This window comes from Rhipicephalus microplus, chromosome 1, assembly GCF_043290135.1.
Source record: "Rhipicephalus microplus isolate Deutch F79 chromosome 1, USDA_Rmic, whole genome shotgun sequence".
In the NCBI taxonomy this organism is placed as follows: Eukaryota; Metazoa; Arthropoda; class Arachnida; order Ixodida; family Ixodidae; genus Rhipicephalus; species Rhipicephalus microplus.
The window spans coordinates 247,227,499-247,371,677 of record NC_134700.1 but is presented as its reverse complement, the minus strand read 5'-3'; the positions used below and the strand labels follow the sequence as shown (position 1 = coordinate 247,371,677).

General features: G+C 46.0%; 5 protein-coding genes across 5 annotated transcripts; 4 read left to right on the top strand and 1 right to left on the bottom strand.

Moving 5' to 3' along the window:
* The first annotated feature begins 39,573 nt into the window (after window positions 1-39,573).
* Mmp1 (Matrix metalloproteinase 1) lies at window positions 39,574-71,688 on the top strand. Its single transcript, XM_037434231.2, has 9 exons — window positions 39,574-39,968; window positions 49,567-49,690; window positions 58,896-59,113; window positions 60,384-60,588; window positions 63,204-63,362; window positions 64,364-64,498; window positions 68,643-68,779; window positions 69,885-70,208; window positions 71,113-71,688. Exons 1-9 carry the CDS (start codon window positions 39,828-39,830, stop codon window positions 71,461-71,463), a joined length of 1,794 nt encoding a protein of 597 aa, XP_037290128.2. The 5' UTR covers window positions 39,574-39,827; the 3' UTR covers window positions 71,464-71,688.
* Window positions 71,689-81,666: 9,978 nt separating this feature from the next.
* Window positions 81,667-92,263, bottom strand: LOC119160116 (beta-galactoside alpha-2,6-sialyltransferase 2-like). The gene is made up of 6 exons (XM_037412837.2): window positions 91,604-92,263; window positions 90,389-90,585; window positions 88,278-88,414; window positions 86,799-86,998; window positions 85,136-85,310; window positions 81,667-82,192 (listed from the first exon to the last, which is right to left on the bottom strand). Exons 1-6 carry the CDS (start codon window positions 91,847-91,849, stop codon window positions 81,942-81,944), a joined length of 1,206 nt encoding a protein of 401 aa, XP_037268734.2. The 5' UTR covers window positions 91,850-92,263; the 3' UTR covers window positions 81,667-81,941.
* A 135-nt stretch (window positions 92,264-92,398) lies between these two features.
* Window positions 92,399-111,492, top strand: LOC119185137 (eukaryotic translation initiation factor 4E type 2). The gene is made up of 6 exons (XM_037434246.2): window positions 92,399-92,525; window positions 92,852-92,921; window positions 96,396-96,533; window positions 100,387-100,491; window positions 104,017-104,306; window positions 111,328-111,492. The coding sequence occupies exons 2-6, from the start codon at window positions 92,910-92,912 to the stop codon at window positions 111,368-111,370; spliced, it is 588 nt and encodes a 195-aa protein (XP_037290143.1). The 5' UTR covers window positions 92,399-92,525; window positions 92,852-92,909; the 3' UTR covers window positions 111,371-111,492.
* Window positions 111,493-114,000: 2,508 nt separating this feature from the next.
* LOC119185147 (eukaryotic translation initiation factor 3 subunit G) lies at window positions 114,001-115,011 on the top strand. Its single transcript, XM_037434257.2, has one exon. The coding sequence runs from the start codon at window positions 114,075-114,077 to the stop codon at window positions 114,936-114,938; it is 864 nt and encodes a 287-aa protein (XP_037290154.1). The 5' UTR covers window positions 114,001-114,074; the 3' UTR covers window positions 114,939-115,011.
* A 4,543-nt stretch (window positions 115,012-119,554) lies between these two features.
* Window positions 119,555-143,737, top strand: mus201 (rad2 superfamily protein mus201). Its single transcript, XM_075892439.1, has 12 exons — window positions 119,555-119,908; window positions 120,130-120,305; window positions 120,761-120,930; window positions 122,112-122,277; window positions 127,449-127,674; window positions 131,304-132,136; window positions 135,701-135,802; window positions 136,745-136,958; window positions 137,779-137,926; window positions 138,920-139,121; window positions 140,727-140,804; window positions 143,435-143,737. The coding sequence occupies exons 1-12, from the start codon at window positions 119,821-119,823 to the stop codon at window positions 143,588-143,590; spliced, it is 2,559 nt and encodes an 852-aa protein (XP_075748554.1). The 5' UTR covers window positions 119,555-119,820; the 3' UTR covers window positions 143,591-143,737.
* The last annotated feature ends 442 nt before the right edge of the window (window positions 143,738-144,179 follow it).

The window sequence follows — 144,179 nt, the reverse complement described above, 5'->3', positions numbered from 1 at the left end:
AGCGCAATCCGACACGTACGGCGACGATCCAGGAGAATGAGAGATAACGGGCGCCCCAGTGCAGCCCCGCGCAGCAGCCAATCAGAGAGCAGCGGCACCTCCAACGCCATCTACTGTCCATTCCCCCAACCGCCATATTGCACGCATATCTATGGGACAGCGCCATCTAGGAAACTAGACGATCAATGTTGATGACGACACAGAATGCATAGCGCTATCTAGTCATCACCCAACTGCAGTTTTATGCATCACTATGGGACAGCGCCATCTATTGCATGATAAGGGAGATGCTACTGGGTACGTCTGAGGGACGAGGGATTGCCTTGAGCATCGCCTCAAAAATAATTAAACGGTGGCTGCGCTACGCGACATAATTCGGGCAAAAATTATTTGCTTTTGATTATTTGCTTGTTATTTTTCAATAGTGAGTATTACCATTATGTTTTGTATTGATCGTATTTTTATCGTTAATCAAGATTATTCATTATTACTCACAAGTCCGTATACTATTGCTGTATTTTTTGTAATTACCCCATCCATGTAGCCATAGGAGGTCCCCCTGTCAGTTTCTCTGAAACTTTGGGACCTCCTGCTGTAATAACGCTAACCATGTAACTCAACTGAACTATTTAATAAACTTGACTTGACTTGACTAGCCAAGCAACTCGGCATGGCTCGTGGCACGCGTTTACGTGACGAGAAATAATAATAATAATAATAATAATAATAATAATAATAATAATAATAATAATAATAATAATAATAATAATAATAATAATAAAACTGGCGCTGGCGAGGTATAAAATGTCAGGCAGTGTAGTCAGACTATCGTGTCTTTCGCCGTCTCAGGCAAATACGTAGGACGCACTCTTAGTTAGTTAGTTAGTTAGTTAGTTAGTTAGTTAGTTAGTTAGTTAGTTAGTTAGTTAGTTAGTTAGTTAGTTAGTTAGTTAGTTAGTTAGTTAGTTAGTTAGGGTCGTCTGGTCGGTCGGTCAGTCAGACTACTTCTCTTTCCCTTCTAGAGATCAAGGTGCGTATGTTAGTCTTTGTTAGACAAGATATCCATTTTGGAGCCTGTAAAATGCTGCACTGTGATCTCAAATACGACAGCGCGCCAGTGGTGGTGCATAACACGAGCGTTTTTGTAATTTCCCTCACAATTTCTCGGTAATGCATGACGCTTGATGCCTCGTTTGACGCGCGTTGTGCACTGACCTACATACAAGGCCTACTGTTCCGTTACCACACCTATGCAGATAATTCTGACTGTGCAGGAAGGGCGCTTTCTTGATTCAAAGGCGCCAAGGCGGGAACACGCTTGACGGAGTGGAAACCTCCGTTTTGCTCAACACCAACGACGTCAAAGACCTGGGCTGAGCCCGTGTTAACTGGAAAAGGAGTGACTAATGACTTCTAGAAATTCAGTTGCGGTTGGGATAAAACAAAACTTCAAGAAAACAAAATGCGCCTCACGTCTTCTTGCGGCGCTCTATATCACCGTGTATGTGTGCACTTTTAACCTTTTGCCATGGAAAACATGAATACCGATTACATTAAAGTTTGCTCCTTTGCGATATTGTGGTGGAGTGCTTATTCTCACCAGTTTTCTTTGCCACTGAGGCTTAGTGAATGTGAAACTTCCAGTCCTGAAAACACGGATGCGGAAGAGAAACTATAAGGGCTTGAAGTGTGAATGCTTGTGTCAAACAGTGCTCTTCTTTGATTAGTAGCCTAAGACCAGTGCAAGAAACGAAAGAGCCGCAGTGTGGTCTTAAGCGTCATCTTTCATCGTGTTTCTCGCTCCTTAAGCCAACGCCCCACTTCAATTCAGTAAGAGGGGTTGGTTAGAACGCGTAGCGTATATACCGCGAACTCGGTCTGCCGCTTTCTGTTGTCGCGGCATCTCATTGAGACTCCTTCCGGACCGGAACAGGGCACCGTCCGTGTCCGACGCGCTGGGCGGAAAACCGTCGGCTTGTCTGCGCGGGCGTCCGGCATCCTCCGGAAGGAGCTCTGAAGCTTTCTGACGCAAGGGATGCCTTCGCTCTTCGACAATTATCGGTGACGTCACTCCGGCGTAGAGGAGAGGGCGCCGTCGGGGAGACGACGTCGAGTATATACGGCGGCTCTGGTAGCACGAGGAAGCGACGATAAGCGAACAGCGGGAGGATGCGCCGATGCAACAGGCGGACGTGTTGGGACACCGGCGCTGCGATATTGGCAACCGGTAGAAAGGAAGTGGGAGAACAGCGGTAGCGCTCACGATTCAACGCGCCCACCGAGCCTGGAAACAGTCGCATGGAGCCGTCAACTTCGGCCGGGCTCTTCGACTCAATTCAGTGTTTACTTATCTTTCAACGAAACAAGTGAACAGTCACTAAGAGCTACTCGGTGCGCCGCGGTAGATTGATGGATGCAGTGCTCGGCTCCAGACCTGGAGGTCGCGGGTTCGATCCCGATCGCGGCGGTCGTATTTCGATGGAGGTGAAATCGTAGAGGCCCGTGTACTGCGTGATGTCAGCGCATGTTAAGGAACATCAGATGATTAAATTTTCTGGAGCCATCTACTGTGTTTTGAGACATAAAGCCCCAAATATTACTATCAGCACAAGAAGCTATATCAGAATGACAGCAACAGACAGCACGTAAGACAGAAAAAAAAATAAATCATAATAAAATGGCAATGTTCGATATACGCCGAAGCCGATTGGTTTCGGGCTTATTAATCGCTCCATCTCAGGAGAAATTTTGCTATAACTAAAGGCTTAAGCTAGGCTGTAACGACGTTTAATTTTCGCTTGAACTCAATTGGCTTGACCGTGGCGGCAGCGTTGTTGAACGTTTGCTCGAACTTTGCTGTAGCCGAGTTTAACTTTGCTCCTACGATACATGAGACCCACTAGCTTCGCCGCGTATCAAGGATTACGTGGCCTAGTGCAAGCGTTGAGGCCCTTCTTAAGCAACCAGAGGCCGAAGATCTTCTACGCATACGCCAGTTCTTGGACCAGGCTAAGTGGTTTCCATGGTTGTGTGGGATTAAGCGCGAGCTCTACACTATATATAGCTCTTATAATCACAATGTATATCACGTGACATATGTGGTGTGACTACTATGGTAACACGTGTGTCATTGGTGTCTGGTTTCGATGAGGTGCCTACGCGCTTTCAGATACCAATTCCATCAGGGTGCATATAACCGTTTATGATTATGATAGTATTCTGTTAGGTGTCACAAATTTCTGTGGCACGTACCCGTTTGTGGGCCAGCTGTCGCCTTCTTCATTTTTAGCGTAAAAATGGTGAGTATAGTGCGGCTTAGCCGAAATATCTGGTGCACACCTGTTGGTGATGATAATATTGTCTCTTGGTATTATGGAAACAAGGTATGATTTGCTAAACAGCTTCACGGGTAAAAACAGATTAACCAAAAAAGGCATGCAAGAAACAATGACACACGTTAGTGAAAAATCGTTGAAAGTTGGTGCAAAAATAGCTTCATCTAAATGAAACAGAATGAAAAAAAAATGAAAAAAAAAGAATGATAGTGGTGGAATAAGGCAACATATATAACCATCTCGATCGTTGCAAAGATTAGTATAAGTATAGAGAGTCTAATAATAATAAATAATTTATGGTATGCCAAGATCAGGCGCGGTAACGCGGCATGCCAAAAGTGGGGCCTCGGATTTGTTTGGAATACATCACCTTTCCGAACACCACGGGTTTTTTGTGCACGGTCATTCTTGTATTTCGCCTGGAGTGAAATGTGGACGACGTGTGAGAGGGAATAGAACCCGAGACACCGGGCTTGGCGCTAGAATAACATAGTCACTAAGTTAACATGGCAAGTATATATAGATATAGACATAGATAGAGATAGAGACATAGAAACCGAGGAGAATGAAAGGCAAGGAAGTTAATCAGAGTAAAAAAAGAATGGCAGCATATCCACGGAGTAAATGATGGAGAGTGGGGCGAAGCATTCGTCCGTCCATGCGTCCGTCTGTGTGACCGTCCATGCGTCTGTTTGTGCGCCCGTCCCTGCGTTCTTTCATGCATCCGCCCCTGCGTCCGTTCATGCGTCCATCCATGCATCTGTTTGTGTGTCCGTTCGTTCATCTATTCAACACTCCAAGTCCCACCATCTCGCATCTTTTTATCATATATTCCCCATATAGAAGCACCGCCATCCAGCGGACATTCCAAGGACTAAACGAGAGGTGGCACACGCACACTTTCTTACGGCCTGCGCTTTGGGTCCATTTCCCACCTTTAACCACCTCGAGTTCATGGTATATACTAGTTCACTGTATTCATGGCACTGCGACCAAACGCTCGCTAAACCTTTCGAAAACCAAGGAGGTTACGCCCAGCAAGTATAACGTAGCAACCTTTCCCTGTCAGATAGGGCTCAATTTACATGCCAATGGCTGCTAATGAGAAATGAGAGACAGGAGAATTCGGCTTTTACTTTCTTACGGCTTGCGCTTCGTATCTACTTCTCATTTTTAACCACTTTGAGTTCATTCATGGTATATACAAGTTCACTGTATTCATGGCACTGCGGCTCAACGCTCGCTAAACCTTTCTAAAGCTAAGGAGGTTGCACCCAGCTAGTATAATGTAGCATCCCTTTCTTGTCCGATAGTGCTCAATGTACATGCCAATGGCTGCTAATGGGGATCGCAGCGTGCGCGTTGACTAAAAGCCGAATACTCATGTCTCTCATTCCCCATTAGCGGCCATTGGCATGTACATTGAGCACTATTTTTTATTGTTAAACAACGCACAGAAGAAATCTCTCACTGGCACCACCTTGGAGGTCAAGTGTTATACCTATTTCGGGTATGTGCCACTGGTGGTTACATACGAGGGACGCCCAAGCCACGCCATAAGGAGCTTCGCCCCTAAAAAAAATCCGGCGTTCTCTTCTCAGTCTGGATGAGCGGAGGGGAAGGCCACAAAACAAGACAAGTGATAAGAGAAACAACGAGCCCGTAACGTTCAGCCGTAACCGCAACGTTCAGCCGTAACGTTCAGCCAACCGTAACGCAAACCGTAACGTTCAGCCAATATTGCCACCGGCTGTTACTGCACCGCGTCTCTTTTCTGTCATAGCGAACAAACAATTTAACAGCCACTTGTGCAGATTCGTCGAGCTTAAACACCACCCCAATAGCCGTTTCGTCTTAGCTTTATGAGGTCGACATTATACAGGATACATTATACTGGTTCCTTAGGTTATTGGTATTTGGAGAAAACAAGCCATTGCAATTGCCAGCTATTGCCTTTGTTCACTGTAGCACAGGCAGTCGCACAACGTGTACAGAAAAGCCTCAACGCTAGCGAATTAGTACAACAGGGCGTTCTCGGTGCGAAAACCAAAAGCTTTCCTAAAAACCTTCGCAAAAACCACTCTTGATCACAGCTGCCAAAGCTGGATGGCCTGCCGTTGGTATAATGTAGTTAGAACGCATAAGCTGGGCAAATTAAATATACAGGTGGCCTTGCCAATGCTTCTTTCGTCAGGTTTTATCCTCCCCCCAACCCCATCAACTAAGCCATCAGTTTCTCCTTAATGTTTTATTCTATCTGCAGTGAACTCTATACTGTACCAAAAATGAGGAAAAGTTAGCGGCCTCTTCATGTTATTAAACATATGTATAAGATTCTTCTTCGGCGCAAGTTGGCTGACCATGTACTGAACGAATGGGTCAGTAACTTTTCAGTGTCCGTAAAGGGAGTAGCCCTCGTCCGATCGAGAGCTACTGTCGATGCATAGATAAAGAACATATTTGCGCAGCACTTTGTGTCGTCAAGAAAGATCCGTGACAATGGTCGATATGGAGCACCTAGATGTCCCACGTACTTTGCCAGCAGTACTTTGTCACGTACTTTGCCACGTACTTTGCCGGCGTGGACGACGAACAAATAGTATTCAATATTAGAAAGCTGTTTCCATGCATTCGTCAAGAAGGTACACTGTAGAAGATTCAAATAGCTTCCAGGGCACTGCTGCTTTTCACGAAACGAGCACGCTGATAATCCTGCTCGGTCACCTCTTCACGGACGCTGGCTAGATGGGCGAGGGCATAGTACGCCTGCATCCTCTCTCACAGCGTGAACGTAACAAGCCGTGATGCGTTGTTCGTCTTTTGTGGTGTGTTTGTTTCGTTCGTACTGTGTGCGAATATGCCGCTCTTCGAGGTAACAAAGAGTCGATACCACTGTTAACGCTCGACGCTGCTAATGAATTTCATGTTCAAGCTCGCACCCGGAGTCGCGTCTTCTATTAAAATAACTCTAGCTTTCACGGCATCGGCCGTAACTGGTGAGCTTAAGGATGTTTTCATCGCTTTCGATGCTTTGTCTACAGTCTGCTATATTTACCTCCACACTGGTCGCCTCTACAACGCAAGCCCCGCCGCGGTGGTAGGGGCTTAGGTACTCGGCTGCTGACCCGGAGGACGTGGGATCGAATCCCGGCTGCATTATCGATGGAGGCGAAAATGCTGTAGGCCCGTGTGCCCAGATTTGGGTGCACTTGAAAGAACCCCAGAGGGTCGAAATTTCCAGAGCCCTCCACTACGGCGTCTCTCATAATCCTGTGGTGGTTTTGGCACGTTAAACCCCACATATCAAATCTATGGCGCAAGAAATTTAGCTCAAAACGGAAAAGAAAACACGATGTGTTGAAATTAAACATTCAAACGCGAGTTTAGCGATTTATGTACAATCCACCCGTGTTCAGTTCCTTATACGGCAGTTTCCTTGATCTGCCAGCCACGACAGTGGTCGCCCGAGGCCATCGCGGGCTTACCCCTCCGCACTGCGGACAGCGCGACCGTATCGCTGATAAAGGCTTCGCGGAGCCGATGACGCGTCACCGAGTGAGACATTACGTAAGTGTTCGAGCCACAGGGACAGAGAATGCACGCGAGAAGAATGGGTCCCCTCTCGGGACAAGTATCCTCCTCTCAGCCAGCCAGCTCTCTCTGACTCACTTCTCGCCCTTGGGAGTGGCTCATCGCTCGCTCTGGGAAACGGGTCGCTCTGCTCCGTCCTCCGAGGCATCCTCTTCTTCTGAACACCGCTCCTGGAACAACCCGGGTGGGACTGGCTCGCAGGTCCTTTCCATATCGCCGAAACGGCATAAATAAAGCAAAGTAGAAGGGCGTGCTGCTCTTCATAGATTCCAGCGCAGCTGTCGGTTTAGAAGGAAGGAGAGGGCGTTTTTGTAAGGGTGACCACAACGTCGAGGAACGCAGTTAGTGCACTATTGCTACATGAAAGAAACTAGTTTCATCGTTCTTCCCCTTCTTTCTTCTCCGGACAAACCAAAATTCGCTGGCCTCCGCAGGCTGGATTCGAAGGAACGGCACGTTCATCCCTGCACGGGCGGTCATGTTCTTTCACTGTGTCGTGGTGTGTCAAGGGGCAAAACTAAACACCGCCCCTATTGCACTGCGCACTGGGCGCGGTCGAACGTGGTCACGTTTCGGGCAGCTAGCGTGCTAATATTGTGCCCTGCACTTACATTTGCTATTGTTTATATTTGTGTGGGGGGTGCAGGGGGGGGGGGGGGGCTGTTTCGAACTGTTCGAATGGCAGCTGCCGATGCAGCTACACACGGATGAGTCACCGGAGAAGCATGCGGCGCTTCGCTCTATTGCAGGGTGAGATCAGGTGATGAGGTTAAGCGCCGGAAGATCCTTGCTTTTTCTCTTTTTTTTTCGTAGAGGCCATGTCTCAATTTAGCTTTCCTCTCCGGAAGACCGGAGAGGAGCCCTTCAAGACGTGCTCTTCGCCTGGACGTCTGGGAAGGGTGGCCGACGAGCCATTGCGTTGTGTTCATACAAACTTGACCTTGGTGGCCTACCACGATCTCTTCGGAGGGGCCATTGGCACTTTGCGGCGCTTGCTCTTCGCTTCTGCGTCGCCCACGCAAAGTGTCAGCGAGAAAGTGAGAGCTTGTGTCCTTTCTTTTTTTACGAGGCCGAACTCGCTTGCAGGATGCACCGCCACCACCGGCACGGGGATTCGAACGCCAGATGACTGCCAAGGGTTACAGAAGTGTTGAACTATTGGATGATTCTTTTGATTTGCTCTGAAAGTTGCATTTGCTCTGAAATGTAGATGCCTTTCCAAGGAAAAAAGAAGTTCGGAGTTTATCACTGTAAACTGAATGGTAAATGAAACAACTTCGAACTTCCTTTAGCTTCTTGGTGTTTGTGGCGTCATTTCTACAAAGATGAAGTAAAACATCGCGTGTGTGTGCCACGATTTAGGCGTACACTTAAGAATATTTGGTAGACGACGGAGCCCTTCCCCGCTATAGTCGGTCGGTCTGTCAAGCGTGAAGTGTTGACCGATTATTTCATTTATTAAAAAATCCAACAGGGGGTCCTATGCAGCGCAAGCTACCTGATACAATGCAGAAACAATGTCCATGATGGTCCTGTTTTGCTTATTTTGCCTACGTCTGATTATATCACAGCACCACGCCTTGAAAAGCGAACAATGGCCAATGGCTCCTTTCCATGAGGCTTTCCACAGTTAAACTTCCCTTGGAAGAGCAGGTGGTTTTCATCAAGAAAGGAGAAAATGTTGATTACGAGGCCGCGTTCTCGAGTCCCTTCATTGAAATTTTACCTTCACATGTCAGGTCTGGCCCAGTCACTTCTATGCCTTCACTGTAATGAGAGTGAATTTTTAGTAGCACTTCTTTGTAACATGCCGAAGATATAAAAGTCAGAGGAAAAGACTACTAGAAGAACCCCTACGAAAGTTGTACTTAGACTTGTCATTTCCGGTGTTTCCTTTATTTGGCGCAATCACATTTGGTTTTACCCATAGGAGCGTTTGCATCGTTGTTACAGTTTTTTACGAGAGTCTAAAATAATTTATTGCTAAACGTAGCTAAGTTCTGTTGTTTTAACACAGACGGTTTTTTGTGCTTATTATGTCATTCATTTTAAAGGTTTTTTTTTTAATTCTAAGAGTTTAAATATTACATGTAATACCTGACGAACTTAACTCTTTCCTTCCAGAAGTGAATTCGTTTCATAAGCAAGGCACCGTCCAATTCAGGGCCTATCCCTCTGAGTGGGTTGCACCAGGCTGTTGAGGAACCAACCAACCAACCAAGATGAAGGACAAACGTTTCGAATTGCGCGAACAGGATAAACGTTTGAAGGAAGAGACGATGACGTATACAAAGAGCAAACTACCATCGGAAATTTATTATCTGGACTTCGCAGTCTTTCACACAAACACACGAGCGCCACCACGCATGTACTGACAATCAACTTCTTTGAGAAGCAATCTTTTTGCGCTGAGTTAACAAGCGATGTGCTGACGGTTGTGTATTGAATGGTTGTATAAAAATTATGTGATCGAGGAAATGAACTTCTGTTGGTAGTTTGCGTTCTGTGCATCGTTGTCTCGCATGCGTGTAACGTGTTCTCGTATACGTGTTACGTGTTGTCTCGTATACGTATATAACGTGTTCAATGACGCTAACAGGACTACGACCTATAGTCCTGTTAGCGTCATTGAACACGTTTGATCACGAAGCCACATGCGCACTTGTGAACTATTTGAAGGCCAAATGTATTCGGTGTGTGTGTGTGTGTGTGTGTGTGTGTGTGTGTGTGTGTGTGTGTGTGTGTGTGTGTGTGTGTGCGTGCGTGCGTGCGTGCGTGCGTGTGCGTGTGTGTGTGTGTGCATGTGTGCGTGTGTGTGCATGTGTGCGTGTGCGTGTGTGTGCATGTGTGCGTGTGCGCGTGTGTGCGTGTGCGTGTGCATGTGCGTGCGTGTGTGTGCGTGCGTGCGTGCGTGCGTGTGTGCGTGCGTGCGTGCGTGCGTGTGCGTGCGTGTGCGTGCGTGCGTGTGCGTGTGTGTGTGTGTGTGTGTGCGTGTGTGCGTGCGTGCGTGTGTGTGTGTGTGTGTGTGTGTGCGTGCGTGCGTGTGTGTGTGTGTGTGTGTGTGTGTGTGTGTTGTGTGAGTGTGTGTGGTTTTTTCTTCAGTAGTCGTCTCCTCATATCCCCTCGTTTACATTGCGGCATAACAAACGTGGCGTGCCTCGATTAATCAGTGTCTTCGCTAGATCAAGTTAGCAGAAGTACTATACGCGGAACCACGTCAGCCTGGCATATGTCCGCACTTTGGCATCGAGTCCAGCGCGAGCGTTCGCCTCAAGCAATTAGCAGCCAGCCTACTCAGGCCTCGGGGTCGAGCACTCTTCGAGGGTCGTGCAGCGAACGAGAGAATGAGTCATCCATGGAAATGATCTCAGTGTGTGAAGTCATCTACTCCTGCTGTTTCTTGCGAGGCCCTGACAATTCTGTGTAGTTAGCAGCGACAGCTTTGCTTTTGAAGTAGGAGGTGAAGGAGGAGGAAGGAAAAGCAGGGAGGTCACCTGGACGCTTGTTCGGTTTGCTATCCTACGCTGGGGGAAAAAATGAAAGGATTGAAAGAAGAGGGAATGAAGCACCGTTGTGAACGCGTGCGCCTGTACAATGCACGCCTACAATCCGTTGCTTAAGTTAATTGAATTTAACAGCAGTAGCAATGCTCGTGTCGTTTTGCTGGCCTGCGGCACATCGAGCCACGATCCAAGAATCTTCTCTTCGGGTGTTCGAAAAGACTCTTTTGAATTTGTGTGAAAACTGATCCAAGAACTAAAGCAAATAAAAATTTGCGATTACGGGGTTTAACATTCCTGAGATGTGAGGGACGCCATAGAGTGAGAACCTTTGGATTATAGTCCTTACGAATAAGTATTTTTTATCGGGCGAGCACAGCATTGCGCATAAGTATTTCTACATTAGGCCGATCAACTGTGTCGAATTGCGGCCGTTGTGACCGAAAACTGATTCCACGCAATCGTACTCAATATAAACGCACCAGATTCGCGCATCGAATCACAATGGAGGTCTAGACGGCAACAGTGGCCAAATGTCATGCTCACTTTAGTGCTTTAGTGCACTACGTCTTATCCAATGAAAAAAAAGTAAGGAAATAAAAAAAGGCAGATCCCACGTACAGTGGGAATCGATGATATGCGAACCATGAATGAGGAAAGGTGATAGGTTACTTTGAAATCAGCACAACGTTAAAAGGTGGAGATAAATTATGCCATACATGACTTCCATGTCATGATTATTATGTTTGGACGTTTCATTTACCTTCGTCATCTATTAACGTCACCTGATACCAAGTTAAGGGTCATGCAGTGGGCCACACAGGTCACCGCGAACCTTGGGTTGATGGCCATCTAACACAGAATCGTCCGCAGTTCATCTCTGATGAAATAAAGTTATACCATCCATCCATCCATTGGTATATATGGTGCTAGCGAAACAGCCGCGAGCGTGCTATGAGCGTAGCATGTAGACATATTTTACATAAAATCCATATCATGATTATCATATTTGGACATGTCATTTACATTCATCGTTCATTCATTGTCCATTCACGTCACGTAATACCAAATTTGTTATATATGGAACTAGTCAAACGGCTGCGAGAACACTATGAGCGTAGCATGTCGTCATGTTTTACATGCATGAAACACATTATGATTATCAGGTTAGGACGTGACATTTACCTACGTCGTCTATTCACTTCCCGTCATACCACATTTGGTACATGTGGAGCTAGCGCAACGGCGGCGAGCGCTTCATGAAGGGCCAATATACTCCTACGCAACGTTGACGCACGCGCAGGTTGGGCGCAGCGACGCCGCGCTATAGCCAAACGCGAGGACTCCATAGTGCGACGCCAGGCGCAACCAGCGCGACCAGCGTCCGTTGGCGCAGCTCGGTGGCAGCATTTCGCGCCGACTATGCTACTTAGACAGTAACTCGCCTGCCTCTCTTTGTAACGGATGGACGCCGTGTGCGCTCAAACACGCATGCGTCAAAGCAACGCAGCGCAGCGCGCACCTGCGAGTATATGACATGCAGATTTACAGTGAAGGCCAGCGGGCAGATCCACTGATTTCTACGTAAGGGGATATCGGCGCCTGGCGTGGCATCGCCGGCGTGACGCGATAAAACGAACGCCGGCGCACACGCGCGCCGGCTATAACGTCAAAGTGTATTGGCGCCTTGAGTGCGGCTTGTATTAATGTTCTTACATGACACGCATCTCATGGTTATCATGTTCGCACCAGTCACATACCTTCGTCATCCATTCACATGACGTAATACCAAATTTTGGCATATGTGAAGATAGCAAAACGGCCGGAAGTGCATCATGAGTGTGGGACGTAGCCATGTTGTTACATGACACGCATCTCATGATCATCATGTTTGGACGTGTTACCTATGTCGTTCGCTCGCGTCACATAATACCGAATTTGGTACATGTGAAGCTAGCTGAACGGCCGCGAGCGCATCATGAGCGCAGCATGTAGTCAGGTTTTTACATTACACGCATATCATGATCATCTTGTTTGCACCAGTCACATACCTTCGTTATTCCTTCACGCCCGTAATACCGAATTTGGTTCGTGAGAAGCTAGCGAAACGGACGCTCGCACATCATGAGCATGGCATGTAGTCATGTTGTTTCATGACACACATCTCACGATTATCATTTTTGTATCAGTCACATACCTTCGTCATCCATTCACGTCCCGTAACACCAAATTCGTTATATGCAAAGCTAGCGAAACTGCCGTGAGCACATCATGAGTGTGGCATGTAGTCATGTTGTTACATGACACGCATGTCATGATTTTGATGTTAGGTTCTGTCGCTTGTGTTTGCCATACAGTCATGTCATACCATAGCAGTTTTGCAACATATCATGTGAATGAGACCACCGCAAGAGTAGCAAGACAATGACATGCAAATTATGACGTTTATGACATACATGTCATGATTTTCTTGTTATGACCAGTCAGTTATGTTCGTCAAACTGTCATGTTATATCATACCAAGTTTGGTATCGATAATATTATGCGAACGGCCAGGAGAGCTAAATGTCGTAGGCGGCTAGATAGATAGATAGATAGATAGATAGATAGATAGATAGATAGATAGATAGATAGATAGATAGATAGATAGATAGATAGATAGATAGATAGATAGATAGATAGATAGATAGATAGATAGATAGATAGACAGACAGACAGACAGACAGACAGACAGACAGACAGACAGACAGACAGACAGACAGACAGACAGACAGACAGACAGACAGACAGACAGACAGACAGACAGACAGACAGATAGATAGATAGATAGATAGATAGATAGATAGATAGATAGATAGATAGATAGATAGATAGATAGATAGATAGATAGATAGATAGATAGATAGATAGATAGATAGATAGATAGATAGATAGATAGATAGATAGATAGATAGAAAGTCGCCGAAGGTCGCCAAGAAATGCTTCGCATTTAAATAGCAATGATTGTGGCAAGAAGGAAGGAGCCGCTTAAGAAATAGTGCTCATTGGCCCCACAGTGGTCAACTACCTTTCAGATCACCGGTAAATTCAGAGGCGAAAAAAAAATCACAACAAATTTTCGCTACATCAGCGTTTATCGCGGTTACAAAGTTTGCGACATTCCGGGCCGTCGCTTTCGATTGCGTCGTTTAGCCTGAAAGAAAACGGAGCCGAAGAGGGTCGTTCGTTTCTCCGATGCGCTCCATTTCAGCCGGCTTGCATCGCCGCAAGCAAGCCGTCATGCAGTGAAGGCGGCGACATGAAAGGAACGCGCCGGGTGAAGCATTTCTCGCATGCAAATGGCGCTGCACCTATATATGCATACGCTTTACAACATGTCAGCAGTAACGGGTCCTCGTCAGTCCTCGGCGCTGAGCAGTTGCTGTGAAAACTCCTTCCTGTTGAATACCCGAAGTGGGTACACACGACGGTGCACGACCCGTTTTCACGATCCCGCCTTTGCTGCTTCTGTTACTTCAGTGTCAGTGTCAGTTTCAGTCTATTTAGCAATCTTTTTCAGCAATCGTGTTAAAGTACAGTGATTCAATGTTTTCATACAATGGCAATGGTCAACACAAAATCGAAATGTAAATCAGATTAAAAAGTGAGAAAGATCCAAGGTCAGGAATTAAAAGCTGCTAAAAAGCAGCTTGATGGGATTCCTGACCCTGAGCAGATTGGCCGCTGACACGGGGTGATGTAAAAAAAAGAAATAAAATACAAGCAAGTAAAACAGAAAAAGTACAAGAACGCATAACACAAGCAAGTAAAATATCAACAAACTTAGCAGCAAACTTCAACTGCAGACATAATGTAAAATCGCAAACACTGAAAGAATGCGGCATAATATGGGAGAACAAAGGGAGAAGGAATACAAAAGAACACAATTTATATATATAAGAAACACTACCTTGAAACAGTATATGCACTTAGTGCGTCGAAACGTTCTGAAAAATAGTGGTTATGCGGAGATTGAAATCACGTTTTGTAACATGCTTGAGCGAGAGATTTCGTGACATGGTCATTACATGAACGCTATAATACACCTCAGAGCAATGCGTAAGCTTGGATTGGCTTGTTTTTGTGAAATTTTGTTCTGTTTTCATACAACGACGCTTACAACATTGGCAGGTGTTTCGTCTATGCACAGCTCACAATCTATGTTCAAATAGAAATATTGTTTCAATCAGAGGCACTTGCACAGCTACACACTGCTGACCACAGGTGTGCAGGTTTCAGCCACGAACCTGGTCATTGATTCACTACGTCAGCAGCTCGATGTTCCTGAGTTCGACGTTTTCCGAGGACGAAAGAGCGTTTCTTGCGTGACTTTTCTCCAATGCTAAAACATTTCAAGTACAATAATGAAAAACAAAAAGAAATAATGCTGTGAGCGTGACACAGGGTAAATGTGCAGAAGACGAGGAAGGAGACGAGGCTTTACAAGCACGAGCGTTTTCTTAAATATTTTATTTGCGAACAAGCAACCGCATATATATGACGTCTTCGTACATTTCCGCAAAGACAGCGTCGGACAGCTCGGACGATTTGTTCCGACTCCATGTTTCCAACGTTGGCACACCCAAAAAGTCAGCTATGAGTTGAACTTGGCTTCGCGAATTTGCGTAGCAATGGCCTCTCTGGCTTTCACTTTCACGTGATGTAGCGCAGCTACTTGCAAATCACTGAGGTCGAGAAGCCAATGATCGCACTTGTAAACTGCCGGTCACTGCCAGTCGCGTATTTGCTCGCCCGGAGACTCGGAAGAGGTAAATGAACGCTCATGTATACAAGCGCCGACATGCTCACAGGAGCAGCGGCCGTTGAAGCCCTTTTCCAGCAGCTCTGTTCGTTGGAGAGGCTGCCGCGGGGTCGGGAGAATACGTGACTCGCTTTCCACTGTTCGCATTTCGCGCTAAACCACGTGCGCTCCAAGAAAAACGACTGCAGACAAGTAGAAGGGTAGTGGCGCGATGGGTGCGCAAAAAAAATTAATGACAAAGAAAGAAACAAGGGTGCGACTGTGAACACAGTCGACAGCTGGAACGAACGAGAGGATCCAGAAGTGGCTCGGCTGCTCTACGTATATATGTGCACAATTTACATGGAGCGCTGCCCCCAGGAGAAACTTGCCTAATACGTGCAGTGTACGCGAAGGCTACGTAACATGCGGCAGACGATTTCCTACACAGTTACGGAAGTACAGGCTGCATCGTCTGCTCGATGTACCGCAGAGATGGTTTGGTGTCGCCGGCGTCGCTTATCTCCGATTGACGTCACGATGACGTTATAACCGCTTCTAAGGTTTCGCGGGCGAAAACCGCGGTACGATTATGAAACACGCCGTAGTGGAGCGCTCCGTATGATGTCGACGAGCTGGGTTCCTTTGACGTGCACTGCCGATAGCGGACAGCCTCCAGCGTTTCACTGCCATCGAAATGCCACTGCCGCAGCCATAACCACTCTTTCATCTTTAGGGTCCCCACCGGAGCACTGTAGCCACTAAGTCACCGTGGCAACGGCCTGCAGTGGCTGTCGACAGACGGCGTGCAACGCAGTGGTGGTGTACGGGGCAACGCTTCGGAGCACTGCACAGTATTGCTAGTAAAAAAGGAGCGGATCGGCGCAGCGAGGGACGCCCACGGGCCGCGTGCTTCTGGAACGCGTTGGCGTAGCCGCCGTCTCGGATCTGCCGGCGGCGCCTCGGCTTTATCGCGCGCGCGATGAGGCATTCGCCTCCCGTGTAAGGGCAACGCCACGTAAGCCCCGCTGCATACACTCACACTGTCCGCAAGGGCGCCAATGGTCGGGGTCACGAGCAGTGAGTAACACTCGGAAGCGAACGCGAACCGAAAGTTTGCGTCGGATCACTTGGCAAATTCTCACGTACTCAAAAATGGAAAAAAAAAAAAAACACGAAAGCTGCATGTCCTTTTTTTTAATGCTCTTGAAGACTGTTTCCACTCGTCGGCATGTACACAACGAAAATGAACGTGGTTTTATTTATTTATTTATTTATTTATTTATTTATTTATTTATTTATTTATTTATCAGACACTGCCAGCTGCCTTTGGGGAGCCATGGCAGGAGTGGGTACATCACATTGCATTGCTTAGGTTGAAGGATTTATTGACGTAAAGGTTAGCTATGTGCGAACAAAAGCGTTGATTGATATGTGGGGTTTAACGTCCCAAAATCGACCAAAAGCGTGCATTTGGTCATACAGTATGTGTGAGCAAACATAATTTTTTAAAACGTTTACACCGTTCAGCGTAGAAAGCGAAGCTATGAATTCCGTGTTGTTTTTTTTCTTCTTTTTTATTGGAGAGTGCACTTTAATTCATACAAGCAGGTATTTTGGGCGTGAGTACTACGTTGTTTATGGTGGCTTATAAGCCACCGTCCCGTTACCAAGAACATCGCTCGTGGCATACATGCAGGTTCATTACCATGGTCATTCAAGACCGGGATCAGTCATACCAGGCCTACATTACTACTTGACAATTCACCCAAGAAACCTGTTCGTCCGTCCATTGCGGCTAATACGACGTGCTACACAAACGAAAGAAGTAAATTAAAAAGTCTTGAACACGAGATGTCTCTATATAGCCAATGTATCGACAAGCGGTGTTTCTTCGGGGCTGCATGTAGGTGTAACTGCCTTGAAGAAGACAAGCCTACTCGTCGAAGCGCTAGCTATATATGGACACTTCACGTGAAATAATTTTTCCTCCTTTCAAGCTTCGATGTTTCCGTGTGCGGCAGACCCGAAGGTCGAGGGTTCGATTTCAGCAGCGGCAGTCGCTTTTCGGTGCAGGTGAATTCGTATAAAGGCCCGTGTGCTTGTGTGATGTCAGTGGCCCTTAAAAAACACCAGATGGCCGAAAGTTTTCGGAGCCTTTCAGTGTGGCGTCTCTCATAACCATATACGGTGGTATTGGGACGTAAAACTCCACATATTATATCATTCATCTTCCCCTGAGCTTCTGCCTTGAAGTAGGTTAAATAGTACTACATAAAAACGTTGGTGGTGGTGAAGTGCGAATTTTATGACCTCACATTCATAATGGTTCATGTGGTTTAACGTTTCAAAACTGCTCAGGCTATTAGATGCACTGCAGTGGAGGGCTCCTGATAAACATTTCATCACCTGGGCAGGCACCGCACTGTGCCCAGGCATTTCGTCTCCGTCGAAATGCGACCACCGCTGATCGATTGATTGATTGGTCGATTGATTGATCGATTGATTGAAATGAACAAAAAGAACAAAGAGTCGTACAGGCAGTGTGTGCACGCGGAATATAGTCATGCTTGTCATCAAATTTCGCCGAAAAGCGCCACCTTGGAAAAAGCCACCTTCGGGCTGCTGACTCGAGACCTGTTCTCAACCGTGTCGGAAGCGGCCCGACCGACTTGAGGGAAATACTGGTTGAATAGGGCGTGGGAAAAGACTGCACCTGCATAAGCGAAAGTCTGTCGTGCGTATACAGGAAGCCCTGCTCCAATTGTGGGCATTACGCTCTCCCGTTTTCTATTAATATTTAGGAGCCGTTCAGGTGAAAGACGCGGCTGCGTCACGCTATAGTCATTAAAGTTATAGCACATATGAAAAGCGCTTTGTAATATGATCCTCCAAAATGTTTTTTTTAAAGAAATATGAGAGCGCTTGAGTCCAGTAGCGTGATGTTTTGTCAGATGCGAATTATTTTCAAAAAAGAAAAACCTGGTCCAAGTTACGTGTGCCGTATTTAATTGGTTAGGCATGTGACGTTACACACAATGCTGACGACAGAGACACTTCAAAAAAGTCACATTATAACAATACACACGTGGAGTTGACACAGCCCAAAAGTGCACGTTGACTTTTCTGTCACCGAATAATTCATTCCTTTTTCAGGGATTCAAGGGCACCTTCAGCTGAAGAACCCATTACTTTTAGTTCTCCATCTCCATCGTTCCCTTTCTTCTATTTTTCTTTTTTTTTAAGCATGTACCTTGGATAGAATACAAAAATGGTCTTGCATTTTACCTTAGCTACTGGGGTCGCTTGGCAGCTAACGTGTCACACTGCTCAACCCGTATTTATTTCGATGAAGGTGGAACGCAAGTACACCCTTGTACACCCATATAGTGGCACATGGGAGAACACCAGGTGATAAAAACAAATCCGGAGCAGCATGCCTCGAAGTCCCTTGCTTTCTCAATTAGATCTCCAGCACTTAATGTACTGTCACCTTCGACGCAATGTAACCACCGCAGACGGTACACAAGCCCACGACATCGTGCCATTCAATAAATCGTAAGTACAGTCAGTGTGTCCAAATTAAACTTGGATTCACACACATTTGATAGTTTTCTGTAGGAAAACTATCAATCAAAGAGGTCGGGGCTGGAGGCACTAGCACGCGCCTTACGGAGGCCCTGACTCTTGTACAATCAGGGTTTGACAAGCGATATATTAAAAGAAACAAAAACAGCTTATGCATACGTTAAACACATGATCGAGTAACAAGCATAATCAGCATGAGTAACGCAAGTAAAAGAAATAATTCACATAGGGGACGGATTAACGCTAGATTAACAACAGCCGGTTCAACAAATAACATTAACGTTAGATTTAACGGGATGTTGCGAGGAACCTGCCGCTTAGAAGTTTGGCAGCTTGGGCTAGTCGGTATGGCATGACGATAGTTATAGCGCGAGAACAAAACGACGACATAAAAGACAAGAAGAACGACACAGAGACAAGAAGAAGAAGAAAGGTGTATTTCGTGTCCTTCTTGTCTCTGTGTCGTCGTTTTGTTCTCGCGCTATAAGTATCGTCGAACCTGCAGCGCTGCACAGAACAGCGAGAACGCCCCGCCGCGGTGGTCTAGTGGCTAAGGTACTCGGCTGCTGACCCGCAGGGCGCGGGTTCGAATCCCGGCTGCGGCGGCTGCATTTCCGATGGAGGCGGAAATGTTGTAGGCCCGTGTGCTCAGATTTAGGTGCACGTTAAAGAACCCCAGGTGGTCGAAATTTCCGGAGCCCTCCACTACGGCGTCTCTCATAATCATATAGTGGTTTTGGGACGTTAAACCCCACATATCAATCAATCAGAACAGCGAGAACGCGTGTACAGTATACGGTGCCTTCCAGGTAGCCAATATGGACCGGAAAAGCCACAGTAGAGCAAAGAATGGGAAACGAGGTGTGTGCGAGGATGACACTACAGCTCTCTGGGTGCAGCCCGGAGTTTTCTTTCTTTTTTCGGACGCCGGAAACGAAGCGTCTTCGAGATTCGCGGGGGAAACGGACGCTCCGCACTGGCATCACGTGTAAACATCCGACACGTGTGTCGCGCGCCGTCGCTCGGCGCCACGGGTTTTGCTCCCTGGGAGAGAGAACACAACTTTATTGCTTGCTCCCTGGGAAAGACACACCGCCGTCGGCGCCCGACTTTACGTACGACTAGAGGAAAGACGCCCCGATGAACGAGCGAGCGAGCGTGCAAAGACGGGCAATACGGGGGGAAAACGCACGACTCTCTCTCTCCTCGTCTCCCCTTCGTAACACGGCAATCTTGGGCGCCGCATTAGTTGCGGTTGAGCCTGCCCCGAATTTCAAGACATTTGATCAACGCAAGGAAAGAGCCTGCCCAGCCCACGAGCCTTGCTCGCTTCCTTATTCGTTCCTCTGTTTTGGCTTTTACGCATTGAGGGGCATTTACCGATTAAGGACCGTTTAAGGACCGTATAAAGGACCAATTAAGGAGCGTGCAGAGTAAAAGAAAAAGTGATAATTTGTTTTTACCTTGCATGATAATTTTTACACAAAGAGGAAAAAAAAAAAAGGCTTGGTTCGAAAAGAGCTGATAAATAACTCAGCAAAGCAGTCTCCTTGCGTCCCTTTTGTCTCCTTGTGTCTCCTTGTCTCGGCTTTTTTTTTCTCTATTTTGTTTTTGTGTTGATAGGGTATAAGTAGATGATTGCGACCAAATGATGCAATAGAAACCGCCTCATTCTTCAGTAAAAAAGTCGATTAATAAGTGAGATGGAAGGAGCGGAAAAACATGCTTGTAGACTAGTTCTTAAACCGGCTAGGTACTGTGTCCTGCGAAAGGAGGTAAATGTAATTAAAGATGATAGAATAAAGGTGTTACAAATAAAAAGAGTAAGAAAATTAGGGGGGGGGGGGGGGGAGCCAGCTTGACGTTTTAAAATCGTTATTCGATTCTGAGGTTCGTTAACGCGATTTAGTTGTTAGTTTAAGGAAGCCATAAAAGCAAAAGCCAAAAGGCACCTCATAAATGATTTTCCCGATTGCTGGTTGGAGGGGGACCAAATGATAATTCTTCAACAACCACCAAGATTCGAGCACGTGGGCGTCCTCTTCATTTCGGCTTGATTGAAATGAGGTCGCCGTGGCCGAGAGTCGCACCCGCGCCTTCGAGCTTAGCAGTGCGACACCTTACGTACTGAACACTTCAGTATACAGGCGAAATGTTCATGCAGGGTTCAATAGACCATATCATGTAACGTTTTAAAAGTACAATGTAAAGAAGGGGTACATACAACACGCATGTTGGGTACTTTGCAAATGCAAACCTTCTGTAGGCTTCTCGATAATGTCTCAAAACTACAAATAACAATGCGGCCTAACAAGGAGCTCTTTTCTTTCTAGTGTTCGAAGACTTGGAGTTAACTAAAGCAGCGCTCTCTTCGAGAATCACGACAACGAAGCAGCTCGCTTCCTGTCTATAACATTGTTTACCGATGGCGCAGACCAAAGCGGTATTGATAAAAACGATTGATATATACAACACGTATATACAGAAATCTATACTCTATACGTGTACAATATGCAGTATATATACATCAAAACCACCGACATTGTGCCAGATTAAAAAAAAATAACGAGCGTTCCAGAATTCCCATCCATGCATATGAGTAATACTGGACAGGCTTCATCAAGCTCTCTTGCATACGCGAGTGGATATCAATTCATGTTTGTTTTTCCTGGGCTCTACGAGAGCTTTGCGATTCGATTAAGGTGCGCTTGGACAAAATTACTGCTCAAAGTGCCCACAGTTTTGTGACTCATGCGCGCGGTGATGGCGGCGAAGAGCGTGGGAACGGCATGCGAGGTTTCATCCTCGATCGAACGGAAGAACGGGTGACGACGGTACCAGCTACGGCTGCACTGCTATATGAGCCAAGCACGAGCATCCACGAGCGTGACCGTTCCGCAGCGACGGGCACAGCGGGGTGTTCGCATGTTCGACCAGGGAGTTGCGACGCCAAACCCATTGCTGGATATTACTCGTCAATGCGTGCGCGCCTCTTTGACGGCAATGACGGCTGATGAATGAGCCACGCCTGCATCCACAAGTGCGACAGTTCCGCAGTGACGATGTTCAGATGCGGACGTTCTCATTGTCCAGGGAATTTGCAAAGCTAAATTCACTGCTCTATTTTACTCTTGAATTCGTACGCGGCTATACGACGGGTCACGAGGATAAACGAATTCTGATAAAGATAATATAGAGGCTAGACTGTTTCACTTGCAATTTTTCTTCGCTATCGAGTTGCTTTCCAGAGAACATCCGCTAACCGAGTAATCGACCGCGGATAATATTAGTAATGTGTTGGGTTTTACATCCCGTAATCACGATATGATTATGAGAGACGCCGTATAGTTGAAGGCTCGGTAAAGTTCGGCCATCTGTTGTTTTTTAACGCGTACTGAGTGTACTGACGCCGCACAATATATGGCCTTCTACAATTTTGCCTTCGTCAAAATGCTATTGAACCGCGGCCGAGATCAAACCCACGACTTGCTGATCAGTAGCCGAACAAATTGCCCAGGTAGCCGGTCAAGAGATCAGAAGCCTTGTCGGTGGTCGTGTCGAAAATAAAATGCAACGATGCAACAAAAAAAAAAGATAGACGCCGACGGCAATTCCTGTTCGTGGAACTCCCCGATTAAAAACAAAGCCCGAAGAAAGTGGTGAATGATGAACTCCGGATTTCCACTCTTGCTCGAGACCTTGAAGTTTCGTGCAGCAAAGGGCGAGGTAACCTCCTTGATATCGAGTTGCAGAAGAGAGAGAGAAACAACTTTATTTCGAGTTGCAGAAACACTTCTTCTTAAGGCAAAAATAGGTTAGAGCCTTAGCTTTTCTGCGTGTAAGCCGGGCTTAGTTGCAAGCAGTGTGCAATAAATATGCCCATGGCAAGTGAGTCACCTTTTTTTTAAAGCACACGCTGCATGGAACTGTCTGCGTGTGGTCAGGCATATACGCGAGCTGCTTAACCGGTCGCGACGGCACTGTCCACGTGTCGCGGTCAGTTCGTTGGCGCCGGATAGATCGCAAGAACAATAGCGCAGTACGCATGTGTGTTACTCGTGAGTGACCATTAGCCTCCCCCTTTATCGAGAAGCCATCGACTATGAGTAGACGGTGAGTCCGAGCAGTGCGTGACCTGTTATTACCGCCGCTGGTCATTGTTTAGTGTGCGTGAACACAATTCCCCAGCTATCTGCACCTGGTCATATCATGCTCGTCCCGCACTGATCATTGTCAGATGCACGTGGCTTGATTTCGAGGAGTTTGCGTAAGGGCAAGCAATTTGCGCCAACGTAGTACCTGTCAATACGTCACGGCTACAGATAAATTGCAGACCCTGTGTTTCAGCAAAACTTGCAGCTGGACGAGTGGGTTCATGTTTCAAGGTGAGCCACATAGTCACCTCCCCTCTTGGTGAGCCACATAGTCACGACTATACTCGCAGACCATGAACCTGACGAACGCTGTGTGGCACACTGGTTGAAAAATTATAGGTGGACAGTTGAAACAACAGGTGTTCGTAACTGAGCCGGAGTGCTATAGGGACGACGGAGGCAAACGTACCAGTTCGTGCCATTTGTTTCTGCAATGTTTTCACTTTCGTTTTATTACTTTTACTCTCTTTTGAAAGAAAAAAAGATTAGAGCTCATAAGTGTAAGAGCTCTGATAGCCGTTCTGCAGCCCATTGTCGGACTAGAAGCGAAAGGAGAAGTGCTGGAATTCTCGCTAGAGCGGAGCTGTGTTTGATCTATTATGTAACTGCACAAAAAAACAAACATAAACACAGAGGGAGAGAAAAGCACAAACAGGCGCTGAAGCTTCATGGCAAGAACAAGGCAATATAAAGGACAGCAAGAAAAGCTTTCCTTTGTTTTTTCTGTCTTTTTTGTGTCCATTTTTGTCTGTTTCCGTTCATTTTTTCTTGTGCGATTTCATAATGGATCATTAATAACTCTCCCGTCTCACCACTCTTCTGTATTTGATAGCCAAACATGCACAATGTCACCGGTTGAAAAAAATTCGTATTCCTATGTGAGCAAAATCGTTAATCAAAAAGACCGCGTATACTGAGATCTTGGCACGCACCAGAGAACCAGAAATGGTTTTAATCGATTCGGATAAGTCCAGTCTTTCTCGTCTAACGTGCATAACTTTCAGTATAGTAAATGTCAAAGCTTCAGCTTCCCCAAAATATATTTTTTTATTTTGAGTGCACGGTATGTATACATTGAGGATTCGTACAGGAACAGTATGGGCCTTTCTAATTAAAAAATATGTACCAAATGTTACCTTTCCTATTTATTTGGCACAAAAACCGCGTAACCTTCCGAGACAGAGAGAGAGAGAAAGCAAGAAGAGAAAATGCAGAGAAGTTTACCTGTTCTGCTCTAAAGGCTCCCAGGTGCCATCCAAATGACGGCTAACACACTTATTTGTATCCTTTCACGGTGCACTGAACAGTGGAACAGATACACAGAAAGGGTATGTGTGTCATTCGTGACCCCCCTTTTCTTTAACATCCTGTGCTGTCCGTATTATACGCTCCATCAGTTGCACCGAGATTTTACGAAGCAGCTAAAGAGAACGACCAATGAGAATGTGGATTTCAAATACAAACAACACTCTGCGTGGTGGCCATGAATGCAATCGCAGCTATCTGCAATGAGAAGCAAGGGTGTATCTTGCTGAGTGCATAAAGCATGCCCCCCCCCCCCCCCTCCATAAGTACACAACGTTCCCCTTAAATGCCCGTGTGATGGCTTCCTCTATGAAATATCATCTCCACGTGCAACGTACCTTAACAGTCTGTGTATTGCACATTTTTTTTTTGCCTTCCAGCGTGACGTTCGTGTTCTCATACCGCGGTTTGTATTGTACTGAAGGCACGTGCAACACCCGTCGAAAATAAGAAAATGTGTGTGCGTGTGCGTGCGTGTGTGTGTGGGGGGGGGGGACAACCATGGGGGTCACTTATCATAAACTGATTGTAATTAGACGGGGTATAAAGGCTGATCACGCTTAGCGTTTAGAGGCTGCAGAGAAAGAAATTGAAGATCTTGGTGCGTATAGAACGTTACACTAAAAACTATGCAATAGGCGCGCCACTCAAGGGCAACATTTAGGACACTCCAAGTCACGTGGACCGAGTGGAGCACGTGTCGTTTCCCGTTAACTTTGCGGGGGCATGGCTGCCACTAAATTGTTCTGAGAAAGAGTGAGGGAGAAAAGCATCAATCCGCGAAAGCGAAGAGCGGTCGTTAGCGACGGGGCAGCTTGCCTAACGCCGTTCCTACTTGGCGCGCCTATCCCACGAAGAGCTGCACTTGGCCGTGTTTCAAATGCCGGTAACAAAACAAAATAGCAGCGCTGTTGACAAAAAAAAAAAAAAAGAAGCGTTAAGAGACACTGCCACTCAACGAGACCTATTGTGTCTCTTTACAGAAAATGTCTCACACTAAATTCTAGAAAGAATTTTCGGTTTTAACTGACCAAGCTTCGTAGCTGTGAGAATATCTCAAATAGAATATTCAATGATTCCCTTTGCTGGTTGCATGTTAACTAATGAATTTACAGGCAATGTTTCAGTTATAAAAATGCGATTCCCGCATACTTATATCTAACACAAACCCATGCCTCGTGCAATGCAGTTTTGAGAAGTATTGTCCTCAAATGTCCTGTACAGGAATAACTGTGATGAACCACAAAAAAGCGTGCGCTTGAGTGCTTCCAATAAAAAATGGAGGCCAATTCATCACTGTTTCACGGGACGACAGAACGATGTTAAAGAAGGTGGCGGGTTGCCTGGACAACTATCACTGGCGTGCCACTTCACTGTGGTGTCAGCGTGCAGGAAGGCTATGACACTCCCCAAGTCTGTTACGCGTCATTACGTTACTGGCTACGAAGCTTGTATCAGCTTGAACCCACGACCTACAATGATAAGCCCGATTGTTCCCTGTCGCTAAATTATGCGAAGTATGCAGAGACGTGCGCACAAAAGTGTGAAGTAACGCGTTCATGAGGAATCAAAGTGGAAAACTGGACGAGTTCATTGATGATCGAAGTCCTATAGTGCGCGGAAGAAAACAAGGCACAAGCAGACGCGGACGGTTGTGTTATATCGGGCAGACGGCGAGAGTCCTGAGTGAACTCGCACTTAGTGGTGCACGTAACGGCATTGAGCGTGTTTTGTCACAGCATGTCAGTCGATGTGGTTGCGATTAGAAGTTTTAAAGCACAGTTGAGATCCAGGCGTAAACATGGTCGTACCCGTGTGACCATAGAAGACGTGGATAGGGCGTGGGAACCTGACAACTGCGTCATAAAACCATCCATTGCTCTCTTATATGAAAAGTTACAGCTTCTGGGAATTGGCATGCATGACCATTGGTCTCCGTGGGTCTACTCTTCAGCTCTGTGCATTGGGTGTACACTTTTCTTTTGTTTCGTATCATTTGTATGGTATGTATATATGGTATGTTTTTCACATACCATATATATATGTATATATGTCACACACTTCGAGTGAGGCCCCGCCGATCCAATATCGACGTGCGGCAGACTCGCAGGCTTCCACTTTACGCTTCGGCCTGCGACGCCTGAAAGGCCTCGAAGTGGCACATTTTAAATTTATTTGTGGGTTGGTCGACCCGTGCGGGGTTGCACGTGTGGTGATGTGTGGGCCTGACCGACGCACTCATAGAGCAGACACGGAGTTTCTTTACACATAAACAAGCATTTAATTGAAACACTGGCAAAGGCTGGAGTTAACAAAAATAACAGAGAGGAGTAACACTGATACGCAAAAGAAAGAACAGCTATATAACAAAATGTGCTAAAAACACTACAACAGATACAGGCTAAAGACAAATACGCGGAAAGTTAATAAAATAACAACAAGATGGAAATCAAAGGAGAGAGATACAAGAAATGAATTACAGAATGATCATTGGTAGCGCTTTTTAAATTTCAAAGTGCGTCGCAGCGCACAAAACTACAAATTTAAAAAAAAGGCTGGTTATAACAATTTAACAGTATAAAAAAGTCACAATACAAAGTTCCATACGGACCAGGCCAGCTCTTGGTGCACGTAGGGGAGTTGACGGGTGCCGCTGACGATCTCGCCGGCTTGGTAGACGACGAGGGTGCCCGGAATCGCAGCCGTCTCAATACGTTGCGCGGGTCACTCCGTGCTCGCCGCCTACGCGAGACTCGCGACACCGACGACCGCACTTGTTGCTGGCTGTACGTCAACTGCTCTTCCGATGCAGTTCAAACCTCCTCAGGGGCGTACACGTGCTCCCGTCTCATTTGGGAGTAATTTTCCTTGTTTAGATCGTCGGTACCCCTTCCGGTACCGGTGCAGGGAAGACGAGCCGGCGCCACGCTGGGTCGTTAGTCGCCGGATGTCGTCCCCCGAACACAAAAGCGCCCCTCTTTGGAAGATGGGGCCCGCGGATAATCCGAAAATTGGAGTCGTTTGTGACAATATATGTGGTATGTGAAAAATGGAAATTCATTGATAGTCTGCGCTTGTACTCGTCTACTTGTCATCCTTTTTATCTTCAAAGCAGTATACATTGATAATGAAGAAACGTGGTCACTTCTATGAGTTCAAGATAACGCAAATATTCTTCGCAAGGAACGAACCATGCAATCGTTGGTGAGCCTTGTTTTTCGCCTTCCAGCGTTCCTATGGGAACGTCGGAGTCGTGAACTAAAGCCTCGCTCTTTTGGGATAGAGAGAAGGGGACTTACAGGTTCCATTACAAAAGACTTTGTAAGATCAGCAGACTTTTTTGTTTACTTATAGCGCAGAGCGGGAATTCACGGAGCAAGAGCATAAACGACAATGGAAAATGTCACGTAAGCTCCGAGGGCCACTTAATCCTCTCAGACTATAGCTTACCAGCTAAGGCGCTCCATTACAAAAGTCTGGAGCTCGCGTCTGGGGGCATAAGGTCACAAAAAAAAACCAAATGACGAATGGGTCGGAGGCCTCGAAAGAGCACCGTAGTATACGCTCAGAACAGTGACGATACACTAGAGCAGCGGAAAAAGCCACATTTCAACATACGTTCGTTTGTGTCAGACACGCCGCATTGGAGTCATACGCCAGTGCACAGGATCGCTTGTTCTGCCAAAATTCGTCAGCAAAACCTTGGAAGCACCCGGCCGGCTTACCAGAGTGCGCGGCAAGCTCAATCTAAAGGATGAAAACTTCCTGCCAGCAACCGTGCTTCACTGTCTTCGGGAGGACTCAAGCATAAATTGTTATCGTCTAAAGTGCGCGCAAAGGGGACTGCTATGCAAATATACAGACCCTGTTGTGGTGCATGCTATCTTTTCCGAAGTTACGCTGAGCGTGATTCCAGCTGCACTGAGAGTGGGCGCAAATAAACTTCGCGGGGAGGATGTATGTACTTCCTGTGTACTTCCGGCGGTGCAAGAAAGCTCTTACGGTCGTGAGCTTCGTTCTATCATTTCCTTGCGCAAGAGCTGACTCGTTCGCTTTGGGAATCTTACGTACCTACCTTGGAAACAGAAGCAAGTAGCATTCCGCATGAGCATAAGGCGTGGAAGATTAGCATTTAACTACAACCAATGGACCAACCGAGTGAGTGAGTGAAAGAATGGTTGAACCCCTCCGTATACCCAAAAAAAATATTCTAGCTACGCCCTCGTTGACAATTATAAAATTGTGGAATACTGGTAGAAATTTAAAAAAAAATTCACATGTATTTTCATAGTGCGAAGTAATAGGATTGTTGGAGATTATTTTACACCAACTTGAGATTAGCTCACTGCCAACCTGTAATCTTTTACGTAATATTTTTTTATAGTTGTATATATGTATCTTTCAATAAACTTTCAGTTGCTAGTCTGCGCTTGTGTGCGTGCCTTCTCTGTTTCTTGTCGCTTTTTCGCGCAGTCTTGTAATTATGAATTACCAACTCACCCTGCGTTTAGTACTCTTAAGAGAATAAGAGTGGGAATGGCTGTCAACTATCGATTAAAACAAAATGAAATGATAAATTTCGTAGAGCCTGTCCGACAACAAAGCTTTCGAGATAATTTTATAAATCTTAAACACACGTGACTCACAAAAAATTGCATGTTCAGGACGATCACTCAGAAATTAACCACCCAAAGAAGATCGGCACGTCACAGATGCCGTGGAGCACAGTGTTCGTCGGCTTATACGTAATGCCATTGCTTTGAAAGAATACAAGCATCTTGGGAGTGGTGAAATAATAAATTGAGCTCTCTAAATCCATATAATCAATTCATAGGCTACATGAGCGAGAGGCATGCTTACTGATCTGTGGTTCATTGTACCGCATAAGTGAGCCCATATTCGTGTGTTTTGGTCAAGAACACTCACATGTGAGCAATAAAAGATATACACCATTATCACCTATAGGGTTGGCTAAAATTCGGTAAAAATTTTAAATTAGCGAATATTGATTTTTCTTTCGCTCCTTCCCATTAAACACATTGCGGGGAAGCTTTCCTTCGGGTACAAGGTATGTGACACATAAGTATTGTCATGTTGACACCTTTCAAACCATTTTATTAAAAACAAATAAAAAAAATGTTCCAGGTGTCTCATTTTCCCCGACCTGCGGGGCAAAAGAAGACAGTGTGAAAAAAAAGTGTTTCTTCAGTTTACGCAGTAGAAAGACTTGAAGTTCACTTTGTGGTCCCCCCCACACAGTCTAAGGAGCCCACGCATTGAATCTAAACAGAACATGGTGCTGTGTTGCTCCGAAACTCCTTGCAGATATATATATCACTACCACCACCGCCAGTTTTTCTTTCTGCTAATGTTGTCTTTTGTTGAATGCTTGCACCTCATTGGATTATTTAACAATTGGATGCTATGTTTTCACGTATATTCTTCGCCTCTTTTTGCCGTTTTGATACAAAACCACTCAGGCGTTCTATGGCTTTTAACTTGGTCTGCCGGGCTTTGTGAGGCAATGAATTCGAAACTGTGCTATATTTAAACTTTCTAGCACTTGTTTTTTTTTCTATCAAATAGAGTATTAGAGAAACGTTGTTAAAACTCAATCGCATAACGTGTTTGGGAATGACTGGACTTGTAGATTCCGGCATTTTTATGCGTATTTTGAGAGCATCCTTAAGAACATAAAAACCTTGATGCAGCATGAATGGAGGGAGTCATGTCCTGAATGGCACTCAGTGCTAACTTTTTCAAATCGTTTTTCTCCAAGGAAGCTTTATATAATCTTCTCTTGTACGTTTAAACCCTCCTAAACAAAGAAATATAATATATAGTGAGTGTATGGTAATGGTTAAATTAATAAGACACTCCCTGTAGACAGTGTCTTATTAAATATTAAAAGGCAATTGGATGCCTTTTCAGCGAGTTCTTCTTCTCTTACTTGCCAGAATTTTAAAAAATACCGCTTTGTCCTCGGGTTCCAAAAGAAATTAACTTTTAGTGTTATGTAGCTTGTAGTCTAAAATAAATATTTACGTTGCCGTACTGCGCAGCAGTAGCTTCACGCATGGATCCGAAAATTTGGCCGAGCAGAATTTCGCCCTTTTTTGTCGGGCCACAAACACACCAACACCAGCCACGCAATTTTTTTCCGCGAGAGCGCTGTGAGCCATCACAAACTTTTACACATGAAAAGGTAAACAAGAACCAGCACTTATTGCTGGAAAAGAAATAAAGCAATGTTGTTTTTTGTATTAGCTGCAGAGGTCGGCAAAGTCAAAATATCGCTTTTTGCCCAGTGCCTCATTTTGTCCCACCCTCCCTTATAGATGTACTTGCATTTCAAGCAGTCTGCCCCCGTTGGTTGAAGTAACGATTGTCACTTCCGTACGAGCATATTAATATTTTTCTTCACTTTTGATTTGCGTTCAGGTTTGCTTTTCCTGGACACTGTTGAATTCCGTGATGTGGTCAATTTGGCTGTCTTGTCCGCTCCAATTGGCCCGTAGGACAGCTACGACCTATCCAAATGGTTTTAAATGACGTCTTTACATGATTTGACAATATATCATAATCTCACAGCCCAGAAATCAGCACCTCAGGCACCCAGGCATGCTATTAGACCATATTGATTCGGCTTCGAAGTCAGTTCCGGTCATAATTTCTGTTCATATTGAGGTTCAACAACCCAATACCCAATTCTCGCACGGCTTTCACTTGAGTGTTTTAGGACTAATCGTTGAAGATGTCAGCGTAAATGCCTGTTTTAAATCATTGGACGCTGCTGGCGTGACCCGCGTAAGCAGGTTGCGTCAGTGATCGAGGTCCCCGAATCGGTCTTTGCAGGCTGCAATTTATGGCCGCAATAGGGGCTTTCAGCAGAATTGCTAATGAAGCAAATGACGGCTCTTCGCTTCCATCTGGACGAGTGAATGATGTTGTAAATCTAATAACCTTGAACTGTGAACACCTTCAAGCATGAATGTTTCTAACATGAGAGTCTGAACATGCATGGTTTCCTCTAGGGAGCGCTTGCAGTTATGTACTTTCTTTCTTTTCTTATTCTTGCTTTTTACCCGACTAGGCCACGTTGTTTACGGCTACCCGTTACAAATGGAATGACCACCTGTCATCGCCAACATCGTCGTCGTCGTCGTCACTCGAGCCTGTGATCCGCGGTAGTAAACCTAGGAGTTTATACTTTCTTTTCACTTCTGTATATACGGTAGTTTACGCTTTCTTCTTAGGGGCAAAGCTTCTTACGCCGTGGGCTGTGCGTCCCGTGTTTGTAGTACGTAGCAGTACTAGCCACCTCTCGTTTAGTCCTTAAAATGTACGCTGTATGGCGATCCTTGTATATAATGAATATATGCTGAAAAGATGCGAAATGCCGGTACTTGGAATGCTCACTAGGTGGACGGACAGACGGACGGACGGATCGACGAACGAACGAACGAACGAACGAACGAACGAACGAACGAACAGACAGACAGACAGACAGACAGACAGACAGACAGACAGACAGACAGACAGACAGACAGACAGACAGACAGACAGACAGACAGACAGACAGACAGACAGACAGACGGACGGACGGGCGGGCGGACGGGCGGGCGGGCGGTCGGGCGGGCGGGCGGTCGGGCCGGCGGTCGTACGGGTAGTGGTCACACGGACGGACGCATGTACGGGCGGAAGCAACAACGAATACATGAACGGAAGCACGGACGGACTGATGGTCGCTTCATCCCCACTCATCATCATTCACTTCGTGGATATGATGTGATTTGTTTTTATTAAAAGTATGTGAAAGTCTACAATAGTCAAGGACAATCCCTCGCCTGCGACACTTGTAGTTATGTCTGTCTTTAAAGGGGCACTGAAATAAACCAATGAGTCAAGGTCGATTCACAGATTATTATATAAAAATCTCCCGTTGATCCTTTCACAATCGCACGTTTATTATGTGAATTTGCTGGAGTTCAATGCCTGTCGAGCTCTTGCATTCTCTCTCTGAAGTGCAAGTTGATTTATTGTCAACTTTCATGGCACGTCTGCCACGAAAGTTTTGTTAACGTTTTGTTAACGTGATATTCACGTCATCTTATGCTTTTATTGGTTCTTAATCACTTATGTCAGGAAGGAAGCCAATTATTCCTGTTCCCTTTATATTTTCCGTGTATTTTGTCTACATTTGCGTTACTTCCGATGCAGGTCCGCATAAGAATGAAATGTATGCTCTTTTTTTTTACGTGTAGCTGTATCAGCCTTGAAATTCTGCAAAGCTTCCACACACCATGAAATCAGAAGAGAGAAGACAAATAAAGACAACGTAGAAAAAAGTTACTCACATGACCTGCGTCCTGTATGGTAAAGCAGTCGGGGTCATGTGCCACCACATGCATGTCGTCGGAAAAAAGGGGTCACAAGGTTAGGTTGCAATGAGTGTTGTGTCTATTAGATCAGAGGCCTTCTCGATACAACCGATCAAGGTAACGGTGAATTAGTCATGGGTGTGCGTGGCCGATGACAACTCACCTATCAAGAATTGGAGGAAGCGTATCCTTCATTCAGGTGTAAGTAAGATAACAAGTGTAGATAGCGCGCAGCGGACGTGAGTGTCTGTGCGGTGGGTCCAGGGAGAGCTGAGAGGAGGTGATAAAACAGCGTTTGATGGGGCCGCACTGAGGAAGCCGTTTTTTCTGTTTTTTCCCAATACTTGTGCGAGATCCAGCCTCGTGTTCTTCTTTAACTTTGTACAGACGTGTATGAATGTGTCGGCAGCTTATATTCGGTGGCGAACATGAAAGAAGAAATGATAACACCTCATATACGCATTCCCCCGTGCTACGCTCTCTGCACAGCGGCTTCCGAAACTCCTCCTATTTCCAGAACTTCATCTATACGCGTGGAATTGCGCTTTATTTAACAATACGCTAACTTAATATGAGAAACGCAGGGGACTTGTGTCACTAGACTTAGCATAAATGGTTTACGCGTCGTCTTCATCACTGCCGATCCCCATTTCCACCAAGGGTAAATGAAGAAGCTCGTTAAACAACCAGGACTTGACCTCTCAAATCCTGGCTGTCCAGAGGTCCCGTGCGAGTGCAGTCAGGTTTATCCAGACCGTTCCCGAGTGGGCCTAGTCAAGTGACGTCGAGTTAACTCGCGCCTATTGTGGACCAAGTAAAGTTGTTTCACTCATTCATTCGATCAACCTGAAATAAAATGGCGTTTGTACCACCATTTTCACACCGATTATCTCTCGCCATTTGGACTCTCTTTTCTGGTACACTTGGGGGTGCAAAACTTCGTCAAAGTGGCAATAAAAGCAGCTGTGTTTTTCTTTTCTTAAGCCAGTGTATATCCTCCTTAAGGTACAAGGAATAATGTACACCGATAGGTTTCTTCGTGTATAGGAAATCGTGACCGACCCATTTCCGAAGGCCGATATATCTGCTTCCGACGGCGTTCACCAGCATTCCCTCATCAGGAAACTATTTCCTCTTTTCGTGAATTCGCAACACTGACACGATCCTTAGAAGCGGAACTCCGGCGGAGTTGACACAGACCACCATTTCCGCCTTGTGAGTAAACGTTATACGTTTTTTTCACGTGGCCCTCCGCAGGTTCTGCCCGACGTTCAGCTCCCATTCAATGAACATAACAGGAAAGAATGAATAATCTGAAAACACTAGCGAGAATCACGTGTCGTCGTTCTGCCTGAAAAACAAAGCTGGAGTGCCCCGCCCTGCCGAGACAGGCGAACTCCTTGGAAGTTGGTCAACAACAAGCCGCTTGTGCAGTCTCGAGTGTTTTAATCGAGTTGCAAATATGATGAACACGTACGAAGTACCTTTGTTAACGGAAGCTGCACCGGACCTGAGCCACTGTATGTTGCTTCGGCAATGTTTTTCAGTCCCGCATGCGTGTGGCGCAACTTCATTGCGGCATATATAGCTTCGCGTTCGCCGTGCGACTTTTTCCGCTTTTAGCGTCGAGCGCTGGTTGCACGAACATCATTATCAAAACAACGCTTCGTTTTTACAACGGCACACCTGCGTCGTCCGTTCAATAAAAAAACTAAACAAACAAACAACACGTGACCAGCTACGAGCGAGGGATGACGGAACGTAATTACGTCATCATGGCTTCAGACACTGACGTCCCATTGTGACGTCGTCAAATGACGTCATCGTTCGGCCAATGATAGGTTGACTACGCAGAGACACTGCAACTGGCGTGCCGATCACGGAGGCTATGCATGTGGTACGTATAGGTGTTTCTCCATGCCGGCGGAGTCCGTGGATGTTGCGTTGGCACGGTCGTGCGGGGAGAGTGGAAGTAGAGCACTCTTTGCGAGAACGCCATTGTTATAAAGCATGCTTACGAAGAACGCCGACGAAAGCAGGGGAGGAGGAAGAGGAGGAAAAACATTCATTTAAACTAGCAATGCCAGGTAGTCCTTATCCCCACTGGGCCGGTCGACATCCCTACAGTCCGATCGTCATTAGTCGAAGCCATCCCCGGACCCGCTGGACCAGAGTTCAGTGTACGGAGCTTTTGAAGCCTGAAGTGCGCCCGTCAGTTCTGCTGGTCGTCCGCTTTATAACACAATGCAGTTGCACCGAATTGGTTTTGTTTTGTTTTCCGTCGACTATTCTCATTATGGTGCTTGTTATAATCTCACGAAACGATACATTCTTGTGCTAAGATAGTAAGTTACTGCCGAAAATGAAATCCGGAAGTAATTAAGTTTATTGACTGTGAATGCAAATCAGTGCAACCGACAGGAGGGCACAGAAGGGAGGACACATAAGCGTTCTGTGTGCTCCCTCCTGTCGATTGCGCTGATTCGCAGTCAGAATCATGTCCTATACCAACACGCCCAATTCTACAGTCTTCAAAACTTGTTGTTTGCCTCAAGTGACACAGCCGATAGGTTCGTGCCATCGGAAACCACATTTCATGCATGATACACAACTTATTTAGATGCCAAAGCTCAACCTTTGTTTTAAAAAAAAAGTGCTGGAGTCGCTGTGCGCATGGCTCCAGATGAGTACATGGTTTTTCTACATGACCCTTCATGGCAGCTCGATACTTGCGGTGTCTGCTACTATACATACGCTTGCTCGGACTTTTTCATGAGCTTTTCAGTGCCATGCGCAGGAATGCACGTAGTTTTATAGGAGGAAAAGACATACACACCCTTAAATGTTTCGTTTCTTTCGCTTGTCGTACGCAGACACAGCCCCAAGAAGCAGTGAAGACAAAAGTGATCTAGCTATATTCCGGGTTATGTGAAGGTGTTTAAGTACAATAATTCATTGCATAAGAACACCAGGTTGGGCTAATTGGTTGACGTTTATTCAGTAATGGCTTTATTGTTCTAATACAGGCACGACAAGGACAATGTACCACAGGAAACATACAACTGCGCACGTGCTGTCAATTACTTGCTCAGTTGTCCCTGTAGTGGCGCAGTAAAACCAATGCAATAATCAAGTAGCTTGACGTAGCAACCCCTTATAGTTCTTTTGGAACACTTTATCTCCTTTCTCTTCTTACCTTTCTTTCCTTTCTCTTTCTCTTCTCTTTCCTCTCTCTTTCTCTCATCTTTATGCCCCCTTCCTATTCCCCCAGCGTAGGGTAGCAAACCGGGCATGTGCCTGGTTAACCTCCCTGCCTTCCCTCTTGTTGTTTACCCTCCCCCCCTTTATCTCCCTCCTTGTTTCTTTTTTTCTCTTCATAAGTTTTTAGCGACAGGTGACAAGTTAATCCAGAACAAGGATCAGTTCAAGGGCACGCACTATTGTTTCGAACCGATGAGCATCTACAGCGCATGCTGCAAGGAAAGGTTCGTCTTTGTCAATGAACACCGTTCACAACATGCACGAACCTATATATAGCACTGACCATGAAGCCTGATGGCCAGTACTCACACCATGCGCGCGGCGTGCCACCGTGCGATGTCTTTGAACCCTCCGTCCTGTCAGGGAATACCGGGTAAATGCAGAGTTAGCTGGAAGTCTCCATTTAGCAAAGTCGCGCTCCGATGCTCTCATACAGCGAGTCAGGCGGAGAGTCTTTTTTTGTTGCCAGAGTAGCGAGCAGATGCAAACAAATCAGCGCAGAATGGAAGCAGCAGAGGACGACGCGCTACACGTAAAATGTGCATGGATCTCACACAGAGAGAGAAGGAGAGAGAGAGAAGTGGCGCTTACGGCGGAACCACTGGCGGCTGGTTCTTTTTGCTCGCCTGTCAGTCAGAGCTGCGCCTGTGCCGGACGACCGGTAATCGCTGGCGACTCTGCAGCCGCAAGGCTCTCACATAGCGCGGCCGTCAGAATAGCAACGCCCATCCCGGACGCCCTCTTTTTCCTCATTCGCTTTCTCAAATGACACCACACTTGAATTCTCTTTCATAGGCGGCCTGTTATCCGAAGGTCTTGAAAGTGAATGTTTTATTGGAAATGATGTATTGAATATAGACTTCTTTTTTTCCTGGGCATGCTAAGGTTCTTTTTTTTTACTTTTCTTTACTTCGGCTCTAACCTGCCGCAGCATACATTACCTTTTGGCTCTAACCTGCAGCAGCGTACATTACCTTTTCTCAGTGCCAAAGGAGCAGGTTCTGCTTAGCTATTCGAGCATCAATCACGTGGTTTATGAATAATCATCGGCTCATTTTTCATAGTAAACGCAGTCATTTGAACGGTTTTCTTAGGCGTGAGTAAAGTGTAGACAACAGAAGGAGCGCAAGGTGGCATACGCTGCTCCTTTTCGTCCAGACTGTCCACGCCGTTTGAAAATACGCTCTACCAACAAACCAACATTGCTACTTTCGTGAGGGATACACGTATTCAGGATATACTTTGACAACATTACGCGAAAACACTAAATTGTAGGCGCGCTTTGCGTTCACTGTGCTTCTCCTGTTTCAATGCTACCCTCTACTACAACGCCGCGGTGATCTAATGGTTATGGAGCTGGATTGCTGACCCGTTGGTCGCGGGATGGAGTCCCGGCAGCTCCGGCCGCAATTTAGGTTGAGGCGAAAATGCTGGAGGCACGTGTACATAGATTTAGGTTGGGAACATCAGGTGGTCGAAATTTCCGGAGTTCTCAAATACGGCGTGTCTAATTGGTATGATGGTTTTGGGACGTTATAACCCAACAATTATTATTATTATTATTATTATTATTATTATTAGTAGTAGTAGTAGTAGTAGTAGTAGTAGTAGTAGTAGTAGTAGTAGTAGTAGTGGTAGTAGTAGTAGTAGTAGTAGTAGTAGTAGTATTCCCCTACTCCTGGTGTGGTAGACGAGTACAAGTAATCAGAGAATCCTAGATAAAAATTACAGGCCAGGGCAAGCGTGCCAAGGTTTGTGATAGAGTTAGGGGGCCAAGTTGAATTCAGAAGCTTGCCTGTTTAACATGGCCGCAGCAAAAGCAGCACTTCTGTGATTAGGGAAACATGAGAGATGTCATTGCCTCTTATACACGATTTAAGCATTCAGCCTTCGGAACCGTATAGCTTTTAACTGGCAGTCAGACAAGACTGCCTATAACTCACCTGCCCGGCATTCGACACCACACCTCTATACGTGCCTGTTCCTCTGCGTGTGCTCGATGATTGGATTACTTACTTCGTTTCATTCCTGTCACATACGCACTCAGCACATCTAATGCTTCCCGCGTTCACAACTGCTTCGCTTCGCAACGTTATCATTGACGCGAGCACGAAGCGTCCCGAATCTCGTCGGGTCCCCACTATTTTCTCTTTTTTTTTCTTTCTTTGTAGACGAGTCGCAAATACAGCATCGAAATCTTGTCGAGTTTCTACTATTTTTTTTTCTTTGTATACAAGTCACAAATATAGCGTAAAAAAGTGACCGGATGTCTGCCCCCCCGTACGTCCTTTCAAGATTCCACTGGCTGTGCTAATCTCATGTCGTGAGCTCTGGCGATGTCCTCCGACAGAAACGCCGAAAATAGACATCGTTTCCCCTCCGAAACCGTGAACTCTATATCGTCCGCGCAGGAGGACCCTCGCTTACATAATGAGTAACACAGAAGCAAGTTTACCGGGTATGTAGCCGAGGAGTGGTGAGGCACTCAAGTGAAAATACTTGCAGTAACTCCCGCTACCTGCTAGCTCGAGATCCCAGCTCATATTGAGCGATATCTGGCAAAGAGTGCGTCTGATGCCATGATCTGGCCAGTAGGTTACAGAGCCCCCTGCCTCTCTAACGTTAATGTAAGATGTAAATCTTTTCTCTTGAAGTTTATGAACTTTATATATATATATATATATATATATATATATATATATATATATATATATATATATATATATATATATATATATATATATATATAATGGGAAAAGATCACGTAAACTTCGTGTGTGTGTGTGTGTGTGTGTGTGTGTGTGTGTGTGTGTGTGTGTGTGTGTGTGTGTGTGTGTGCGTGTGTGTGCGTGTGTGTGTGTGTGTGTGCGTGTGTGTGTGTGTGTGTGCGTGTGTGTGCGTGTGTGTGTGCGTGTGTGTGTGCGTGTGTGTGTGCGTGTGTGTGTGTGTGTGTGTGTGTGTGTGTGTGTGTGTGTGTGTGTGTGTGTGTGTGTGTGTGTGTGCGCGCGGGTGTGTGTGTTCTGAAATGATCGCGCACGATACCTGTGGCTGTAAGGTGGAGTGACCACTCAATCAATTATCACGCAACTAAGCCTATGCTGAGGCATTGCTTTTAATCATGTTGAGGGTCACTTCTTTCGCAATCAAGTTGTCCTCTGCTGACCCAGAGTGTAAGATCGCTGCCTCTTCTAGAATTCCCTTGCCTCTATTAGACAGGGGGAGGACGATAACCTCCACACAAGGCACCAGCAGCGTCGTTGTAATGGCAGTGGTCAGGCTGCTGACCACTGCCATTACAACGGCAGTGGTCAGATTGCGGCAGTGGTCAGGCGTGCTCGGGCCGGGACGGCGGAGGTCCGAGTCTCCGTCGTCGCTGGGCCGGCGTCGTCGTTGTCTGGGGCCGGCGACAGCGTTCGCGGAAAACGAGGCTTGGCGCTTCGCCAGCACCAACAGCGCTACTCCGCCCAGACCGGCTCCAGGAATCGTGGTGAACGGCTCGGGGCCGTCGTCCGACGAACCTGACGTCACCTTTTCCCGCGCCCGTCCGGAAGGAAGCCGCGCCGGAAGCGAGCTTGCGAGCTTCCTCGGCGTGGAACACCTGCAGTGCGGCTTTCCCACTAGGCCCCCTTGCCCCGGTGGCGAACGATTGGTGGTCAGACGCGCTGCCGAGTGAACCTCCGATACGGGGCCAACTTTGGGGGGGCCATGACAGGTGCGGGGGTGGTCTCGGTTGTTGTCCCCGAGGCGCATTCCAGTCCGGGTTCAAGGCCCGGGCTCTACACCACGCGCGCCCTTCCTCGCCGACGAAGCAGCCACGGGAGAAAACGGGTAGAGATGCGGCCAATGGGCGCCCCCGGCCTCTCACCCGCGGCGGGGGAAAGGAGGGCCCTCATAAGAGCGGCGGACGAAGCACGCCGTCGCAAAACAAAGCCATGCGCCGCCAGCGACTAGTCGACGCGTTCCGGCTCCTCCTGTCCACGATGCCGCCGCTGCTGCCCCTCTTCCTCCTCGTGGCATCTTCGTCATCCTTGCTCGCCAGTGCAGCCTCGTTGGAGTCCAGCGACATGGCCATGGTGAGTGGCGTCGAGGCCTTGCTACTTGGACCGGAGATGAAAAAAAAGGGGGACCAAGGACGCTCGTTCGAACGACTGCTTGCGCCGACGTCGTCTGCGAAGTTGTTGCTCCATGCGCGACGTTGCCGCGCCGAAGCGCGAAGACTCCCGACGTCTGGGCCCCGACAGAAACAGCCCAACGGTGCAGTTTTGTGGCCGTGGTTTGAACGGACACCGTGTGTCCGTCGCTGTGTTGTTTCTGCCCGGAAAGCCAAGCTGGCGACGGGGGTCTCTTCACCGTGCTTCGGCCGCGTGCCCTTGGCCTTCGTACGGGGCACCCTTGATATTGGCAGTAGTGGGGCAAGGCCTCTTCATCGAGCCGATCGCCTCTTTTGTGCTAATCTATACTTGTGTTTGGAGTTCCTTTCGTCGGTTGACGGCTTGCAAGGCAGGTATTGTTCTTAACATCACCGCTCGTTTCTTTCCCTTGCTGTTTCTGGAGCCTCTCGGTGTTAGTGAGAGCACCGATAAATGGGTCGTGGCCATTTCGGTGATGTTAATTCCTGTACTTTCCCGAAAACATTCCTTGTCACCCTCCTTTCCTTTCTTCTCTTTTTTTTTTCTGACCTGTGGCTGCACGCAAGTCTTTGTAAAAGAAACGCAGACCGTATATCCTACCTCCATCGCTTCTTTTCAAGTTATCAAATTCTGTGGAGTCGGTCACTCTCGGAGAATGTCGAATATTTTCCTCTTCCGCTTTTCTATCGTCCACGCTCTCTAGAGAGCCGCGCAGGTCGCACAATAGCTTCAAAGAAAAGCGCCCTTCTATGCGCCTTGCATGTGCAACGTCTCAACTACTTGTCCCTTCGGTTCGTCGCGGGGAATGACACGCCTGGCGCACTTTCCCGCCCGGTCGTTGAATCAAGGAAGGCGTCATTGCTTATGGTGTTTGTCTGTAGACGCACTTCCATGTTTGTCAACACCGGAGCACCACCAGCGGGGCAATTCGTGAGTGAGGCACGAACGGCGTCGAGTGTGGCCACCCTGTCGCATTCCTTCTCCGATCCTCGGATGCTCGGGAGGGCAAAAGGTGCGGCAACCTCTGACTGACGTGCCTGCAATCCGGGCGAAAGTGACGAGATGCGGTGCGGGGTGTAATTTATTCGGGAGGACGACCGCCTTGCTCTGCCGCACTGGTTGACGGGCGGCTCGCCTTTTGCTGGGAGTCGCCCTGTTTACCTGCGCTCCTTGTGAACGGCTTCGAGAGGGGCTGCCGCTGAGTTCAAGGTCGGTCCAACTCTTCTTCTCTTTTTTGTTTTTTTTTTTCGAGGAGAGCCTTCTTCCTCTTTTGCTTTTTTTATGATTTGCCGCTTTCTAAGCGCGCTTGCATGTTGATCCCCCGTTTCCTCCTCCGAAGAAGCGTTTCGAAGGTTCCGCAAAAAGAAAAAAAAGCGTAGGAGGAAGGTGATTTCACCCTCCGAGATGCATCAGCATATTTTCAGTATTCAGCCTCATTCTTACCAGGCAGATTGTGCGTTTTCTCTGTTATTGGCTTACGTTGCACTGCATCCGTAACGTAGCGTCGGCGTGGAGCGTTAGCGGATGTTATCATTCATCATTGTATCTTGCTAGTTTCACACGATCTGCATCAAACGCAGATCCCCGAATAGCTGTGGGGTAATCCGGGTTCACGTTGTTTCTTCGTGTCTTTATAAAGACACGAAGAAACACTTTATGACACTTGTAATTTATCATTTGCGGCAGATGTTAAACATACATCGCGCTTTTTTCTCTCGGATATCGCTCCACCGTAATGGTCTAGTGGCTGAGGTACTCGGCTGCTGACCCGCAGGGCGCGGGATTGAATCCCGGCTGTGGTGGGTGCATTTCCGATAGAGGCGGAAATGCTGTAGGCCCGTGTGCTCAGATTTGGGTGAACGTTAAAAAACCCCAGGTGGTCAAAATTTCCGGATTCCTCCACTACGGCGTCTCTCATAATCATATGGTGGTTTTGGGACGTTAAACCCCTCATATCAATCAAACTTTCTCTTGGGTAGTCAAGCCATGCCGAAAAATAATGAGCGGAAGTTGCTGTAAAACGGTGCATCATCATTCTTTTGAATGAACCACGCTCTATTTCACTTTTTTCAAGTTTCCCGGCAGGTAGCCAAGGCACGTGGCTTCCTGGTACGGAGGAACACTTTAAAGTATTCTGTTTACGCGTTATACTGCGCAACGTAGTAGGTGTCAAATCGATCGTGATGCTATAAGGTGACCCGTGTCGTTTCTTTTGCGGGGAGTCAGGCGGAGGCATTGCTACCTATACACGGCACCTTTATAGACGACTTCTTTCTTCGAGAGCGGCGTGACTTTTGCAACTCCCGTAAGTGCAACCACTCAACTTGAGGCCCCCCGCTGACGTGCCTCGTGAGCTGACAAAAGCCGCGATCACGCGAGCTTCTGAATCAGCTGCGAAAGGCCTGGCAGCCCGTCCTTGGCACGCTTGGCCGATCCGTCCATCATTAGACGCTTCCGTAATGCGAGTCGTTCCCTACGAGCTTCGTCAACGTATACACGAGTCCTGGCGTAGTTTTGTATAGTCTTCCGCGTGTTTAGCGCCTCTTCCTTGATGGGAAGCCAAGCGCGATGGAGAGTGCGATTGACGAATGGCACACGTCGCGGCTGCTTTGTGACGTCGCGCGAATATTGGCCGTGGTGGCGCGTATTAGCGAGGGACTGGAGACGGTCATTAGTGTCCCTCATGCGCCGCGCGTCTTATACCCACTCCTTGGACGTTGTCCAAAATGAGCGCACCCCGAGGAAAGCGGCGAGAACAAGTGCTTTTTTTTTCCTTAACAAATGATAACTTAGTTGCGCAGCATCGGTAGCGTTTGAAGTGCGTGTTCAATTGGTTGGGTCTTTATGCTAGCATACGGTGACTTTTACGGGTCCCTCCGCAGGAATGGGTGTACAGTCATGGTAAAACTAAAAGTGAGCCTATAGAGTCCTCCCAGTTTTAATGCCTGGATTGGACGGACCTCCGTAACTGCTCGCAATATACTTTCCTGTTGCCGAAGTTTCTTTGAAACAAATGTACCTCTCTCTCTCTTTTTTTTTTTTTTTGCGTTCTTCATGTCCACTGATCAGGATGATCCACTGCGACTGCGTCCATTTCAATTCGAAGTACTGCAGCTTATTTTTCTGTTTTTATTTTAATGAAATGAAAAAAAAAAGTCGCAATGTCGAGTGATCGCGAACAGCGAATGATGATCCCGTGGATATTTTTCCATAATGATAGCCTATTGATATCAGCAACAGCAAAACGGAATTCGTTTCAGCAGTATTACACGTGTGCATCACGTATGTAATGTACTTCTTGCGATTAATAACTCGCAACACTTGGTGCTACGATGTGAATTGGTCTTCGTATACGTTTTAAATGCGAAGCACTTTTTTGCGTACTGTAAGCACTTTCGGCTTCTCTCTGTGTGTCCATCTATATTATCTATCCGCTTACGTCTGGGTGCTCTCGTGACATTCCCTGAAGTTAGCGTATATGGAAAGGTAAGATCGTATGACGAATTTGACGCTCTAGTTAACACATAAATAATGTCGCAATCCCGTCGCGTACGTCGTCAAACACTTCTCGCCAAACAGTGGCACATACCCGTGGGCAGGTATGTGCCACAGGTGATCGAAACTTAGCATCTACCCAGGAACGACGGGAACACACATGCAAAAAATTAATGTCGTTGTCCCAACAGAAATCGCATTCTAGCATTCTGGGTAATCAAGCATTCTACGACAGAACCACGCCAGCCTTCGCAAGTGTTTTTCAAATGTTCGTGAAATGTCGGTTGTGGTTGCAGTGCTGGCTATCAGGTTTTATAAACTTATATATATACTTTTTAATGAAGTCGTCACGCCAGGTTATCGTCAGTTGTAGTTGAACGTCGTCCGCTGGAATTGATTTATGTAGCAGTGTTCAGAGCTACCATTCTCGCGAGCACCATGGTTCGTATCATCTTATCGCTTCTGGTGTTGCTAATACTCGTGTTCTTGTTGGCAACGTTGCGCAAGTGCAAATTGGTCATATAGACATCTGCAATTCTTGTACATATATCTGGGCATGCAACATTCATACATATATTTCCCGTCATTTCGTCACCTGTCACTCAATAAAAGCATTACAGCACGGTCACTTTCCCTCCGCATGCATCGCATAACGTCGACTTCCAAGGTACGTGGGATCTGCCGATTTTTTTCCGGATATCTTCACGGGTCTCGGACTTCTTAAAGAAACGCCGGGTGGTGGCATTAAATCATTTCGGGCTAGTGAAGTGATCGTCATCAGCCTGACTACACCCACTGCAGGACAAAGGCATCTCTCATGTTCCGGCAGTCAACTCGGTCATGTTCTTGCTCCTGCCTCTTCATACCCGCAAACTTCTTATTCTCATCTGCCCACCTAACCTTCTGTCTCCCCCTAACCCGCTTGCTAGTGACGTATTATTTCGAAATCAGTTTTACTTTCACGTTGAGACGTGAGTCGTGTACAACTGGAGATAATCATGGCCGGATATCACTTTTGCTTAATGATCATAATTTTTGTGTATCGCGCCAACCGCTTTTGCAAGCAACCTACCTTTACTTACTACCGTAGTTCGAGTTATGGGTTTTCTTATTTAAACAAGCAGGAGCTGAATAAATAGATCAATTCCAAAATGAGTATTCAATACACCGCATTAGGTCTATAAATAACTCAATCGAAGCACGCAATATCGTTGTACAAGTTATTCTAAAGGAGAAGGGTCCAGTAAAAAAAAGTAATAATTTGTGAACGTCAACACGACGATGCGAAGTTCAAAAATCAGGAGTCGTAGTCTCGCAGAGTGCTTCGAAAGCTCGTAAGAACGTGTCTATTATTGCAGCCTATAGTGTATTTTTCATTCACTAACAGTAACAGCTCGAGGAACGGGCCCCGTTTACAGAGCGTTCGCCGCGGCAAACATCGTCTCCCGATCGACAGAATTGTGCCTCGCGGAAGGACCCCGCTGAGTGTTTTCACGGGCGACCCTGAATGAGCGAAGGCTCGAGTGTTGGCACAGCCGGCGTTCGGTCCTTCGCTCGATGCGACTTCACTGGGGCGTGCACTGGTCCTCCTTTCCACCATCCGAGCTCCGGCAAGGTTTCTGAATCGAATACGGGAAGTGGCGCGGCTCTGCAGCCGCGTTAGCCTTGAGAGTGGGGCTTTTCTTCGTTGTGTAGAGCAAGCAATGGCGCCCACAGTCGGGAGGCGTGTCGTATACCGAGACTCGTACAAAGCCTTGGCATTGTTGACGTTGGTCGGCTGCGGGGACTCGTATTAAGTAGTCGCTTACGCGTGATGTTATCGAGGGCGGAGGTTTTATAAAGGTCTGTTGGTGTTACTTCACGAGTGCGTGTCGCAGAGGTCGTTTGCACTTCAGGGACGACAGTGATCGTCCGACTTTAGCCATACCTCACCACGCTGAGACAGGATGTGCAATTAACGAAAAAAAGATGCAGTCAGCTTTTACGCTAATTGTTGGCGTGGTTCCGATACAATGAAATTATGTGCGACACCTTCCTTTGAATTGTCGAGCAATGGGGTAGTGTTGCGAACACAGCGCAACGCTACTGCATACGGCACACTTTAGGTCAGCAAGCTGCTCGGCGAAATCGATTTATGACCACCATCCCCGTGCGCAGCAACAGTGGTGGCACTGCGAACATGCATCTCTTCCGAGCTCACCGTTTTACCTACTGTGCGTACCTATTGCTTCCGAGAAGCAGGAAACAAAAACACGTCTTGCTTTAAGCTCCCTCCCCCAAGACATCAGCCGGGCCCTGTTTCTTTTTTTTTTTTTGTTCCTTTATTCGTACACTACCCACTCAAGAACATTGTACTTTCCACGCATGAATCAATGGAGTACTCCGGAAAGCAGTTTCGTTCGTTTGTTATTCTCAGACCGCGTCGACACCGGCCCGATTACGTTACCAGGCTGTTTTGGCGGGCGTGCGCAAAGCGGCGCGAAACGTGATTCGCAACCTCCGTCGCCCGCCATGAGTCACTCTTTCCAAGCACGCGCCGGTACGAAGACAGATGCGAACATTTCTGCTTAACTCGCGCTGCCTTTCGAACCCGTTGGAAGCCAATACATGCAGATACGCGTTAAGACGAAGGAAAAAAGAAACGAAGCAATAACTTCCAGAGATCGTTCAGGGCAACGGTCGCGAGTTGTTTTCGTGCTCAGAGAAGACTGCCTTCGGAGGCCGAGCACGAGGCCTTCGTCGATAGTCGGGCCATGCTCGGCTGCACACGCGCCCACTTGATCACAGACTGCTCCGAGAGATGAGCGAAACGTGAGAGGAGTCATCGCGATGACCACCGTGTCCATGTGTCACGAATGTTTGCGACGAGAGAAGGTTTAGGACGAGGGAAGGGACCTTTAACTGCCAAGTTGCCTTTGTCGAAGCCGCGTAACCGATATTTATCTCGGTCTATAGCTCAGCCCGGTCAGTTTTTCGAGGAATGCCAACGCGTTTAAGGCCTGATGGCTCGTTTGTGACAGCTACAAACAAGAAAGAAATAAAAAGCTAATTTCATCTCTACTACTATGAAACCTAAGGAAGTGCGTAACACATTCGCGCAGCGATTTCCGTTCGTAGAGTTCCCATTGGTCCGTCTACTGAACCGGCGAAGACGTCAATGTTTGAGGTAAGCATGTATAGGGTTTCCTCGACGCGGCTCAAATCATCTTATAGGGAGATTCGCAAACTTGGTGTGCAACGTTCTCGCTCATTTTTGATGCGTCTTATCGGCTTCCGTGCTTGTAGCGGCAGTTGAGATGCGTGTCGTGCGACTGATCCAAAGAGCTGAACGGATGGCTCGCGCCAGTGGGGCCCTGGAATAGGGGCACCACCCTGCCGGACAGACTTCGCTCTCCACCCCGTATATTCTTCGGGGCACTGGAGTTCAAGCCTGCCTGGATTATGTATATAATAAAGTTTTGTACTACTTCTACTACTACTACTCTGCAGCCAGTTCCGTCAGGCAGTTTCGCTCTTCACATTTATAGCGACCAAGCGCCGACGATGTGGCTTTGAGAGGAGCAGGGCTCCCTCCATTCGTTCGGCGGCGCAAAAGTCGACCGTATGTGTCCTCAGCATATTTAGCGATCCTAAGGCAACTATTGCAATTAGTTTTGGTTATTGTGGTTAATTATGTGTTTTCTAAGTTGTTTATTCACTTTAACCCGGCTTTGGCAGGCATGCTTTGGCCCGTATTGAGCGCTCGATTGTGAGCGGAACTACGCCACAGGCTATGTATGGATGGATGGATGACTAGCCGGGCCTCTGAAGTGGTACGCACTTTAAAAAAAAGTAAACGAAAATGGTAATCATCGTTCCCCCCTTCGTGTCGCCTCGCGACGCGAAGTGCTGAGCAGGTTCGCACAAGTGCTGTTTACCGAGGACACTAACGTAATATGAAAACTATCAACGTAAGCAGGTAAGCATCGGGCAACCGTACGACAAGTCTTCTTGATCGGCCGCGTCCAGTCGTGCTGGATTGAAATGAAGAGCATATTTTACTGACCGAAACTGCGGCGATTAACTTTCATGGCATCCAACGGCGCGCCTTTATTGCTACGAAAGCCATTTTGTCTTCGTATACTTCAGCCGAAACGTCCGAAATGCCCGATTTCGTTTCCGCATACGTGCCTATGTTTCACAAGATTAGTATGTTACATCTTGAAAAACAATTAACGCGGAAGGAAATGAGATAAGTGCCAACACGACAGGACTAGTCATCCGTAGTTTCGCTGAGACATGCTATAGCGCGAAATGCAGCCGACGAGGACACTGAAGAAGATGAAGACGCGCGACCAACTGGCCCAACAATCAATCCTTTTGATCGATAACCTGATCTGTCAATCATTTGTGTCATTCCTATATGGATGAAAGGATGTAATCGAAACCTTAATGCCCACCTTGTTTTGAACGTGTGCATGAATATGAAGGAGATCTCGAGTCAGTACAGGTTTTTCCTTGCCCCATACTGATAGCTCAACATAACTATGTGAGCATCAGCACAAGCGAATTCAACAAAATGACTGACGAATGTTTGAGTGCGTGAATTTACGCATAATGAGGCAATGGTGTGCTCGCGAAGCTATTCCCACTCTCTTGCAGCTATTCCCTCGCTGTATTTACGTATTCCTTCTTCAGCCATGTTCCCCACGCATAAAGATGCTTAATGATACCTTCACACAGTAAGTATTTGCCGTCACCGAAATGGAATAACTGGAAGTTTCGTGTCACCCATCGTTCTGTACGGCTTCTCAGACCACCTTTGCCGTTTAGTCGATATCAGTTGTGGTCTGCTTTGACTCGATGCGGAACGCTGGTGCCAGAGCATGCCGCCAAGCTGAAAAGGAGCAGCGTCAAGGTTGCGCGATAAGGTGTACCGTCTGCATTATACGTTCATCTGCCGTTGGCAACCAGTTATCGGCATCAGCCTTGCTGTCGCGGAATCTCGGCCCGCTGGGCCACCAAGGGCAGATCACGAAAGATTACGCAATGCCAGAAAACGTTAATGTGGTGCCGCTCTAAAAAAATGCAAAACAAAGAAAAGAAAGCGGAATAGAGAGGATGAAGGTGTTCTCAGTGCTAACGTGATAACAGCGGAAAGGAGATCAGCCGCTTCCGATGCGATAGGTTGCCGCTTCCGATTCCAGGTTGCAGCGAGCATCCGCTGCTTTTTTCACATTCGGAAAAATAGGTCACACTATATATGGCGCCTCGATGCGCATCGAGGCACCCTATAGGTGACATTAACCTGGCGCTCTGTAACGCGTACCTCGAGTAGACGGTCCTCTCCACTCTTTTCTACAAAGTCTTGCCTTTCCCCTATACGACGGTGAGCCATGACCCTTCCGAGGTTTTCAGAAATTTGCATTTTAAATATAAAAATTGGAAGTCTCTTTTATGCGGCTTGTTGCATGTATACGCATGGCTTTAAGTTACGCAAACTGTGTGCAGGCGTAGGCAGGCGTCGGATCTCTCCGGTGGCCAACTGACAGCCTGCTCTTCTCTTATATCCCCTGTGTGCATTTATGTATGCATGTCAATTAATTAATAATAATAATGTCACATTTGCTCAGTATACATGCCCCGAACATAGTCCAGCTGAACCTCACGCATTTGGGGGGGGGGGGGGGGGGTTGATGGCTGCAGTCTTCCTTCTCCCCTTCGCCCTCTAAATGATCTAGTTCTGCATGTGTGCATGTACACGTATACAAACGCACGCACATGGTTACATACAATATGACTGACCTCATTCTCGCTCCCTTCCCGATGAATATTTCTAGCTGCACCACGGCCAGGTAGTAAGTGGAGCTGTCAGAGAAAGGGGGAACAGAGGGCATGAAACCAACGCTGTGCCTTCCCTCCTACGCAACTGTCAGAATCTGGGGCTGGGGTCACAAATGCCGCTTTCATATCGCACTGTTGTAGAAAAGTGCGACTTCAACGCACAATATTTGTAGTTCATGTGCTTTCGAATGAAACCTTGAGCCCGATCTCTTTCTCTCACCAGAACTACCTGGAGAAGTTCGGCTACATCGCGCCCACCAAGAACGGCACGGCGGCTCTGCGCTCCCAAGAGGCCCTGGTCGACGCCGTCAAGGAGTTCCAGCGGTTCGCCGGTATCAGGGTCACCGGTGAGTCATCCGTTGACCGACCTCGAAGGACCGCCCATTCGCGGATGACCCGGGATCTGTTTAGGAAGCGCCGAGCCCGCCACGGCAGTCTAGTGGTTGTAACGCTTGTCGTCTGATCCGATCATCAATCCTGGCAAATCGCTTCAGGCCCTTGTGATTATCGTTAGGTGTACGTTAAAGAACGCGAGGTGGTCGAAATTTGCTGAGCCCTCCACTGCCCATCCCTCAAAACTAATATATCGTGGTTTTGGGACGTAAAACTTCAACAATTTTATTACACGTGTGTCCTGTTGATATAGCTAGACGTATAATATACACACTCGTTTTTCTTATTCTTCGTTTTGATTCCGCGACATTTTCGATTTTTTTGTCAGCTCCATCGCGTCGAACTTCCGTTTCCTCGCGCTGTCACCGGAATCGCCTTCACCTGAGGATTGACACCGGCTTGTTGAACTGTCGCGCGCGCGCATAAGCCGCCCCATTTGAACGCGCTGTATCGTTTTGCGATTGATTGATATGTGGGGTTTAACGTCCCAAAACCACCATATGATTATGAGAGACGCCGTAGTGGAGGGCTCCGGAAATTTCGACCACCTGGGGTTCTTTAACGTGCACCCAAATCTGAGCACACGGGCCTACAACATTTCCGCCTCCATCGGAAATGCAGCCGCCGCAGCCGGGATTTGAACCCGCGCCCTGCGGGTCAGCAGCCGAGTACCTTAGCCACTAGACCACCGCGGCGGGGCTATCGTTTTGCGAATGAGGCATACTCGCGAGAGGAAAATTCCGGCAATTACGTCACACGCGACAGCCCTCGATGTGCGCTCGGAACTTTTAATCGGCGCAAGAAGAAGCCTCTCTGGCGTCGTTACACAACACTGCAGCGAGCGACGGCGCGGGTTGTCACAAACTGACGACTTCGGCGAGCTGCGTCTCCGAGCAGGAAACGCGCCGCCGCAATGACGGCATCACGCGTGTCCGAAGACGCCCTGCGTGCTTAACACATCGTCCTTGGCCGGACGGTATCTCGCATGTGTCGCTACGGCCTTTCCTTCCTTCTTTACTCGTTTTTTATTTCCCTTCGTGACCATGGTTTGCCTGCACATAGACCGGCACACGTGCGTATGCATAGATAACGTAACCACTTAATCCTGCCAAGCAGGGTGTTCATTTAATTAATTAAAGGGACACCTAAGCGAAACGTTAAATTAGTTTTCACGAATAATTGATAGTCGGAAAACCACCATAGGCTGACTAACAGGTGATAAAATCAGTGTGAAAAGTATCGCTTTTGAATTTCCTCGCCGACAAAATCTGCGGTGGTAACATCAGGGATATCATGGGTTGAGATACAACCCATGGTCACGCATACATCCACGAGTACGCCGTCGCCAAGTCCTTCAAGTCACACAGGTCTAAGAAACGAGAGAGAGAGAGAGAGAGAGAGAGAGATTAGTACGTGGAAGTATTTAGAGTTCGTTTTACAGGTTGTACGCATCAGGGAAGCGCCCCATTCAAAGTACATTTGGTCAATCTGTTTTTCTTTGTTCTCCGTGTATACTGTTGCTATACATCTTTGTTTGTTAAGGCGAAAGCCCCAAATACATTATTAAACGTCTAAACTGACCGTCGACGCAGGCGGTGTCAACATGAATGGTTACAAAATGTTGATGACATCATACAAGGATATCATGGGTTGAGATACAACCCATGGTCACGCATACATCCACGAGTACGCCGTCGCCAAGTCCTTCAAGTCACACAGGTCTAAGAAACGAGAGAGAGAGAGAGAGAGAGAGAGAGAGAGAGATTAGTACGTGGAAGTATTTAGAGTTCGTTTTACAGGTTGTACGCATCAGGGAAGCGCCCCATTCAAAGTACATTTGGTCAATCTGTTTTTCTTTGTTCTCCGTGTATACTGTTGCTATACATCTTTGTTTGTTAAGGCGAAAGCCCCAAATACATTATTAAACGTCTAAACTGACCGTCGACGCAGGCGGTGTCAACATGAATGGTTACAAAATGTTGATGACATCATACAAGGTGCGTAACATATATCAAAGCACGATAGAGTGAAGAACGAACTGATTGAAAGCGATTAAGAGTAAATAAAAACAGCAATTAAAAGCATTTTAAATTAATTTAGCGCGATTGTGAAGGGTTGAAAAGGCCGCGGAAATAGTGCACTCGTTAAAAGCAGCAGGGCGCGGGTTCGAATCCCGGCTGCGGCGGCTGCATTTCCGATGGAGGCGGAAATGTTGTAGGCCCGGGTGCTCAGATTTGGGTGCACGTTAAAGAAACCCAGGTGGTCGAAATTTCCGGAGCCCTCCACTACGGCGTCTCTCATAATCATATAGTGGTTTTGGGACGTTAAACCCCATATATCAATCAATCAAATCAACTCGTTAAAAGCAGGGCAGACGTACTGCCTTTTACTGTCGTCTTAGCATGCGATAAGGGACCTTGATTAGATATATATTTTTATTTATATTTTACATAGACGCACCCCGGGAGGCAGAAAGTGAAGTAGGTACTAGGCAAACCTGCTGCTCGCGTATGACATTCCTGCTTGCCGATCGCATTCCAGCCACTTTAAAAGGAAAAATGCTATAGCCCTGAAACGATGCGTCAGTACGGCCGAACGCCTTTACAAAGTGGACGCATTGGCATGCATGGCGCGGCTGTGAGACGATCGGTGAACTTGCACTGGCTGATGCACTACGCGCCGCACCTGACGGCGTTCGCGAACGTGCGCATTTCATTCGGCAACAACAAGCGTGGCCGCTGCTGGGTTTTCCACGCCTCATTTACATCTTCATTGGCCGCGTGCCGAGCGATTAAAAGAGATATAGGCCCAATCTGTTATCGGGCACCGTTCTTTCTCTGCATTTCTTGTTATTGTAGGTTTTCCGCTAGTGATCTATAATTATCCGGGGCTATGGAACTTTCCGGAAAGGCAGCAGCGCGTTCAGAAGTTTACAAAAGGGTATATATACGTGACGTGCGGGGGTTTTTTCACCGGTTCCTGCAGCGCAATATGTCTCCGAGTTATTCGCGCTGAGTTAACACTGCGAGATCTGTGCCACTGGGCTCGGTGTGTGCGAGTAAGCACGGAATATAGAACCAGTGGCTTCTGCAGATTTCATGGCCATCGTCTTGTGTAAAAAAAAAAGAAAGAAAGAAAGTCAGCGAGCTCACTGAGAATTATAGGCCACAGAGTTACACGAAATGGCTGATACTTTGTTGAGCAACATTGAGCGGGTGGGTACGCGATGCCCGTCTGCCGACACCAATGGCGTGGGTCCTATCGCGGTGGTCGCACATAGGTGTAGCCGAATCACTCGAGGGCAGTGTTCTGTGCGGCTTCAGTGCACTTTAAGAAACCCCATCGTTGATCGTATTTATTCGGAGCCCTCTACTAGGGTGCCTTTCATAGCCCGAGTCGCTTTCGGATGCTAACCCCCGTATTCAATACGTTCCTCGGCTTGACTTTCACCCTTCACTTGACAGAGTTGAGCACTGCGCCACAGCCCGGCTAAAAAATGACGCTGTGCTACTCAAGAATCGCAGCAGATAATCGCTGATATGCAGTGACTTGCCGTGCCTAGAGACGGCGCTCCCATCGGCTTTCTCAGGTGAAGGTGAAGCGTTGAGTGAAGGGACGTTCTAGAGTACGGGGGTAAGCCTTACTTACAAGGCAACCAAAATTGCGCGCATCTGAAAGGAAACATTTTCACCACCTTGCTCCTTCATTTAAGCGATAGCTGAAACTGACAACCTCTAGATGCGCAGTCGAGGCAGACGGGTGGGCCCACCTGCGAACAACCGGCAGGGCGTCGATTTAGAAACACTCAATCAGACACCTTCCTTCCTTCCTTGTAAACGTGCAATCGACCGTTAGGGAAGACTATTCCGAAGCGTCATTCATACTCATCGGAAGCGCATAGCGCTTGCGTCATCTGCAAAGACGCACGTGCCACAGCAGCGCATGCTTGAAATGAAAGTTCGTATTTAAACGCACGTGGTCCCCTCGAAAGGCGGGCTGTGGACTTCAGCGGAACGTGTAGTGGCGGCTCAAGGGCTCCGCCCGAGCGCCCGTCTCGATGGTGCGATTACGAGGCACGGTGACGTCATGCGGTCGGTCAAGCGCGCTCTTTATTTTTCCCGGACCGGCGGCGGCGGCACGGTGCCGTGGAAGGACACGCTGACGTCGACTTCGCCGGCTTGTTTGTCCAGCCGCCTCGTACAAGGCTGCGCGCCGCTGCTAGGTGTAGCTGCCACGGGCGTCCACAATTCGCTTCGGATGTGGATAATCTATATACAGCGCAGTGCTGTACCGCTAAGAGCGGGAATAGATGGTTTGTCCCGCTGTCTCTTCCGCATTGTGGGAAGGGAATAGGGCACCACTCTTCAGAAGGTTCCATGAGCGCCTGAAATTTTCGCTTTCACCCAAGTAGCGACAACTGCCTCCTCTCTCGACCCTCTGTCAAGCGCAGCCGGCGTCTGCCACCATGTTAGTCCAAACTCAGACGATTTACAAAGCTACGCTCGTTTAAGTACATTAGCCGCGTATAGCTTTCATCAGACAGTGTGCGAAGGCGAAGCGCATTTCTCCTTTCGCTAATCCCCCGTCATTACTGAGTGGGAGACGCGTCCCCGCTCTTTCATCAGTCGCTGGAAAAACGTTAGTAAGAGCATGGATACTGAAAACAAGCCTTATACCTGATTGTATTTGTCAACGTACCTATAAGTATAGCGACAACCTAAGTTCGCAAATCGGTATATACGTACCGATTAGCGAACAGATGAGAATCTTTCCGGTCGGAAATGCATATAGTGCCATGAAGAAGTGGCGTTGGTGCCTGCATAGCAAGCTTTTGTTCAGAATTCTGTGAGCCACGCGGAAAGTACACTGACAAAGAAAATAAAAATAATACAGCAGAGGAAGCAGGATCAGCGAAGTGTTTTTTTTTTTTTTTCAGTCCCAAAGGTCTCCACTCGCGCGTATACGAACCGATGTGGTGAGGACCCGATACGTTGCTTACCTTTGGCACTGGTCTTACTGGTTCTCAGAGCCGTTGTAGGCGCAAGGACAGGGGAAAACACAGATCGGGCGTTTCTTCAATGGATATGTAGACTAAAAAAAAGAAGATAATGTTGTACAGACATTTCTGCACACCGTGGTGCTCACGTGGTATTTACAAGGGCTGCCGTTGTGCAGCTTTTAGCGCTTAAAAGAAAGAAATGTTAAAAAATAAATATAAAGCAAAGAATTTCAATGCTTGCATCACATCGCTGTGTAATTCACTTTGTCGTCTCAGTACAGCGCACTATGTTCACTACGCGAAGAAAAAAAATGGCCCCGTTTCTGCATGTTCACTGCAAATGTCGTTGAAAGACGACATGATTGATTGATATGTGGGGTTTAACGCCCCAAAACCACCATGTGATTATGAGAGACGCCGTAGTGGAGGGCTTCGGAAATTTCGACCACCTGGGGTTCTTTAACGTGCACCCAAATCTGAGCACACGGGCATACAACATTTCCGCCTCCATCGGAAATGCAGCCGCCGCAGCCGGGATTCGATCCTGCGACCTGCGGGTCAGCAGTCGAGTACCTTAGCCACTAGACCACCACGGCGGGGCGTTGAAAGACGAAAGTCTTGAGTGCGGAGAGAATGAACAAAACGTTTAATTGATGTTCTGCACGAGAAAATAGGTGAATTGTATTCTGGAAACACTGCGTTGTGAGTCTTGATCCGTGTAGCGAAGGCGAACAAGTGCATCGAGAAACGTAAGACCCGAGCGCAATCTGGCAGTTAGCGCATCCTGCGGCGCCTACAGACAAATACGCTGCTCTGTCCAACCATACTAAAATATTATGACCCTAAAATAAGTGGGCAGTGCCAGTACTGTGGGGAAGTGGCCAACACTTACCATATGGTCTGGGCCTGCCAAATGAACCCAAAATTAACCCCCTTTCCCAACCCCACCAAAGAGGACTGGGAGACGACCCTACTCAATAGCTCCACACTAGAGGAACAGCGAACTCTAGTGCAGCGGGCTCGGGTGGCGGCCTCGACTAATGACGTCCCGGACTGGGGATGCCAACCAGCCCGGTGGGGATAAGGGCTATCTGGCACAGCCAGCATCAATAAAGGTTTTTCCTCCTCCTCTTCGAAAACGGAGGAAAATGTGCGCGCCCGCGGAGAAATATGCGGGCCTGTCTCGGAGGCGATAATGAGTAGAACGCAAAGCGACGGGCAGGTGCCACCACCGTGTCGTTTTAGCAAAGCGTTTTCGAGCATCGCGTTCACTGTCAGCGCAGCGTGATAGACGCTGAGGTCCTTAGAATTACTTGTGTGTGCCTTCTCTAGTATAAAGGCACACATGCAAAACATCGACGCGTCGTTATGGTGCCTCAGATATGCGCAATAATTGCTTTTTTAATTGACAATCGCAAAAGTACGAACGCTGAAACTTGATCAATATTGGTGGGCCCTGCGGATGGGGTTGGCTGTTTGAGGTATCTTTTGGTCAATTTGATGCCACAAAAAAGATTGTTACCGTGGACAAACATACTAAGCTCTCCCATAGTAGAGTACCTGGTACTCTAAATCGTTACCCACTTTTTCTAAACACCCCCAAACATACAAATGTACAGACAGACAGACCAACATTTTGGCGTCGAAGGTCTATCGTCCGTGAAAAACGATATGGGCATGCGTGGGAGGATCAAAAGCGTTATATTGAGTGATGTGTAGCGCTAATTTTACATTGTGTTATCTTGTAAGCATGTTTACAATGTTTTTTTTTATTCGTGGTCCCACTATGTGCATTGTTTATGCTTGAATGAGTGCAAATGCTAGCGTGTATTTATTCAAATGCATGACAACATTGCCAGTGATCTATAGACTTGCGTTAAGTTAGAGAGTGTTTGCACGGAGATAGTTCATTTCCTCGACTTCTTTTTTTTTTTTTTTTGCTGTCGAATGAGAATAGCGACGTGTTTTCATGTAGCAACGTTCATACTAACTTCGTGGGCGACTAATGGCGCACGCGCAGGCTTATGTGCTACGAATATCATTACGGCGACATTGCGCTAAACGGTGCACTCGTGCAACTTATAAAGTGTGATATACAGGACCCACCCCGTGCGGACATTTAAGAAAAGCCGGTTTCATTCTGCCAAAGCAGCCATCCGCTGAGTGCATTATGAGGATGAGACTCCACTCGCTCGACAACAAAAGGTCACTCGCTGTTTCCGGTGACCTTTGAATCTGCTCGCTAATCGTGAGAGAACACTGACTATATAAGACACGAATAAAACAGAAAGAAACGTTATTCGGTGGAAAGCGCTGAACGTTTTCGTCCCTTCCGGAAATTGAGGTCACAAACGGAGTTCTGCGATTAGCGTATTCGTGGAGTCGAAACTTGACGCCGCTTCGTTAAGCGTGCTACCAAAAGAAAACATCGTTGCTACTTTCTGCGAATCGTATGCACGATGGTCTTTGTGCGTGCCACAAAAGGCTCGTTCTAGGTACCCGCTCTACATAAGCTGCGCGTTGCGTGACTGGAAATAAGTGACTCACTCTGCATCGCGACCGATGGGTTAATGTGTGCTCACAGTGTCTTTTTTATTGCGTGCCTTTATTGTTACGACTCACCGGCGAAAGCCGTGCGCATAATTGTAACGCCTGTGCGATTTGACGTCATTACCAATTACTTTCAATTCCGAAGTGCTCAGAAAGTCTTACTATTTGCTCTTTTTCGTTGCTTAATTAGTCTCAGTAACTTGCGACTTCGCTTAGTATTTCGTAGTGTTTTAACGGAGGTTGGAGCAACGCATTAAAGGGGGCTACTCGCGACACATCGGACGGAATAAAATTCAGTCGGTGGTTTATGGAGGTGCTCTACAACTTTGCGCTCGTGTAGGTGTCCACATAAAGGTTAACAGGTTGGTTAATTAAAGATGATAATGAGTTATTTAAGTGGAAAACATTCCATGTCTATCCTTTGGTCGCATGGGGCCCAAGCTTAATGCGTGGTTACAAAAAATATAAAGACAGACTATAATGTCACATCAGGTGCGGCTCCGTCTCAAGTTCCCGGGCCGTAACACGACAGCGTATTGGCACACGAGCCCGAGACAAATGTCTGGCGAGTCGAGCCTCCCTCGAGGCAGTTGACAGGGTTCGGCTATTGTCACAGCCGCGCAACGCAAGGAGCTGTGACTCACACGCAGACAGGAACGCGCGCCAAGTGAGAGCACCGCGTGGGAAGCAGTTATTGCACCGGCCGCATGGCGCGTAATCGGCGGTGAGTCAAAGAACCTCTCCGCCCCCGGAAGCAACTCCGCATGGCTTGACGATCTATCTTGCCCCACTGGTTTGTGAGTCAAGTGCAGTAATAAAAAAAAAAAAACCACGCCCGAATGACACGGAAGGGAACCCGCGCATGTGGAATAACTGGAGCACAAGCACGGTGCAAATCTTTTTTGTTTATCACAGACGTAGAGGTATGAGAAGTGTAGTATGCTGGACGAATGTATGGTATGGATCACACATACAATCACGAGTACGTAAGGTATGCGAGTTCTGTGGTGAAGTAACGCGCCGCTGTTGTCACTGTTGAATGACTCAGGGGGGATCCAGCCGGGCGTGCGTATATCGGATTGCGGTACAAACGCTGTCGCTCGTTTGCTTGCGGCAACGCGCGTCTCATCCCGTCCTTGTGATGTGCGACGTTGTCGTGACAAGGCGCCGAGGGAGGTGGACGAGGTTTCTTCATATATAGCACGCGGGGCCTTTGACTGGCAGGGTCCTCCGTGTTCTCCTTTTGCACACTCATTTTACTTCAACCTAAGATATTTAGGCGTAGCTTACTCTCTTCAAATGGATTCATGAAACAAAGCTATCTATATACGCCCAGCGGCTATGCAACTGACGGCGAAGGCTAGCGTTACCTTCGATGAGTCAACATTTTAAAGTCAAGTGAACGCACCTTTCTCGTTCACTGAACAACCACTGAATTAGACACTTCCCTTTGGTGTATTTTCGTGCGTGTGTTGCGTATACGTGTTTATCTACAGATACGGAATGTAAAAACTCGCAGTTGGAGTGGAGAGGTATACACCCCAGATAGCTATGCGAATAATGCTGTCGACTTTCCATTGCCTAACGACGGTGCAACCTATTGTTCGCAGGACGAGTGGACAACGAGACGGCAGCCACAATGCAGCTTCCCCGCTGTGGTGTGCGGGACAAAGTTGGCTTCGGCCTGGACGCACGACGGAGGAGGAGGCGTTATGCGCTGCAGGGTTCCAAGTGGGCCAGCAACGAGCTATCGTATCGGATCAGCAAGTACCCTCGTCGCGTCAAGGACCGGGCTGCTGTCGACAAGGAGATTGCTAGGGCCTTCAAGGTGCGCACGCAGGAAACATCTCACATTTAAGCTGGGGCCCAAATTAAGGCCGGGCTCGCAAGCCACGGTGACGACGGTGTACAGTATGGTCCACTGTTAAAGGGAACACTGGAATACACACCATCAATATTCGTGGCCCTGTAAGAGCAAGTGGATTAAGAAACAATCTTCATGCAAGTCAATAGTCTGTCACGAGAAGTCGGAACATTCAACCACCAGTAGTCTTGTGCATATCTAAGACGCTGTGATTCCGTAAGATAGCGAAATCTAAGCGTGCTGCTCACGCAGGTGTTCCCTTTAGCAGTGGACTCCTCTGTACATTACATGCGCTATTGCTTGAAGCAAGAGGAATATGGAACGGAAATAGAGCAACGCGATGTCGAGAGTACAGCGTGGATAAAAGTCGGATGTATAAAGACATAGAGCTGCCCCGCCGCGGTGGTCTAGTGGCTAAGGTACTCGGCTGCTGACCCGCAGGGCGCGGGTTCGAATCCCGACTGCGGCGGCTGCATTTCCGATGGAGGCGGAAATCTTGTAGGCCCGTGTGCTCAGATTTGGGTGCACGTTAAAGAACCCCAGGTGGTCTAAATTTCCGCAGCCCTCCACTACGGCGTCTCTCATAATCATATAGTGGTTTTGAGACGTTAAACCCCACATATCAATCAATCAACGACATAGAGCTAAGGCGTATATTCCAAGCTAGCGTGTTGCGATATACTCTGTGGCTCGCTCCAGTGCGTGTCTGCTCATGAAAGAGCAATGAAAGGCAGACACCAGCTCTGTGCGTAATTACATAGCTGGGCTGTCTCGTTTCTGTGTAACATTTGCGCACATGCAGACGTGAAGTTTCGTCCAGCACTGGAAATAACACTGTCCGCGTATTTGTCCTGGTGTTTTTTTTACTATATGCGTTTATGGAGTGGTTGGTTTCTATGCGTGGCTCCGGCTACTCCTCTTCCCATACATGCATGGCCAGTATTCAGCGTGAAATTGTCGATGATCACAAAAGAGTACAAATTTACGCGTGAATGAACACTTGAATGAGCTGGTCACCTGGACATTGGCTCCTAATGCCGTACTAGAAATGCTACTCATCACAAAATAAAAAAAAAACTGCTGCGTACCAACGAAAACTCTAGAAACACGTGACCAGGAAACTTATCGACGTGATATACAGCGTTTATCAGATTAAGTACGCTTCTGGTTCTTTCGAGAACTGCAACAAAAAACGTTCCGTCGGCCATATTCTCTTGCTGCCGCCTTGTCGCAGATGTGGTCCGACGTATCGCCGCTGAGCTTTACGCACAAGAAGACCGGCCCCGTGAACATCGACATCCAGTTCGTGCGCGGAGAGCACGGCGACGGCGACCCTTTCAACGGACCCGGCGGAACCCTGGCGCACGCCTTCTTCCCGCGATACGGAGGAGACGCACACTTCGACGACGAGGAGAAGTGGACCATAGACGAGTATACAGGTGCGTTCCCCACGCTGTACTACAGGCGCATGTCACGGGTGGGGTCTTGTTTATTAGTATACCACGGTATATCACAAATCGAACTACGCCAAGACAGCTGGTACACAAGATATAGCGCGAGAACAAAACGACGACACAGAGACAAGAAGGACGCGAATGACACGTGTCCTTCTTGTTTCTGTGTGGTCATTTTGTTCTCGCGCTATAACTATCGTCATGCCATACCGGCTAGCCCAAGATGCTACACTTCTAAGGTACACTTGAATTTCGCCAGTTGACGCCTGTACAATAGATCGTGCAAGTTTATCGATTGCGTACTATGTTATCCCATCATAGGACATCACGCTTTGGTTTAATTATGTAAGTGACGTTTGCGTACAAGTTGTCACGTGTTCGGTGTGGCGCGATGGAAAGGAAAGTAGAAGTAGATTGACAACAAAGTTCTAACTGTGAACGTAGGTATAGAGCGGTGTGTATCACTTGCATGTCATAGCAATGGTCGTTAACTATACTCTTCGCGTCACCTTGCTCATCCTAGACTTTTTTCTTTTTTGAGGCATGAGCAGTTCTCACTACAAGTCCCTACAGTGAAAGCACACGCATAATGCGTGTGTGTTACTATCTGTGACATTTTTGAATTTACCTTTATTTAGCGAGTACGTCTGCATTGCGTAGGCGTCAACGGCCATGAGGACTTGCGCTTCGCGTGGCAGATCAAAATGCGTACACTATGGCGGTATGGTTTAGCGTCACCTGGTATCTTTCTCGAAGTGTTCTCGCATCTCCGTGTGGCCTTGCAGCGGAAGAGCATTAAAAATCGGTAGGTCGAGCATACGGTAGTCAAAACCATGGCAAACCTGTGTGGGCATTCTCGGTAAGCTGTATGAGAGTGTGCAGCAGGGTCGTAGAAGACGTCTATGCTGCCCTTCTGCGGTTTCCTGGCTGAAACGCTGTTGTGGAGTTCGCGCCCTTCCGCTGATTAGTGTACAGTATTCCCCTCTCCTTCCCCTAGCACAAAGACACAGAGACGAAAAAAAATAAAAAAATACGAAAACACTAAGCTGAAAAAAATGCAAAAGCGCCATTAGAGCAAGTGAGCATCAAAATTAGAGGCGTTAACAGAGTAGGCAAAATGGATCAGAAGATCGCAACATTCGCCAAGGAAGGTCTCTCATTACAGTTCTCAATGTTTATGATAACAGCGCACTGCTGATGCGCGCGTATAGTGAGATAGAGGGGTGATTACGGCAACAGCTAGCACATTACGATCGTTCGACTCGCACACTGCTCTTCCGTGTTCGCTGGAAGGCAGGGCAATCCCTCGCGAACTCTCCACGTCCCTGCTGCGCCCACTATTCCGGCTTAATCACTCGTGATGTTATGCTTCGTGCACGAAATAAGCTCTCTCGACTGCCGGACCACGAAGTACGCGACGAAAGTCAAGCGTTTTGATCTCCGCTGTTTTGTCTCGCGACTTGTGCCTAAAGGCGAAACTCGGCGCGGGAATGCTTCCGAGAAGACGCGCTCTTCTCCGTCGATCCGGACGCCCTCTCGTGATTGTGCCAGGACAACCGCACGGTGCTTTCCGAGGAACAACGCGATTAGGGAAAAACCCATCGGCCTCGCTAATGACTGCATGCATGGTCGCCGTGGGAAGCCACTCAGTTACCCTTGCTTCTGGGAATAGGCGATGAAAAATGACCGCGAGTGTTAGCTTGCTTGATCAGAATCTCGCGTTCTCGGAATAATTGACCACGAGAGAACCAACCTATTCTGCATCTCTTTCACAAAAGAAAAAGACAGGAACTCGAAAAACACTTCTGTGGTAAAATATACGCAAAATTTGAAATACTTTGTGAAAAATAAACAGCGCCGTCGCATTCTGTAAACTTAATTTTCGCCATGAAGTAAGCGCCATGAAGTAGTGCAAAATGTAGAATGCAAGCATAGATGTCTGTGCACACGACTCCATGCTGCACCCACTTTGGCAAATGTTCTATATTTATGTGCTGCCTGAAACCAATGAGAAGTATACCAATTGATTGCAAGCTGAAATTCGTGGTACATGGCAGAATATTTATTATTAATTTTCCTTAAACGCTCATTCGGGTATTACATGGGGTGTGGGGGTCGCTGGGTCAGACATTTATGGGGAAAAAAAGGTGCAAAAAAAGAACATCGTTCATATACAAGAAAAAAGGTAAACAACGTGAAACATATGTAGTTCCACGAACATGGGCGCAAAAAGGGAATTATATTAACATAAGTTGTGACGTGTAAGGTATGTACGGTAAACTGCATTGCCAAATAAGTCAGCCGTAACAAGGGCAGGCAGTGTAAATAATATTTTATAAGATACACGTAGGTTTAAAAATAGGAATTGTACATATGCAATGCTGAGAACGAAGGTTGAGCTGTGCGTTCTACAGACAATGTCCCACGCACTAAGATCGTCCTAGGTGCGCTATACATACGCCTTCTTTTTCTGCGTTGTGTATGTGCGAAGACCGCGTAGTTCTACATAAGCACACATTTCACAAATACCGCTCAGCTTGGGGTTACCGTCGTGGGATGAAGTGCCCCTTCACACGTACATCTTTTCTTTCTCACCACAGGCGTGAACCTGTTTCAAGTGGCTGCGCACGAGTTCGGCCACTCGCTGGGCCTGTCCCACTCGGACGTGCGACGCTCGTTGATGGCCCCCTTCTACCGAGGCTTCGAGCCTGGCTTCCAGCTGGACCGTGACGACATCGACGGAGTCCAGGCTCTCTACGGTAAGGGCCGAGCTCGCCCAGCGCCCGGCAGCTGGTACCCTACTCCTCGGCCAGCGTGGCCCCCCTACGACCGGCGCCGCCGCTTCCCGCCTCCCTGGAGCCCGCCCCACCGCAGACGCCATTGGCCAACCTACTGGCCTCCGCGTAGGAGAGCCCGCTTACTGCTGCGCTACCCGCATCATCCCAGGCTTCTGCATGTCGTCGTGGTCGATAAGCGGACTCGCTAACGATTCGCATGATTCTAACAACAATAAAACGACTCCCGCATGGCTTTACCGTCGTGCCTCACGTCGAGCTGTGTGCGCTTCTGCCTGGCTCTACTGACACACTAGTCCTCGCTTTCTCTAACGCCCTGCTTGCCTCCAAGAACGCAGCGGACAGAAGCCGGCGATCGCGTTGCAGCATTGGGAAAAAGTGTCGCCGACGTTGCTTCGCTGCTACAGTAAGTCGCCGACGCAGCTTGCGAGCTTTCGTTTGGTGTCGTCGTTTTACGAGCGTTCGCAACATTTCCCTGCTTGCTAGCTGCAGAAGCAACCTCCAGAACGGTGCTCCTGCTTACGGCGCAACCACGCGCCTTGATGGGACCCGGTGCTCCGTAGAAGAGAAGTATGGGTCACCGAGTTTAATTCGAACAACGTTTGTAGTGTGTGCACAGTGTAATTTATCCGTATGGAGAAAAAAAAGTGGGGGGTAGATGTTTCGGCATATCTTATCCCACACATAGGAGACAGACAGAACTCGAACCTCGATCGCTCGGGTTTCTTTTTAAACAGCAACATACTTGAACAGAAGGCCGAGACCTTTGACTTGCGTCACTGTGCATGAAAGACATGAACAATATACCAAGTGCACTGGACTCTTAACATGACTCGGCAAGCGAGCGGCTGAGTTGTCGATTGCGTATGCGGCGAATGTCGTGGCACCAGCTCACACACACACCTAACGTCTTTCTTCCGTACGCGTCTGTCCCTCTGAAAGATCCGGCATTTCTTTTTGTCCAGGGGCTGTGCACAGGACGACCAAGACGCCGAGCAAGGGAAGCCGCAAACCGGCGCAGCCTGGTCCTGACCTGTGCCAGGACGCCGCCATCGACGCTGCCACAAGGACGGAGGACGGCAGCTCGTACGTGTTCAAGGGTGAGTTTCCTCATATTTTTTGTATGTTTGTGCTTTACTTGGGTTGCCACACTTCACACCAAGCATTTCGTGCGGGTACGGCAAAAGTGACTTATGAAATGCATCGCCGTTCTCTAGCCATTTTCCGGCTCAGTTTGTACCATCGAACGGCCCCGAGTACATTATGATGGTTAGTCTTGTTTTTTGTTGTTGTTGTTGCTTGTTTTCAAACTCGGTTTGTTCGCGGCAGATTAACCACATCTGCAGGAGTAAAACACTTCACCCGCAGTATCGGCAGAGAGAGTTCCTGAAGTTTGAGAAAATTACAACTTAACTAGATTTCACCAGAACGTCCCTAAGTTGGTTCCTGTAAGGACTTCATAAAGACAGAGTTGATCTTCAAGTGGGTCTAACAACCTGGACTCAGGTGACCTCCACCATGGCCATCTATGTAGGAGTCGCAGTACACTCACAATTTCGTGAAGTTGTTGGCTAATCGTCGTCAGTTGAAAACCAGTGTTGGAAACGAAGAAGCGATGACGGGGGAAATTAGAGGGGTTAGCGGCTCCTGTAGAGATATTTTTACTGAATAATTAGTCAGCAGATGATAGGGAAAAAAGGGGACAATAGCTAATGTAAACAGAGTTGCCATGTTGCCATCTTGCGGGAAAGATTAATCTCTGGTTTTCTTACTTTAAATTAATTGCGTAAGAAGTCATTGATACAGAAGCTCCTCATAGACCCATGCGCGCACGTACACGCATATGAAATATGGTTGTGATGAAAAGAAGGACCAAGGCGTCTCGAACTAGAGGAAGATGACTCTCACCATCGTCGCCTGAGTGCCATTTCAGCCACTCAATGCTCGTTTACCCGCTTGCTTCGTGCAATAACATTTTCAAAAAGTGCACTTTAGAAAAGAAAACATAGTCGAAAGGACGTTGGCAGAGGTTTCTGTGAAAATTTCTCGTCGTTGGCTGCCACGTACAAGTTTGAGTTCGGATGAAATGCGATAACATCACAGCGGGTTTTCAATCGTCACGCACGTGGAAAATTCCCGCGATAGAGACAAACAGCAAAAAAACGTCGTCCGATGTCGTCTCCGAAGGAGACAGCGGATGCACCGTTCGGCTGCCAGCCGCGAATGGCTGCATGAGGTCGCCGGTTGTTTCGGAGATGCGAAACGTTGCGGTCGCGTGCGGCTTTAAAAGTAGGAAATAAAACGAAGTAGCGAAAAAATGGGAGCTAAAGAACAAAGGTTGCGCTGTTTTTTCTCCGCGCTCGGCAACCGTGTTCGCGGTGCCCCCGTGCGCTCTCGGCATCGATTAACCAGCCGATCGACCTTGGCGTCTCCCCACCTGGAACGTCGGAGGCGTCTCGAGTTTTCCTCGTGCCTTTCTTCGTCATATTCTTTTTTCTCTCCTTCATACTTTAGCTGCTGCTGCTAAGCGAGCCACGAAAGAGAAAGAAGCTGCCGAGACCGGTGGAGGAAACGAAAGGATAAAAACGAAGATATAAAAATGCGAACTAAAGGGAGGGACGACTTATTCGCGGACGGCGCAGCGAGCCTTCACGGCTCAGGGACCGTCAATAATGGCGGCGAATATACTGTGTGCCGCCGCGCATCCCAAATTGTACAGGCAGCCCGACCGAGACGCGCGGTTACGTTAATATTAGCTAACCCAGCCACGAAGTCATTCAACCAACTCGAGAAATACACGGGGAAAATACGTGGGGTTTACTGTATGTTTTCGGGTCTTTTTTACCTATTTCGTTTTCTTTTACCTAACAGTGTTCACACTAGGTACAACGTATAGCCTATTGTTAAACTTCGGGTATTTCATCTACTGACCACATTGCAGATCGAGCGTGAACAAAAAAAAAGGGGGGGGGGGGGTAATTGTCCTGCGACCTGTGTGCTCATATAAGTATGCAATTACGTGCTCAAATTTCAGAACTAATCGCGGGTGTTGAAATGAATACTGTTTTATGTGAAGTGACGCTTCTTAATCGTGGCCTTGGCGAACTTTTGATGGCCACTTTTTTTTTGTTTCGTGGCAAGCTGAGCTATTCATGACTTTGTAGGCATTGAATGCAGTTGAATGGCTTCACTTGGAAGGTTAGAGCACGAATAATTACACAACGACAGGCTGCCAGTGAGTTCATTTCTGAAAAGCATCTTGTATAAAAAAACCGTGGGGACTCGTTTAACCACAAACTTTGCTAAGTATCGTGCCCAAAATTGAGTCGTAATCGCCACTTTTTAGTCGAGCCGTTTGTCTTTATAATAAAAAAAAGGTTATGCGAAAATAAGGAACTTGTATGATATTCAATTCTGGTTTACTACAAGAATTTCTCGAGGCTAATCACTCAGGAAGACGATGTGCTTGTCTGATATCACTTGCAGCTGCCGGCTGGTCAGGTGCTATTAAACACGGCTAATACGGAAACTTATCAATTTATTATATCATGCAATTTTGAGAAGATTGCTTCGTCAGTATATATGATACCCATAAGTTACCAAAGTTATAGCCAAATTGAAACCTTGTTGGACTATAGTTTCCCAAGACGTTACAACTATTTTACTGTATCTCGTCCTGTTTAGTACTGACTGAATACTCCTAAAGAACTGAATATACGTTGACTGAGAAGCTCCCAAGACTTCTACACTCAGTAACAAATTCAAAAGTTATGGCGTCATGCTCACGTACCCACACAGAAGTTCGGGCTCGGACTTGAAGTTACGGCGTTTTATGCCTCCATTTCGACCGCGTATGTGCATCTTCACACCGCGGAAGGATTAAAACTTGGAGTGACGAAAAAAAAAAAACAGAAACCTCCGTAAGTTGATTTCGCGATGTTATTCACAGTCCGTTTATTGAATTTGATCCATGTCCCGTTTCGCAAGCGGAGCCGAAGATATGCGGTGGCTGTCTCGCAACTTCGCGATAGCCTGCGGAAAATGCGACGCCTGTGCAAGAGACGCGCGCTCGCTCGTTGCTACAGGCAGGCGCGCACTCGCGTGGCCGAATGGGGCAACAACAAGCTGCGTTGCGTAACCGAGGAAGAAGTAAGTGCGCAACCTCGCAAACGCGCTCGACAACAAAGCCGTTTTCATCGTGACCACAGGCGTTGTTGTCGTGAGCGTAATTATATGGGCGGTTTTTATGAATTCGGGACAAGGGAAAACAGCTTACGAGCGCGGACGGATCGTGACGGAGACTGTGTACGACGACACTGGTCGTCCTCGTTGAGCCCGCAAAGACCCGCTTTTAGAAAACGCTGCATGGTTTAGAAAAAGCACTGAACGGTTCGGTGCCCATGCTGCGCATTAGGGAGTTTCAGGGCTAAGCGAGTTCGAAGTTAGCGCGCCAAGTTTATCTTCAAAATATATCTAGTTGAGTGATTTCGCATAGGTGCATGCTCAAGCATTTGTTCATGCATAATTTTTTTTTGGTATAACGTGTTTCCCAAGCCCTATAGACTGTCGTGACATATATGGTGTACTCGGTGTATAGTGTGTTGTACACTCCACTTCAGCAAGCAAGAAAGCTGAAAATGCTATCTTCTGCTGGTTTTTTTTTTTCGCACAAATACGTTGTGGTTCATTGTCTGGACTGGTCTGGACCATCGGAACGGTGGCCAGTGTGCATTTCCCGTTCGTCCAACCTATAGCCACATTGCATTTACACCCGTTGGATGACGGTTTTTTGTGGTTCTTTTGTTTCGTTGGTTGATTGATTAGTTTGGTTGCAAAGAAAAAGAAAACACAGGTACAGACGAACCATGTAAGGGAACAGGCTGACAACCGCCACCTAAAGGGACACAAGAGCCTACTTTTTCGGGGTGGGAAAACATATAACGAAAGAGAATGAAATGAAAGGTAAAATATAGAAAACATTACACAGGCTGGGACGTCGTAAATATATAGTCATATCATATAGAAAAAAAATGCCTAAAACTCGAGGCCAAATTGGTTTGGTCAATGAAAGTTAGCAGTCCTCGATGCAACAGGTTTATTTGAACTGAAACTCGCTTTAATTCACTACGGTGAAGACAGTGAAGACGGTGAAGACGGTGAAGACAGTGATCGTCTGGCTTGAAGTTACGGAAATCGAGCGTGTAATTTTTCTCTCTTTTTTTTTTTTTGCATGCTGTCCACCAGGCGACTACTACTGGAAGATTGACACTGACGGAATAGCGGACGGTTACCCGAGGAGGATATCGGACGACTGGGGCGGCCTTCCGGGTCACATTGATGCGGCGCTCACGTGGTCCGACGGAAAGACCTTTTTCTTCAAGGTGAGGTGTGGCCCGCTGACTGAACGCAAACCGGCGCTGCATACGCCTCCCCTCATACCCGTGTTCCCTCACGAATGCGGACGAGAAAAGAAAGCTTTCAATGCGCAACTAAACCTGTTTCATTAAGTTCTTTTCTCCGGACAAAACGACAGGCTTCCTGGCGTTTTCGTTTTAAATATTTCCTTATTCTAAAGAAAAAAAAGTCACTTTTGTTTTTGAGTGAAGCTATTAAATGCTTATCGACATTTACTGATAAAATATAACAAAATCGAATTGCCCTAGAATGTTATTCCTGGTCGTCAGCAAGCACTTTTCTTGCCTCCATGGCGACGTTAAATGAATTTGTTTTAATTGTATGTACAGGGAGAGATTCGGTACAGGGGAGAGAGAATGTGCTGCGAAAGCCTACGTATGGCGCTCTCGGAAAATACACCCATGACGACTTTTCTGTTTCTTTCTTTTTTAATTTGGAACACTTATTTGGCCGGCAAATTCATGTTGCTAGCCATCGTCTTTCAATATTTTCGGCTATCTCAAAATGACCCATATTCTGTGATATTTCGGCGAAAATATTATTCGGATATTACAAGAAAGATAAAAAAGTACGCGTGCTTTAAAGTTGTGTTAGCTAATTAAACCCAAACTTTACGTCCCTATTTATTGATTAGTAACTAGAAATGAAGTTATTAAACGCGTAAATCTTCTAGAAGTGGCACCAACGGTTTCTGTTTCTGGTTATAAAGCTTGGCTGCAGGCCAGTATGTTACCGACCGCAAGGATATCGACAGGATGATAGAAAAACCAAAATAATTCAAATAACTATACTTTAGATGCGCCCGAATTCTATGAGCCGATGCACTTGTTCTTCTGTCAAATGTCATGTATTCCTTTAAAGATGGCAGCTTTTTATGTAAACTTTAGAATTACATATAATGTACTGGTTAATACAGAACACCTCGTGTCTGGTGCAGCTTAGCCTATCTTGCCCTTGCGCCATTAACCGAAATTTAACTAGCTAACGTCTTTTCACAAACCTTGCACTCGACGTCCTCGCTACGCCGCTGGCTACCGCGGGAAACAATCTCTTTCATGTCGCCCTTTGCAGGGAGGAAATTACTGGCGCTTCCGGAACAAACAGATGAGCAAGGGCTACCCGCAGAAAATCAACGTCGGCTTCCAGGGCATCCCGGACAATCTGGATGCGGCACTGGTGTGGAGCGGCAACGGAAAGACGTACTTCTTCAAGGGAAACCAGTACTGGCGGTACGACAGCCGAAACGAAGTGCCCGTAAGCGACCGCTACCCTCAACCGGTCAGCAACTGGAACGGCGTGCCCGGAAACTTGGACGCTGCTTTCCAATGGCAGAACGGTTACTCCTACTTCTTCAAGGGACCAAACTACTACCGTTTCAACGACAAGGACTTTGGGGTAAGCTGACGTACGGGGCTACGACTCGTGAGAATTCAATTTATATCTTCTATCTAATAAGGAAAGAGTTTTGTGCTACAGGGGCGGCGCCAGCGGGGGGGCGCAGTCATCCTAAAATCTTTGCGTACACCCATTCGCCCCCTTCCCCTTCAAAAACTAACATGGTAACAACACTTCCGCACAAAAAATTATACACAGCACCACGTATAAGACGTATAATTTCCCCGGATCTTTGTTTCCAGTGAGCAACTCTCCTCCCACCCCACAGTAACGAAATGTTGACGCCGCCCCTGTCACGCGAAGATACAGCAAAGCAATATAAGCAGCCCGTCTGCACGGATATAACTTACTGTTAGCCCCAGCTTCAAGAGCAGAGGGGCAATGAAACTAAACAAGCACGCTGTATGGGTAATAGTCTAGAAATATCCTATGTTGGGCTAGTCTGTTCATGTTTATATATAAGGGATTCCCCTTCACCCCATCAAGTCCTTGTTATTTCGTCATGCAAAACAGACGTATTTTCGTGCCTTGTACATGATAGATATTATTCCCGATTTCGATTACAGGACAAACAGAAGTTTTCATCAACCAGGAAGCTTTCGTTTTTAAACGTTCTGTACCGATTCCTTGCAGCCTTGCCGGCGGTTTCCACTTGCGGGAGGATTTCCGAGTGCGGATCTGCGAATATAAATATAGTAAATGGAAGCAAATGAAATGAAAGAAAAAATATCGTAAAGTTAACATTTAACTGGTGCGAACGTGCAAGGACACACGACCATCCAGTCCCACGCAAAACTAGTGTCGCTTTTGTTGCAGAGGAAACATTCGATGCTTTGTTCAGTGTTTGTGCAAAAGTTGGCGTTTTACTAATCTAGCTTATAACTAATGCTCATTCCCGTGACAGGTGGACAAGGGCGACCCGCCGTACCCGCGTGCCACTTCGGTCTGGTGGTTCGACTGCAAGGCTATGTCCAGCGCCATGGCTCAGCAGCAGGCGTCCTCGCGACGCCACCCGGAAAGTGCCACAGTCCACGTGCTGGACCGCACCGAGGCACCGATGGCTCCCAGGGTCCCGGTGCGTCCGCTGGGTCTGCAGAGGGACGCCGCACCCGAGGCGCCCGAACTGGGACCCGTTGGGCACGCCGAAGCCCCGCCGCCAACAACCGTCGCTGCCGGTGCCAGCACGTCCTTCGCGGCTTCCAGCAGCGCTGCGCTCGTACTCCTGGCGATTCCCCTTTTCAGGCCGCTCGTGTGAAGTGCAAGCTTCTACAGCGCATAACTTAAGTTTTGGAAGTCGCTTGGCGTCATAGTCTCCTTGTCTGCCGATCACATCACCGGCAAGGCGAAGAGGAAGCGGCGTTCCTGAGAGGGCATTTTTTTGGCATCAATGCGAGTCACACGCAAGTTTTCTGGACTGCCGGGAAGACGTGTCAAGAATTTGTGCATATTTTCGCCTCAGTTCTTAAAGCGGATGCTTCTCAAGAGATCGTGGGGAGTTACTACGGCGCTCAGATGACCACTTTGGAAAAGGCACTTCCCAGCAACTGCGCAGAAATAGCTACTGGAACTCAGCAGAGGTTCTGAGTATGTGTGATGCGCAAGTTGTCGATGGAGTTAGGTACGGCTAGCCAACAAGACGAGCTTTGCTTCGCAGTCTTCCCGGTTTTCCTAATGCTCAAGCGTCGTCCTATTTTCGCGGTGTGCTTCGACAGGAGTTCGATGTTATTTAAGCATAACTTCACCAGATTGCAAGGCCTCGCGAGTTCTGCAAAGATGAAGGCGGCGGACAATTTGGACCAAGCATCTAGTTCGTTGAAGAGGACGTGCCGCTTCAAGCGCCTCATCAAGATTTCGTGGTCCAACTCTTTGTTGTGGATGACAGAAACACTTTCATCTTTTTCACTCGTGGACAGTTTTCCGGTGAGAACTCGTGTGTGTGTGGTGGAGCTTCCTGACCGTGTCGGGAGGAGGTTGTGAATTCGCGGCTCCTTCAATGAAGAAACCGGACATGCGGAAGCTATCTTTTTTTTTTCTTCTCCCATTTTGCTAGCATTGTACTTGTTTCCTTTTGCCGGGTGAGTGGCGAGTCGGTTGAGGACATAAAGAAGTGATTGTGCTTGCTGTGTGCGGTTCCGCGAAAATGCACTTCTCCTTAATGAGTTCGTTCCAGTCAGGCTCGAAAATCTATGAAGAATTATACAGCGGAATTTGCTCACTGTTAATCCTTTGAAGTGAAGCTCTGACAAAAGCCCCGAGGAACGCTGGGTGACCAGTCTGCCTTAGCGTAACTGAAATGTGATACCGCATTCTTTCGGTCGTTTTCTGTTCATCAGGGTCAGTCTAGCAGCCATAAAGTCATTTGACGTCGAATTTCAGCTGTATCTTTGGAAGGAATTTTCGGGTGCCCGAGGAACGGATGCGCGAAGGAGAAGTGTTTTCATCGGAGCTGTGCGGCCCTGCGCGTGAGCCGGAGTGAATTGTGACGAGCGCGTGGCGTGATAGTGCCAGGTAGCGAGCACCAGACAAGCACGTGTGCTGGTGCCGCCGCCAATCACCAAAGACTGACCAAGAGGGGCGCAGGCCGCCCCCCCTGGCACCCCACACCTCACATACCCCTCCCCCCATCCGTCCGGCTGGCCCGGGCTCTGCCCAGAAGGCGGCCGGACCCCAGGGCGGTCCCTAGCTACCGCATCTGATCATTCATCCCCCTCTGTGCGTTTTGTCTCCGCGAAGGCAACAACAACCCGCGGCGTGCATGTGTCGTTGCAATTTCTCGCCGCCAAAACGTTCGGTTCTACCGCGGCGTTCACTTGTCGACGATGCCTGCGGTAGTTGGTTGTTTATTCATTAAATTCGTTTGACATAGTGTCTTGTTGTGTTTGTGGTCTTTCATGTGCCAGTGATGTCGCTGTTGCGGTAGCATGCGGAGACGAAAGGGCATCCAGATAAAAGTTGCACTTCTGCCGACTGGCATCCAGTCATCCTGCTCTCTAATCTACCGTGCACATATGTCTGATCTCTGGGTAGCACTATATTCAGAATTACAGAAAATTGAAAAACTATAGTTGGTAAGGATTTATCACAAGAAAAGGAAATGTGTGCAAATACAGACTCAAAGGAACAAGGCAATTACACAAACGCGGACTGTGAACTATAAGGGCACCCTGCGGCGGAAACGTATCTGCGCATGCGCTGGTATGGCAGCGCCACCTGTCACTCCGCCACGCGTAAGTTAATCGGAGGCCGCTTCAGGCATGCGCTTCCACTACTTTTAATACGTCAGACTTGAACCACTGGAAGGGTGAACTTATCGTAGGAGAACAGTGCGAAAGACGAAAATGCAGCAACTCGGGCATGACCATGTTCCCGGAATCGACTGGCACCGATGACCTATTGTATAATCGTAATGGTTAAACCTATTTGTTTGCACAGTTAATGCTTCTGCTTACTATACTTTCTTTTGATCTTAAGTTACTTTTCTCTGTACTTGCAAGAAACTGGACTCGCGTTCGGCTAGCCTCCGTACTTTTTCATTCTTTCCTAATCGATGCATATGGTCCTGGTTAAAAACGATAGAGCGATGTGGACAATAGGTCTTGTACAGAATATAGCTGGTGATTGTAAATGCTGTGTGACATAATGAGCGCTATCTATAAGTAAACCCAGTCGATTGGTTATATTGCAAGGTTGGACCATAAACATGGTGGAGTCAACTACAGCTCATGTCATTAAGACGCAGATGGATTTATAGATAGAATTTACCAGTGGATGTGAAGATGACGATTGCAGAAACCAGGCGGCAAACTTCGTAAATGTGTCACCCACATTAAGGTCGATCACCAGGCGCACGAATTATCTCCTATATATTCTCTTCATAAGTGATGTTCCTTGGTTTTCTCCAGAAAACACTCGGGGCTTTCATTGGAACAACGTAATGCTCTACTAGATGCCCATACTTTGAACGCTTGTGATGTTCGAAAACACGCGTGCTTATATATATATATATATATATATATATATATATATATATATATATATATATATATATATATATATATATATATATATATATATATGCATGTTGCGAAGTTTCGAAGAGTCGCGGTCGTTGTAATGAATGCGTCTTGTGAATCGCGGCCACATAACTGCGACGCAGCCAAGTTGTTGTTTGAATGCGGAGCACACTTCATGGGCCAGGCAGTACGTCGCGCTCATTCATATGTTGTCGTATGCCCTGTTCATATGGATGTCGTCTTCGAGGGGGGGGGGGGGGCACCTTTCGGTGGCTCAGTGTTTAACGCCTCGCATTCACGACGCAGGGTTCCCACCTTCGATTCCGCACGCCGGAGTCTTTTTTCTGAGATTTTTTTTTCTTTCTTGCGTTTTCATATATATAGATACGCGTATACATACATGGTGCATGACGCCGGCGCCGAAATCCAGCCGAGAGTGTCTATATAATAGATATCACAATAATAAAAAATAGAAAAGAGGTAGGGAGGTTAACCTGTGCTGAGCCTGGTAGGCTATACCTGCACAAAACAAGAAAAAACCGAAAAAACAAACAAAAAATGTTGATCGGTATCCCCGTTTTCTTCAGGCTTGGCACGAATACGGCAAAGCTGTATTTTTTTTTTTACATGAACCGATACCATTTTTGCACGGTGTGTTGGGGTCATAAGCTGATACAGAGCACAACCAGAAGGTCTGCCGGTATATAGTAACACTGGAGGTGCTGGTCCTTCATAAGTCTGGAGGAAGTGTTTATGTTAAAGAAGGAAAAGAAAAGAAAGGTGAGCCCCGTAACTGTCTGCTTTAGGGAGCGACACCTCAACAGTAGCTCACAAGGGATGGGGGTGAGGAGGGATTGAAAGGATAGGAATAAATGTGTAGAGAGAGAGAAAGAGAGATGAGGTAAGCCAGCGAGCGACGACATATCGATGGGATAGGAGAGATAGGAAAGATGGAAACATTGTCACAGGAGTCCGAAGACGGGGCACCACTTGCGAGAGCTCTTGTCGGCGTCAGGAGACAGCGTAGAGCAAGTCCAGTCGGTCAGAGCTAGACTGTCGTCGGAGGTCGGCGTCAGGAGATGACGTAGGGCCAGCCTAGTCGGCCAGAGCTACGCTGACGTCGGAGATCGCGAGGGCACAACCGGTCGGCACAGAATCCAGCGAGCGAGTCCCAAGTCTGTTCAACTTGCTTACACTTGCGTCACACGGGTGTTTGGAAGGCCATCCAACCGATAGTCTGTTGACTCAATGATTAGCAGGGGCGGGTACACGGGACGTTTCGAAGGCCGTCTATAGTCAACAGTCTATTAATTCAACACACATTCTTTGAAACTTCGATGGCCATTGAGCGACGGAAGTGGCAACAGCGCCAACGTACGCACTCGTTCGCAGTGTGTCCATGCACCATTATCAAAAAAAAAAAAAACTGCAAGTATACACTCTACAAGAGCCATGTGCTTGTTTTCATCGTGCTGTCTCGCGCTGTTTATCGCTCGCAACAGTTCCGCTGCTTAACGAATTAAAAGCTAAATATGCATTCATAACTACGAGTAAAAATTTATTGAAATATTTAAACATCGACAGACATATTTCAGCTTTTAAGTTAACTTATGTAACTAAATTCGAAGCATATCTTGCTTACTCTAGACAGTTTTGGTGTCTCTATCTGCGTTTGTGTCTATATGTCAATCTATATATCTAGCCGCCTACGTCTGCTTGCTCTTGTGATCACCCCCTCAACTCAGGGTAAACCAAAAGTATTATGGGAGGTTAATATGATTTGACTAGTATGACTCGCTGCTCATGACATGAATACTGTGACAATCCCGTCGCCTACGTCGTCAACCCTTTCCGACAGACACGTGTGGCGTATAACATCGGCTGGTATTAGCCACAGGTCATTCAGATCTTATCTCCCCAGGAACGGCGAGAACAGACATTGGAACAGACTGGAATAAGCTGACATCAGCAGCGTAGACGCGACGAATGCGAAGAAGAATAATCAGCGTCGCAGCAGTAATCGAACTCGAAAATTCTGTGTGGCAATCTTGAAGTGTTCTGCCACAGATTCACACTAGGTCTCGAAAGAGCTTTGGCAAAATACTCGATGCATGAATGCGTAATGTTGTTCAAACGTCAATTGTGGTTGCAGTGCTAATTTTATAAACATTACATATGTACTTCAGTGATACAAGCTTCTCGTCGCTTCGGCGTCAGTTGTAGTTTGGCGCCATTCACTGCACTTAATTCACGTAGCAGTGTGCAGGGCTACCGTTCTCGCGAACACAAGCGTTCCATATCAGATTACCGCTTCTGGTGTTGCTAATACCCACGTTGCTGATGACATCGTTACGCAACGGTAAATAACTATTTATAAAAAAACATATGCAACTGTTCAACGTATATGCCTGCGCGTAAAACATTTGTACATATTTTAGCGTCATTTCTTAACGTCTCGCTCAACAAAAATTTTAAGCACAGTCACTTTCTTTCCTGCTTCTTATAACATCGATTCCCAAAATACGTGGGACCTGCCGAATTTTCCCTTAGTACTAACTTTTCATCAATACAGAACCTGTTAATTGGGCGTACCAGCCCAGGAGCAACAAAGCACTACTTTGGTACCGGTCCGCTCACACAAAACTCGCAAAGAGAGGTGTTATAAACTTGCGCTTTTGCAATTATTTACAAAAGCGCCGCTCACATCCAGTGGCTGCTTGTTTAAAAGAGCAAGCAGAGGGTAATTCGAAGGCCGGCATCCCCTCTCACATGCAGGTTTCAGTATAGCGGAAAGTTTGGTCAAGAAGCTTCAATTCTCGGAGCAAGCCCCCACCACAAGTCGAGCAGGTAAGGCATCAAAGGCTTGCCGTAGTTCCGTTAGTTCCGTACCTTAATCGCGTCTCCCACAACTTGAAGAAAGTTGGAGAGTGAGCCAATGGGAACGTGGTTTCCTCTGCCTCAAAAAAGTTGTCTTACTTGATCAATAAGAATGTTTCAAATGCAAAACGAGGTTTTTCATAAAAAGCACAAATATCCGTTCGTCACGTGCACACAGAAAATGTAATCTACAAGGTATACCTTTCGTGCGAAAAGCAGTACATATATATATGCATCAGAGCTGCGCGTACGCCTTTCAAACAACGCTGCCATGCAACGCGAGAAGTTGACGATGGGGCCCATTTTTCAATTTCTCGACGCTGCCACCACTGCAGCGGAATTGATTGGCGCTAGTCATCGACAGTCACGTTAATCGGCAGTCTTTGACATGTCGATCGGCAACACGGGCCCATGATGTGGCCGGGGAAAACGGGCTTCGGCAACGCAACAGACGCTTATGAAGTCAAGAATGGTCGCTATGGTTTCTTGACCTTGCAATGCAGCACGTGTGGCTGCCAACCACTTTTGCATAGCATTATCTTCGAAAGAAAAACAGAAACGAAACGACAAGAGCGATTATCTAGACAAAGCGGATTTGTAGACTATAGAGTTGAACTACGTCAGCACTACCTCTCTCGGGCTAAGTAAAAAAAAGTACGGCTTTACAGAGAACGTAAGATTGTCGCACGTGGCAGTTTTCGGGCTTCTAGAAAAATTCGTTTTTTTTTCTTTGTTTCGCATTTCGAGAGTGCATGTGTGTACGCTCTAAACAATCATGGTTGGAAGTTAGCGCTCGTTCTCGCTTCTTCTCTTGTCCTGTGTCAAATTTTTTGCGCTATATTGCGCAAATGTTTCTTCTCGAGAAATCTTACTTCTCCACAACAACGCTACAACCATTTTACCTTGGCCGATAACTACTGGCCATCTGCGCTGCCTTCCAACACTTTCATCACTATATACTTTGAAGGAGTAGATTTTTTGGTACTTAAGAATCACAAGACTCTCACATACATCTTGAGTTCCTCGACATCGGAAAAAAGCGCAAATTCAGCCCGAAAGTTGCGTATACATATCTGAGTTTAAACAGAAATCAATCCCATGAGCGCAACCAACAATACGGTGGCAAACGTTCCCTCACACAGTCCTGTAAATGCCCTTGATTGATTGATTTGTTGGGTTTAACGTCCCAAAAACCATATGATTATGAGAGACGCCGTAGCGGAGGGCTCCGGAAATTTCGACCACCTGGGGTTCTTTAACGTGCACCCAAATCTGAGCACACGGGCCTACAACATTTCCGCCTCCATCGGAAATGCAGCCGCCGCAGCCGGGATTCGAACCCGCGCCCTGCGGGTCAGCAGCCGAGTACCTTAGCCACTAGACCACCACGGCGGGGCGACCTGCGGGTCAGCAGCCGAGTACCTTAGCCACTAGACCACCGCGGCGGGGCCCTGTCAATGCCTTAGTATTCCCAAAGGAACATATCTGGCTATATAGGCTGATGACAGTTCAACGAGCAGACCGTAAGCTGAGCCACTTGTTCTTAACGAAAACTGTGCAATGACTGCCTTTACTTACGGGAAGCATCACTTGTGTTGTGACGTATCAACCAGCAACCCTCGCCATTGGGTTCCCTCGGGCCTCCGTCGTGTCGTCTTCCTGTGACTACACATACTTACGCACCCATGTATTAGATTCATGCAAAAGCTGGTAACGGTGAGATACGTCTGGTCAGGTATAAATCGAGACGTCCGGCTTTTGACGAGAGTGCATCGCCTGACGACGTTCCAAAGTTCAACGCCACAACCATGGCGCTATTGACAACGTTTCCGGCACCAGCAGAGCGATTATAGATCACGTGCACTTCGACGTTCCGGTGCCCTTGCCCACTTTGCAGCCCCGCCATGGTGGTCTAGTGGCTATAAGGTACACGGCTGCTGACCCGCAGGTCGCGGGATCAAATCCCGGCTTTGGCGGCTGCATTTCTGATGGAGGAGGAAAGGTTGTAGGCCCGTGTACTCAGATTTGGGTGCTCGTTAAAGAACCCCATGGGTGGTCGAAATTTCCGGAGCCCTCCACTACGGTGTCTCTCATAATCAAATGGTGGTTTTGGGGACGTTAAACCCCACAAATCGATTGCCCACCTTGCAGTGCCCAATCGTATTTGCTCACTTGCGTGGACAGATCTACACGCTGGGTTAAAGCTTCGTCCATCGCAGACATCACTGCTAGCACAATTCGCTCCTGCGTTCCTGCGCAACTATAGGTCGTTCGCTTCGGCGCACCGTCCACTGTTACAACTGACCGCGGAAGGCAGTTTGAATCTGCTCTTTTTGCTATAGCATAGCACGCTGATAGGCTGATGGCACCGCTGATAGGTTTCCGAACGAGTGCATATGATCGTCATAGCAACGGCATGATGGAACGTTTTCGCCACTAGCTCAAACCAGATCTCATGATAATCGAGGGGCACAGCTATACAAAATCACTGCGACTCATTGCACGGTCACATTCAAACCACAAAGTGATGAAAGTGCTCCGACGTTTCTTTGAAGACACAAAAGTTTATGTTGAGTGTTAGGGGGAACTTTATCGAAAGTGTGCACCGCGACTGTGTGTTTGCTTTGCCCGTTGAATAATTTTTCAACTTATCAATGTAGGGCTTTATATATGTATATATATCTTGTTTCTCTTCTTTTCTTTTTTGCCCCGTCACGGTGCATTAGTGGCTAAGGTACTCGGCTGCTGACCCGCAGGTCGCGGAATCGAATCCCAGCTGCGGCGGCTGCATTTCCGATGGAGGCGGAAATGTTGTAGGCCCGTGTGCTCAGATTTGGGTGCACGTTAAAGAACCCCAGGTGGTCAAAATTTCCGGAGCCCTCCACTACGGCGTCTCTCATAATCATATGGTGGTTTTGGGACGTTAAACCCCACAAATCAAATCATCAATCAGATTTGGGTGCACGTTATAATAAGGAACCCCAGGTTGTCGATATTTCCGGAGCCCTCCACTAAGGCGTCTCTTATAATTATATGGTAATTTTGGGACGTTAAACCCCACATATAAATTAATCTATCAAATGTCTTGTTATCCTCCTCGATACGTTAAAGAAACTGAGCTCGCATCTGGCTAACCTTCGTAATATATCGTTATTTCCTAATCGACAAAGTGACCCTGGTTGAGGAGCAGTAGTTAGATATGGTCACCAGGTCTTCTCGACAAGATAACCAGTGGTTGTACGTTTCGTGCCAGAATGGGCGCCAGCGAAAAGTAAACTCAGTCCGTGAGCTATATACGGCCGCATTATAAATATAATGGAGTTAACTGTAGGGCCGTTGTGAAAGGCGTTCATTGAGTCACAAGGGGAATCATGTCAGTGCGCATGAGAATGATCGCATATCAGTCCGCAAACTTCCTAAATGTGTCGCATTAAAACCCATCACGACACAAACTATATGCATACCATCGCCAAAACTCATGTTCCCTGTGGTTCTTCTGACCAAACTTGGACTTTCGACCTCACAAAGATGTTCTACTACATGACTTCTCACTCCACCCTATTTTTTTTTTTGCGTGCTTACGATTTACGAAGTTGAAAATACGCATACGTATTTTCAGCTTAGAGCTTAGCTTAGAGCACCGATGGTGGACGATATAAACTCTTACTGTGAATCGCGCCCACATATTTGTAGCGTATGACATAGCTTTCGTTTCTTACATGAACTGATATAATTTGGGGCTGTGGGTTGCGGTTAGGATGACATAGATCACAACCAGAAGGTCTGCCAGTAGATTGATATAAAGAGGAGGTACCGATACTCAAAGCCTGTTTAACCTTCTTACCTTTATGTGGAGTTTGACGAGCTGTGCAGCAACCATCTCTGCCTAAATACATTGCGACCTTCCTCTCTAGCTGTAAACCTTCCTTACGGCGAATCTCAATAGCGCCTTTTTGCTTGATTATTGCACTAGTATATTTTTCACGTCTGCGATCAATTGTCAATCCCTAATTCAGTCGCTCCTATGTATTTCCTTCTAACTTCGTTTGCGATCCCGAAGTGCCGTCTTCATTGTAAATGGAAGGTAGTCCTAAAGGTGTTGTCAAAGTAGAACGATGCGAAGAAGCCGTACATATTCGTTCCTTTTATTTGTTTCCCTGCTTGAAAATCATTAACCGACTCGAATGTGGTTGCGCTGCACGTAGGCTGCTTGGCACATACTAGGTGAACCTTCACTTGAATGTTCAGGGTGCATTCGGCTGCAGTAGCCTGAACGTGCATGAACATGTGCATGAATAACGTTGGTGTCAGTGAGCTCACTGACACTGCCAACGTCATGGCACATCATCGGGGAAGAAGACAACGTTTCGGCAATGTATTTACCCACAAAGAGATGTAGTAGTTCGTTTCAACATGATTGTTGTTTTTCCGCCCCCATAATTAAGCAGCTAACACATATATATGCATTGAACAAGAGCACCATATAACATTGAAATGGTTTTGATTTTTATATAAAAGCTAGTTCTGCCTAAAGATGCGGCTGATAGCACTTTAGCAGAAGATGTCGAATAAGCGCTGTTCTTGCATAGGAAAACAGTATAGCAAGAGACAACGACCAGCTCTCCGGCCGCTGAGCGAACCAGCATGCAGAACTTCCGCGATGAGCATACTGCAAGCGACAGCTTGCTTCGTGCTAGTTCAGCAGCGGCTAGATGCCATGACGAAACGTTCATTCCACGTAGACGAAATGTCATGACGCACAAGCGGTGGAAGTACATTGCGTGGAGCCTGTGGTTATTAACAAAAGCACCAAAGCACTTGCTCTCTCTTGTCCTCGGCCTGCTCAGTCTGTCTGGTTGTCGATCATGCTGAGCGGCAGCGTTCCTCTGGCGAACACTTGTTCGAGCGCGTGTACCGATGATGAGGCAAGGTGAAGCGCCAGCAGCTTCTCTGCAGCCAGCGGGTGCCAGTCCCCCATAGTGCATCCCAGATCCTCGTGTACCTCGTAGTAGTGGCAGCGCTTGGTCAACCGCATGGAAGGAACCAGCTCGTAGGCATCCACGTGACGGCACTGTTTGAGCAGCAGAAGAAGACCTGCGATAACACGGCAAGCAGCGCTCTCTCAGACAAGCTTGACTCCGATTTAGGCAACCGAACAAGAGGCGTCCCCGAAGCCAACGTATCGAGAACTTCGTAAGGCCCCACAAAACGATGCACCTTTATAAAATACCCTCCGCTGAAAAGCTAGCTTCAAAGACGCCCTTTTTTCGAGCAATGCATAACACTTCTTATCTCCCCTATGTTCGCGAGGACATGAGGTGAACAAAAGACGGAGCTTTTACATCACTTGAACATGACGGTGCCCCGCCGTGTTGGTTGAGCGGCTAAGGTACTCGGCTGCTGACCCGCAGGTCGCGGGATATAATCCCGGCTGCGGTGCCTGCATTTTCGATGTAGGCGAAAATGCTATATATGCCCATGTGATCAGCTTTGAGTGCACGTTAAAAAATCCCACGTGCAAGGTCGAAATTTCCGGAGCACTACACTACGGTGTCTCTCATAATCATACATCGTTTTGGGACATTAAACCTAAACGCCACATATCAATCGATCATTGATTATGAAGCCCGCAAAGGTGACTCTTTGATACGGCGGCAGAGATTATTAATTCAACGTAAAACATAGAATGAGAGTTCACCTGAAGATACGGGTACAGGTACGGGCAATAAAAGTCAGAGGTGCTTCATGGCTTTAACAAGTATGACTCCCTCCGACTATTCCTGCCTAGAATATCTATGATGACTTATACTGTTAGTACTTCGGGCAGAAGAAGTGGCTGGAGCACCAAGCTGGAGCTAGATTCGCGGTCGTCGATTCAAAAGGCAAAACGAGATTATCGGCATTGTATACGTGTGTGAGCACGCCGAAGAAGTGGAGATCGTCGCACTCGCCCTCACAGAACCGATGTGCTCGACGGTCTTCTGCAACTCCAAACAAGCGGTCAGAAACTTGGTCAAAGGATGGATCATGCGACAAGTTGCCTGCGCTATAGAAGTCCAGCGGGCGGTAGAGTTTTGAGCGAGAATCCCACGGTTCCTGGTTCATGACAGAAGTACCAGAGACACATCACCGCCTAAAGATGACAACACACCCGAAGGCGCGCGAGCTCGCGAACTGCGCCGGCGATCGTCGTTCATGGGTCAACACCAAAGACTGCTTGACGAGCTACAGAGACATCACTAAGGCTCTCTACCTGGCCCACCGAACCTTTCATTCGCTCAGAGAAGAGCTGAACAGGACGCAGGTGGCAGTTCCCAGACAACTGCAGGCGTGAACGCACCCAAACCTGGCACGGTATAATAGACTCTACCCGAACACACCCGACAAATATATTAAAGGCATGTCACACTGAGGTATACACTTTAGCGACATGTCCTGGAGCTATCAAAAACCCGCAAGGTACCAACTGCAGAACGCTTTCCCCACGGTGGGTCACTGCCTTGCGCAGCTGCAGACTTGGTGAATAAGATTAAGCCGCCTAGCAACAAGTCTGCGAGGCGGCGGTAAGGCCTCGACGCCCCTCGTAGAAGACCTTAGGGCTGGTCGACGAAAGTTATCCAGGACTAAACCAATAAACAAGTTACCATAGTGCAAAATAATAAAAACGACGACCAAAATAAAATACAGAAAAATTAAAAAAGACGTTTGACTGCGAACAAGGCTCTCGTGTGGGGAGTCGAAACGTCTTTTTTTTTCATTTTTGTGTATTTCACTTTGGCCGGCGTTTTTGTTATTTTGCACTATGTTTGTCCCCGACCAGACGGGATTCCGTCGGACTCTTGACTAAGGAAGTTACCAATCAGAAATTTGGTACGCGTATACATTGCAGCATTTGGCAATGTGCACTCAAGTTTAGTTAGCTTACGCATTCCGAGCAGCTTTACTGGTGTAATCCGGCCAATGAACGCCAAGAACTCCATCGTAATTGCTGTCATGACGTCAAGGGCAGCATTAGGCTTCTCTGTGAGCTTTAAATCAACCTCTTGGTAGTCTCCTGACGTTCTTTCAATACTGTCTTCAGAGGCGTTTTCCGCCATAGTTACTGAAAAACCGCTATTCAACGTAGGCGGGAGATCGCTCCACGCAATGCCTTCGTGTCACCCATGCGCAGAGCGTCCCGTTGGAGCTTTGCGTTTGAGGGTTGTAAAAATTAGAATAGTCGGGGTTTTACATAACAGAATCGCGATATGATTACGACAGATTCCATGGTGGAGAGCTCAGGAAATTTTCACCACCTGGGGATCTTTAACGGGTACTTAAATCTAAGTACAAGGACTTTAATCATTTTCGCCTGCATCGTAAATGCGGCCACCGCTGCAGGGATTCGATCCCCCGACCTTTGGTTCAGCATGTAAGCACCGTGATCACTAGACCACGGCGGCGAGTTAGTTGCGCATACAGAAAAAGAAAAAGAAAGGGAGAAGAAAGGACAGTAGAAAGTCTGGCCCGATATGTCCTTTCATCTCTCGTTTTTTTTTTGTTCTTTTTTATCCTTCTGTTCAAGCCAGAAGTGTTGCGTTAAACCAGTGTGTAAACTCATATATTGTTTCAGCACTTTGTGTAATGTGTCGTTTCTGTTCTCGGGGGTTGGTAGAGGCGGGAATGGACGGGGGCTTCCCAATGCGAACGCATTCTCACATGCACGATGCCACAAACGGGATGTGAACTGTTAGACTGTGTCCATACGTTCAGATTAACTTTTTTCTTTATTTTTTTTTCACCTTATCTATTCTAACTGTCACAACATTGTCCCTTCCCTGCTTTTCATTTATAAAGTAGCTTGCAAAATACAATTCCTGACTTTGCTGGGCCGCACCACTAAATCCTACAAGTGTACACTTACGAAACAGGCCTGGATTTGCACATTTATTTTTTCTCTGATGCGTTTGGCAAACCTCGAAAACGTGAGTGACACATACGTGAGCACAACCGGCACAGTTCCACAGACAACAAGTTTGGGCTGCGTGACGCACGCACCGAGAAATCCGCTGGATGGTGGGTTCCTGAGCACAGGGCCCGGGTTCTCGCCGTCCAGGAAGTGCCAGGCTTCCCAGACCGAGTCCGGGTGCATCAGGTAGAAAGGTTCGTCTGGAAGCACCTCGCGACGCAGCCAGTACGCTGGAAACAGGTCGAACTCGGGATGCTCCACCCACTGCGAGCGGTATCAACGTTTACGTGAGTGGGCACATAATCGTATTTGTCAGAAAACGCAGAGGCTCCCTTATGCATTCGCCTAAGACTACTCTGTCCAAGACAAAAAGCATCTCGTGTGGCTATTTTGCCATATACACGTTATATCGACCGCCGGCATTCACTAACTAACTCTCCCTTAGTTAGCTTATGAATTCTGAACTTCTGAGCACCTTAAAGAGCCTACGTTCAGGCAGCATAACTTCGGCAATTTTCACATTCAACGACCAGTCTCTCCGAACGATTCTGATCGGAACGTCCAGCATGTATGTGTATATTTGAGCATTTTTTATTTGTTTTATCTCTCTCTCTCTCTCTTTCTTTGATCCATATTTCCTCGCCTCTGTAAAGGATAGAAAACTGGTTCTTCTACCAGGTTAACCTCCCTGTCTTTTTGTTTGATCTATTCCTCTTTTTATTTCTCTCTTTCTCTGTGCACCAATACGAACGCATCCGGCACTAAAGGCTAGCACTATAGCTTTTCCTAGGAAATGCTAAAAACACGGTATACTTACGAGGCACTCGAGATTCTGATCGGAACGTCCAGCACGTATGTGTATATTTGAGCATTTTTTATTTGTTTTATCTCTCTCTCTCTCTTTCTTTGATCCATATTTCCTCGCCTCTGTAAAGGATAGAAAACTGGTTCTTCTACCAGGTTAACCTCCCTGTCTTTTTGTTTGATCTATTCCTCTTTTTATTTCTCTCTTTCTCTGTGCACCAATACGAACGCATCCGGCACTAAAAGCTAGCACTATAGCTTTTCCTAGGAAATGCTAAAAACACGGTATACTTACGAGGCACTCGAGATATATGTATATATATATAGGCGAAAATGAATCACTATTTATCTTTAAGAGGTCCTGCAACGCTTTTTCAGCATGGTGAGAAAGCGCTCTAAATCGGTTGTAAGGACTCCTGAGAGCATGTGCCGCAAACATTATAGCGCATTACGTGGCTTCGAATATACAATTAATTCTAAAGTCACCTAGAAATCGTTCCCTCTTATCTCTATGAATGACGCCATAAGCCCAAATGATCGCACCATAAACCCACAGTTCGCGGCCATTGGCTGATTTGAACATCGTGAACTGCATAGTTACTGCAGCCGCCGCGGTATGCCGCTACGTGCCCACGCGCACGCTCGCGGTCATAGTGTAAGTAAGCCAGACGTTCAAAGAAGAAAAATGAGAAAGTGCTCAAGGTCACAACACGTGCTGACGAACGGGCGCATCTTTTTGCCCCCTTGACATCACCCTGGCCGCGTAGTTTTCAGCACGCTCACTGGTACGAAAGGAGAGATAAAGTGCTTTCTACGACCAGCATATATTCCCATATACTGGTCGTAAGAAGTGCTGCCCCAAAACGGCTGCGACGTTTCGACAGGTGATTTTGTTATTGTCACATGTTGTTATAAATATGCGCCGATCAGCGCATTCGGTGCACTCGCCTTTTCGAGAGGCTGGCGGTCGCGCGACGGGTCCCAGACGACCAGGGTGACGTTGCGGTACAACGCCGAATTGAAGAAGTCGAACTCGGGCCGCGCCAGCACTTGCGAGTTGAGTAGGCGCATCGTGGTGCGCGCCCCCACGTCGCCTTCGAAACCCGCAGTGGGCGCGTCGTTGAAGCGCACCACTGTTTCGTGGCCGTCTGCGAGGAACAAGTTAAGTGCAAGTGACGGGTCTACGAATGTTGCCAGCGTGCCATGTCGACTCTTGCACGAAAGAAGCAAGAACATATACCCAAATAGGAAAAGAGTAAGTAACAGTGAATCGGGTGTTTTGCGCGCCACGACGGAGAAACCATAGTTGACTCTCTCTTGCGTCAGCTGAAACGTACACACCTATCGGATTAGAAAGTACCCCACTGTGGAGAACAGCGGAATAATTTCTCCCCTCATCTAGCGGGCTGCACTCACAAAATTTAGTTACACGAGGGCCGGGACAGTGAAGCAGTTTGAACCGGGAAATGTGGGAAAGGGGAAGCATGTCAGCTAACGAATGCTATGCATTGAATCGAATGTAACTCATCCACCCCCTTTATTTCTTTTTAAGGCTCAGTGACACGTTGGTTGAACCGTAGAGCTGTCTAACAATACGCTAGAGGAAAATCTGGCGCTAGTGTCTATTTGAGTCGCAATGCATGACACTGCAGCCAGCATTTGAATGATGGGTATAGTGGCTCATCTAGCCACCATGTGATGGGTAGTACACAGATTTATCTAAGTGCCATGGTCCCAATACTTTCTCGACAGTGAAATCACTTCTGTCCAGTTAAACTTACGCGTCGGCCCAGTCAGTGACCTTTTATCTCCTCCTCTATAACTTTCCTTCCCCTCTTCCCTTCCCCAGTGCAGGGTAGCCTGCCAGGGCTCAGCCCTGGTTAACCTCCCTGCCTTTCTCCTTGTGTTCTCTCTCTCTCTCTCTCTATCTAAGCTTCGGTCAGACGGCTCCATTCAGATTCGGGTGATCTGGCGCAGCTTTGTCTCAAGATAAATTTCAACAAAAGTTTAACGCTTCCACTTTACGAAATTCACAACTATCCATTATTTTATCTGAAACAAATGCCAAAACAGAACAATAAACACAACCTCAAATTCTTTTGAGGCCATCATTACTCATGGTAGCTGCGCGATAGCAGCACCAGAGCTCCCTCTAGTAAATATTATGGAATGAACTCAATGAGTAGAACTCACACAGTCCCGGCATACGATTTGCAGGGTCCTAAAGGGACAGCTGTGTCACTATAATCGATCTGCCTCTCCACCAAATGGGAGAGATCGAGCGGCTGTGCTGGAGAGGTTGCAATGGCCGGGCACACATATCCACACGAATCAGCTCACACAGAAGTCTAGAGCTTCTGTATTTCAGTACCAATGTACGGCATCGCAGACAAGGAAACCGTGGGGAACACGCAAGTTCATGCTCACCGATCTCTGGTCCAAGTTTCGAACCCAGCATGGAACCCGCGCTGGAGACCAGGGCACAGGAGTTGAAGCGATTCGCGTAGAAGTCCGTCGCCGGGAAGTACTGGCTGTAGCCCATCCGCTTGAACGGCTCCGTGTCCCTGTCAGGACAAAAAAGTCGCAAATATTGTGAAACGCCCAGGTCTCGAAGCCTTCCTTTAGTTTCTCTTGACTGGCTGATCACAGATTATACCACGGTTTTTCAATAAATGTGTCAGAAATTTTCCAAAATCAGAGAAATACAACATTTGTAAGACGATTTCACAGTTACTTTAGCATGTTAAAGACATGATATTTGTTTCAGTAACAGAAAGTTGAATAAAGATGTTTATCACAAGAGTTAGATGCTTATGGCTAATAAAAAAATTTAATTCATTCTCAGGAATAGTTTATTGCAGCTCTGAGATTTCTCATAAAAACGTCCTCGCTTAGTAATAATTGCGGAGTGACTAAAATCACCCAAGTTCATCGACGATACCGAAACCAAACTGCGGAATAGCACAACTATATGGGATCCCGTGCAGCAAAATTTAATCAACGCGTTAGAATCTGTTCAGAACCGCTCAGCTCGGTTCATTTGTTCTAATTATTCCCGTACTGCTAGCATATCAGAAATGAAATCTAACCTTGACCTGCCCAATTTAACTGTCCGGAGGAAACTGGTGCGACTGCATTTTTTTCATAAGATATTTTTTCACAATCCATCAATGAAGCGAGACCTCATTTCACAACCGTCATACCACTCATCGCGCATTGATCACCAACATAAGGTTGCCATTCAGTTTTGCCGCACCAAATTCTTTTCAGCAACCTTCTTACCGAAAACAGCCGCCGATTGGAACCGCCTTCCCTCTTCCGTTGTAACAATAACAGACCCTTTGTTATTCAAGACTGCAATTTCTCAGCAACGTTTGTAACTATACGCAGTTTCCATTATCTATCTTTGTCTTGTATGTGCTTGAATTCTTACTTATACATTTTTAGTTGATTTATGTTGCCTTCGTGATTTGCGCATCTGACACTTGTTTCTTTTCTTTGTCTTTTTTTCTTGTGTGTTATAAAATGTTGTACCCACCCCCTCTGTAATGCCCTACGGGCCCTGAGGGTATTCTAATAAATAAATAAATAAATAAATAAATAAATAAATAAATAAATAAATAAATAAACTGCCATATTTTTCTGAGAAATCTAAAGTGAGTGAACGTCGTTATATCAACCATCAGCCGACTTCGTTGTATGAACCTGTGAGCTGCACTTCCAATTAAGACACGCATGACGAGCACACGTTAACGAACGCGGAAGACACACCTCTACAATGGTTGTATTCAACAGTGACGTCATTCTGGTCATCTGTTTGGTCTTCTTTATTATAGTAATCTCCCGGCCGCTCGATGAAACAATTGAAGAACGGCCTCTTATGATATGCGTATGAGGAAGACGGTGCTTATTTGCGTATAATTTCAGGCAGGAAACCTAATTTTCAAAAAGCGCTTGCTGCGACCTTCAAGCAACACCCAGCAGGACATCACTGCTTTCCTTGGATGAGAGAAAAACAAACTGCGGGGCGCCCATGTGCAGGCACAAAGAGGCAATCTCTCCTTTCTGGTTGCCGCGTGCGATGCACATGCCCGCGTGAGGACAACGCTCCCTGTCAATGTGAAGTAACGATGACGTCACTCTGTAGGTGTTAGGCAAGGTCGCAGCGCAACATTAGCTTCTTTCTTAACGCCTCGGTGTCAGGTTTCCGTGGATGCTAGCCAGACTTTATCGCCATCTCGTTCATCTCAAAAGGAATATGTATATTGCATAAAAAACTTCCGATCTTGCATTCGGCAACCCTACTCCTCCTCTCTTGAAAGAATAGGCGTGTTAAAAGGGGGGGGGGGCGAGAGGGGGGCGCAAAGCTAGCCTCATACATTAGAATGATAGGGGAGGGGGCGCTGCGTCGAATCTTTTTCCCCCTTTCCCTTAAGGGGGACCCTGCACACGCTTATGCTTGGAAGTGTGTTCTTTACTGGTGCCTCGTGTTGAAAGTGCGTTCTTTCAGCGTGCCGCGCTGGCCACTGGTGAAATACCTGGTCAGCATGCTCATGCGCAGAGCGATGGCTTTGGCCAGCAGCTGCTTGGGCGGCGCGAAGCGGGCCGGCTTGCGTCCGCTGGGCCGCACCCCGTAACTGTCCGACGCCGGCTGGCCGCCAGCGCCCACGGGCCGCACACTGTCCCACTGGGCGCGACGCAGTTGGCGCTCCAGCTGCGCCCGGTACGCCTCCACCTGTGCATTACAACATACTGGTTATTGTAAGTTATGTCCACGTATGCAGAACGAAGTGACCTTGACACGTGTAACTGCGCGCCTTGCCCATCTCACGAAAAGCACCTGCCATAAAGACCAGTGAGTAGCTTGCAGTAAATGCAGGCTAACGTATATACACCACTGTAAGCCGGATGGAAGGAGGGGGGGGGGGGTAATACTTTAAAATCCCACAAAAAAAAGCTCGAGCAAATTTCATTTTTAAAACAATATTTACGTCTCCGAGTTCCGTTGTGCATAAGTGGCTTCACGGCAACGCTTAAAAGTTGTGGAAAAAAGTTAGCTTTGCGGGAATACAGAAGTATCACTTTTAGAAAGACTTTGCAACCGGAACTTATTTTCGATTATAGGTCAATCCACCAACTTCGAATTTATGGCAGATTGGGTCGACCTACAATTCTGTAAACACGGTATTTGTCTATTTCCCCTGATCGTGACGTTAAACCAGCGGTAGATCGGTAATTATGCTTACGGATGAACTGAGCAACGTGCCAACGCGGTCATTTACTCGCATTTGCCTCACTTTTTATTCCGTTTTGAGAAAGTTGGAGACGTCAATGCCAGAAAATTGAGACACAAACACTGCCGTCAAAATGTATATGCGTGAGGATATGAATCAAAGAAAGCAACTAAAGCGAAAATACAGGAAAAGTGCAATGTTGCCGACAGAACTACTGGTGCAACATCATCAACAAAGTCGTGATCAGGAGCCATAACTTCCTTAAAGGGCTAAATTGGCCCGCAAGAACACCCTCACAAAGTTACGCACTTTTATCCCTCATTTTGTGATTCTTTTTCGCCTAACCCGCTAAACACCCTCAAGAAAAAAGAGCTCGGCATTTTGACTCACCCATGAGCTCTAAGAGAAAGAAAGAAAAAAAGAAAGAAAGCTGCGGTAATAAGAGGTAATAAGAACAGAAATGAAGTGTGGGTTTGGGCTTGTTGGTATTCTATTATTAATAATAAGAACAAGCCGAACCTTCGCGAACAGCTTGTCTTTTGGCAAGGGTGCCATTCTGTGAGGATGTAGCACACCACCAGTCAATGAAGCGTTGCTGTATCCCCGGGAGAAGTGCGACCACCGCCGGGGTACCGCCGCTTGCACTCCGGTGTTGCGCGGAGTAGCCCACCTCCAGTACTGGCTCCACAGCAGCATACTGTACGCTAACACCCCCAGTAGTGTCACGCACACGAATGCCCAAACAGTCAAAGCCAGCAACCTCATATCACAGTTTCTGCATGAAACATATTTCTAAACAGATAAAGAATCAAGATATAGGTATATCACCCCGCCGTCCGACGGGCTTTCTTCACGACATTTTCCCGATTTCCGCTTCTACTAAACCTTGAAAGCAACCAAGGCGACTTCTTTGTGCACCAGGTGATGAGAGCGTTCGGCTGTATCATCGCTCAACTACTGCTTCGCCACCCGATATCATACCTCAAATGAAAGTTTTCGCTTCATATTTCACACCTTCGATCGCAACGTAGTGGCATTCGTGGGTCTGAGCTTGCGCACTGACGACCAAAAAGTATACCATCATAATTAAGGTCCATGGTGAAATGTGCCCGGCTCATACGCAACGCCCAACGCGCTAAATACGCCTTAAAAATGCGATCACGCTGCATCCGGCTTGACATCTCCATGCAGCGATGCCGCCATGCATAATATAAAACGAAACAAAACCGGGCTTCCACCAAGCCACATATGAAGCCATAAGTAGCCCTCCCTTTATTGCACTTGGCGAGAATAACACGCCAATCCGAGACAAGTCTAATAATTCCCTCTTGGATCGATGGCTGTGCAGTTGCGGCAGCATGTAAAGTTGCACCAGATGTTCTTGATTGTTATTGTTTGTAACGTTCCCTTGATTTGAGATCTGTTAACAACAACACGCAAAGTAAGTCAGCGTAAATGTTTCTTGTGCACTGTGGTCGACATATGCTAATATTTGTAGGGTTTCGATTAACACATTCGTCGGCACTGCAGCTTGATTTTTGTGTTTAAGACACATTTTACCTCGAATCTCTTCTTTGTCAAAGAGCGCAAGAGCACAGCATTTGTTCTTCTGTAAATCTCGTACACGCTCGTACGCTCCAAGGTCCCACGATTTGCAAAACTGATTCGTACAAATGCCACTATAAACATAATTGTGTAGCTGGTGCGGCGTCGCCTTTCACTTTCCGAGCGTGTACAGTTGGCACCATCGGCGCTGTTCTTTCGCAGGCTGGCGCAAGACGACTCTCAAGGTGGGGACGACGAGGCGAGTCGGCGAAGACCGATCATGGCCGCGCCGGTAAGCGCTGGTAGTTGATCACTAATTGTACGTAATACAGCGTGTGTTCGTGAGAATGCGATCCCTCGGCGTTACGTGTGCTGATCAGGGCTTCACGAAACTCTATAACTGTTTCCACCAGAGTTTGCAATGCTCTCTGCAAACATAAACCTTAAAGTTATCAATCGGGTAAAGGACTATCTAAACGATCGACAGCAGAACGTAGTGCTTAACGGCTCAAAATCATCTGCGGTAACCGTTACGTCCGGTGTACCACAGGAGAGCGTATTGGGACGTTTGCTTTTTCTGATTTATATTAATAGCATAGTTGATGGTATTACCTCTCCCATTAAGTTATTCGCAGATGATTGTGTAGTGTTTAGAGTGATTAAATCGCACAAGGATGCTGAAATTCTGCAGCATGATCTGTACAGAATATCAACGTGGTGCCAAAAATGGGAACTGAGTCTAAACGTCCGTAAATTTTGCTGTGTATCATTCACCAACCGGATTAGTAAACTAGACACAACATACGAAATAAATAATTCAATAATTAGCAATGAATCCTATTATAAGTATCTGGGCGTCTATTTTTCCGACAATTTCAAGTGGAATAAACACATTGACATAACTGTGGCCAAGGCAGGCCGGATGCTATACTTCATACGCAGAAATTTTAGGCGTGCTTCACAGACCGTGAAACAAACCCGTTATCTCATGTATGTAAGACCTATTCTAGATTATGCTCGCATAACCTGGGATCCCCATCAGCAATACTTGATTGACACGCTGGAAAAAGTTCAAAACCAAGCAGCCAGATTCGTTAGCAACAACTATTATTCCTTTGCAAGCATCACAGAAATTAAACGAGCATTGAAATGGGAGACACTGATGGTAAGAAGGCAGAAACTGAGGCTTAAATTTCTTCATTGTATATATTATAATGGAAATGCTATTAACCCTCTCGATTATCTGTTCACACCAACGTACGTCTCTAATCGTCAAGACCATTCACAAAAAATATTAGAATACCGCTACAAAACCCACTCTTTCGGTAGTTATTTTTTCGTAAAAACAATACAGGAATGGAACCGTCTACCGGGTGATCTCGTCAATGAAACTGATAATGAATCCTTTTTTTCTTCCTTGTAACAAGGCCTACATTATCACTGCCACTAAGAATGGTTTGTTGTCTCGAAGAGTGTGGGTGTTTATAAATGCATGACTGCGACGTTGTTTTCGCTCACCAATATTCGAGTGTTTCTTTTTCTTCTCTTAAAATACCTTGAGTGCTGTTGTATTTTTTGTATCTATTGTTTCGATGGAAACTATGTAGTCAAATTATTATGTGTACCTCCCCTACGTAATGCCTTACGGTGATGTAGGTGAAATGTAAATAAATAAATAAAATAAATAAACTCATTTCATTGTAGTTTTGCTGAAAATGGCCGTTGCTCGAGCAGTGAAATTTTACCTGCGCATTCCGTTTTGGTGAGTGATAACGATCGCTCCATTTGTTTACCTTTGGTGTTTATTTGTGCAGTTTTACATGTACACTTGGAAGATCGTTGGCCAACGTAGATAATCAGCCGACGAATTGGGACGTTCGCTGCTTTGTGGGCCCGTGCTCATATTTCCGATGATTTGTCGAGATCTTCGCGGGCATTGCACGCCCTCTAGCTGATCTCCTCGAGAAGGATGTGCCATTTATGTGGCGTCATGATCAAGCCGCTGCTTTTTCACGCCTCATTTCCTAGCTCACCACACTGCCGATTCTCGCACACTTCGACGCGTCCGCGCCAACCGAGGTCCGCACGGACGCTAGCGGCTACGGGATTGGCGCTGTGTTAGCTCACCGACAATCCAGTCATGATGAAGTCTTTTCACATGGCAGCCGTCTGTTTTCCCCTGCCGAACGCCATTATTCCATTACTGAGCGTGAATGCCTGGTGCTTGTATGCGTAGTTGGTAATTCGCCCTTATTTATATTGCCAACACTTCACTGTGACTGCAGATCACCATGCCCTATGCTGGCTTCCGACTCTCAAGGATCCAACAGGGTGCCTGCCTCGCTGCGCTCTCTATCTTCAGGAATTCACGTACACTGTAGGCTACAAGTCCGGCCGTTTACACCAAAATGCCGGTCGCTTACCTAAGCACCCCATCGACACCTCAGATCTCGCAACGGACAACACTTCCGTGTACATTTCCTCACTCTCCGCTTTCAGCAACATTGCAGAAGAGCAATGGTGTGACGCGTCCCTACACAATATAATCAACCCCCTGAATGACGACCCAAGGAACGATTCGCTTTGCATGCTTGTCATTTTAGACTGCATCTTATACCTCTAGAACATGCACCCCGTGGGACAGGAGTTCCTTCTTATAGTACCCGTGGTCGACCGTACTACAGCAACTACATGACATACCGATGGCTGGTCAGCTTAGTAGTGCCAGGACGTATGACCGTGTTCGCCGACACTTTTTCTGGCCAAGCCTCTACCATTCTGTTCATGATTACGTTGCTTCTTTCCAGTCGTGCCAAAACCGGAAAAAACCAGCTCTACACCCTGCCGGGCTGCTTCAGCCTATTGACATACCTGCCTAGCCTTTTTTTCATTTCGGCCTCGACCTTCTCGGTCCTTTTTCTAATACAGGAAATGGGTGGATTGCAGTCGCAGCTGATTATTCGACCTGATTTGCCATCATAAGACCTCTCCTAAGCAGTTGCTCTACAGACGTTGCCGATTTCTTGATACAAGAGATTCTTGCACCACGACGCTCCTCACCAACTTCGCACAGACCGAGGCCGCTACTTTTTATAAACTTTTTATCTACAGTGGTTGAAGGTAAAAAACCTGGAGGCACTGCGCCGACCGAAGTAAAAGTTTAAAAAGAAAAAAAAAACACAGAAAAAAGGATGTTTCGGCTCCCACACAGAAGCCTTGTTCACCTACTTCGTTCTTCTGCAACAAAGCACAAGCTTACAACGGCTTACCATCCCCAGACAAACGGTTTCACGGAGCGTTTGAATCGCACGATCACTGATACGCTCTTCATGTATGTTTTTTACTGATCATCGCGACTGGGACATCGCGCTACCTTTTGTCGCTTTTTCGTACAACACCTCGCGCCACGACACTGCAGGTTCGATAATATCCCACACCTCCTCGAAAATTTTGCGATTGTATTTATGAGATATTTACAGAGGGAAACAGCCCCACAGTCAATATTATTGATGGCTGTGTTTCACCAGAACATGTCATGCTCCTCTTCTCTCACTACAGCATAGTGGTATTGGCAACACCGCAACAATATGAATTGATATTAGCTCTCGTATGGTGGCTCTTCTTAGTTGCTTAGCCAGGCAGAGGCTAATATTATTGTTTCCATTACTCCCAGCCAAGTTGTCTCAATGATGTTTGGAAAAGTAACAACGCTACTATATACTTATGATGGCATGACATGCGATTATACCCAGTGCTGCTTTCACAGGTGACAACCCCTGAAGAGCGTGGTGAACACAGGCTGCAGTTTGCGTACTCACTTTGGTTTTCAAGGCGAGCTCCTGGGAATAAACCCAACAACCAGCGTTATGACCAGAACCTCAAGCTAGTCTGTACTTTTGATACGGTGAGTTCTTTTGATAGTGTCATGTGCGTGGCACTGCAGTTCATGGCTTTTATGTTGTTGGTGTTCTTTCTTGATCAGTTTTAAAGAGTGTCCTTACAGCCCCCAACATAAATTTGAATAGATGGCCCACATTGACTTCACTGAGAGAACTGTGTTGGAGCACCAGCATGCGGTGACACGACATTTCCAATGTCACATTAATGTTATCAAAACAGTATTTGCAGGTTCTTTCATTATTCACGCACAGGGACGTTCTTACTGCACCGTTTTCACTTAAACGCAACTTGCTTGGCATCAAAGCCACCATTGTGGAGTACCAGTTCCTTTCCGAAGCTGTGTCCATGATGTCTCGTGCAAGCCATCTATAGGAATACGGTGAACTCTCTGTTGAGTGAACTTCAAGAGACCCAATAATATCGTTTACTTAACTGAATATTCACTACACTTTGGAACAGCATTGGGATCAGAAGACGTCAAATGAAGCATGTGAAATGCGATTTACTTTGAAACGAATTCTGTAACTTTCATTTGGACTGGCGCCCTCAAAGCACAAGAACAGACAAAGCTGCTCAGAGAGTTCACATTTCTATGCACTGCCTTTAGCACAAGTTGCTGCTGTGGCACGAAGTCTCACCATTTTCTAATATATCCTGCAGCTTGTCTGAAGATTCAGGTATTTGTACCTGCCTTTGCCATTACAATTCCTTCGTCGCACTTTCTTTTGGTTTCGGGCAAACGTAGGAAAAAACTTCCAAATTTGATAGTTCTGCACAGGTACTGAACTGCGCATGTCTTGTTTTTGTCTCCCGCACGGTCGCTTTGTCTGGGTGGTTTTGCATGCACAAGTGATTATGAACTGCCACTGATGGATGGGAAATTTGAAGGCAGCAGGCTGTGGCAATACCAGTGCTGAGAGCGCAAAACTTTACTGAATTGGTTTCAAAAATGAGCCCGGGTTCGCGGATGAAGTTTGTTTGACTGGAATATTCACTGTTCATAAATTCGCTTAAATGAAAACGTTTTTGCATTGAATGTGTTAGAAAACTGCTGGACATATTATGGAAGTTTGTTATTCTGAAATATTCGTTACACTGATGCTCGCACAAGTGAGAAGAAAATGTTGAAAAATTTCACACTCATAGCGACGAGATTGAAACAACACCGGGCATACTACGATGATATTGGTCGATTATAGATAATTCATTACATCATAAAATGAACTGCTCATTAAACCTGATGATGCACTCCTTGATTTGCAACAATTTTGTACTACATTTTCCAAGAGTATTCGTTGTTTTTGGTTAGCATATCTTTACTTATTCAAGGCTATTCTTGTAACTTCTGTCATGTTGCCACTATCCACAGATATTCAGAAGTCATGTTATATGGAAAGACAAGGACTGAAAGACATAGCATGACACAGTCCAGAGCTTTCCGTAGCCTCATGATAGTTTTCATAGCGATTGAATGTTCAATGCACAATTGAAGGGGGGGGGGGGGGGGGACCTTGGTCGCCCTTACAACATGATTCTGTATAGTGTACTGTTTATCTCTTTCGTTACCACGCCTATTGAAATCGATCACCGGTGATCGATGCTTTTGGATCGTCAATTTTGTTATGGTAAATTTGTTTCTCGTGCACCCAGTACTTTCTAGTAGTTAGTCCAGCCACTCAACTTTTAGAATCAATTTGAATTTGCACGTTTTGGCATCATAGTGATTTTTGACAGACCTTTGCGCAAACTAATGTATGTGTATTGTTGGCAAAGTGCACTAGGTTGGCGAACTTGACAGAAGTGCTTGCCCCTCAGTAACATCGAAGTTCTGCAATGAAAAGAACCTTTCCAAGCCTAATATTGAATTAAAGTGTCAGCTTCACAAATAACAATGTCGAGCAGTAATGATTGCCAGAAATTTATGCCATATATTCAATAGAGAGCTGTGCCTAATGTTGAATTCCAATGGCGGAGTCGGAGCAAGTTTTTCTGCTCCTTTCAGAGCAAGTGTGTTCCAATGACAGAGTGAGAGCAAGAGTCAAAAGTTCCAATGAGAGAGCCGGAGGGGATTCAGAGCGGGAGTCCCTCCGTGGAGCAGGAAAAACTGCTCCGCCGAAATCGGCGGAGTGGACCGGAACTCAGCGTGACGTATTTCCTTTAACACGTTTGCCTGCTTGGGGGCGCTGCTGGCGCAGCGCGAGTTGTGTTGATAATGGCGGACGGCATGGACGGCTCGGCTACCTCAGCAAAGCGTGCGGACAATAGCTGTTGCACGCTTGGCGTGATATCCATTGCACACAGGTGAATAGTGCTGAACAAGCAAACGAACGATGCGGCGATGCTGGTAAACCACATGGGAAACAGACAGCGGAAAAGACCAGGCGCAAGGTATCCTGGGTAACGCGGCAGCTTCCGCCTTGCTCCAGCAGGGCGGGTTGTGTTCCGATGGCGGATTTGGAGGATTTGCTCTAGGCCAGAGTCGAGTGCTCGCTCGCAAAGTCGGTCGGCTGCACCGACTCCGCCATTGGAATTCAACATAAGAGTCAAGGAAAATTTGTTCTACAAAAAATATATACGAAGGCCCGCCGCGCGTTTAAAGTGTTGGTGGCCTTTTTTGACAGTTTTCAGTTGCTCTGGTTTTGCTTGCATTGTTATATCAGACACAGGGTCTAATCTAGTGTCACTAGTCGCTGCTATGATGATGTCGTCACGCGCGGATGGGCGCGCACTTGCGCTACGAAAAACACGCGCCGCTCAAAACTGTGTTGCAACCGCACCTTAATTGAGTGAGGACGAGGTTAGAGTCCGAGGAGGACAGCACCTGAGCATGTTTTGCGTCAGCCTGAGACAATCGCAGCCATTCATGGGTTTGCTTTGATTACGACCTGAAGTTGACATATCTGCCACAAGTATGTAGCTGATGACCTTTGTGCACAATCTTATAGCTACTATAGTTATGTGTGAGGTCCACACGTCACTAGGGCACGGTGTGCTGGTGCCGGCTGCAGAGACAAGAAAGCCTCCGGAGAACATCATGGACCTTACCATGGAGTAGCACTAAACCTTTTAGTGTGTGCAATACTTTTTATTAAATATGATGTATAAAAAATGCAAAAAAATATGCTTAGATGCATATGTCAAAATACCAATCTATGCGGAGGTAGGTGGCTCATGGATAGAGGTGACACTAGACGAAATAGCGAAGTTCATTAGACATCTGATTTATACAGGGATTATTCACATCACGGGCATAAATCCTATATTGGAACATCTGCAGGCTCTTATCACAAGTCAATAAAAATTTACTGAGAAAAGTGTTTGAGTACACTTGCGTCTAACGAAAAACCATGCAATGCTTCCATGCATGCCACGGGCAACAAAGCTGCACTATGGTTTTGATTTTCTCAGTCTGTGTGAAGAGAAACATTTTGTACAACATTCATTATTTTTATACTGTTCCTAGACCATTTATTCATAAAATGTATAGTCTGAATTTTCTTTGTTTTGAATATTTTTGCATATATAGTGTTTTTTATTCAACTGTTTACCAGCTAACGACCGAAAATTTTATTCACATTTTTCTTAATTAGAAAATATTTTTGTCACTCTATAACATATATTTTTGCAAAGAGCATTTCATTGTGCAAAGTTTGGTATGCTGCAATGCGTGCTGGAGTACTTTTCAAACTGGCAAAAACGATCTTCTCGAGACATATGAAAAACAACCATTTTCGCATGGTTACGAAACAGTTATGCCATTACCTTCAATGCAAAGCATTTACGTTCTTAAAAGCTGCTCACTTGAGGATGTTTTTCTCTTTTTGTTTGCGTACATCATTGGTTTTTCTACATGCCAGGTGGAGCAGTTTTGGAAGCACTATAGCCATTTGATTCGACCTTCAGAAATGTCGGGCCACAGTGATTATCATCTCTTCAAGGAAGGCATCAAACCAATGTGGGAGGTAAGTACTTTTATTTTGTGTTCATTGTTACTCATACATAATCTTTCATCCTTTGATTAAGTGTGATGACACCAACCAAATTTTCATTTCAGATTAAACTTGGCTGGCATGATTTCATTTTGCACGCTCATCTCTTGACTGCCGTAAGCAAGCCACATGCAAACAATGACCAGCTCACTTCGAGTTAGTGGCTCTGCGAAATGTCGTGCGCTCTCTGAAGGAACGGAGGCAGGAGATGCAGTTGTAGAAACCAACAAACACGTGCATTGTTACGAAGGCGAGACGCCAACACGGTCCCGAAGGGGCCGCTGCTCCGAACTCCGCTGCCAAGGTCACCAGCCGGTTGGTAGCGTAGGTTTCTCAGCTCGCGACTGCTTCTGCGCAGAGCTGATAGACGAGCAGACGAGACGACGGTGAGTTAAGGCAAAGTTTATGTACAGCATAGAAATAGAGGCGTTACGAATTCGGCACTGCGGCCGGCAGTCTCGAAGAGCCGAGATGTCTTCTCTCGCACTCTGTTACCAAGCGCACCGCCGACGAGGTTACGATGGGTGCCACGAAACTCGCCGCTTACAAGGGCACTGGCCGCGCCGACAGCAAAAAGGCTCGAAGCAATGAGAGGCTTCTCTGACACATAGGTCTACTGCGGGCGATGCACCGCAGGGCCTTTTCATAGGCGCCGGGTGGATTCTTTGAGTCACCAACGTCCAACCAGAAGTGCCGCTGGCCGGGATGTCAGAATCCTCCAATGGGGCCCTCCGCTGGGCCGCGTCATGCTCGTCAAATCCGGAGCCGCTGCGCGTGGTTGCACCCAAGGATGAGTGACGCCGCCACTCATTGCGTAAGGCTCGCCAGACTGGAAAGCGCCGATCGCTTCAACGGGCTCGTGGGTTGGGGAGCTCGCTGTGCGTTGCGTGACAGACTGGCGCCGCTGCTTGATGACGATGTTGAGTTGATCGCGTCAGGCAAGTTCGACCGCTGGCCTTGACACAGATTGCCTTTGTAGAGGCATTGACGTTCGGTGTGGACTCGCAGGCGTAACAGCATATATATTCAGTTGCTTTGACATGACAATATTGCCAGCCGAATAAAATATGTCACTAATGACACATTAACACGTCCTTATACAGTATTCAAATACAGCACTCAAGGAAACAAAATTACTAAACTCAAGGTACCGCAATAGCGGCGTCGCCGATTTTCAACTAGCCACAAGGGACCCATGGGAAACGACCCGCAGTTGCCATTCCTTGTGAATTCTCTGTTGGAGAGGTTCATCCGTGATCACCACCAAATGCCAAAGATAGTCTCGTTTCCATGCACTGACCTAGCCTCTCCATGGGCCGTACTACTCATAACCTGCGTGTGCCCAGCGGCAACGTTTATAGAGCCTGCTCAGTTGCCAAACTCTGCCTCTTCCATGCTCTGAAAGCGACGCATAACCGACTTCCGGTCCAGGTGGCACTACTGTAGCAACAGGCTTCGTGCAGCAGACGACGAAGCATGAATGAACGTCGCACATGCAGCTGCTATCCACGCAAATATTGAATTGCTTGAAAATGCAAGGACAACGATGAGTAGTTTTTCACTTAAGGTAATCCTAAAGGTTTAATACATTTGCAACAATGTTTAAATGTGCATTAGATGACGTTACATGTTGCGCGAGCGATAGCAGGCACCTGGTTCTCTTTCAAGTTCAGCATGACACGCTTTAGTGCTGCTGGTTGTCTAAGTCCACTTTTCAATGACAAAGCAAGCAGCGTTGACGAGAATTTTTTTTCAGCCAATGGGAAAGACTCCAAATGTTCATGTAGGTGCTGTGAAAATACGTAACAACAGAATTTCGTTGAAGCCTCGCGAGTCTTACAGTGGATGCTGGTCACATTGTTCGCATTATCCATTATAATTTGTGTCAAGTACCCAAGAAATGTAAAAAAGACTAGGAAACGGCTAAACATTGTCATTCATACTGACTATGCGGCACGGCACATTTGGAGAAATCAATCCTCGCAAATGCATGGGTACGTTATCTATGTGTCACAGCACACTTCCATAGCGATCAAACCTAGTCTGGACCGGATTTCTTTCTGTGCCTCATCGGCACAAGTTGAGAGCTTAGAACAAATTATGCAGCTTATACTCTGGGTTAATACTTCACAGCAGCTTGTAATGTTATGCTAGACTACTGGCCCATGAGTTGTGAAAATATAGGCCTGTGTGTATAGATGTAGGTACACTTAGAAAACCCCAGGTGGTGAAATCATTTTTGTCAAGACTAGAAATAGCATGATCCCAAGCTTCACAGAAAGCCGGATCACGTGAAGCCCAGCAGAAGTGTCTAACAAAAATGTTTGTCCTATAGCCGCTTGTGCATCTAGGTACACAACAAGTTGGCACTGCTGATGCACAAACATCCACGCTACACAGAACACTACAGCGCGCGGACACAGCACAATCGCAGTTAAACATGCACACGATCCAGCGCACGTTGCTGGACTGGCTGAAGCCTGTTGCGACAGCAGCATCACTTCCAGCCACCACTTGCGGCGGCGGCACTCAACACCGCCGAGTTTTCAAACTGAACAGGTTTGATAAACGTTGCCCAGCGCCACCTTCCGCTCGGCAGCTGTTAAAACTAAATGCGGCCTGTCTGCAAGATACATGTGCACCCCGAGGCACTGATGACTTCACTGAGGGTGACAGCACCCCCACAAGTTATTCAATGCATTAGGATCATTTGGTCATGAATGCATATCCACAGGTATGTAACAGATGAAATAGTGTCATGCTACACATAAGCAAAGCTCATTATTGGGCAGGTACTCTCTCACTTTTATGTGAAATATCGGCTGAGCAAACAAATGTGCTATCGATAGGCATACCTCCTGTTTCCATAATGCGAAAGAAATGGCTAACCATTTCTTTCACATCATGCTTGTCAGCTGCATTGACAGTAGATGCAGTAAATTATGTAATCAGTGGCCTTTGCTTTAACAAGACATTGTCCCTCTGGGAACAGATAACTGAAAAATATATTTGAGGTTACTGAGATTCATCAGACATCTGGAACATGTTTTGTTGCAATTTTAACATGCATGTATAAAATTTCCGTTCTACGTAGTGAAAAGTATGAAGTACTTTATATGCAATCAGTCTTTGTCAATGAATTGAATTGCAGAGCCGTATACCTTGGTAACCACACAGCTTAGAAGCGTGTAGATGGTTGCTATGCCATCCGCCCCTAAAAGGAAAGGTGCTGGTTCTAATCAGTCTTATTTCTTTAACTTATATTGTTCACTTCATTTAAATAGAATGGAGCAATGCTTACAAACAGTTGTGAAACTGGGTCATATTAGAAGTATTACTCTTATTATAAGCAGTCACTGCCTCGTTTTCTTGCGTTAAAAGCTGCCAATAGTTCATGCACTATAAATTTTTGCACTTGCAGTCCAAATGTTAAACCTGAAATCAGTCGCTTTCATTGTTGGCATTTTATCACCTATCATCCGAACACATGAATGGCAGGATGAGGCGAACCGCACGGGTGGCAAATGGATTGTGCGGCTGCGCAAGGGGCTGGCATCCCGCTGCTGGGAGAATCTGATCCTGGCCATCCTGGGTGAGCAGTTCATGGTCGGGGAAGAGGTGTGTGGTGCCGTGGTGTCAGTGCGATTCCAGGAAGACATCGTGTCAATCTGGAACCGCACGGCCAGTGACAGTCAGACAACGCTGCGCATTCGTGACACCTTGCGCCGTGTACTCAACCTGCCTGTCAACACCGTTATGGAATACAAGACGCACACAGACAGCCTAAGGTACGTGTTATGTGTGTTATCATTTCGTACTGCAAGCGCTTTTGATGTGTCTTATTGTCTTCATCTGTACATAATCATCATTATCCTAGTTTTTTCTGGGTACACTCCATGTCCTCGCCAAATAATCACATTTCTCCTGCATCTGTAATCGTTTTCTGCATGCTGTTTAGCTGTGTGTTGTGAATGGTCTTCTGACCAGCCTTATACACTTGTTTTATTTTAATACCTTAGTCAGCCATGGTCCAACTGTACCCTTTGCATCATTTTGCACCATTTGCATCTAGTTACTGAACTTTTTTATTGTATTAAGTGACACACCACAGCCTTATCCAATACAGTGGCAGTATATCATCTGATGGTTAGCGAAATATATACTACTAGTATATTGCACTGCTGCTTGATATTTTAGAAAATGGTAACATGGTGAAAATATTTAAATAAATTGTTTTACCTATAATGTAAATGCAAAGCGATAAGCGGTAGCAGCATCAAGACAGAAGCAACAAGAGCCGGCCAGATATACGAGCGTCGTCGCAGCAGCAACCAGGCAATCCCAGCTCGCCCCACGCGCCAACGTGTCGATGTCGCTGCGGTAGTGGGCATTCCTCTTCACTACATATCGTCCCTCGTCGAAAAAAGAGCCATCCTGGCGACTCATGGAGAACAGAGTACGAGCGGATCGTAATATGATTTTAACCGCTGTACGTGAACAGTTTCACGACACTGAAAGCGCTGGTCTGTGGATGACGTCACGGGTTCGATGATGTAGTTAACAGGTGAGGTCTGCGAAACAACGGGTAGGGTTCCTGATATTTCGAAACTAGCTTCGAAGAAAGGCCTGTAGAGACAGCTGGAACCCAAAGCCACACAAGGGTATCCAGAACAAAGTTAGGGTACGGGTGGTTATCGTCACGCCGAGATTTCTGTCACCATTGGTCGATGGTTGTGAAGGACTGGGCAAGCTTAGAGCATTCATCGGCATAGCGGGCAGCTTCAGAGATGGGCGTAGACTCGTAGGAATCGGGGTGGTAGGGCAGAATAGTAACTAGTGTGGTGGAAGGGTCTCGGCCATATAACAAGAAAAATGGCGAAAAGCCCGTAGTCGCCTGTGGAGCAATATTGTAGGTGTATGTCATAAAAGGCAGAATGAGGTCCCAATCGGAGTGGTCTGAGGCAACATACTTTGATATCATGTCGCCAAGGGTATAGTTGAATCTTTCCATCAATCCATTCGTTTGGGTATGGTAGGCGGTGGTAGTCCAGTGAATGATACGGCATTCGGCAAGGAGTGCATTGACAACTTCAGAGAGGAACACACGTCCTCTGTCGCTGAGAAGTTCACGCAGTGCGCCGTGACGGAGAGTGAAGTTCCGCAGGAGAAAAGACGATACGTCGCGTGCAGTGGCAGCAGGCAAAGCGGCTGTTTCTATGTATCGCGTCAAGTAGTCGACAGCGACAACAATCCAACGGTTTCCGGAAGCCGTGAATGGAAAAGGCCCGTACAGATCGATTCCATTGCGGTCGAAAGGCTTGGCTGGGCAATGGATTAGCTGGATCGAACCAAAGGTGTGATAAGGCAGAGCTTTCCGTCGTTAGCACTGCGGGCATGACTGAATGTACTTGCGCACAAAGGTGTACATGCCTCGCCAATAAAACCGGGAGGAAAGGCGAGCGTATGTTTTGAAGATGCCCGCATGTGTGCACTGAGGGTCAGCATAAAAAGCTGAACATATTGCAGCACGAAGATGGCGAGGTATGACCAGTAACCACTTTCGGCCGTCAGACTTATAATTCCTACGATAAAGGAGGTCATCGCGAATCTCAAAGTGAACTGCTTGACGGCGCAATGCTCGAGAAGATGAAGCAGTCGACGGGTCCGAAAGGAATCGTCGAAGAGCGTTAATCCAGTCATCCTTACGTTGCTCTGACGCCATGTCGCAGTTTGCTGGAAACGCAACCGTTTCGTCCACGGCAGATAGACAGGCAGAGCTTTCCGATGATACAGGTGAACGCGATAGGGCGTCGGCATCAGTGTGACGTCGGCCAGACCTGTATATAGCATGCATGTAAAACTCTTGCAACCGCAAAGCCCAGCGAGCTAAACGGCCGGAGGGGTCCTTCAACGTGGATAACCAAAAAATTGCATGGTGATCAGTGACCATGTCGAAAGGGTTACCGTATAGGTACATTCTAAATTTACCTAGAGCCCAAATAATTGCCAGACACTCCATCTCTGTTACAGAATAATTCTTCTCCGCTTTGGTGAGGGTACGGCTTGCGTAAGCGACTACGTACTCCTGGAATCCCGATTTGTGCTACGTGAGCACGGTATCGAGTCCAACACTGCTTGCATCGGAGCAGTTGGGTCGAAGTGACGCAAGATTGGTGGTGAGCTTAACAGGTGGCGCAACTTTTTGAAGGCATCATCACAGGCGGGTGACCAAGCGTAACTTTTGAGTCATTCCGTAAAAGTTCAGTCAAGGGGGGCGGTGATCATCGCAAATTCCGAAGAAAGCGGCGTAAATACGAGCAGAGGCCAAGGAAGCTGCACAGATCCTTCAGAGATGAGGGTTTAGAGAACTCTGCAACTGCCGGAAGCTTGGCGGTGTCAGGAATAATACCGTCTTTAGAGACAACATGGCTGAGGATCGTGAGCTGACTTTCGCCGAGGCGGCATTTTTTCAGGTTGAGCTGAAGGCCGGCTTCAGTTAGGCACTGTAGTACTTCATCTAGCCTGTGGAGATGCGTGTGAAAATCTAGTGAAAATATAACCACGTCATCTAAGTAGCACAGGCATGTTTTCCACTTCAGGCCTCGCAAAAGATTGTCCATCATCCGCTCGAATGTTGCGGGCACGTTGCAAAGACCGAAAGGCATGACGTGGAATTTGTAAAGGCTATCAGGTGTGACAAAGGCCGTTTTAGGCTGATCTTCAGGCGCCATAGAGACTTGCCAGTAGCCGCTTTGTAAGTCAATAAAAAAGAAGAACTTCGCACCTTGGAGGCTGTCAAGGGCGTCGTCGATTCTCAGTAAGGGGTAAACGTCCTTTCGAGTTATTTTGTTAAGACACGGTTGTAAACACAGAAGCGAATTGACCCGTCCTTCTTCTTAACGAGAACGACTGGAGATGCCCAGGGGCTATTCGAAAGCTGGATGACGCCACGCTTGAGCATGTCAGCTACTTGGTCACCGATAACCTGTCGCTCTGTCATGGACACGCGATAGGGTTTTTGATTCCGTGGTGCATTGGTGCCCGTGTCGATGCGGTGACACACAGCTGATGTGCGGCCGAGGGGACTATGCTGGCAGTCAAAGGAAAAACGGAACTCGTTCAGGAGTCGTAGAAGCTGAGCAAGTTGTGAAACGGTTAACGTGTCGGCAAAGGAGCTGCTCAGTATGTCAGGTCTAGTAGTCTGCGGCGAAGAGGCACAGGTCAATCTAGCGACTTCGTGTTCCGCGAAAGAACCAGTCGGCATGTCAATAATTGCAGAAGAGTCGAGACTATAAACACGCCCGACGCACTCGCCCTGAAGTAGTGTTACAGGACATGACAGCAGGTTTGAGATGAGCAGTCTGCTGACACTGTCATGAAGTTCTAAAAGAGCATGAGGTAGCGGCGAAGACTTGCGACGAATGAAAACGGCAGATGGCGTGCAAAGGGCACTTGACTCGGCGAGCGCGTTGCAAGACACCATGGCCAAGGCAAAAGAGTGCAGCGGTATGGTAACGTCTTTAGCAACAAATAGTTCAGTAACGTATGCTGTCGGGCTAGTTGGTGTGTAACTGTGCAGAACATCGTTGGCGCAAACTTGAAAGACGTCGAAAGAAGAGACTTGGAAAAGTGCACACTCGCAACTGACTTTTATTGAACCGAAGCTCGTGTTATAAAACCCTCACGCATGTTTGTTCGCCAAATTGTCTAATAAACATCGCCTCTGCCATTTTATGCGTGAGGGTTTTATAAGACAAGCTTCGGTTCAATAAAAGTCAGTTGCGAGTGTGCGCTTCTCCGAGTCTCTTCTTTCGACGTCTTTTAAGTTTGCGCCAACGATGTTCTGCACAACAAATAGTTTGTCCCCGGTTTCAACAGCATCATGTAAAATAGCGTCACTAAACACTTCAAATGCCACCTCAGTGCGCGAGCAGTCGATGACGGCCTTATTAACGGAGAGAAAGTCCCAGCCCAAAATGAGGTCATGGGAGCAGGAATCCAACGCTAGCAATTCGAAGACATAGATGAGGCCGTCAATCGCAATGCAAGCAGTACAGGTAGTGGCCAGCATGATGTGCTCTGCGCTTGCTGTACGAAGCGATATACTTGCTTGTGGCGTCATAACTTTTTTGAGCAAGCGGCAGAGTCTGGCACTGATCACTGAAACTGCATCACCAGTGTGGACAAGAGCGAGTGCAGCGACGCCGTCCACATATACATCGAGAACATTCGATGGGGAAGAGAGAGGCCTTGGTCTTTTCACGGGCGACGCAGTTTCTGCCTCTAAAACTGCGGCAATCAGTTTTCCTGCTCTGGCGATGAAGGACGACGACGCATCGGCGATGGCGAGCGGCAGTTAACAGGAGGGCGGTGGTTGGCGTACGATAACATGTGGTCAGGGGGCTGAGAGCCTGTGAACGAAGGGCGCGGTGGCACATAAGGGGCAGGTTCGAAGCTCTGGTAGTAAACGGACGCGTCGACGGCAGTATCGCACTATGTGGCCAAGTAGGCCACAGGCAAAGCATATTGTCCGATTGTCGAGTGTACGCCATTGTCCACTACTCTGGAAGGAGCTTGGCTGAGCGAACCGATGAGTGGGTCGCAGTGGCACACCTGATGGTAGTGACGTAAAAGTCTGAAGAGGTGATCGAGCAGCCACTTCAGCATAGCTTAAAGGCGGATTTATCTCGGCACAGGCAACAGGGGTCGGCAACAGTGAAGTGTCACGGGCAGATGACAGAGCTGCGCAAACTGACTCCTAGATGGCCTGGCAAATGTTTGCTGGCAGAGGTGACGGTGGTTGGCCGGCGGTACATAGCAGTGATAGCTGACGAGCGACTTCAGCATGAACAAACTCCTTGATCTTCGATAGCAGGGACTCGAAGTCAGAGGTGGTGGTTAGGCTTGAGAGTGTGTCATCCGGGACGTTAGAGCGTCGCTTGAGAAGACGCTGTCGTCGGAGCTTGTCGATACTCTGACACAGCTCTATGAGCTCCGAGACAGTGGCAGGGTTTTTCAAGAGGAGCATTTGAATGGCATCGTCAGAAATGCCTTTCATAATGTGTCGTACCTTGTCAGTTTCCAGCATCGTCGGGTCAACACGCCGGCAAGTTTGTGCACCCCAGGGCGTCCAAAAACAGCTGTGATGCAGAACTTAAAGTTCGTCCAAATAGGATTGTCCGTCTCGTGGTTTCTGTACCACAGCTTGGCGAGATTCTTTAAATAAAACACCACGGTACCCAGTTTCATGGCATCATCCCATTTGTTGGTAGCGCTGGCTCATTCGTAGGATTCTAGCCAATCCTCAACGTCTTTCTCGTCTGTGCCGCTGAGGATGTCGGGTTCACGCGGGAGCTGGGCACCGGGACAGCCCCTGGGTGGCAAAGCTCCGGGGGTGTGTGAAGACAGCGTCGTCAGGCATGACGAACGGCAGCTTTTGGCTACGCAATTCCAGGGTCGGGGAAAACCGCAGCAGCCTCCACCAAAATATAATGTAAATGTAAGGCGATAAGCGGTAGCAGCGTCAAGACAGAAGCAACAAGAGCTCGCCGGATATACGGGCGTCGTCGCAGTGCAAACCAGGCAGTCCCAGCTCACGCCACGCGCCAACCTGTCGATGTCGCTGCGGTAGTGGGCATTACTCTTCACTACATACCTAATTGAAAAACTTTGTAAAATCCCTAAGTTCAAGGCACTGCATTAATTGATATGATATTAATGAGTGTAGGTTGGATACTACTTGTGTTCACTCAAAAGGTGCATCTTCCCTGTGCCAGAAGTACTTGCCAAACTCACCATGTGTGTTTTTAAATGTAACTTCAAACTGTTATATATTGTACTTCAGCTACAAATTGCAATCTTATAACACAGAACCTACTATCAACTTGTAATGTCTATATTAGTACAACTGCCCCGCCGCGATGGTCTAGTGACTAAAGTACTCGGCTGCTGACCCACAGGTCGCGGGATCGAATCCCGGCTGCGGCGGCTGCATTTCCGATGGAGACGGAAATGTTGTAGGCCTGTGTGCTCAGATTTGGGTGCACGTTAAAAAACTCCGGGTGGTCGAAATTTCCGGAGTCCTCCACTACGGCATCTCTCATAATTATATGGTGGTCTTGGGACATTAAACCCCACTTATCCATCATTATATCAGTAAGACTCAACAAAAAATATTAAGTCTTATGTTAAATTTTGCAACAATTTTACCTTCTTGGTTATGCAGTTCTGCCACTTTTCCTTCTCCTTCCTAAAAGGGTCATAACACCATTTGTCTAGTATCAATTTATTATTGTATCTGAGAGTCGCCGTTAGCCTGTCTTATGCCTACATCAAGGCCAAGGCAATACCAAGCGATCCCAAACTCGCCTTGTCATGAATTAGCTGATTAATCGAGAGATCAAAGCCTAATATTGTTAGCTACACAAAACACTGGGCCCTGAGTATACTTTTAAATGTGTAAAAATTTCTTTGCCAACATGACAAAAAACTGTCTGTCCATCTGTCCCACATGGTGAATTCAAAGAAATAAACATATAAAACAACAAATTTTTCTGGTTCTGTTTGCTTCACCCGCAACATAAATTGAATAAAAGAATTTTCTTTTAAGCCTGATTCTCCCAAATTTTGTCAGCTTGTTATAAGATATATACACTTTTAACATGCAATACATAGTTTCACCTGATCTGTATGTTGCAGTTTCCTAAACAGGGTTTCATGGTACTGCTAGTAGCACAATATGAGTATCGTGACATGGTCTTCCTGCCATTGATTGATCAATGATGTAATAACTTTTCTTTCTCTTCAAAGGGACAATTCCAGTTTTCGCAACACAGACATCTTCCTCAGGTGACAAGGATTGGAGGTGCAGCAAGGACAGGCCATGCTGCTCGTGATAAAGAACTCTGGAGTTTACATTACAGTGCCATCATAAAGTGTGGTAAACACCACCCAATAAAAAAAAACATCGCTCGATTCAGAGGAAATGTTTCACTTGTAGTGGGGCTGCTCTTAGAAGACAATGCTTGTAACTATATCGTTGCATCTCAGCCGTTGTCTTTGTTTCTTCATAGGGATAGCATAGTGGTGTACCATGATGTAGTAATATTGAGGATCGGAAATACTCTTGCATCTGTAACCCATAAGGGAGCTCGGCTCTGCATTGTCGGGCGGTGGGTATGGTGGGTCTGAAGGAATAGTGTGGAAAGACAGGCCACTTTCTCGAGAAGCGAGAATGGACTTCACCGAGCTGCAGGCCAGTATACTGGTAGGTGGCCGGCTACAATGTAAATTCAACCCAGCACCCCTGCATTAGCTATGTAAAATACATTGCTCATGATTACATTTCTCATAGCACCGTTTTAAAAGGTAGTTTGCTTGTATGCCTGCGTTCTAGATTGAACTAGTGTTCATGTAAATTAGATGCACTAAAGCGGATCATGGCAAGTTAGTGCCGGAAGCAATAAATTTACTATGTGGAGTCGTCCAGAGGCGAGTGCACTTTGAAGTCCGTGCAGCGTTTCAACATGCGTGCTACCACCTACGACAAAGTCAAGTTCGCTATAGCAAAGTGTCTATTATCTCTTTCATAAATTCCATATGATAGTCTAACTCCTTGCTCGTTCAGCATTTTTGTTTATTTAATGTTTTATATTTAGTCTAAATTTTCGGGTTTTTTTTTTTTGAAGTTTCATGGGTCATTTCATTCTGCAACTTGTTTCTTGGCCCATCCTCTTTTGTGGGCGAGTGCCATTGGGAAGAGCATATCATCAGCCACATGGCTATGCCATGCCGTGGACTATGCTAAACTAGGATCTGTTTGGATAGTATAGCATGGGGAGGTGAGACAGGAAAGTGAGGGTGACGAGGAGAAAAGTCTGCACTTGCTCCAATTAAACTACCCTCCCTTCCCCTCTCCACCTCGACGAAACCCTGCTCACGCCCATTGGTGGGAAAGAGGTTCGCGTTCACTGTGGCCTAACTGCTGGCACACTTTCTCGGCTATTTCTATGTCAGTTTTCAGCCTCAGAGTAGTTACAAAAAAACCTGCAGGACAGCCGTGAAGATGAAGACGACCTTGACATGGACTACATCGCGGCATACCGAGAGCTGTCAAAGTGAGTAGCGCGAAATGCTTATGGGAAAAGGATGAAGAAAGATTTTGAAAACTCGATCTGCCTTCACCATGTGGCGGCGCGTGCCTGCTAGCTCTGATAAAATATTAGAAGTGGCTAGATGTGCAAGCTACGCTCATTTCGGCAGCACGGCGCTGCGTCGGGTGAAGAGGAAGTCTGACGTTCGGCAATGCGGTCTTGTGCATGAGATCAGAAGTTCAAGCAATATTAGAAATTAAGCAACGTGGAATAGGTAGGCTTGCTTTAGGAGCTCACGGGAATACACCAAATCAAGGAGTACAAGGTGATATGGGATGGACATATTTGAGGGCAGGGAAGCTAGCAACAAGATCGTTTGAGAAGCGATTGAGAGAAATAATGGGTGAGTAGCGTTGAGCTAGGAAGGTTTTCAGCTACTTGTACATGAAGAATGTTGATACAAAATGGAGGAAGCAAACCATAAAATCGACGGGTAAATGCTTAGAAAATAGCAGGGGGCCAAACCAAAAAAAAACTATTGGTTAAGAAGAAGGTGAAGGAAACTGAGACTGACATGTGAAGAATTAGCATGATTAAAAAGCCCGCACTAGAGATCTATCAAACTTTTAAGCAGGAAATTGCCAAGGAAAGGATCTATGATAATATTCGGGGTAGTTTTCTATTGTTTGAGGCCAGGACAGAAATATTGCGAACAGAGACATATCGGACCAAATACGAAGGGGTAGACACGGTATGCAGTGCGTGTTGAGGAAACTGCTGAACACTTGATAATGTTCTGTAAAAGGCTTCACCCTATAGTTCAGGATGATGGCGCAGAGTTTTTCAAAGCACTGGTGTTTAGGGACAGGGAGGGCAAAACAGACTTTAAGGGGGTATAATTAACTCGAAGGAGGTTATATGATTGGTGGCTAAAGTCAAAGCACGAGTGAAGATTAAACCATTCACTGCAAGGTGGCTAAAGTCAAAACACGAGTGAAAATTAAACCATTCACTGCAAAGTACCAGTCCTATACTATTTAAAGAAAAAAAAAAAGATAAATCCAGTTATTTAAGTATTACGACTCGGTGATGTTAGCCACCGCCCGATCTAAAGGACAGAGTCACATCAGTCCATCCATCCAGAAAAGAAAAAATAAAGGGATAGTCCCCGCGATTTGAGCTCTGCTAGAGACGCTCGCTAAAGCAAAATCATCCACAGAACTTACATTAATTATTTGTTCCTCGTTTAAACACTATTCTAATTTGGGTAGCATTATAACACAGCAAAGTATGAAACTTTTTTGGACATTTCTGATCACATACACACGCCGCCCTGCCTGCCCAGGCATGGCGCTAGCGTCGAGCCAATCATCATCATCATTTTTACACAGGCACTTCTGGCGTTGATGAGTGGGTAGCCATATGTGCCAGTGCTTCTGAGTTTTAGTGCTAGCTTCATTAATAATGCCCGTTGTCGACAACGCGATCCAGCCCAGCTGGGCTGACCGGGTCGAGCAGGGTGAAGACGTTCCGCTGCCTTCCCTACCTTCGCAAACGCAAGTGGAAGTCGCCGACGGTGAAGAGAAAGTCACCACAGAATACCGCGTAGACGAAGAAGGCCGTAGGATCAAGGTGCTTCGGCACTACAGGATCGAAAGGAGGCAAGTTTCCAAGTCTGTGGCGCGCAGAAAGCTTTGGAAGAAGTTTGGAGATGCGAAGAATGACCCGCCGGGCCCCAATGCGGCCACTACGGTGGTCGGCGAGGAAATACAGATGCAGTTTGTCAGTGCCCAGGAGGAAGAGACCAGCCCGGAGGAGGACATGCTGGCCAAGCTGCGCAGTCAGAAGACCAAGATGGTCAAATGCCGAATCTGCAAGGAAGACCATTGGACCACGCAGTGCCCTTTCAAAGATAAGGTTGCCCTACCCGAACATCTGAAGGAGGAGGCTAAGCCCGTTGTGGCTGTCGAGGTTGAGGAGAAGGTGAAGTCTGGCAAGTACATCCCGCCCAGCATGCGAGAGGGTGCCAATCGTCGCGGAGAATCTATGGCGCAGTCGCGCACTAGGGATGAAGCGGCCACTATTCGAGTGACCAACTTGTCCGAAGACGTGCGTGACTCTGACCTACAGGAGTTGTTCCGGCCTTTCGGCCAGATTGCTAGAATCTATCTGGCTAAGGACAAGGTGACTGGACAGTCCAAGGGCTTCGCCTTCATCAACTTCGTGCACCGTGAAGACGCTGCTCGTGCCATTGCCAATGTCAACGGCTTTGGTTATGACAACCTGATCCTCTCCGTGGAATGGGCCAAACCATCCGGTACTGCTTGAAGACACCAGAGCAGACTGATATAACGTCCACAGGGACAATTGGTTAAATGAATAAAAAAGATTGTAACGTGAACCACTTGTGTTCCTAGAAAAGCAAAGTTACTGCCACACATCGAGAAAGAAGCTAGGGTGTTTGCTCACATTCTCGACTCGGGTTGACTAGAAATGCTGTGACTGAGGCCCAATTGCATTAACACTTGTCCCACACAACCAGCTGCATCGTCTTGCAATGATGTAGAACAGAAGGAACGAGATCAAGGTTTGCTTTCGTGATTGGGCACTGTGAGAAACTCCAGTCATTATGAAAATGGCACCAAGAGAATTGACAGACCAGCCTTCACTGCCATGAATTTTCATTCACATAGCGAATATCTGAAACAAAAGGTTGAATGAGTACGCATTCCATCAAGTTGTGACTGCATGCTTATTAGAGTGAGTGAAAGGGGATTATCTGGAAAAACTGGCTTAATATTTAAACATTCTTTGAAAATTATTGAAAAACAGTGGCATACATTGTAGGGCCTGATCAATGATTGTTTTTGTTTTTTAGAAATTGGGGACAATGTAAGTTCAGACAACAGTGTGGCAGTAGCTGATCTTGGCACATTAAGGAAGATGGCCATTCATTCACCCTGCCATGTTTGCCAAAGGCGACGTAACCAGTCTTGTAGTTCATGACATCAATATCGCACTAGCCAATTCTGATTTGACTATGAGACTGCGAATTGATGACCTATATTATTGCAGCCATAGATCTCTCAATAATTAAACTGCCTCAACCATATTTCAAAAAAAAGAGTACCTACAGTAAAATGAGAACAGGTAATTAAAACAACACAGACTTATTTCAGGGAACGTTCATGCAGCTTGAAAGGTGTGCAAGACACTGATTTTTCTTGTCGCCTGCAAGGCTCTCTTGCTTTCACCACAAACATGTGCACACCCAAACCTCTGACACTACATTGTTTAATGGCCGAGTTCTGAGAGAGCACAGCAACAGTAGAGAGGCTGGAGTGTTTCTACAGCAACAGTTTCAGTCGTGCCTGTGTTTTCAAGAAAAATGAGACGCACTTCGAGTGTTTATAAGAAAAAGTTTTTTTTTTTTAATCTACGTGACCGCTTAATGCAAAGATTGTCAGGCATGAGCTTCCTTTGAACATATACTATGGGAATGCCAGAGATTAAAACACAGTAATGAGAAGGCGGCCTCCACCGACAGCCTGTGCGCGTGCGTGTTGGCTGGCCGTGCTGCTCAGTTCAGCCCTCGACGATCAGGTATGGGCAATCCGGCGGGCCAAGTAATCCGCTAGGAGACAAGACCTTCTAGCCGACACCTAGGCCGGAGCCCAGCCCACCAACAGGCCGGATACAAAATAAAGTTTATTCCTTACTTCCTTCCTTTAATCGGGGATAGGTTTCGCAGACCCAAATCTAAGAACCATGACCTACAACGATGATAGTCGGAAAATGAGCAAAAACTCAAAGCGGTGAAAACTGCTGTGGAATATGTTAGTGAGTGGACAAGTGAAAGAAAGGCAATTGACACTGCAGGCAGCTTGATGCAGATGAAGTCTGGTATAAAGCAGGCCTAAAAATTCATTGCCACATTGTAAATTTGACATAAAAATAATAAAAAAAAACAAGCGATACAGCTGGCCATAGTTTTTTCTTTGACCAGCCTTCCCATATCGTGAATGCTACACAAGAGGCTACAAAATTTGCAATAATCACTGTTGGGTAATCTAGTATACTCAAACCTCAATATAACCAGTTCCTATATTACCAATTGTTGGTTATAACAAAGTAAGTGACCAATAGCTTTGACATAGATACAGTGTTACAAATAATTGTTTATGTCACATTTTTGGACATAACAAAGTGTTTTTGTGGCAAATGTGAGTTTTTTAAAATGAGGCTTGAATGTATTCGCTTCATAAGCTGATTTGTGGTTGTCAGTAGCCAGCTCGAACATGCACCAGAGCTGATGTGACCATTCGTCTTGTTAATTCCAGCAGCCTATTTATTCTTTAATCATTTTAATTGGTCAATTGTGCCATTTTTCAAGTGCTGTAGTTGAGTAAATGAACAGGGTAGGCTTTAGGCATATGTAATAGAGAGAACAGGGTAGGAGCAACTTATAGTCTCCCATTGCAGCTTTAGAATCACACAACTTAAGAGTGGCTGTGTAATTAAACTGTGTCCACATTTCCTGTACAAATTATGCTAGACTGGTTGCTTTCTTCACTTTGAAGAACATGCTGAAAGCCTTTTATGCATAGACTTGAATACACCAGCAAGAAGAGAGAGAAGAAACATATCTGTACTGTATACATTAACAGATGCAACATTCAAGAGAAAGCCTTTCATAAAAACCAGCCGTACTCTTGGTTAGAGCTGGACGATGCTCTCTTTCCAAGCTCATTTGTGCGGCAAAGATTTGGGGGTATTAGTAGTGGTTTGAAGAAAAGACATTTGTTCTTGCAAATCATAATGGCATAGGGACATTGGGCAGAACGAAATGGGGTATGAAAGAAGAATTTGGAAAGAAAAGCTATATGCCACCTTCTCGAGAAATCAGGACCAACAACACTAAACACCAGACCAGCTGTGGTACCTCTGTCTCATGAGCAAAATTGGTGATGGCCCAATGGCAGTGGGTCCTGCACAATTCCAGCACTCCCTGTATTAGAGCCAGAGCACTAACCACCTCTGCTTCTTCCTCCTCACTACCACTTATATTCTACCCATTAGTCCACCAATTCCTTCTCCACATGCTTCCAGGAGCAAAGCCAGAATTTTTTTTGCAGGAGAGTTACAACTACACTTTATGTATGTTCATGCATGCATTTACTTGTAGACATGTATATCTGCTCAAGCAAACTTTTAAAATTTGAGGAAAAGTATGAATCCCCCAACCCTCCCACCCCCCTGGATATGCCCATAGATGTATGCTTCTTTCAACACTTGAAAAAAAAAAGAGCCTGTGAAAAATGCATATTTTCGCGGCGTGACAATATCAGTCATCTAGCTGTGTCGTGTGCCTATAGCCACAAGTCCCGTTTCATGTCATGAATGTCATGTGCGTTATTAGAAATTCATAAACAGGGAATTGGGTGAGCCAACATTTCAAAGAGTAAACTTGTCGTTTTCAAGGTTGCATCCGTTTCATGTCATGAATGGCATGTGCGTTATTAGAAATTCATAAACAGGGAATTGGGTGAGCCAACATTCTAAAGCGTGAACTTGTCGTTTCCAAGGTTGCATCCTTGAAAACGATGTACAAGTCCACTTGTTGAAACATCGGCTCCAGCACGCACACCCGTTTAGGAATTTCCTATCGCAAGCTTCCATCTTCCCCTTTTCGCCTTTCGTTTGGACGTAGTGTGTCGTAGGCCTACAGGGTATTCTTGATAGGGAAGTGTGAAGCACTAAGTTTTCAAGAAAGGCGAAATGCAAACAAACTAAGTGATGATTGTTGTCATGGGACAAAAATACAATCTCTTATAATTTAACGTTTTTTTTTTTTTTTTTTTGTAATAATAGTCGTCAACTCCAAGCGAATTCCTGCAGCCGCCGCCGCCGTGAAGTTCTGTAGAAGCTCAGGCGATAAAATCACCGCGTGCATGCTCGTATGTATCGTATGCAAGTCAAAGCGTTTCAGGTCAGCCGACGAATTCCGTTCAAGCGGACAGAAAACGCACGGGGTGATCAGCCAGGGCTAAGGTCTCCATATAAAACAACTTGTTTAATCTATAGGGACCTTCCAGAAGCCGTCGCGCGCGCGCCCTATCTTGATTAGCTGATGGCTAATGCACCTTTCTAGAAACTTTTATCGAACTTTCATGTTTCTTTTTTTTTTGAGGGGGGGGGGGGTAATGGATGTGGAATTAGGTGAGCACCAACATGGCAAATATACACTCATATGGCACACACTAACTGCTCATAGACGAACCAAAACACACACAGCTTATTTACTTTATTCTTACAAAGCCCTCAAAGGCATAGCTTCCCTGCTATGCAGTTTGCTCAACTAATGGTTAGTGACCTAATGCAAAAAGCGCAGTCAAGCTGTTTCAACCGGTTTCAACAAAGACCTCGTGTCAACTGGAAGCACAAGTCGCGAGAATGTGCATTGTAGGAAAGCGCACTTACAGGTAATGAACTATAATTTCATTGCTATCGCATACATTGCTTCGTCCTTAAGACGAAACAGGTGTTTTGTGACGAAACTCGGATTTTTATGTTTATCCCGAAACCAATAAACTCGACGGGCAGCGCACACCGAGCCCACGCTTGGAGTTTTTGTTGGAACGATGATTGGACCAACGTTTCTATAACTTGACGGCGTCGTAGGGGTTGAGGTGAGGTGACAACGCTTACGCAGGACCAGTGTCAATTCGCACTAGAAAAATCTTTTAGGACACTATAGTCAACTAGCAGGGGTATTTCCTGTGGATTCAATCATTTTTGGAGGCCGTAAATGAGAACGAGTTTTGGCCACCGAGTAGTTCCCGACGGGTTCCAGCAGGTTTAGGCGTACCGCTGGTTACCCCACTTCCGGCCTGGGTCCTTTCCCTTCGAGCTTATTTGTCCATTGCTACTGGTCATAGCGTATTGTTTTTTTTGTTTTTTTTTTTAGCGTCATAGCGTCTGCTGCAATGAGTTGGCGTGTGATGACACGCTTCGCACCGGAGATTCTCGTCGCGTATCACTTCTTGTACTATTTGTAGTATCTTGAATGGGAAATTATGAATATTGTGTCGCCTACATGGCGGAAATCCAGTTCACCGTGCTTCGTCCACAAGCTTCATCTTAAGTGGCTTCTATTGTGATGCCGGCTCCGGTTTGAGACCAGTGCATCGCTTGTTTCGAGTGCCGAGCAATGGGTGTTCACGGCCTGTGGCAAGTAGTGGAGGCTGCGGGAAAGCCAATCGCCCTCGAAACGTTAGAGAACAAAGTTCTCGCCGTCGGTATCCTTTTCGTTTCCGCATAACAATTGCTTGGGTGTTGCGGGTAGATGAAAGTGGCGCTTGTGAAACTTGGTATTCCTTAAGATGATGTGAAGATTGTTTAAGGATACAGTGTGTTTGTCTGCATCGTTTTTTTATTATTTTATTGCTTGTGCCGTGAGACGCAGTTCAACGAACAATCAGCGCGAACTTTCCTTCACTCCGTAATGTCCACACTGTAGACGTGAGCTTGTGGCTTCATCAGGCCGTCAAAGGATTCCGTGATGCCCAAGGAAGTCCCGTGGCCAATGCGCACTTGTTGGGCTTGCTGCAACGAGTTTGCAAGCTTCTATTTTACGGAGTTAAACCCGTCTTCGTCTTCGATGGAGGCGTGCCACAGCTTAAGAAACAAACTCTGGTCAGTATTTTCTAACCGTTGTCGAAGTTGTCACGACAATAAGCTAACTTCGGATAACTAAAGCTTAGCATTCAAAAGCGCATGCTAAATGTAGACAGACACAGGAAGCGATAGCAGCACTGACCATGTTGCTCTGTTGCCTCTGCGGAAGTCTTGCATAATAAATACATAGCAGTAAGTAAATATATATGTTAGCAAGTGTATATGTATAGCATTATAGACAAAATATTTCGCGCAGTTTGATTAAATTACTCCTGGCTTAAAGCGTTCAAGGGAATCTTGTGCACTGATAATGCAAATTTACCTCTGACAATATATTAGTACCTTTGTGGGGTATGATGCATTGTTGGTTACGTTTTCTGATCTACTTCCTTTTCCACTGCTGTGATTGGAAAAACGAAAGACCTAACAGAGGACCTTAGCAATGAGATACAAACTCACATTTAATCTTTCAGGCTGCTCGTCAGGAAAGGCGTACATCTGCACAAGAAAGTGCACAGCGCAAGGCAAGACTACTGATTTTGAAGGCCCGGCAGAGAGGGTCGAAACGACCAGCGCCCAAGGCACCGGTAGATGACCTGTATGTTTTGCCACCTCTGCCAGAACACTGGAACAAATTATATAAGTATGTACTCCCTTTTTACAGTGCTTGAAACTTTGTGTTGATAATATAGAATAAGTTCATTGCATGCACAACATCTGTTTTCCTACCATGCTATCAAAGTAGTGCCAAAGTTATGAAGGTGAGATAACTTGTGAAATGAATTTGTGTGGACACACACACATCACCTACTTATATAGAAATGGCAAATGCAGCTAAGATATCATATTTTAATTTTAAGCCATGTGCTGCACAACTGTATGCGAAACAGAGTCCCTCACAATATCAACTTTTTGTGAATGTAAACCGCAAACAAGCTACATCTTGAGCTTGTGTTTACCGTCTCCTTGCGTGCTTTATCCCCAGCAGTTCTCAACGTGGTGCTCACATGCACGCACTCTCTCGCACTACCTGAAACAGAAACCGTTATTGGATGCTAAAAAAATGTATCCAAACAATAAACCATCAAATGCTTGAGCAAACAAGTGTGCAGTAGTTTCTGTGTATGATAAACAGTGCATTGACTACTTAATGCAAAGAGAAAAAAATAAGATGTGAAATTCGATTGCTGGTACTCTATTGACATATGTCCATTTTCTGCTGTTTGCCAATTTTAATTTAGTCAGACAGATACTTACACTTCGCCTGAAAAATTACGTGTCACATATTTGTTAAGGTTTACGTGTGCTTTTGATGTGGACATAAACCTGTTAGTAGCTGTGCTGCTGTTCATTTCGAGCACTTACTAGATAAAACAAAGTATATAAACGAATTTAATTTGTTAGAATAGAGAAGCTCTTCAGTGGTGTGTCAATGGTTATTTGTAATCTTTAATTATGGTAATCATATCAATGAACTGCTCATTTAGGTAACTGTAATTGAGAAAAAAATGGGGACCTGCGCCAATATTCTGTTGCAATTTTATCTGTTCGCTTCTGTGCCTCCCATATATCCATCATTCCTGGCCGTCAATAATACTTGCATCACCTTGACCACCAACAAAGTGTGAAAAATACAAAATGTAGCAGCTTTGGTAGAGGCGTTACTATAAAATCGTTTGAAGACATAGATGCATGCTCATACGTTAAAGGAGTAACAGAAGATTGCTGAAAAAGGCTTTCATCCTGCAATGGACATAAATAAGAATGATGATTATAATAAAACAAGTTAATGAAATGCATTGTATTTCTGCCGTCACCATTCAGAGTCGAGGATGATGATGAAGACTGGCACAAGGAAGATGCTCTCTGGGAGTTGGCATCACTTGACTGTGACTCAAAAGAATTCGCAGCCCTTCCAGCCGAGATGCGTCACCGGGCATTGATTGCCATGCAGCATCACCATCGCTGGCGTCCCACGAGGGCACCTGAGGCAAGTCTCTGGAAGTTATACTAGACCTGTAAACATCATTGTCTTTCTTTTGGTGAAACCCCTTGTGCTCTTCATCTGCTGTACATTACATCTGCATTGCATGGCATTTGTGTGATCTCATTCGTTTTTGTAGTGTCTGTGTTTGTACATTGTGCCTTCTCTTATGGTGACATATGTGGATATCACTCCAAGAACTAAAATTAGAAAGGCTCAAGAGCATGAGATCAGGTCATTGAAAAAGCAATACACAGATGATGAATTTCGATTGGCAAAGTATAATATTTTCTACAATGGACTGGGATCTTCTGTCAGTACGCTAACCCTTGGAGGGTCAAACTTTTTGTAATGCGTTGTCACAAGGTTGGTGTTTTTTGTTTGCATTTTTAGAATTTTTCAGAGTGACATACTACAAGAAAAAACTACCTTGATGTTTTAGTGACCGTAAAGTGACTATAAAACTTTGCCATGGGTATAAATGCACTGCTAAAATCATGGATATAGAAAATATGAATGACAGAAAAACTTACTATATGGGAAAGAAGTGTGTTCATTCAAATAAATATTTTTAAAGGGTCATAAAAATAATGCAAACACCCAAAAAGAAAACACGCAGGCACGGTAGCATTGTATGTACACACTGGCACTGTTTGTATTCACTATTCTACCCATCTGTAAACAAGTGAAATCACACTGGGAGATAGACATGCTAATAGTATCAAGCAGTTGTGCCTTGATAAGAAACCATATGTAGACATCAGTTTTTGTGAGTGTAACAAACAACCACAGGTGCGCACAGGGATCCCCTTGAAAGGGGGGGGGGGGGGCAAGTTCGTTGCAGATCCCTCATCCCTATTAAATCAATATATATGGCAGACTTTGTGCCCCTCTCTTCAGTGACTGGGGGAGGGCAGGCACCCCCACTGCCTCCCCCCTTATGGACACGTTTATGGAAACCAACCATGAGACAAAGCCAAACTTATGGCAGTATGCATGCACAGATGTGCGAGCAATAGGTGTTGTGCCAGTATAAACGAACTTGGGAATTGAAACAGAATGTCAATAATGCTAAAAAAAAAAGACATTTGCTCTATTCTTGTAGAGTGACAGCATTTGCAGGGTAAAGGGGAGTTGAAAAGGAAAGGGAAAAGTTTATACTAGCCGGGTAAAGTTTAAGAAACAGTGAAGCTGGTTGAGGTTACGGGCTGAACGTGGCCTTCTTGGTCGATGCTTGGTCTTTTTTCCACATAGTCATAGTATTGTCGAAACACAGCCTGTCACAGACCATGCAAGAGTGTTTAAACTCCAGCACCAGAGCTGATGTGCAAAGCTGGCTGTGGCACACCCGGTGTAAGTGCGGGCCTTTCGTTGCTTGTACACGGCTCGTGCGGCAGGCAAATTCCGTGCGGCGCCCTGGGTGGGCTGTCTACGTCAGTGGCAGGGGATAAGCAACAGCACATAATGAGCGATGCCACGGAGGGTTTTTTGGGCACACCCAACGTTCTACCTCAAACATTAAGAGCTTTGCTTTTGAAAGTGGGGCGTTTTTTCAAACATACAGATGGCGCAATACATTTGTGGCTCAGAATATTTGGTTTTTGTTGGTGGTGCTGTACCCTGACCCTCAAAGGGTGAATTGACAAAGATGACTGTACATTGCTGCTCATTGTCAGTGTGAAAATAGTACATGTGTTGGTACAATAGTACCTAGAAAACATGAGTAACAATGTAAACGATGAAACTAAACAGGGGCAGATGAAACACTGATACTTGCCCATAATAAAACATGCAAAAACGTTTGTTGAATGCTTCCACAATGCAATGTATAGAATCTTCCTCTCATGCTGTCGTTTCTACTGCAGTCGAACTGCCTGATGTGTAAATTACCACCTGAGAGAATATCAATTAGAACTTAAAGGTGAGAATGCCAAGAAAAGTATAGGGGATGCTTTAATTGGGATGTAATTGTGAAAAAACAAAAATGTACGAAAGATAACTTGCAGTTGGCAGAAACCCAACCTGCGACCTTTGAATAATGCGTACGACACTCTACCGCTGAGCCACGTGGTGGTCACACTCCAGTCCATTTTACTGGGTATATATATGTGTATTTAAACCTTGGAAAAGTTGCATTGAAATCTGATAAAGGGTTGCATAGACAGTCACTTAGTGACAATCGCTTCATTTGTGGTTGCCCTGCTTTTTTTTTCTATCACTGTAAGTTATACCAAGGTACTATGATGATAAGTGAGCACATGAAATGTACGAGCGCTATGGCATTGACAAGAAAGAAGATATATATGCGAGCGTGCCCTCAGTAGTGCTCCTCATCAAGAAACTTGCATATCTTTTACTTAGACAATGGTATCACGTGTTCATTTTGTTTGTATGATTCTTTATCACAGCTAGTACCCCCTTAATGTATTCCCACTTTTGTTTGAAATCCACTTTTGTTTGAAAATAATGTTCCAATGGATCCAGGATTATTTGACGAGAAGGTCCTTTTTTGTACAAACCTCAGATGGACCTACCACCAATTACTACACCTCCTGTGGCGTCCCTCAGGGCGCCGTATTAAGTCCCACTTTATTCAACCTCGTGATGGTAGGACTTCGTGAAATTTTGCCAAGTACTATCCTCATATCTATATATGCTGACGATATTTGTCTATGGACTTCGTCTGTAACTCGTCTACAAGTACGTGCAAGAGTCCAGCAGGCTGCCACCCTGACATGCTCATATCTCCGCAGGCAAGGTCTTTCCGTCTCAACGGAGAAATGTGCATTGGTTGCATTTACTCGCAGAGCCATTACACAATACCCCGTTATCATCAATGGGCAAAATATTCCATACCAGAATAACCATTGCTTCCTGAGTGTGATTATTGACAGGGACCTTTCGTGGAGTGCTCACTGCAATTACCTGAAGAGAAGGCTAACTTCCATCGTCCATATAATGCGGTTCCTCTGCGGAAAATTTTGGGGCACATCGATAAGGTCAATGATGCAGCTATACAGGGCACTGTTTCTGGGATTTTTGCGCTACAGCTTGCCGTTACTGGCAAGTACGTGCAAGACGAACATCCGCACCCTCGAAAGTCTGCAAGGACAAGCACTACGCGTGTGCTTAGGATTGCCGCGATGCACCTCAACCTACGGGGCAATTATGATCGGAAGAGAGCATCCAATTCAAACATACATCACCACTGACAATTTGAGAGCCCACATAAGACACCTCTGCCGAGTTCCTGGTCACCATGTTGCAGTGTTGCCACTTCAAAGACCACAAGCGATGTTTTCAAAGATTATTTCTTCCCATAGAGAATGCCTTCCTTTCGGCTTCACTCCAGCAACAAGACCAGCGTCACCTCCGTGGTGCCTACAACAATCACAGGTGTGCCTCACTATTCCGGGAATAAAGAACAAGAGCCGTCATTCAACAGTGGTCCTATGACAGGTGACATTGTCGCTACTCAATGAAGAATACGGCCAGAGGACCCACATTTACACCGATGGATCGGTCTCGGCTGACAGCTCCACAGGTGCTGTTGTCATTCCGGCGTACCAGGTCACTATAAAGCTCAAACTGTCGCATAGGACAACATCCACAGCAGCGGAGCTTGCCGCCTTACGCGCTGCTATACTTTATATCGCGGAAGCCCGACCTCAAAAATGGGCTGTGTTCTGCGACTCCAAGGCATCCCTTCAGAGCTTGCAATCAGCTTTACGACAAAGGGAGCATCAAGAACTAGTGAATGAAATAAGAGAAGTGTTTCACGAAGTTTTATCGAAAGGACATGACGTGGTGTTCCAGTGGTTACCGGGACATTGTGGTATTGTCGGTAATGACCTTGCTGATAATGCTGCCCGATCCGCCCACGTGGACGCCCAGACAACCCCAATTCCATTGTCGAGAACCAAGGCTGCAAGGGGCCTTCACTCGTTCGCTAACACCATGTTGGAAACTTGGCTGAGTGACCCCAGTGTCAGGAACCGCTGCCTACACAAATTAGACCCATCGAGAAAGCTTCAAGTTCTATCGGACCTCTCCCGCCAGGATGCAACTTTACTGTGCCGCCTGTGGTTAGGAGTAGCTTTTACAAAGGCGTACTCCTTTCGCAAAGGAATGGCGGATAGCTCCCGATGTGAATCGTGTGACACTGACGAGACAATAGGAATCTACTGTGTTCATGTGAACGTTTTTCGAGCGAACGCAACTTGCTACGCGAAACGTTAGAGACAGTAGACCTTTCTTTGAAGAGAAGATCCTTGGTTCATGGCTGTACGCGTCGCAGGCCAGCAAAGCGACGCGAGCACTGCTACGTTTTCTAAAGACGACTGGACTACGCGACCGCTTATTAGCGTGCAATGGACAAAGTCACATCTACACACACGTTGCCCTTCACTTCTCTCTCTCTTCTCCTTTAATCCCTTCACCCCTTCCCCCAGTGCATGGTAGCAAACCGGATGTGCATCTGGTTGACCTCCCTGCCTTTCATTTCTTCCCTTCCTCCTCCTCCTCCTTGTTTGAAATCAGAATGTATCAGTGAAAACAGATGCCCACAAGGAAGACGATACATGCTCGCAGGCACTCATGTACAACTGCATTTATTGCCAAAATAATGCAACTTATAAATGAATGCCCGATTGAAGCATGGGAAATAAAGGGGAATGAAATAATGTTTGAAGCGCATCAGAAACAGTGCACATTCTTATGAGAGTACACAATAAACGTGTGACATGCTCACGTGCATGAGAAAATAAGCTTTAAAGGGTTTATATTATAGTGTATTATATTACGCCTTCTGTGAGATGTGAAATTTGTTTTTATGATGTGCCTGGCTGACAAAAATAAATATATGCACATTTTTTTCCCCCCCAGTTTATAGTTGCTGGTGCTCCCTGGTTTCAGGGCTACTCTTACACATGTGAAATAAATCGACCGAATCCATTTACAGGAAAGACCGCTTATGAAACAGAGATTGTGTGTGCCTGCGAGTGAAGCATTTTCGAAAGAAGTCTTCTAGCTCAAAAAATTTTTCAAGTGCTCATGGGACAGGGCTTATAGATATGTGCCGACCGACCCAAGTAAGCACTCTAGAGCAATGCTGCCATTGTGATGAATTTATGTGGCATTCAGCTCAGCTCCATGATATGTCATTGCTCTTTGCCCAGGACTCTGAGGATTTCTCTGCCTACCAGCTGCGGGGCCTTTTGCGCAAGCGTACACTGCAGCAGCGTGCTGCAGAGGCTCGTCAAGAAATGAAGCCTGAGCCATTTTTGTGGGGTGAAGAGGCCCACGTCAGTCGAGTTGCCTCCCAGGCCAACACTCACCAGGTCATTGTGAACACCAGCCCCACCAAACGTGCACTGCGAATGAAAAGTGAGCAGGGTGATGTAGGTATGTTGAATAATTTCGCCCATGAGCCATTGCTTTTCACTTGCACAAAAATGGTAGCCATAAGGCTCAGAGACAGGTCGATGATAGAGTGGATTAGAGATCAAACGAAAGTATGTAGCCAATATCCTAATAGACATTAAGTGGAAGAAATGCACCAGAGTGGGTCACATCACGAGAAGGTCAGATAACAGATGGCCAATTGGAATGTTGGAATGGATAACATAAGTTGGGAAGCTTGGCCAAGGACAATAAAGAGTTAGGTGAACCAACAAAAATAAGAAAAGTCGCAGTTTTTGCTGCGAGGGCAAAGCAATGAATGCATTTGCATATAGAATACATGATACAACGGGCAGTGTTATCGAGTTGTAGTTTATATATGGAATACATCAGTGATGGCGCAGGACAATCGACCTACACAGGACTAGACTGGGTTGGAGATCATTGGGGAGGCCTTTGTCTTGCACTGGGCATAAGACAAGCTGATGGTCATAAGCGTGCGTGGGGTTTACCTTCAGGAAGGGTGAAGGTTTGCTCGATCCTTCAGGCATGTTTCGTTGTTGCTGATTATTCGAAAACTATTAAAAAAAAATATTCGGCATTTCCAATATGCGCTATTTGACTATAATACCGAATAGGACAGAATGCTATCCAATACGTTATTCGAAATTTTCAAATATTTTCACACCCCTATTTTGAAACATGCTTACACTAACTTGTGGCTGGCGCTGTGTTCACAGCGCTCAGCTGCTGACTCAAAAGATGTGGGTTCGATCCTGGCCACTCCAGCTGCATTGTGGTGGAGGTACAAGGCTAGAGGCCCATGTGTTGTGCGATTTCAGTTCAGGGACTGTCTGCCGCTCGGAAAAATTTTTCTGATTGTGGAGAAAATGAGAAAATCGTTCATCATATTGTTGAGAACAAGCATGCTTTTGTTTTATAAAGAAGGAATTGTAATTTTACTCTGATGTTGAAAGTAAACAAAGAATAACCACTAGCGTCACGCAACAGCAATGTGGTTCAATCTACTGGCACGATAAAAAATCTCTTATGGTAGACTCATTTTGCTTAAAAAGAAACATTTTTAGCTTGAAATTGCATTTGCAGCTTTAGGTTGTGCTAGAGAGTAAATTTTTTTTCTCACGCATTCAAAGTCACACCTGTATGTTCGCTTGCTTGCATGCCTGCCTGCAAACGGCAGAGAAACGCGAGCACTGCGGCCACGATCGCTCATAAGAACAAAAAAAATCTGCATGTTTTAAACGACCACTAAGGTATTTGTTTTATTATTAAACAAAACTTAGTGAAGCATGCAAAAACCATAGATGGTTTCAGTTTTCGACTTTCATCGACAGTACAATCGTCATCACCTCTACCGACCAGTGTTGTGAACATTCATCACAGAGAAAAAAATGGAAGATGAAAGATGGAAGGAGACCAAACGCGGATCAAAAATTGTGTTTTAAAGTTTTCTACACACATTCCAGAGAAACCACTGCAGGGTTTGACACGCCAGATGGCACACTTTTTGTTGTGACACAAAACAGAAAAAGCCATAAAGGACGGTAGGCAGTCCCTTCAAGGAAACCCAGTTGGTCGAAATCATTCAGAGCCCTTTCCTCTGGTGTGCCTCACAATTGTATTGTGGTTTTGCATGTGAAACTCCCTGCAACTATTGCATTAGCTGGCGCTGTGTAGCAGCTGCTATTAGCGTTGCATAGACATTGTTGACACAAAATGCAACTGACCGCTTTGTTCCTGGACGTTCTGCTGAGATGTTGTCTGTCTATTTGGTTACATAGGTACTGACAGAAAAGTTTCCTTGTTTTGTTTCTGAACCAGTGTAACCTACAACATAACTGGAATCTTGCCATTAAGAAACTTGTGGCATTATTATTGAATGACAATAGTGCGCGAGTGTTCTGTTAGTGGGTCATACCATACAAAACATCCCAGCCATTTTGGAGACCATCACAAATGTATTTCAAAGAAATTGGGCTCATTTACTGCATTTGAAGCAATGAATTGCTGGAATATTTCGGAGAGAAAAATTTGTTGTTCGTGCGGGAGCCTTCGAATTTCGCAGAATGTTGTCTGAGTGTTGTTTACCAGAAAACTTATTCTTAGGGTATCGTTTTTTGTTTTAATGTTGCATTTAATTTACATATCAAGTGAATGCATTTGTTCAAGTTGTTCGAAGCTCCATAATATTGCTCCAATTCTTCTGCTACATATGTCTGTAAAAATTTTGCCAAAATTGTCTATGTTGGCATTTTTTCCTTGTAATATTTCACTTTGCATGAATATCTAAGTAATGAGTAACTATTATATTGGAGGAATATTTTGCACAAAAATTTTTTCAGACTGCTAAAATTTTAAAATTTTACAAGAGAAAAATTGACAGTTTTGTTCATAGTGAGATGCAATTTACACCACATAATGCTACAAAATGAGCCTTAAAACTCAATCCACAGCAAATAAATTGTTCTTACATGGTGCTAGTTTTATCATTATCATTACATTTCATGTTTTATCATGACATTTTTTTTTATAGGAAAATAACTTTTGAAGTTCTTAGTTTAGGGCAATGGGAAGTTCACTGAGAAAGCTGCCATATAACCAAATGGCAAGATAGCTGTCGATTGGGTAATAAGAATATTTTCTTCCTTTAAACAAAGTCTAATGATGAAACTTGCCATCTAAGAAAAACTACATGTTTGTTTTCAATTCATGTAAGCGCACCAAAAGGGCAGTGGGGACTATGATATCAATACACTAGCTGTGCCAACCTGGAACTTGGCTGAGGTGGTGACATCTTGGAAGTTGGGTGTCACCTTCAGGTCACCTAAGATGATGGCAGTGTCTTGAGGTCAGGCGTAGGTATAGCCTAGCATTGCGCACACAAACTTCAATATTCATATAAATTATCTCTCATGCTGTATTGCTGTTGAGATTCAATAGATGATATAGGCATGTGTGTTCAGGGGAATTGATCCTGGAGGCTATCTCAACTGCAAAGTCTTATGTCTGTACCCCTTTAACATAGCTGTGGGGAGGGTTCTCCATCATCATGAGCGAAGCTTCAGTGCAGCGCCCCCTCCTTCCACAAGACGTGGTCAAAAGAAAAGCTTCAAAATGAATGCAAAGCAAAAATGAAATTATCAATTGCTCATCTCAGTGCCTTTGATCGCCATTTTTGGGGGGTAAAAGTGGAAGGTAAACACTCATTAAATTGCATTGTTAGGGTCTTTGGCCATCGATATCACCATAAATCTGCTCGGCCATAACCCTCCGCTTTGAACAGAGCAATGATATGGCGATGACTCCATGCTCTCTTTAAATTGTGGGGGAGGGGGGGGGGAGGTGTGACGCTTGCTCTAGTTTTCAAGGTAACAGAGTGAAGGTAACACTGCCTCATTTTAAAAGTGTGACTTGATGACCTAGGCAATCAAGTACATTAATGTGTAACATTAAAATATTTCATTGAGCTTTCATTCTAGTGGTTCATAAGTACCAAAACTGTTACAGTACTTTATGTGGTGCCGCCTTCTCTTATGTTCACAGTTATCGCCTCACACTTGGTGTTTAGCTGCGCAGCTCAATTTTATTTTTTTTATATAATCTTTTCCCAGATGATCGTCCTGCTAAGGACGAGAACACGGCCAGCCAAGTAGAAAAGAATGATGCTGGCTCAGGTGACGTCGTCGGCAAAAACACATCTTTGTCGATACAAGACCCGGCTGTTCTAAAGTGGCTTTCTGAAGAGTGCTCTCCAAACAAAGCCACTCAGGAGAGTTCTATAACAACCAGGAATTTGTCTGGTGCCGAGTCCAGCAAAACACACCACACAACCGTAAAGTCTACTGTCAAGAGGGTGGTGGACTTGGCAGATGAATCTGACGAGTCAAGCAAACAAGACACGAGTCGCGAGGATGGCCTAGCAAGTCGTGCAAGGCAGGCCAGTGAACAGGCACAGCCAAATGCTACGGACACCTCTGGAGAAGCCAACGGAGTGCGCAGGCAGCCTGAAAGGAGTGAAGAGAGCACAAACATTTCCTCAGCACTGCCATCATTAGCTGTAGACTCGTCACCTTCCACAACACCTGTAGCCGAGGGACCTGTAGCACAATCTGCGGATCGATTGGCTTTTCCAAGTGACAGGGTTAAAAGCACGGACGAGCATAAAGTCTCGACTGAACAAGATAATGATGCTGCTTCAGATGGGTCGGGAACACAGGATAAGAAAATGAGTTCTTTCGACATCGCTGGGAAGCCTAAAGAGTCGGAAGAGGCTGGCAACATTGTGCTCTCAGACGAGGATGAGGAAGAAAAAGACGAGGATCTGCTTGCAGCTATTAGGGCCTCCTTGTCCGAGCAGCAGAAGGAGGACACTGGTGAACAGCCTACAACCAGCAGTGGCAGTGAAAAAACCAGCTTCTGGAAGCCTCCTAGAACTGAAGAAGAGGTGAGAAGGGCAGTTTCCTAGCAGTTTAATTTTTTTTCTCATCATGATGTAGTTTGTTTGTGGCACTGTCTTACATAAGATATGTGTTTAACATCAGGTTTCATTCAGCATGCATTCAAAAGGAAGAAAAATGGACAGATCTGACGAACAGTGGGAATCGATAATATGCGAAGCACGAATAAAAAATGTTATGTCACTTTAAAATCAGCACAACGTTACGAGGTGGAGGTAAATTATGCCGTACATGACTTCCGTGTCACGATTATCATGTTTGAATATGTTGTTTACCTTCGTCATCTATTCACCTCACGTGATACCAAATTTAATATATGTGGAGCTAGCGAAACGGCCGCGAGTACGCTATGAGCGTGGTATGTTGTCATGTTCTTACATGACACGTGTGTCAGCATTATCATGTTTTCACCAGTTATATATTTTGTCATCCATTGACGTCACGTAATACTGAATTAAGTATATGTGGAGCTAGCAAAACAGCCAAAAGCGCCCATCATGAAGGGCCCAATATACTCCAATGCAGCGTTGACGCGCGCGCACACTGGGCACAGCGACGCTACGTTAGCAAAACGTGAGCACTATAGTGTGATGCCAGGTGCGACCAGTGTCCGCCGGCGTGACCCCATGTGTACCTGTGCAAAATGTGACATGCTGCATTTCGCGTCGATGTGTTACCCAGACAACAATGCGTCTCCCCCTTTTCGTGACGCAGGTACGCCGAACGTGCTGAAACGTGCATGCGTAATAGCAGCGTGGCGCGTGCCTGCGAGTATATGGCAGGACCTGCGCCTGGCGGGGCAATGCCGGCGAGCACGCGCGCCGCGTCACGTCGAAATGTATTGGCGCCTTGACTGTGGCATGTAGTCATGTTCTCGCATGACACGCATCTCATGATTATTATGTTTGCACCAGTCGCATACCTTTGTGATCCATTGGCGTCACGTAATACTGAATTTGGCATATGTGAAGCTAGCGAAACAACTGTGAGCGCATCATCAGTGTGGCATGTAGTCATGTTATATGATACGGATGTCGTGATTATCATGTTTGGATGTGTCATTTACCTATGTCGTTTGTTCGCGTCGCATAATACCGAGTTTTGTACGTGTGAAGCTAGCGATATGGCCGCGAGCGCATCATGAGCGTAGCATGTAGTCATGTTACATGACACACATCTCATGTTTGCACCCGTATCATACCATCGTTATTCATTCACGTCCCGTAATACCAAATTTGTTATAATTGAAGCTAGTGAAACGGCCGCCAGCGCATCCTGAGCGTAGCATGTAGTCTTGTTGTTACATGACATGCATCTCATGATTATCATGCTTGCCCCAGTTTCATACCTTCGTCATTCATTCAGATACTGTTATACCAAATTTGGTATATGTGATGCTAGCGAAACGGCGCCACCGCATCATGAGCGTGGCATGTAGTCATGTTGTTACATGACACACATGTCATGATTTTCATGTGAGGGTTTCTCACTTTTTCGCCATGCAATCGTGCCATACCATACCAGTTTTGCAACATACCATGTGAAAGAAACCACCGCAAGAGCTGCTGGACCATGAAATGTAAATCATGACATACATGTCATGATTTTCATGTTATGACTTGTCAAAGATGTTCTTCATACAGTCATGTTATGTCATACCAAGTTTGGTATCGATACCATGATCGAAACGGCCAGGAGAGCTAAAAGTCGTAGGTAGCTAGATAGATAGACAGACAGACAGACAGACAGACAGACAGACAGATAAACAGACAGATAGATAGATAGATAGATAGATAGATAGATAGATAGATAGATAGATAGATAGATAGATGGATAGATGGATAGATGGATAGATGGATAGATAGATAGATAGATAGATAGATAGATAGATAGATAGATAGATAGATACACACGCACGCACGCAAGCTCAAAGTCGCCAAAGTTCGCTAAGAAATGCTTCGCATATAAAAACAAAGGATGTTGGCAAAGATGCTGGGAGAACTAAATACACTTGTCCTTTGTAGTATGGTAGTCTAATAATTAAACGACCAATGTTTTCTTGAGGTGTAGGCATGGAACCTTTTTGTTGGCCAGCTCCATTTTGGCAGTTGCAAAGTATGCCTTAATGTCAGCAGCTTAATTTGTCAGTAAAGCTTTACTTATTGCTGTTAACGTAACCTAATCGGGAAACTAATGCTTGCCACTCGAACACATGATGGTGGATATAAGACATCCTGTCTAATGGAGGTGTCGTGTATCATGTAGTTTGTGTGTCAATACCAGCAAACTGTTGTGCGACATCAAGGCTGCTGATGGAAAGGTGTATGGTAAAAACCAAGGAAAGGTGTATGGTAAAATACTTACTTTGAATTAAAATGTAGAAATGATGAGGTGTAACTGTGAGAAGGTGCTTTTGTAAAAATTTACATTGCGATATCTAGTATACATGCATAGATATTAAAAAAATGTGGACGGGAAACACTGTGATGGCAGCTCGATTGCCAGGAGTATCACTAATATAATGCCCATGTGCGTGTGATGCTTTCTTTTTATCACTGTTAATGCGTGTTCCACGTAACTTGAGCTAAGAATTTGAACTTGAAAGGCGCTTCGGAATTTAATTGAATCGAGCACATAGCGCATACTATTTATGCATGCCTATGGTTGCTCTGGTTATTGTAATTTTTCTCTTAACTAACTCATTCATTATGTTAAATGACTTAACTTTATCATTATTGGCTGAAGACGCAAAGTATGAATGCAGAGTTGCAGAGCACCTTTAGAAACTACTGATTGAATTGCTTCTTGTCCGATGTGTCTCATGTAGTTTTTTTCTACATTGAAAATAAAGCCAGTGATGTATAGAAAAGACCGCTTCAGGAAGCACTTGTGCGTTGCTATCGTGATGCTATCAAGCATGAAATCGCTGAGCCAGGTCAGCTGCAGCATGACTGTGGTCATGGGAAAATGGCAGAGCGTTTTGATGGTGACGAGCATCTGGGCCTATGGCTTTTGTCAGGTGATGCTTGCTGACATACATGCGTTCATATGTGTGCGATCGCATGCATGCGTCGTCATTTAAGCTGAAGTGTTTTAAGGTGAATCAGGGCTGGTGATGTACATCAAGCCTTCCGAAAACAAATAGAGAAGTAAGGGAGCTCTTTCTACTACGTCTTCATTGCCTGCTTTCTTGTGGTACACGTGAGTTACATAGTTGCTACTTGGCAACTGTTACACAGTACATAGTGCATATGTCGAGCATGTACGAGAGTTATTGTACATCGTGGGATATACACTGTCACTGGTGCCAACAGTCCGCGCTCACTCCAAGGTTTGTTTATGCAACACACAAGGCCGCTGACATAATAGCTTCACACCTTGCATCTTTATTCATTGATGCCTTCAAACTGAAATGCAGTGTCTACTAATAATGGCTATATTCAGCAATCCCGGAGGCCTTAGATGATGATATGTTTTACAACTATAAGCTCTAGGTGCTAAATAAACTCGAGTTGCTGCTCCTTATGCGTGTGTCTAATGGTTGAATGCAGAAACGAGAGCTGCAGATGAGAGAGCAGGAGCTGGAACAAGAGGCGGCTCGCCAACAACGCCATGCAGCAAGCCTCAATGACCTGCTTGTGAAGGAATGTCAGGTGGGTTCCAGCATTGGTAGTGTGATACGTCACAACTTTGAAGTGTTTATTTTTCTCTCTCTCTCTCTCTTGAAAACATCCAAGTTCTAATGCGTCGTGTACCGCAGTCCAGAACATTAACTAGGCCTATGTATGTGCCGCTAGAATTCTAATCATGGTGTGCTGGTGCAGAAACTTTAAGGTGGTGACACCGCCTGTGTTTTTTTTCTGTCTCTTACCAAGGAAGCACTGTCACCCTTCCAATGACACTTGCCATCCTGCCCTTCTATTTCTCCCTGTTAATGGCATCATCATTTATTGTAGCAATGCAAAGTTCAACTCATTTCACTTATTCTGAAAGGGCCTCATATCACGATCTTGAAAGGGTGGTGTACAATGTTGAAGTTACCCAAGAAGATTGGGTATTGGAAGCTCTTGCTACTTAGCAGTATATGTGAAGCCAGCATTTTCTCATGATTTACCTGAAAAATATAAACTTTTTGTGTATGTCCAATTAGAGATAAAGTGCTTTTGTTCTATTGATGGAAATGCCAGGTTAACTATAAAATAAGAGATCTTAGTTTGCAATGAAGGTGACATATCTGGATGCATATTGTTAATGTAATCCCTAACAAAATTTACCAAGACCTTGAGGCTCCTTAAGGAAACCAGTAACACATTGAGGCACATTGAGCGGTGTCTGTTTAAAACAGCTAGCTTTCTTGAATTACTAGAGCAGGTGGGCACTTTTTCTTCACTGTAAGCTTACATTAGATCTTGCTTATGGTAAAATGGCAGAGGTCTGGCTTCACTTTCAAAACATAATATTGATTCCAGCATGTTTTGTGAAACCTACCGACACTACCTATATTAATATAGGCACTAGCTTGCTTCATTTCAACTATTTGAATATGGCTCACACTGATTAATGAGATGTGCTGCCCATCTCTTGCCTTGCCACAGGAGCTTCTTGCACTGCTGGGCCAGCCGTATGTGGTGAGCCCTGGGGAGGCAGAAGCCCAGTGTGCGTGGCTGGAGCAGAACGGACTTAGCCAAGGGGTCGTGACGGATGACAGCGATGCCTGGCTGTTTGGGGCCCAATGCGTTTATCGTCACCTGTTCCGCCCTGACCGGCGTCCCATGCGCTTTTTGATGAAAGACCTTGCCTCACAGTTTGGTGTGTGCCATGCTCATTTCTTTTGCAGCCATAGCCTGGAGGTTGTATAAAAAAATATACTATAGCTGGAAGGGGTTGGCCAACTATTCAGTTCTATGCTTGGCAATATACCTGTGAGGTGATATCGAGAATTTATAGTTATGGTTCAAAGCCCCACATTAATGTTTCTTTAGAACAAAAAAAAAAAGAAGCTTTCAGCCATAAATATGTGGCACACACATTGCTATGCACAGCTTAAAGCTCGCCGTGCAAATCCGGGCCGTCTAGTAGGCCCGAAAAGCGTAGAGTAGCCAATACGTGAATGTACTGACATGGTGTACTTGAGGCCAAATCATCAAACTGTCAGACACCTAATTATAAAAGTTTTTAGCTACCTATTGAACTGCTGCAGCGAAAACCTATATGGGTGGATGCAAATAACTTTATTATAGAAACCTATGTTGGTATTGTTAGCATTGTTGATGATGAGTGGCTGAGCATTATAGATGGATTCCATGTGCTACATATTTGTTCTCTGCTGCTGAAGACCTAGATATAAGATCATACGGTTTTGCTCACCAAGATCACAGTTTGAATCTGAGATGTGCTGTGCTGTGATTTTGACTCTAAGGGATTTGTTAGTGTACATTCATTCCAAAGTTCACCATTTTCTTACTGGTGAAAGCTTGTCCTGGAAAGAGTTGTATACACAAGTGGAATTGTGAGTATCCAATAAGGTCACGTAAGCAGAGGATCACTAGCACAGATGTGCAACTGTTACCATACCTGTACTTGCGGTGGCTTCTATATTTAATTTTGATCGTGCTATTTCTTTTGCTAGGCCTCGACCGTCAGAAGATGGTGGCCTTTGCTCTGCTGTGTGGCAGTGACTACACTACAGGCGTTAGTGGTGTGGGGCCTGTAACTGCCATGGAGGTGCTCAGCGAGTTCAAAGGAGGGGACGCTGTTTCGCTCCTGGACGAATTTCGGTGTGTTCTTGATTCTTAATTTGCATGGGAACACTAACCGTGACTACGCCGAGTCTCGGTTACTTTCTACTACAGCTATGCATTGCTTCAATATCTCGCAGGTAGTCAGCATTAACGTACTCATCACCTGAGCAATGTAGTGATAGACTGTTTTGAAGGGAACTTTGTTTACAATATGTGAGCATAAATGTTGCTATAGCAGTAGCCTTGACACATCAGGGGCATTTTTACTGTTGCTAGTAGTGGCATTGCTGTCGGGTACCATATAAAGCTCAAAGGCAATAACATCGCCCCATGCGTTATATGTTCCCTGTGTTAGTGAGAGTATGCAAGGGCAGCTGACAATGGCAGCTGAAGCTGAAATGAGACGCACTGGCCATCAGTTCTGCAAAAAGCCCATAGAAATGAGGGATTGTGTAGCTTGTAGCTTCGGTAGCAACTGCTTATTTTTATCAGCTGGACGTAGTTGCACGCATCTTATCTCTACAGAGATCAGCAGACAGCTCACACCTAGGTGCACGCTGCATTTTCACAACTCAGTGTTGAAGTGATAGACAGCGGGAACGTAACTTTGCTTGTTGCAGCAACGGCGTTTTTTTACTTTGGCGTTTTGTCATGTTTTGCCGGGTCACATGCTAAAGAAGCCTGGCTGCAAACCTTACTGTACATAACATTTCAGTTAGTTGCCATTGCATCGACTGCTTCATCCTAGCAACGAAACTGTTTTTTTAATGCTAAATACATTAATACACCCACACGCGTGTGTTTACGCCTTCAGATGCCGTAAAGAACACTTTTCGAACCGATTCCAGTTTAGTGTCACTGTTCCCAGACCACAGCTTTCAGAAATCGAACAAAAGTTTTTGTTAAATGCAGCCTTTGTGCTGTGGGCATTCACAGCTTTCAGACATCGAACAAAAGTTTTCGTTAAATGCAGCCTTTGTGCTGTGGGCATTGTAGATCTGTCATCATCACTCTATGCTTGGCTCACAGCACATGGCTGGAGAAAGCCAAGGAAGAAAAAGTCCAGCCAGGCAGCAAGACACGGTCGCACCTGGTGCGCCTCTCTCTGGAGCCTGGCTTCCCTAGCAGCCGGGTGGCGCAGGCGTACCTTGAGCCCACCGTGGACGACTCACGCGAGACTTTTTCCTGGGGCACTCCGGATCTGGATGCCTTGCGGACATATCCTTTCAAGGCTTTTGCCAGCACGTAAATCATGTGTCCAGGGCACGCATACCCGTGAATACCAGTATAATGTCGTTTAAAGCATATCCATCTTGAAACACTTCTGATTGGATCTGTGTTATACGTAAGAGAAATATGCATGAAGTGTTTAGTAAGACATTTTGGAAGGTAGAATGCTAGGTATCTGCCATTCATCTTCATTCACATTTTTCTGAACTGTGGTGAGGTTCATGAGCAACTTCTGGGCACCTACATGTTTGATCATTTGCTATCTCCTCTTACTGTTGAATAGTAAAAGTAGTACCTTCACTCAATAAAAGATGTTTAATGCTAAGCAATCAGTGACTGTACTTCTATCAAAGGCTTTTAAAGATTTTTCTCATTTTTCAACTCTCTTCAAAGCGCTATATTTGAAGAGAAGAAAGTATTAGTAAGCTTTTACAAGCAGTCAATTTAGGTTCGAAGCGAACCAGAATTGATTGATTGATATGTGGGGTTTAACATCCCAAAACCACCATATGATTATGAGGGACGCCTTAGTGGAGGGCTCTGGAAGAAGTGAACCAGAAGTCAATACCGGTTTGGTCAAATAATTTCTAATCAAATTCGAATAGTACATATCAGATATTATGAAAACTAATGTGCTCTATGTATTTATTTTAATTGAAACAACACCTGTGCAAATATCATTCTTTTTAGTTCAAAGTTGAAGCAACTTTCAATGGTAGCAGGGTTTTACTTTCGGTAGAATGTGAGTGATAACCCATAAAATATTGTTACGTTTTGAAGTTTACTGTACTTTGAACACGTAAGCCGGTATAACAAGCTTTCAAGCTTAAAAAAACGATGAATCGACGTGAGGGTGATATGTATTGCCAGTGTTTATTAAACCTTGAAGTGGGGCTTCGCTGCAGTGTAGTTTTTTTTTTTTTTTTGATAGGTGCAATTATGTCTCTTCACTGTAGTGAAACCACCTTTACAGGCAAGTTACAAGTGGACTAATATATGCCTATTCGTTCATTTGAATACTTCAAATTTTCTTATAATTTAAATTCAAACTGAAGTGAATTTGAATATCATAATACTTGTTTGAGTATTCAAAGTTTTTGAATATTGGGACAAGCCCACAAAAAAGTTTTTTGACTTTGAAATTGAAAAGTTCTTTCAGAATTTGATGAATTAAAATTAAGCATTTCAATTCATTTATAAGTAATTATACTGATTAATCTTTCATGCACAATTTAAAGAATTGTAGCTCTTGCAGAAATGTTGGCAGTTGAATGTACATCCATTAATGATGTTTACTGGCTCTGCAAGATCCAGGAGAACTTGCTTGTGGCCTGGTTAATACGTACTGACACAATGTTTCCGAAAAAGACACCCCCATGTTTTTGTGTTTATGTTTATCTCAAGTTTTTTATAACCATGAAGTCTTTTTGGCAAATTTGGTGTTTCTATTTTGCCTAGCAAGTGTCCTACAGCCCAACACTTAATAACTGAGGGCAGTTAAGAATAACCGTTTTTACAGGATTGAACCACAACAATTCTGTTGTGTCGAAGTAACTGATTGGTATGAAATATCTTTGACTGCACACGATGCACTTATGCAAACCAGAAACTTGGCTGGAGCCAGGAAAAGCTGGATGACCTTTTATTGCCAGTGCTGAAGCGTATGGGTGTAAAGCAAAAACAGGCAAGCCCTTCAGTTTTCCATGAGTTCATTACAAATATATCATGAGTTCCTGCAAATATATCAGTGGTGTGGTAATAGTTTGACAACAGTAGATTTTGATGCATAATTTTTTTTATGTTAGATCTTTTGTGGCAGTTAGTCAAGAAAAAAAAAAAAATAAGTAGCAGACCACTGAGTAGTGCGACAAGATTGAGTAGCAGTTATGTTACTAAGGCTTTGTTATAACGCTGTGTCTAAAGGTACATCGGACATACCTAAATCCCAAAAACTAGATGTGCGTCGGACGTACAGGATTACCTAAAGCTGGAGATATAACGGCCGTCGGGATGTCATGGGAGCGCACCAGTTGCAAGGTGGGTCGCGGCTACCGCCTACCGGTTTTGGCACATATACGAAGAAACGAGCCTTTGTATGACCTCAACGCAAAAGACCAATAAGGAACGAGCCGGGCAAGCACTCCCGATGACAACAGAAAACTTTAAGCATCGCGTGGTTGACAAATGGCGTCGCAGTCGGTGGTTCTAGTAGTAGACTCGCCGGTGTGAATGCCACACCTTAGGGGACTACTGACACAAAACTGAAGGTGTGATAATTTGTCGGATAGGTTTGTGTGGACCATAATATTGATAGATAATATTGCCTAGAACATATATGAAACCGATTTAAAGCACGTGTCATGTCACCTCCCCACTGCACACATGCGAAATGTGCCTTCAGTTTTCTTGTAAATGACGAACCGCTGTCTGTGTCACAAGTTTTTGTTAGCTGCCACAATCCTTGTGAGTGTTCTCTCCTAGCAGACCTTTTCAATGGAAAGAAGGGGCAGACTCGCCCGGTAGTTTGCCCCGGCAGTGCATTTATGAGGGGTCACGCTTATATACTTGCAACCTCCTGGCAGGAGATCATAGCAACACTCAGGGCCTCTGCTGCAAAATATTGTCTGTGCGGTGCTCATGTGAACATAATTTTGTGTCCCCATGTAGCCAGCCGAATTTTCATGGAATTCATTCTGAGTGTCGTCTCACTCGACGCTCTTTGAAACCACAACTGTGACCGTGTCTCAAAAACTAAGCAGTGCGTGTGAGCCCGCTTTTGTTTTTTTTTTGTTCATTTTTTAAAAATCAAGAGCTATTATAGTTATGTATAAGAAAGCTTGAGAAGGCGAGAAAGTGCAACAGCTGACGTATCTTTAGGCTCTCTGATCTGCACTTCGGTGAGTCCAGAAGGTCAATTGGGTGAACTAACGATGAATGGGCGGAACTGGCTGGTTGAACTTGGAGTCATTAGAGTGCAAGCTAGCGAGAAAGCACAACGTTCGACCTATTCTCAGACTACCGGTTACAAGTACGTCCCATAACTTTAGACTCTTCTAGTTTTCGAGTAAGTCCGATTTAATTCTAGCTTTTGTGATTCAGGTACGTCCGACGTAGTTTTAGACACAGCGTTGTAATTACAAGCATTGTGAGAGGAAACTCTACATTATTTTTTTAGAAACATTTACTTGCTTTTTATGTTTCCTAATTTGAAGTGTGCCTTTGTGGTGCTGAGTGTTTTTTCTTTTTTTAAATGCGACAAACTCAGTTTGTAGAAAATATGGGAACAAACATTAAATTATAGGTGATTAAAAAGGGGAAAACGCCGACCATAACAGAATAAGAGATATAATGACGTTTTGGCACCCAGAATGGGAGCCTTGTTTACAGTGACCTTGTGAACAAGGCTCCCGTTCTGGATGCCAAAACGTCATTATATCGTTTCTCGTGTTGTGGTTGGCATTGTTGTCTTTTTATTTAATCATTCTTCCCGACCAGACGAGCATCTGTTGATGCCTCGATTTCATAATTATAGAATGGTGCTACAAAATTTACTACTTTGTATTTTATAAATCTTTTGCCAAAAATCTATCTTTACGATAATCATCTTTATTAGGATAATAAATGCTTTTAGGCAAGATAGCAGCTTTTTCACTGTCATTGTGCTTTAAGGAACCTTATAGTAAAAATTTAGGTTAGAAATGAAAAAGGTTTTGCATCTTTAAAAAGATTTGTGGACTAATTTTACTAGTTTGCTGCATCATAAAACAAGAGCTACAATGAGTCGTTAGCTTAGTTGCTACATATGTCTCACAAAAAACATTAAACTATACTTTAACCAAATCAGAGTATACTCAAACCTTGATATAATGAAACTGGATATAATGAAATATCGATTATATGAAGTAAATTAAATGTAGTTTTGTAATAAATATAATATTAGGAATAAACCTTTAAACAAATTTTTGGTTATAACAAACATATTTTCATGTAAGATACAAGTTTGTTGTAATGTTGTTTCAGTGTATAGATGGCCCCATCAGATAATAGATGTTTCACGAACTGCCTCAAACTGTCACTCAGTCGAGTATGTAATGACACTTCATGAGCTTACAAACAGCCTTCCCAGGAAACATTTGCTCTAGTAATGTTACTTCAATGTGTGACATGTGTTTTACCACTATGGCTGTTTAAAGAGAAGTTCAGTCTCCTTTCATTTAGCATTTTTCAAGGTAGCGCACAAAAGTGGGCTCATTACAAAATATCTCCCACTTTAGTGCCGTTAATGCTGCCACTTCTTTTCTCGCACCACTGTAGACTCGTATGGAGCAATATCTGGAGGCGTGCCAGGCGCCACCTAAACCCAAGCTGTTCCCAAGCAAGCGTCTCACTAAGGCCGTGGGCAAGCTGGCACCCTCTAAAAGGGCCAAGATTGAGGAGCCACAGCTCTCTGAAGACAGCGACTCAAGCTAGCAGCAGAAGCAGCAGCAAAAATGCACCCTCATTGGACAGTGTGACGACACATTGAGTAGAGGGCGTCAGTGAATGTGCCCCCTGCGTTAAAAAAAAAAAGACAGCAGACGTTGCCACTTGCAGTTCAAAATGAATTTTAAAAGGAAATGCAGTTGAAATGTATTGTCACAGAAACACATTACTCACTGGAGCACATGTCAATAAGTGTCACTAATTACAATTTGTCAGTTAGTGCACAATGTAAAGGGGCCCTGCCACACCTTCTGAATGTGGTCATAAAACGCTGCCGATCGGTGGTCAAGGCTCCCAAGAACATGCGGAGCCAAGCGTTAAAGAGCAGCACACGGCCTGGAATTAACGATGCATTTTCCAAGTTGGCTGTAAATTGGTCCTTAGCTCTGCAAATGCTGCCACATACCCAAATTACTGTGCCGTACACCCAAGGCTTACAGCCGTCTGTTAATTTGAGCCTTGCATAATTACTGTGGCCACTGCACTGTGGCCACACGCACTCACTATCACACTAAAAGTAAGCCACTCATACGAATAATAAAAAAAATAGCTCAAGGTAATAACCGTGAAGGAGCAT

What these genes read in the sequence shown, in the direction of transcription:
- mus201 (XM_075892439.1), top strand. Translation starts at nt 119,821, where the DNA reads ATGGGTGTTCACGGCCTGTGGCAAGTAGTGGAGGCTGCGGGAAAGCCA. An exon ending in CACTGGAACAAATTATATAA is followed by an intron (nt 120,931 to 122,111) that starts GTATGTACTCCC and finishes GTCACCATTCAG; the next exon opens with AGTCGAGGATGATGATGAAG. An exon ending in AGACCTTGCCTCACAGTTTG is followed by an intron (nt 136,959 to 137,778) that starts GTGTGTGCCATG and finishes TTCTTTTGCTAG; the next exon opens with GCCTCGACCGTCAGAAGATG.
- LOC119185147 (XM_037434257.2), top strand. Translation starts at nt 114,075, where the DNA reads ATGCCCGTTGTCGACAACGCGATCCAGCCCAGCTGGGCTGACCGGGTC.
- LOC119160116 (XM_037412837.2), bottom strand. Translation starts at nt 91,849, where the DNA reads ATGAGGTTGCTGGCTTTGACTGTTTGGGCATTCGTGTGCGTGACACTA. An exon ending in ACCGCCAGCCTCTCGAAAAG is followed by an intron (nt 85,311 to 86,798) that starts GCGAGTGCACCG and finishes TACCGCTCGCAG; the next exon opens with TGGGTGGAGCATCCCGAGTT. An exon ending in ACCATCCAGCGGATTTCTCG is followed by an intron (nt 82,193 to 85,135) that starts GTGCGTGCGTCA and finishes GTGTTATCGCAG; the next exon opens with GTCTTCTTCTGCTGCTCAAA.
- Mmp1 (XM_037434231.2), top strand. Translation starts at nt 39,828, where the DNA reads ATGCGCCGCCAGCGACTAGTCGACGCGTTCCGGCTCCTCCTGTCCACG. An exon ending in GAAAGACCTTTTTCTTCAAG is followed by an intron (nt 68,780 to 69,884) that starts GTGAGGTGTGGC and finishes CGCCCTTTGCAG; the next exon opens with GGAGGAAATTACTGGCGCTT. An exon ending in TCAACGACAAGGACTTTGGG is followed by an intron (nt 70,209 to 71,112) that starts GTAAGCTGACGT and finishes TTCCCGTGACAG; the next exon opens with GTGGACAAGGGCGACCCGCC.
- LOC119185137 (XM_037434246.2), top strand. An exon ending in TAGTCTGTACTTTTGATACG is followed by an intron (nt 96,534 to 100,386) that starts GTGAGTTCTTTT and finishes TCTACATGCCAG; the next exon opens with GTGGAGCAGTTTTGGAAGCA. An exon ending in GCATCAAACCAATGTGGGAG is followed by an intron (nt 100,492 to 104,016) that starts GTAAGTACTTTT and finishes CATGAATGGCAG; the next exon opens with GATGAGGCGAACCGCACGGG.